This window comes from Balaenoptera ricei, chromosome 17 (assembly GCF_028023285.1).
Source record: "Balaenoptera ricei isolate mBalRic1 chromosome 17, mBalRic1.hap2, whole genome shotgun sequence".
Lineage (NCBI taxonomy): Eukaryota > Metazoa > Chordata > Mammalia > Artiodactyla > Balaenopteridae > Balaenoptera > Balaenoptera ricei.
The window spans coordinates 2,209,583-2,350,796 of record NC_082655.1 but is presented as its reverse complement, the minus strand read 5'-3'; positions in this window follow the sequence as shown (position 1 = coordinate 2,350,796).

Here is a 141,214-nt window from a genome sequence, read left to right as displayed (position 1 = left end):
GCTGGGGTCTGTTTGCAGAGATGCTTCAGAGGAGGACTCCAGGGCTGCTCAGCCTCTGCCACCTGGAAACGTCCAGCCTGTCCTCAAACATATTCTAGACAGAGCTTCACGCCTGTTCCAGGGGACGGGTCAGTGGAATATATTGAGCGCCACTGGGAGGCACTGCCCTGCTCCGTTTGTGGGCGCACTGGCCTCTTGGCCTTCTTTTTATGGACTTCAGGGCCATTTTGGTGATGGGTGAAGTGCTGAGGCCTGAGAAAAATGCAAGAGTGTGCAGGGTGTGGGCAGGGCAGGGAGGGAGAGAGGGAAGCAGTGGAGTGATTATTATGGAGTTGGCACTGGTCATAAAGTTCAATCAATTTAAAGCCTGTTTTCTGGTTATTAAACTTCACTACCTGTTTCATACCCCTGGTCCTGAGCGTGGGAGCGGATGTCCGAGCCCGAGCCATCCCCTCAGATGTGCCTGGCCTGAGACTGGTCAGGGCGCCTGAGGATGCCAGGGTCTCCCACGGGGATGCTGGGACAGAGTGGGTTGAGCTCTGGTCTCAAACCGTGGATGGGGGAGCTGGTTCTGGGACCCCCACTGGCCTGAACCGCCTCGAGCAGGGCTGGTGAGATGATTCAGTCCTCAGTGCCTGGAGAGGCCCGTCAGGAGGCGAGTGGGCAGAGCCGGTGGCCCCCGGGTGACGGTGGCAGTGCCTGCCCGAGCTTGCTGTGCCGCAGCGGCTCCTCCCAGCCTGCACAGGAGCCGGAGTGGGTCTCCTCCCATCCGCAGGTGGGAAAACCCAGGCTCCGAGAGGATGTGAAATGGGCACAGGTCACACAGTTGTGATAGCAGATTTGGGGCACCCAGCGGGCCCACAGATCACACACACAGTGGGCCATCCACACCGGGGCCCTCTCCCGCCCCACGGCCCCACAGAGCGAGGAAGCCCCGTGTCCGGGAAGAGCTGCGTGCTCCTTTCACAGCGACAGGAAGTGGCGTAGCTGTCTGCTAGTTCTGTTCGTCCCTATGAACACCGGGGGGCCCCTCTGAGCCGGGGGGCCTCTGGAGAGAACCCCCAGCTCCTGACACTCAGGGTGTGTTTCATAAATGGGGGAGGGGCAGCCGTGGGGTCACCCGCTCCTTCCAGAGCCTGGTAATGTCCATCCACCGCCCCCTACCAGCCCCCAGCTCTGTCTATGGCGACCTTGACCTTGTTAGTTCATGGAGCCTGGGCGTCTCACACTGTAAACTGCCTGGAGCGGGCCCGACTCAGCCTGGGGCTGAGCTAACGCTGCTTTCTGAGGTGTGGACGGGCCCTTACCCGCCTCTGGGAGGTCTGGGCACCGATCGGGCTCAGGGAGGCAGCGGCAAGGTGCCCATGAGCCCCGCCCTTCATCCCTTCATGTAGCAAGCGTTCATCAGGCACTGCCTGTGTGCTAGGGGCACACAGTAGGGGACCTGCCTGCTCTGGAGGGAGAGAGGAGCCTTGGTGGGCAGTTCCAGCCCACAGTGGGATGTCCTATGAGGGGGGAAGCCCAGGGGCCCATGGAAACCCAGAGAGGACCTCAAAATGGGTGATGAGGGATGAGTAGGAGTCTGTCAGGAAGAGAAAGGGAGGGGCATTCAGTGGGCATTGATAAGTCTGTGCGACAGCACAGATGCACAAACCGGCTATGTGAAGCTTCAAATAACCCCAGAGGAGGAACTGAAAGAGGGGCAGGTACACTGAGGGAGTCCAGAGGGGGAAGAGCTGTCATCCACTGGAAGAGGATGTGTATCTGGGAAGGCTTCCTGGGGGAGGTGGCTCTGATTCAAGGCCCTGAAGTGTTGGGAGGGTCAGAGGTGGTGGGTATTCCAGCTGAGGGACTGCATGGCCTTTCCCAGGTGCCTCCAGCCTTTGTCTTCCTGAGGGATCACCACAGAGTCTCATCTCCTTTGTCTTTGCAACACAGCATAAACCCACCCTGGTGGGTCCCAGAGGCACCTGGGACCTCCTGGACTCATAGATGTCCTGCCCCGGGCACAGGAGGGGTTTCCCTCCCCAGCTTGGCTGCTAACACCCTATGGCTCAGCCTGTGGGGGTCCAGGCCTGGGGACAGACCATGGGAAGCCATTGTCCCTTAGAGGGGTGCAGGGCGTAGCAACCACACCTGGCTCTGTCTACGGATATTTGATTGGATAACAGTCGTCACCAATGAAGCTGCGTGTCTCTAAGGCATGCACTGCGCCCCGGGCCCAGGCTATCTGCTTTCCAGTTCCTCTGATTCTTGCTAGTTTGGGGCATCCTCAGGCGCATTTCACAAATGAAGAGGAGGCTGGACAGGATGGAGTGACCAGCTGAGGTGCCAGTCCCACTGAGTGGGGATGTCAGGACTTGAACCCAGGTCTCTGGGGGCAAATGCCACGTTGCTTCCGGAGCAGGTGCTGAAGCCCCTCGCTCCCGGGTGGAGCCAGGCCATGCACTACGAGCTCTCGCCCCCGGGCCTCAGTTTCCTCATCTGTCAAGGGGGTGCTGACCTGGCTGCTCTCTGGGCCCCCTGCCGGCGCCCAACTGCCTCTCACGCCCCAGGCGGGCCCTGCCCTGCTGGCTGTGTCCCTTTGCTTCCGGCACCTATGCTGGCTGCCTGCCCAGGGCCGTGTGTCCCCTGGAGGAGAATAATCATTCCGGGCTCCCTCCAGGAACCCACCCTGGGGCATGGAGAAGGCTCCACTCTTGCTTCCAAAGACCCCGGCACACTTGCCAGGAGCTGTGGGTGGCAGAGGGAAGCTGACAAGTGGAATAAACTGGGGCCCCATCACTTTTTAGCAGACGTCCCCTTAAGCAGCCGGCGGCCCCGTGAGGAAGGCACGCCGGGCTGCACGTCGGGAGGAGGGGGTCTCTGCAGGGTCCAGGGATGGTTCTAGGAGGCCAGGCCTGTCCCAACCTTTCCTGAGGCTGCTTGGATGGTGCTGTGGGACTCTCAGCTGCCGCCCCCCTCCCGCCGCAGGCCCCGGTGCCACCACTGATGGGGGTGCAGCCCAGAAGGCCCCAGCTCACCGCCCCCACTTGCTGTGGGAGCTGGGGACCCCCAGGCAGGGCGACATCCCGGGGCACGTCAGCTGGGGCCTAGCTGGCCGAGGCTGCCCGTCCCTCCTGCCCCGTGGCCGGCTGGAGCCTTCCCTCGTGAGCTGGTGGCTTGTGGTCTCAGGATTCTGAGAGTCTGGGTATGTCCGCTCATTCGAGAGAGTTCCTGGGGACTTCTGGGAGCCAGCCACTGTTGCAGCTGCTGGGATCCAGCAGTGGACGGAAGAAAGCCCCGGCCCCCGACGGCTGTCCCCGCAGCGGAGAGAGGGCTGTCCTTTTCAGTTCACATGGCCCTTCCCACGTGCCCAGCCTGGAGTAAGTGCTTTGTGGAACACGATGGCCTTCAGTCCCAGTGATGACCCTCTAGACAACAATGCAGCCTCCACTTCGCAGGTGAAGGAGCCGGGAAATGATGGAGCTGGCCTGTGAACCCAGGCCGGCTGGCTCTGTCGCCCCGGCTCCCAAACCCCGGGGATGTAGGCAGAAGGCAGACAGGAGCATCGTACCCAGAATCCAGAAAGCTCTGGGACACAGGGGCAGGGGCTCTGAGCTGCTCTACTGGCCTGGTGGGCTGCTGGGGGGCTCTTGGAGGAGGGAGCCTTTGAGCAGAGATCTTGATGAGGAGAGAGGGTGAGCCCCTCTGACATGGGGGCAGACAGAGAGTTCCAGGCAGCGGGAGGCCCAAGCAGAAAGGCCCGGCCGGGAGAGCGTGCTGGAGTCAGAGACAGGGGATGAGTGCAAGGGGGGTGGCCTGGGGCGGGCTGGCTCCGGGGGCAGCCAGGAGCCTGTCCGCCTTGGCACAGCTGCTGGAGTGGCTCCCAGTCCTAGACCTGGTGACACGTCCCACTGTGGCCCTGCATCTCCTATCAGACGAGGCCTGACTTCTTGGTGACACACCCCGGGATCTGCCCTCTGCAAACTCCCAGCCTCATGACCTCACCCCCCTATCATGATCCCATCACCTCGACCTTGTAGTTCCACCAGCACAGGCCTAACACCCCCATTCTCTCCAGTGTCCTCCACACTGAGAGAAGAGTCAAATTCACCCGTGTCCCGCCCTGGGGCTCCTCTGATTTCATCTCCCACCCCCTCCCTCATCCCTCCTCACCTGTCCCAAGGCCACCTCCTCCAGGGAGTCCACCAGGACCCCCAGGGTATGGTGACTGCTGCTTTCTTTGAGCTTCTGCAGTGTTTTCACTGGGATTATCACCCTCCACTGCCAAGTGTCCCTTTTTGGGAGCTCAGTCCACCTTTGGCCCTGGAATGAGTGCTTCTCTGGGGTTGCCGAGGAGCAGTGGCTGGAACTGGCCCTCTCTTATCCCCCGCAGTTGCCCAAATACCCCTCAGTAGGCTGCTCGGCCCAGGGTCGGTGCCCAGAGACCCCAACCCCGAACTCGGGACATTGGCTTTTTAATGGAAGCTGCGGCTTTATCCTCCCGATGGCCCCCACTGACCCGCACAGACGCAGCAAAGCAGGAATCCCGACTTGAGGCCTGGGCTGGAGGAGGTCATCATGGGGGAGTCCTCTCTGGGTCCCGTGTCTCCTCAAGGGTGCTCTTTAGAGAGCCATGAGGCCACCCCTGGGTCCCCAGACAGGGGGCCTGGTCTGCAGGGGTCCACACCCAGGCACACATTGAGTGCAGCTGGCAAGGTGGCCAGATTACCCAGGGAAGCTCGGAGCGTGGCTCCAGGGCAGGCAGGGCTGGATGGACCCCGGGGGCTGTGCAGTGACTGGGCAGGAGCCCGCAGGAAGCAGGGCTGTGGGCCGAGACCCGGATTCACACTGGGAATCAGAGAGATGTGTTGTGGGGTAGACTGGCCGGAGGCCAGGAAGAGGCTGTCCTTCCGGTCTGGAGGCCGAGTCAGGTGTCTGGGCTGGGCCGGGAAGCACCACCAGCAGCCGTCAAGGGCGCCACCGTTTCTCAAGAGTCTACTGTGTGTCCAGCGTCCCCCCTGGACACTTGTCACTGTTTTCTCGAATGCTCCCATACCCCCAAAGCAGTTCTTAGGGTCAACCTGAGGGAAAGGGGAAGAGCTGTGGGGATGGACAGGTTGAGTTTGAGGCTCCTGAGAGACCCCGGGAGTGGGGCCATCTGGGTCTGGAAGCCGGTGGAGCGGGCTGGGCTGGAGGTGAGAGTCCCAGGGATGGGCTGGGTCAAGAAGCCCCCAAGAAGGCGAGCCACACCTCACGCCCCATCAGGACCCATCGGTCAGCCCCATTCTGACAATGGGCAAACGGAGGACCCGGTCCCCTTGCCTGGGCCTCAGTGGCTGCCACGCATGGGACACTCGGTTCTTCCCTTGGGTCGAGCGGCGCCGGAGTTGGCTGAGGGTTTTGTGAGAATCATGATGAATTGGTTGAGAGTCTCACAAATTATTTGAACTCAATTACCAGGAAGGAGGAAAAATGAGTCAGAGCTCGTAGCGTGGCACGGGGCAGGGATGGTGTGTCGGGGGGCGGAGAGGGGGGTGGGTGGCAGTTCCTCTGTCCTCCCCTCGCGGGGCCCTAAGAGGCTGCTCCAGCTGGGAGGGTGGGAGGGACCAGGGGCTGAGAGCCAGGAGGGCCTGCAGGAAGGGCCCCTCAAGTGCACACAGAACAAACAGGGGGCGTGGAGAGGTCCTGCACCAAATTTTCTTCCAGTTTTGTGGAAATTTCCCCCATAGGAGGTGCTGAGGTAACTGACTCCTGACCCTGGTCCCACACTGAGCCCTGACCCTGGTCACACTCTGAGCCCTGAGCCCAGCCACATGCTGAGCTCTGTCCCTGGTCATAGGCTGTGTCTTGATCCCTTCTCTCCAAGCCTCCCCCCACCCCCAGAGAAATCATAGTCTGGCCACAGGGATGAGGTGGACATTCCAGACATAGTTAATTATAACACAAGTCTGGATTAATCTGTGCTCAGCAAGTCCAGGAAGCCATCGGCTCAGGACAATCCAGGAGGGCTTCCTGGAGGAGGAGGATCAGCGGTGTGGAAGCTGGGCCTTGAGGGTCACAAAGAACACCCAGCTTGGTGGTGAGAAGCATGTGTGAATATGGGGCGGGGAGGCAGGTGGGGTCTGGGGCAGACTTGGGGAGACGCTTTGCACTGTACCTCTCTCCCCTCTCTTGTGCTTCCTCTCCCCTCTGAGGGCCTGTCTGCATCTTGGGGTTTCTGCCATGGCTGCTCTGGGCTCTGGGGCAGCTCTGGCTCCTGCTCTGCCACCCCAGCCACCTAGGGCACCCTGCACACAAACTCTTAGAGTGAGCCCTGGCCATGCCGGCATCAGAGGGACCTCTGGACACGGGACAAGATAGCCCAGTGCACTGTGGCCGTGGGGTCCTGATGCCTGGAGGAAGAAGGGGGAGGGGGTTCAGTCCCAGCTTGGTCCCCAGGGACCCAGAAGCCCTGTGAACTCTGGTTAGCTCCTGGCGTTTCCCTTCCCACTCGGGGAGGGGCCGAGTCACGAGCCAGGGGCTACCTGAGGCTGCCAGAGGGTCCACGAGGACCCTGTCTCTCGAGGCCGCCTCTGCTGGAAGCCCTGGGTCAAGCCCTGGCTCATCACTGATCCCCACGGCCCTTGTGGACCTGGAGATGGGGAGCTCAGGGCAGAAAATTAGAGCACTGTCCTTACCGGGACCATGGAGCCACGGAGGCTATTTATGGGGAGAAAGGGTGGAGAGTAGGGCTCTGAGTCCCCCCCACCCGCAAGTGGAAGTGGGCTGGGTGTCATCTCCAGGGAGCACGGTGGGGGCCTGGGCTGTCCGTCCCCCGAGAGGGTGGGAGGGAGGGCGAGGGGCTGAGACAGAGAGACAGACACAGACGGGTAGAGGACGGAGGACAGCACCAGGAGAGGTCGAGGAGAACACGGTCGGGGGAGGGGCAGGTGGGGAGCAGACCGCGCTACCTCTTCCCGTTGGGCCCTTTGCGACCTCCTGGTCTCATTTCCATTTTGAAGAGGAGACACCAAGCCTCAGGGATGTGGAAGAACTCGCATCAAAGCCAGAGAGTGAGGAGCAGAGCTGGCAGCTGGAAACTCTCCGCCCTGGGGGTCAAAGGGCAAGGGAGAGGAGGGGCTCCACTTTTCCCCAGGGTTCTGTCGGGGGTCCCCCAGGAGCTCCGCCCTCCCAGCCAGAGCCCCTCCTTCTCTCTCTCCCCGCCCCAGGTCCCACTGCTTCCCACTGAGCACAGATCTGCCATCAGACTCTCTGGGTGCAGATCTGGGCTCCTCGACTTTCCAGCTGGGTGATTTCAGGCACCTTAATGAACCTCTCTGTGCCTTGGGTTCCGAATCATAGCTACTTTGTAAGGTGGTGGTCAGAATGAAATGAGTTAATCCACAGAAAGTATTCGGCCACTGCCTGATAGCTTGGCCATATTATTCACCCTGGGCCCCACGAGGTGGGCAGGGAGAGGGCAGAGGGCACCCGTCCTGGGTCACTGGTGCCCTCAGCCTCCATCTGCCGGCTACACCTGATCTCCTGCCAGAGCGGGGTAACTGTCCGAGGTACTAACCCAGTTGTGTTTGGCTCTCCCTTCCTCTGTCTGACATCTGGGGACCAGAGGCCCCTGTCTGCTCAGCCCCCTCCACCAGCTGCCTTGAACCTCAGAGCCTGGACTCCTGGCCTGGAAGTGCCCCCAGCCCCGCCCAGTCCATCTGCAGTCCTGCAGCCCAGGGCGGGGGGAGGCCTACAGCCCTCTCCTGCGGCCCCCTTCTCTGTGAGCTTGCGTGGTGGGGCTGAGGGGCACACGCCTGGGATGGAATCCTGGCTCCTTTCTCGGCTCTGGGAGATATGGGGGAACTCCTCCCCTTCCCTGGGCTCCAGTTTCCCCATCTGTAACTGGGCGGTTGGACTCAGCAATGTCCAGCCCTAGTGCTTAGTTAATCCCATCATATCCTGCATGGGCGTGTGTGGGGCGGCTGTCTTGTGTCCCAGACCCCGCCATGGATGTGAATCCTCAGGTGCAGTCCTGGTGCCCGGGACTCACCCGCCAGAGCTGCCTCCATTCCAGGGTTACTGTCTCTGATCCAAGCGGCCAGGAATGCTAGGCCTGGAGGTGCAGGAGGGGTGGTTTGGGGGGTGGCGACAGAAGGCAGGGAGGCTGGCTCTTTCCTGGGACCAGGGAGAGGGCACTGGCCTGCCTGTCCACTGCCGCCCCACGTAGCACTAATTACAGGGACGTCCCAGGGTGGGGTTCATTGCTGAGCCCGTCAACATAGGATCTATCATGGAAGAAAAATGTTGTTTTGTTTCTAAGACCTTTCCTTGATCTTATCTTGCAAGGTAGAAAAAAACCAAAAAACAAAAAACCACAAAACAGAACAAACAAAAACCAAAGGCGGCCAGAGAATGAGATTTCAGGAGGGAGTCTCTAAGGGAACGACAAGCAGCTGGGGGGCTGGGCCTTGGCTGGATGCCCTTCCTGGATGCCACCGCTAAGCACGACCTTGTGCAAATTGTAGCAGCCAGCTTCGGCCACAGCAGTGGTGCATAACAAAGTGCCCCCAACTTAGTGGCTTAAAACTACAAGCGTTTATTATTTCTCATGAGTCTGCTGGACTGTGTGTCTGATCCGATGTGTCTGAAGGCCTCCTTCTGCTCATAATTACATGAACGTGAGGGGACACAGGTGGGCACACTAGCGAGACCAGCCTGCTGCACACTTACCTGAGCAGAACCAACACGTAGGAGGTGTTCAACACACATTTGTTGAAGGAAAAAGTTACTCTTTCCAGACTCAGCCCAAGTCTCACCTTCTCCAGGAAGCCCTCCCTGATTATTCCATCTGGCATGAAGCATGTCTGCTGCCCGAGAGGCAGGGAAGCATGGTGGTTCAGAGCATAGACCCCAGAGCAAGTAGCCTGGGTTCGAATCCCGCCTTGCTCCTTCCTAGTTTCTCTGTGCCTTAGTTTCCTTATCTGTAAAATGGACAATTATGAAATGGGCAAAAGCAGCAATCCCATAAGGGAGTAGCAATGGTAAATGCTTAGGAAGTGTTAGCTAAAGTGAAAGAAGCCGGACACAAAGGGTCACGTATTCCACTTCTACGGAATATCCAGAATAGGTAAATCCACAGGGACAAAACACAGACCTGTGGTCGCCAGGGGCTGGAGGGAATGGGGAATGGGGATCGACTGCTTACTGGCTATGGGGTTTCCTTTTGGGGCAATGAAAATGTTTTGGAACTGGATAGAGGAGGCATTTGTACCATATTGTGAATCTACTAAAAGCCACTGAATTTCTCACCTCAGAATGGTTCATTTTATGTTATGTGAATTTTGCCTCAATAAAAAATTCTGGCTATTATGCTTCTTCACCAGACCTCCCCCAAATACTGACTGAGTACCAGACTGTGCTGGGGACACAGAGGTGGACAAGACAGATGCACATCCAGCTCTCAGGGAGCCTACATTCTGTTTGTTCATTTATTCACTCAACAAACTCCTGCACACGATTATGAAGGCCCCAGGACGTGCCGGCCCCTGGGGTGACACTCTAGCGTGGGCCCCTGGTTGCCCTGCCTGCCTCGAAGCCGCCCCTGCCCGGTGTTCGTGCCGCTGGGCTGTGGCCCCTGCTGGACCCCGGGCTGTCCCGGGATGCAGTCCGCACCTGCCCCTCACCTTTTCTGCTCGGGGCCCTGGGGGCTGGGCCCTTAGGGATGCTCAGAGGTCACTTGCTGGACTGAACTGAAGACAGCTCGTCGCAGGCCACCATTCCTCCGAGATTCCCGAACGCCAGCCCCGTGGCTCCCTTCACGTGTCCTCCCCAGAAATCACGGGGTTCGGATGGGTGATCCCCGGGGTCCCCTCTAGCTGCACCTCCTCTGGGCCTGCTCTGCAGTTCTGAGACTTAGTTCCATGCTTATACCTAAGTGTGCAGCGATTCTATTCCGGGCGTCTAGGATTCTGTTTTGATTACACGACTGGTTCCTGTGATCGCATTATTTTATTCCATGATCCAGGCGCATATTCCATTATTACCGTCCATGAGTCGATGACTCTGCAGGTCCTGTGGATAAGCGTGTGGAAGCTGGGTTGTAGGGAGAGGAAGGGAAGGATGGCGGGGCCAGACCAGCAGCCCCATCGATAAATCCCGGGCTGTGCGCGTCAGGTGGGCTGTGCTCCACCTCGGGGCAGTTTCTGGGGCAGCTGGTCCTCCTGCCACTGTTCCGCCCCAGGAGGGCAGTAGCCAGGGGCGGGGGTGCTGATGAAACCTCTCTGGTGGGAGTGGCGAGTCTGCACCCCGATGTGGTGCATGTCTGCGGGGTCCACGGAGTGGCCTTCCATGCCACCTCTTCTGTCACCTCCCAACGTGACCACCCTGCCCTCTGGGCCCTGGGCCCTGCGGGTTTGGGTTCGTTCCACTCAGAAGGGATAAAAACCTCCAGGTCATTTTTCTGACAAGGTGAGGGAGGGGCTTGGCGGCCTCCCGCCCCGCTCTCACAGAGGCGTTACGACGGTGGTGGAATCTGGGGCGTGGGCCGGGCTGGTCCAGGTGATGAGGGTGGAGACCCCGGCGGGAGCTTCCCAGGCGGCTCGGGAGGGCGGGGCCCAGCTTCCAGGCACAGTGGGCGGGGCCCAGCTTCCAGGCACAGTGGGCGGGGCCCAGCTTCCAGGCACAGTGGGCGGGGCCCAGCTTCCAGGCACAGTGGGCGGGGCCCAGCTTCCAGGCACAGTGGGCGTCTCGCTCCCCTTGGCCCCCAGCGGGGACGTCAGGGAATGGTCCCCCCCTGCAGCCCGGCCAGGGCCCCCTTTTGTTCCACCTGCCAGTCCGGGGGGAACCCCAGGCTGTGTCTCCTGCAGGGTCTGCGGGGCCTGTGGGAGCCTTCTGTCAGTGGCCCCAGAGCTTTTCTCCGCGGGATCTCGGGCTTGGCTCCTTAGATCTTTGCCCGACCTCCGTTTGGGCTCCCTTTCCGTTCCCAGGTGGGCAGCATCAAGGGAGGTACTGGGCTAGGTAGGAGCTTCAGGGAACGGTTGTGACCTGGCTCTCCCGGGGCCGCAGTGATGCGACTTCCCTCGTGAGCCTCCATTCCCCCCTCGCAGAGCCGGCGCCCCGCCCAGCAGAGAGGACCACTGCCCACGCCTCCCTCCTCTCCCCCTGCGGGGCCCCCTCCTCATCTGGGAGGCTGCGCTCCCCTTGCGTGAAGACCGTCCCCCCTGACCAACCGACGCAGGCGGACAGAAGGCCGGCCTCCGCGTCTAGACGGAACCGACACGGGAGCCACGCGCAGCCCCGAGCTCCGGGGGCTCCGGCCGCTGCGGGTCTCGCTCTTCCTCCTGCCCCGTCCTGCCCCCTTCACGCGCCTCTCCCGAGAGCTCTCCTGCAGGAATCCCCGTGCCGGAGAACCAGCCGCACGACACGGGGACCGGGGGTGGCCCGAGGAAGTGGCCTGGCAGGGCGGGAGGGAGGGGCCTGGACGTGGCTGCAGAGCCTGCCGGTGGCAGTGCAGGCCTCCATTGAAGAGAGAAAATGACAGGCTGGGGTCTGTTAATCACCAATTTAAAGCGAGCTGTGAGGGTCAGAGGCCTCCTTGGACGCATTCGAAGAGAAACTCATTTCCTGCGTCGGGGGCAGAGCGGGTTTGGAGTTTGGAGACTTAACACCTTGAAGGCCGAATTCTCAGGCCGTTGGTCCCCGCGTCCCAGTTGGGGCCTGACAGGGAGGGAGCGGGCCCTGCGATGGGGGGTTTCTGGATGACGCGCTGAGGACCCTGAGGGCCCGCCCTCCCCCTGCTAGGAGATGACTCAGAGGCACCAAGCAGGGCCGGTGCTCGCGAGACGGCCTCCTCGGATCTGCCCACCAGACCCACCGTCGGGTCGAATCTCAGAGGAGGCCACCTGGGGGTGCCGGACCTGCTGGGGGCAGGAAGTGACGACACACCCAGGAGCCCCAGGGCCCGGCCGGGGCAGCTGCAGGGCTGGGGAGGGACGCCGGGTGAAGTGGGCAGGCAGCACGGAACTGGATGAAGGGGGCTTGCTGATCAGGGACACGCTCCCAGGACGCCGGATTTAACCCCCTGGCCCGACCAGACTCCTGTGTCCCTGGATGGCCCTTGGAAGCTTCCAGTTAAGCGAAGTGGAGGTGCCAGAACTGCCATGGTGAACCTCGAGGGAGGGATCACGAGGTTCAAGGAGGTGGGCACGCTGGGAGGGGCCGAGGCACAGGACCAGAAGCCTGCTCTCCACGCTGACCAGGACCACCCTGGCGCCGGCATGGCATCGCGGAGAAGATGGCAGGAGCTAATGGCGGGGCACGCTGATGCAGCTCTGGGTGATAAGGTCCCAGACGTCAGAGGCCAAGGCGGCACCTCCCTGCAGGGAACCGTGAAGGTGGCTCCCAGGGCACGGTGCTACTGGGGCAGGGTAATTGGGCTGCCAACAAGACACTTGCTAATAAATGTAATCTAAAGGGATGCAGGATGGTAAGCAGAGGCAGATGTCAGTGGCCCGGCTGCTCGACCCCCAAAAGTTCTCAGACCCCGAGCCATTCACGTAAGGGTCCCCCAGCGGTGGGCACTGTTACACACGGCTGACGTCCACAGTAGGGGTGCCCACCCTTCCCAGAGGCCCTGTGGCCGCTCTCTTGGGAACCCACTCACTAAGTGGGGGGGGACAGGAGTTTGGAGGGTGTTAGTGTGCGATCAAATGGTGCTGATACCTGGGTCTCCGGGCCCCACCCCAGCCCCTGTAGAGAAGGAGCACATGGGGTCAGGTACTAAATGCGCCCCCACCTGTGTCCATTCTGCCACGGGTCCCCACACCTGCCTGCGCCGTGGTCACTTCCTTGCTTTCTGAGTATGGATGGCAAGGGGCCCGCTTGGCGGTCGGTGGAGCCTGACGATGGTTGCTCGCCCTCCCTCCATCCCCACCCTCGGAGACCCTGGCTGGACGGCCCCTCCTGGGCCCACTCTGGCCCTCTGCACCCCGTGCCGACGGTGGCTGGACCCGCCTCGCTCTGTCACCACGTGCTTCAGCGCCTGCCTCGCACCATTGGCAGGGCAGGCCCGGCTTCTTCACCCTGTCACCCACAGCGGATGCCATGGGAGTCACCAAGTGTTCACGGATGCCCCCCACTGCGCTTTGCCCTGACGCTTCCCCACCACGTCCGCATGCCCCTGGACTGACCTCTCCCTCTTGGATGGTGGCTTCCAGGGCTGGACCCGGCCCTCAGGACCTACTGATCGGGACAGAGCCATGTCACCCTCAGGTGTGTCCTGGCACCCCCGCTGGTCATTTTGCCCACTGTCTGGCTTACTGACTCCTCAGCTGCTGGCAAACTGAAGTCCTGAACATTTCAACCTCCTAAAAAATCGGGGTTGATTCAGGGCCCTGCTGTAATTTGGCGTTGGAGCGCTAGTTTAGGGGTTTGCGTTTGGGGACACATGTGTGGATGTGTGGATGGCATCTCGGTCCCTGGGCACTTGACCGCCTGAGCTGGAGGCGTCTCCACCGGCAGAAGGAGAGTCCTGAGAGCCGGGCGTGTCTTAGCTCTTGTCCAGTCCTAGCTCGGCCCGCAGCCCGGCCCGGGGGAGGCCCCCGGGGCACTCTTGTGGGAACGTGGATGTGCTCAGTAAGTGCTCAGTAAGCGTGCGCGTTGCTGGCAGGGCTCTGCTGCCTCAGTTTCCTCATCTGCAAAGTAGGCGTGCAGGTTCATAGCCCCTTATCTGCAATGTGAATTCAAAGTGTGCAGAAAACAAGCCTCTGTGTGCTTGGTTTGGTGGCCACATGACCTGAGCCCTGCGTTGGGGGCTCTGTCTCAGCCCAGGGTGTGAATACTCCTGGGTTCTGCTGTAGAGCCGTCAGTGTGTGTGTGTCCATTGGGCGGCTATGATATAAGGGCCAGCCCGCGTTTCTTTTCTAAAATCTAAAGCATACCGTATTCATGTTCCTTCTGGCCCCAGAGTTCGGACTAGGGAATCACAGATGTGAAACAACAATTGTCCTCCACGGGCAGCAGGGCTGAGCTGGTGCCGGCGGGGCACTGACCGGTGCCATCTCTGTGACCACCCTTTTTCCTGTGTCCCCGCTGTCAGCGCCGGCGGGCCCCTCCCTCAGCCATCTCTTGGCCCTGAGGCTGCCTCTCTCGGCGACCTGGGCTGCGGATGTCCAGCGGGTGCCCACAGCCTTGTCTCTGAGACCTGCAGGAGCAGGAGAGGACTGCCAGACTCAGTGCTGTTCTCCGTGCTGGCGGTCCAAGCCCCCTCCTCCGGGGGCACCCCAGCCCCTCTCCTCTGGAGATACCCCAGCCCCTCTCCCACCCCATGAAGACGTGGGGGCTCTCATCCCCTCCTCCCAGGGGTTCACCCCACTTTCCCATCCCCCTGTCTTGGCAAGACTGGAATCTTCACAGGATCCGTGAAGGGGATGCTTCAGCCCTGGCTGACCAGTGGCACAGAGATGAGTTTTGGCCTTTTGGGGGGGTGGGGTGAGTCCTGCCCCCAACCTGTTCTGCGTCCTCCTTCCCCCGCCTCCCACCCAGGGCCTGAGCTCCTCAACCCAGGCACGTGTTTGCGTGTGTCGATTGGCCCAGCTGAACGTGTGTTTCTGAGGCCAGTGCCTGCCTCCCGGTGTGTGTGTGGATCCCAGGGATCTGCTGTCCTCCTGTCCCCACACCTCCACCTGCAGCTCTGTTTTCTCGCAGCCCCAGGAGGCTCTGGGATTGGCCGCTGCCACCTTCCTGCGGAGACGGCTTGTCTTTCCTTTCATGCCAGCCCCGGTGGGGTGGTGAGACCTACAGGGCTCACACCTTCCGGAAGTCTGCTGCTCTGATGTCTTCTCACCGTTTCATAAATCTGATTCTCTCCCTCTACCCAGGAAGCCTTGCCGCCTCCATGGCGACCTCCTCTCTCGGAACCCTGGGGACCCAGCGCGTCATTAATCATCGGGACTGGGGAGGTGCTACCTCATCTCCCACTGGGAGCGGGCAGGTCCCGCAGTGGCCACACTGCTCGGCTACACCCGTGGGTGGATGGAGGAGGGGCCGTGAAGATCGAAGCCTGTGCCCGTGGCCACGTGGGCATTGCTGCTCCCGGGTGCCAGGCCTGGTCCTCCAGGAGACCCCAGCTGGTCCCCAGATGGCTCCGTGCAGGGAGGTGCAGGCTGGGGAGGGGACCCCAGGTCGTGGGAGCACGCTGGAGGCAGCACCCCGTCCCAGGCACCCGGCAGGGTTTCAGCACTGTGGGAATTTGCTCTGTAAGGTGGGAGAGGGCACTGCAGGCTGAGGCACCAGCTTGAACAAGGGCAAGGGGGTGGGGCACGTGTGTGTCCAACCACAGACACCACAGGACGGCCCTGGAGGCATCAGTGACTGACATCAAGAAGGCTTGTCCATGTGGGAGGACCTCAGTGAGGGCAGGAGCCCCCGGGCAGGGCAGGATGGGACTGTGGTTTTAGCAGGGTCTTCCTGGCTGCTGTCGGGGGGACCGGCTGTGGGAGTGGAGGGTGAACGGAGGACAAGGGGGAGGGGCCTGCAAGAGTCCAGCTTGCAGTCGGGGCTCAGCCTGGCCTGGCCTGGCCTTGGCCACCCTCCTCAGTCTCTCTTTGTCCCCATTGGTGCCCTGAGGCCGGTTGGAAAGCAGCGTGTTGGGAGGGGGATGTGGGCAGGCTTCCACAAGCGGCCTGGAGGGCGTGGAAAGGGAAAGCCTGGGAGGTCAGTGCTGGTGGCTTGGCTGGCCTCGTTTTGTCACCCACAGGACTGCTGGTGGCCGCCACAGCCTGCGTTTTCGGAGTTTTTCTGCCTGAGCGGCTCTTTCTGGCACTAATGTGCCAGGTCCCAACTCGCCGACTCCTCATGACCGCCCGGTGCACATAGCCCTGCTTCCACCCCCTTCTACAGATGGGAGCCCGAGGCCTCGTGGTGGAGGTGCCAGCATGTGGCCTCGCGTTGTCTGGCTGCAGGTCCTGCGCTTGGAGCCCCACCCGAGAGAGCGGCCTTAGGCCTCACACAAGGCCAGCACACGGGGAGAGCTCGCGCTGCACCTGCAGGCCTGTGTCTTCAGGTAGTGGGGGACCGGCCCGCAGAACGCACGCTCCCTGGAACTCAGAGAGACAGACCCGAGGCTGCGCACGCCCGCCGTGGGACCTGGGTTCCAGCCTCCGCCCTGCATGTGCTCCCTGTGAACCCTTAACGTCCCCGAGCCTCAGTTTCATCATCTGAGCAGTGGGTCTGCTGGGATCTGCCGGTCTGCTTGTGGGGAAGAGACTCAAGGCAACTAAACACCCGCACAGACCCCGTCCAGAGCAGGCGCGGGGCAGAGAGAGCCTCCGGGCGGTCACCTACAGCAGGGGTGCACACCCTGTCAGCCCCCTAAAGGAAGATTCCCCATTCCTCTGCTGCCTGGCGGTGACATTTAATCTATGCAGGGGCTGGAGGATGCTTTATTTTTAGAGCTGGCTTTTATTTGGGGAGGGTATTGTTGGCTGTGGCCCCAGGGAGTTGATTTAAGAGCAAATATTACTGTTTGTTCCAGAGGCATCTCGCAGCCTCTGCCAGAAGCTCCTCCTTCCTGCGAGAATTCTAGACCTTCCTGTTTGGAGGCCTGACAGAGGGGGCCTTGTCCACTCTCTCAGGGGAAGGAGGAAGCCTTGGCCTGGGGGTTTCCATCCAGCTCTGCCTGGACACGCGGGTCCACCACTCCCTCTGGCCTCAGTTTCCCCATCTGCTGCGTGTGGGGGTGGACGAGGAGGTCTTTCCTGGCCCTACATCTTCACGGCTGCTCCGGTGGAGCTGACCCTCCTCCCGCCCTCAGGGGAAGAAGGATGAGGCAGCGACATTTTCCTCCAGCTGATCTGGGGGTGGTGCGATTTGCATGAATATGCATGCAAATTTCATAAAGGCCCTGGCTCCAGGCGTTTAAGACAATTCCAGCAAACAGATTTTGCTGGACAAAATGCCTGGGATTGTCCTGGACCCCAAAGGCAGCTTCACTGAGGACTGTCCCTCCCGGGTGTCCTGCAAGCCGGGTCCCCTGCATTTTGTCACCTGGGCCCCTAGTCCGTGTGTTGGGAGCTGTCAGGATGGAGTATTAGGGTCCCCTGGTTTGGCCCAGGCCATTGGCTCCAGGGAGACCTCAGGACTTAAGGAGGGTTCCCAGCAGTCAAGGTGGCGGTGGATTCTTGGGTCCCGAGACACTCTTGTCCCTGCAGAATTCCTCACTCAGGAGCTCCCAGAGGGAAGAGAGATGGGCCCTTTCATTCAAGTCACAACTGCCCTCCTGCCCCCTTTCCTTGCTCTGCTCTCCCCGCTGCCACCTCGGAAAGGCCCCCCTTCCTCTGAGCCTGGAGTCTGGAAGCCCCCTGACCCACCACCTTGCCTTGTCAATTTTACCCCTAAATAGCTCTCATAGTTCACAGTGTGAAGCTGACCACATCCCCTTCATAAAAAAAAACCCAAAACAGAACAATAAAAACCAGATACCCTAGCAGCTTCTCCCTGCTCTTGGAATAGAGACAAACTGCTCTCACATTGGTCTGCAAGGCTGCTTCCAGCTTCTGCCACCTTCGCAGGCAGCCTGAGCTCCAAGCGTCAGTCCTCCTCACCCGCCCCGTCCAGCCTGCTTCCCCGCTTCATGCGGCATTTGCCTGTGCTGTTCCCACCGGCTGCCGTGCTGTTCCGCCTGCCTCCTCCCCTGCAGGCTCGGCTGGGCCCCCCGTCAGAGCCCCTCCTGGAGCCTGCTCCCTCCCCTAGGTTCTCACCCTGTGGCTGTGCTTCGACATTGGAAGGTGTGCAGTGAGCTCCACGGGGCAGGGACCAGCCCTGCCCTTTGCTCCCTGCTGTGTCGGCACATAGTAGGTGCTCACTGGACAAATGAATGACTATATGTGCGATTCCTACCTTTGTGCCAGACACCCATGCAGACGCGGACTCCCTGATGCCAGGGCTGCGTCTTCCCTCCCGGGATGGCCCCGCAGGGCAGAGCCCAGCACACAGTAGGGCCTGTCCCAATGCGAAGGGAGCCTCTCCAGACACTATTGGATCCAGCGGCACTGTTATTTCACTGCAACCTGGCCGACAGGTAGAACCGGGGTGGCCAGGGCCAGGTGGGAGCAGGGTTTGGCCCGAGGGCAGCCCTGATGGGAGATGGAGATTGGGCTTTCTGGAGGAGGTGATGTCTGAGCTACTTGAAATATGAGAAGGCATGCTACAGGCCGGGGAGAAGGGGATTCCTTGAAGAGATTTTCTGTGCTAAAGGAAGGGTGGTGGCAGAGGGGAAGGGGCTCCAATTTGCAAATTCAAGTGCGAGCGGGCTGTCACAGTCCCTGAAACCCTGATGAATGCGCCGAGCTTGCAGGCCCAGCTCACGCGCTCCCCGGCGACGGTGATTTATGACGGCTGAGATTTTTCTTAAGCAAGTGGTTTCTGGAGAAAGAAGAAAGGTCACAGCCAGTTAGGACTTACGTATCTTATCTTGTTCTCCACCCGCTGGCAGTTCCCTCCGAACCTGGCAGAGCCCATGAGAGTGTCTGGTGTTGGCTACAGGAATGGGCGTTAATATCATGTAAGCAGAGGCAGAACAGCCCGACGGCACAGCTGGCTGGTCTTTTTCTTGAGGTTGGTGGCGGGAGGGGGATGGCTCCCAGCAAAGTCCTACGGCTCAGATGAGAAAACACAGGCTGGGCTGCAGGCAGTGTTGCTGAGCTGGGGGGCCCGGCTGGAGGTGGGGGAGAGGCGGGTGGGGGAGAGGCAGGTGGGGGAGAGGCGGGTGGGGGAGAGGCAGGTGGGCAGCCGTGACAGCCCGGCCTGGCAGACGCTGGTGGTGGGGACTTGGTCCCGGTCCCGGCTGCAGCCAGGGAAGCCCTATGCAAGTGACAGGAGTGCTTTGAGTTCTGGCTCTACTCCTTTCAGGCTGTGTGGCTCTGGGCAGCTTGTCCACCTTCTCTGGCCTTGGACTCCTTGACCATCAGAATACATATAACATAAAATTTACCTTTTCTTTTTTTTTTTTAACTTTTTGTTTTATATTGGAGTATAGATGATTAACAACGTTGTGTTAGTTTAAGGTGTACAGCAAAGTGAATCAGTTATACGTATACATGTATCTATTCTTTTTCAAAATCTTTTCCCATTTAGGTTGTTACATAATACAGAGTTCCCTGTGTTGTCCAGTAGGTCCTTGTGGGTTATCCATAAAATTTACCATTTCTAAGTGTACAGTTCAGTAGCATTAAATGCTCCTCATTCCACCTGTGTTGTCTGTCTGGTTATATTATATCTCTCTCTCACCTGCTCTCGGCTGGATCCAGTGCCCAGAACATGCAGGACATGTGGTGGGTTCTGGACTCCCGTCTGTTGTTAGATGAAAAGGGATGACGTGGAGGTGTGAGGGCGAAATGAGGCACACCTGGAGTTTGGGGTACAGTCAGGGAGGCTTCCTGGAGGAGGTGGTTCCCTTCGGTATGTAATCTCCCTACAACGTAGGCTGTGTCCCCAGAATTGGGCCCCAGGATGACATGTGACAGGTGTAAAAAGAGGAGTCTGCTTACTGGATGGGTCACGTGCCAGGTTTAACCAGGCTGTGGCAGCTGTAAGAGAGGGGGGCGGTGTTAGGAGGGAGGAAGAGATGCCCCACCATACCCAGAACCTCACAACAGCACCGACATCCTTGCTGCACTGTGCGGGGCTCTGGGCCCTGGAGAAGCATGAGGCCCCCATTAGGACAGGGCGGAGCTGGGGCTGAATTGTTGTTTATCTGACTCTGAAGCAGATAAATCTGACTGAGCATCTGGGGGCCTTTGATATCAGCCAAGGGAGGGGGCAAGGCCTCAGCGTTTAGGAAACAGGACCCTGGCGGGGGGGGAAGGGGTCTGGTCCCGGTCCAGGAAGAGAGGAACTGACCAAGGCCTGCACGCACTGCACCGTGGTCCCTGGCACGTGGTCAGGGTGAGCCATTTGCCCTCCTGGCTGCCTGGAAACCCACCTCTTGGTCCCGGGCCCGGCCCTGGGGCCTCAGGGCAAACTTCACTCTCCTGTTCCCCTTTCCTGCTGTCGATAGCTTTCACCCTGTGTCCTCTCTGCTCTGGTTTGCCTGCCCGGCACTGCCTTGTCCCCTTGTAGTGACTCCCTAAAGAGATGTGTCCACCTGGAACCTCTGACTGTGACTTTTATTTTGCTTTGTTTTTTTGGGAATAAGGGTAATTGCAGATGTAATTAAGGTAAGGGTCTCAGGCTAAGATTGACCTAGGTTAGTGTGGGCCCTAAATCCAATGATGGGTGTCCTTACATGAGACAGAAATGGGGGGACACACAGACACATAAAGAAATCCATGCGACCACGGAGCCAGAGATTGGAGTGATGGGGCCACCGGCCAAGGGATGCCTGGAGCCACCAGAAGCTGGAAGAGGCAGGAAGGATTCTCCCCTAGAGACTGCCGACAGGACACGGCCCTGCCAACACCACCTTGATTTTGGACATCTGACTTCCAGAACACGAGAGTATACATTTCTGTTTTTTAAATTTTTAATTGTGGTAAAATACACATAACATAAAATTTACCATTGCTAGGTGTACGGTTCAGTATCGTTAAATGCTTTTACTTTGCTTTGCACCCATCAGCACCATCCATCTCCAGAACTCTTTTCATCTTGCAAAAATGAAACTCTGCCCCCATTAAGCAATAACTCCCCACTTGGCCCTCCCCCCAGCCCCGGCACCCCCCATTCTACTTTCTGTCTCTATGGATTTACTACTCCAGGTCCCTCATATAAGTGGGATCATACAGTATTTGTCCTGTTGTGACTGGCTTATCTCACTGGTCCTCAAGGTTCATCTATGTTGTACCTGTGTTAGAACTTCCTTCCTTTCTAAGGCTGAATAATATTCCATTGTATGGATGGACAACATTTTTTTTAATCCATTTATCCATTGATGGGCACTTTAGCTTCCACCCTTTGGCTATTGCGGCTCACGCTGCTATGAGCGTGGGTGTGCAAATACAGATTTCTGTCCTTTTCTGTCGCCCACTGTGTGGCTATCTGCTGTGGCAGCCCTGGGAAGTGGACGCAATGGCCCAACCCAGACTGCAGGCGTGACACGGCGGAAAGGGCAGGGGCTTCAGAGGCGCCCGTCAGGGTCAGGGTCTGGCCGAACACCTCAGGGAATGGGTACCGAGTCTCATAAGCCCCAGTCACTGGGAAGTGGGCGGAGAGAAGCCAGCGTGACGAGGGGATGGAGCCGCTGGCCCAGGGCAGGTGCTGGGATGGGCGGGTCCTCTGAGCTCCCTTGGACCCTCGCTCCTCCATAAACATACACATGTGGTCCAAGTGCCAGGCCCCAGGCATAAGATGGCCAAGGACAAGGCCCGGTCCCTCCTGTTCTCGGGCTGCCCTTCACTGGGGAGGCAGAAAAGCAGTGAGACAAGGAATCCCCACAGGTGATGGAGACATTCAGGGAGACAGTGGCCCATGCAGAGGGCGTCTTTAAAGAGGTAACTGAGTTAAAGTGGGGTCGTTAGGGTGGGTCCTGATCCAGTGTGATTGGTGTCTTTATAAGAAAAGGAGATCAGGACACAGACACGCACAGAGGGATATGAGGACACAGGGAGAAGACAGCCGTCTGCACACAAGGAGAGAGGCCTCGGGAGGAACAGCCCTGCCGACACCTTCATCTTGAACTTCCAGCCGCCAGGACTGGGAGACAATAAACGTCTGTTAAGAGTCCTGGTCTGTTGTATTTGTTACGGTGGCCCGGGCTGACCGGTACAGCCGGGGGTGATTATGCAAGATTGTCCTAACCTTGGGCAGGGCCTCTTATCTGTCCAGTGATGTAGAGGGTTTCCAAGGTGCTCAGCTGGGGAAGCCCATGTACAGAGGAGCCACTGAGGCCAGAGGAGCCGGTCACCAGCCGAGGGCCTCCAGCACGTGTGCTGTGGCCTGAGCTGAATGAGACCCGGGCTGAGCACTCAGACACGGCCGATGTGCGCGGCAGGTGCAAGGGGATTGCCCCTGGCCAGATCTGCAGAAGGAGCAGAGCTGCGGATGGCGGGCTGGGGGCTCTGGATGGGGGTGGGGGAGAACAGCCGATGCAGGGTGTTGCAGGAGGGCTTGAAGGCTGGGTTGGGTTGGGTTTGGGTGGCCTCAAAATTCTAGGGCAAGGCGGGGTTTGGGGTTAGAATTAGGATTGAAGGGATGGGTAGTTGGGACAAAGTTGGGGTTGAGGAGAATCAGGGAGGCCAAGGCAGGCTGTCAGGAGTTGGGGAAATTCCTGTCTGGGCTGAAGCCACAGGTTGGAGAGCCTTGGTGTTGGCTAATGTTTAGAGATAAGGTGAAGACATGTTTAGGTTTACGGGAGGACAAAGGAGGGGAATTAGGCACAGGTGGGCCAAGGTGGAGCCCTCTGCCATGGAGGACCGACCTAGGTACAGATGAGAGATGGGCCAGAGCCCCATGGATTCTGGTTGTCTGAGCTGGGCTGGCCCTGGTGTGATAATCAGTCACCGTGGGAAACCCTACTCTCTGCATGGCTAATGCTGGCTTGCAAGGGTCCTCGGACACTGAGCTTGCTTCTGCCCCAGGGCCTTTGCACCTGCTATTTCCTGCTTGAGCACCTTCCCTAGCTCCTCACTGGGCTCACTCCTCCCCTGAGTTACGTCACAGCATCTCTGAGGACCTCCCGGCCCAGATGGCACCTGTCTCCTTGTGACCATGTTACCTCCCATCCCTGACCTCACTAGCTCCATTTGAGATGTCTCCCCCATCCAAATGTGAGCTGCTGGAGGGCAGAGGCTCTGCTATGCTCGGACTCTCTATCCCCAGGTCTAGTGCAGTGTCGGGCACCCAGTAAGCACTCAATAGCCATTGTTGAATCAATCAACTAAATCCTGCATCATTCCACAAATGTTTATTGAACTTTTTCTATGTGCCAGGCACAGGTCTCTAGGTCCTCGGATGAAATGCAAGGATGAACTATGCCAACGTGTTCCCTGCCCTTGTAGAATTACATTCTAGTGAGGAAAGTCAGACAGTAAAGAAATGAGTAAGTCCTCATGGCAAGTCAGATGAAGGGGATTGGGGCGGAGAAGCGGTTTCTAGGAGGCGGTCAGGAAAGGCCTCCCTGTTTTGGGGACCTTGAACCAAGTGGGTATGAGGGTCCTGGGATGAAGAGTGACCTGGGGGTGGGCAGGGAGAAAGGGAGTGACAAGGGGCTGGTCCCAACGGGAGGCTGCACGTGTTGGGCGGGCCTCGGGTTCAAATCCTGCTCATCCATGGCTTGTGCTGTTTCCTGCCTGGCCTCGGAGTTGTCATCTGTGAAATGGGTCCACAGAGGCATGGTTTCACTGGAGCTGATCCAGAAGCAGGGAGCAGAGCATCTGCACCTTGCAAGCCCCAGTGAAGACTTGCTTCCCTTTATCCTTTTTTGGTGATAATTATAACCCTGGCAGCCTCTTTCGTTGCGGCCTCAAGGCAGACATCGGAGGCGTTCAGAAGCTCCAGGCTTCCAGAGTTTGTGTTTCTGCTGCTCACGACCCTCTTTCCTGGCACCAGCGCAAGGCGGGAAGCTCACGCGTTTCCTGCCCGGCTGAACGCCAGCTCCTCCAGGACTCCTCCCATCCCCGCCTCTTCCCTGTGCTTCACCTTCTTTCCCCACCTGCCCTGCAGGGTGATGGAGGGGCTGCCAGCAAAGGTGCACCTGATGGTTTCTGGATGCTTCTGAATTTCATCTTTCATTACTTCCTGCTTTGGGGGTGGGGGTGGGCTGTCTTTGGCATCAGGGCAAGAGCTGGGCAGGTGGTGCCCTCAGCTGAGGCTCTGGAGCTTCTGGAGGGGCACCTGGCTTGTCTTTACAGGGGCAGCAGGCCTGGCCGCCCCTCGTGTTCAAGCAAAGGTGAGCTCCAGCTTCAGGAGGCCCCTAGGTCTGGTGATGGACTCCCAGGGGAGGTTGAGGCAGAGAGGCAGGGAGGCCTGCTGGGCTCTGGTCCAGCACCCACCCAGGTCTCCAGCCCCCCAGCACACAATGGGTTCGCAGAAAACAGGAGGGGCTTTTGCTGGTCTGGCCCAACCTCCATTTCTGCCAAGGAGACTGTGTCTCGGAGTTGGGGGGAGGCCACTGCCAACCTCCCCCTCCCCCTCCCCCCGCCCAGACTCCCATGGGTTTCTGCCTGCGGAGGCCCTGCTCCCTCCCTTGGCCGCCCTTGGAATCCACGTGGCTGGGTTACCTCCCCCACCGGGTGGTTCCTCCACCTAAGATGGTCCAGGTGTCCTGTCTGCCCTGCTGCTTCCCTCCCTCTCCTTGGGCCATCCCTACTGCAACTCAGGATAGGCCCTGGGAGGTCAGGGAAACCTTTCGAAGCCCCCAGGCCCATGGGGAAGACAGAGACAAAATTCCGAAACCGAGTGAGGAGCAACCTCCAGAGGTGGGGCAGGAAGGAGGGTGCACATTCCTGCCTCCCCCTGAGGAGCTGGGAGCACCTGGAAGCTGGCGGTGGTCAGGGTGGTCCCTCCCTTCCCCGCCCAGCTCCCCGGAGCTCCCGTGTCCTGCCTCAGAGGCACCAGAGCTGAGTGGTGTTTCTTCTCCCTGCAGTTTGGGTGTCACCCAGCTGGGGGAAGTGAAGTTTTGGTTGTTCATTTCCTCAAGCCGTGCATGGCTTCCCGGTGGTTTTAAACCACTGTGTGCCCAAATCCGAGGGCCCAGATCTGTGAGCAGCGGCCTTGGGGTGGCCTAGAGCCCCGTGGCTGGAAGGAACGTGGCCACGTGACCTGCCTGGCTGTGGATGGCCCACTTTGTCGTGTAGGTTGGGACAAGATGGTGGGCACTGCCTGGCCATAAAAACACCTAAATGGACTGACTGCAGACCCCAGAATTAAGCTAAAAGCTTCAGCTATTGATGTTTAAAAAAATAGCATTTAGGAAGAGGCAGGGAGATGTTTTACTCCGTAGGCTTCTCTTCTATTTTTTGGGTGCATTTTATTGATTTCTGCCCTGACATAGTGCTTTCAACATTTTAAAATAGAATCCTAGGTGAAGGGATCCCAGACTGGGGATTTAAGTGGAAATTGACATGGCTCTTCATAAAATCACCTTCAAAACAAGACACTCAGCTACCCAGGCTTTTCCGCACTCTCCACTTCCTTTGTAGACCCCCGTCTCCACTTTTGGTCTAAAAAAGTCACTCGGATAATTGCTCATCCCAGTTTCATCATTCTGCTGAACCGTAGATTGTTTTCTCTTTTCTCTGTTGCCGGCTGTGGTCGGAGATGATGGAGCGATGCCCCGGGTCAAGAACCCCGAGTTGCCTGTGGAATCGTGGTCTCAGCTGCTTTCCTCACCTGGAGGTCCCTCCATCCAGGTGTCCAGGTGCCAGGCAGCAGCCGCGGGCTTCCCCCCTCCCTCTTTCCCTCCGGGCAGCGCCTGCTTCCACAGCGAGGGCAGCCTTTGTGAAGCCCCTAAGGCCTTGGGGAAGACAACCTGGAAATGGGAAACTCCACTATGGAATTCAGGTCCCCAGGGCAGCTTTCTGTCCCAGGGGCCTTATCCTTGGCCTGCTGCCGTTGCTGCTGGAAGGTGTCAAGAGAGGAAGATGGAGGCCTGGGCAGGCGGCCACACCTCTCATTGCCCGCGGTGGTGGCCAGGCCTCGGGTGAAGGCGGGAGGGCTCGGTGGTGTCTGCATGATTCACTCACAGAGCCTGCCTTTTGCAAGATTCTGTGCAGAGCAGCCGAGGGCCTCCCGATGCAGCTGCCCCGTGGACCCTCCTCCCGTCCACCCTTGTACTGGGGCTCAGGAACCACCCCCTTCCTGGTCCCCGGCCTGGGCCGAGCCCCCTGGGCCTTACTTCTGCTGCTGGAGGCGGCTTCTGGCCCATCTCTGGGGGGTGAGCACGGGCCAGGATGGAGGCCGTGGCCTCCTTGGGGGACCCTCTCTGGCTCCTTCAAGGCACATGCAGCCCCCACGGGGGAGCCGGCCCTGGGCCCCTCCCCACTGCCCCCCTCATCAGCAGCCTTGTTTCTCCAGCTCTCAGTGCACTGAACGGGGTAATTAGCCCGTCAGCTGGGACCACATTTTCTGAGCAGATGCCAGTGAGAAGTTAGTTGTTCCGGAGCTGGAGTTGCAAATACGCAGACTCTTTCTAAAAAATGTGCACTGTCCCTGCTTCTTCCTCTTCTCCGGCTCCTTTCTGCCAGCTGATGGTTAAGGGGAGGAGATTGCAAGGCTGGCCTGAGGTCGCTTCCCCCTCCCCAGCTGAGGCTGCTGGGGCCTAGGGGCCAAGCAGGACCCCAGGGCCGCCCCGCGCGCCGCGCCACCCCCCCACCCCCTGCCCCGGCAGCTTTATGAGGCCTGCAGGGGGCCGGCTGGCCTGCGTTCAACTCCTTCAACCACCTCCCGAAGGACTAAGTCTCGATGACTGATTATCAAACGTGACTTGTCCGGGTCAGGGTGGCCCTTGACCCCTCAATCCAGATTCTTCCCAGAGCCCAGCCCTCTCTGGGATTTTGATGAGTGAGACCCCAGGGCAACCCCGGTCCCTCCCCACGGCTTCTGACCCTCAGAGGGAGCCAAGAACTAATCAGCGGGGTCACTTGACGGCAGCCATAGAACCAACACGAAACCCACGTGTGTGAGGACAGGGCCGCGGGTCTGCGCGTGTGAGCTTGGGGACCTTGTCAGCCATCTGGGCCGGGGCATCCAGTAGTTGGAGGCCCATCCATGGCAGTGGGAATGGAGCGCAGAGTCTGAACTCAGAAGGGTCCTAGAGGGGCTGAGAGGATGATGTTGGAAAAGCCGGCTTGCCGTCAGAGCCCCCCGCCCGCGTGAGGACCTGGCGTCAGATCATCTGCAGGAGGCCCTTCCCGGCCGGAGCGCGTGGTGAGCGTGGGCCCGTGGTGCCTGCCGCCCACCCCTCCCTCGGCCAACAGTCAAGCTCTGGGGCGGGGGTCCCGGTGCTCCCTGTGGGGCCCGTGGGGGTCCGGCAGCGACTTTCTCTTCCTCTGTGGCGGAGGCATGGGAGCTTCCATTCACAGCGGCTGCTCGGGCCTTTGCCCCGTCCGTCCTCCCCTGACGCCGGGGCAACAGAAAGAGACGCTGTCTCACTTGACCCTCAAGAGCAAAGTTTCCCGGTTGGTTGCTTTGAGCCTGAAGGCAATTCCTACTGCCGGCAGCCTGCATCTTGCTTGCACCTGGCCCAGCTCCCAGATCCCACTGGTTTCTCCTGCCTCTCCTCTCTCCTCCTCTTCCCCATCATTTCTGTCTCCTTTTCAGCGCTACATTCAACTCTGCCACAAAATAGACCGGATCCCCGCTGCTCAGAACAGGAGATTTTTCTCCCCGGCAGTGGGAGGCCTGACATCTTATTAGAAACAGCAAATGACGTCGGTGAGACATCGGGTCAGGTGCCAGAGAGGTACCAGCCTCCCCCTCATGGGGGCCCTCCGCCTCACCGGAAGGGCCTCGGGCGCTGTGGGTACCCGGGAAGCATCCCGTGGGCGTCGTGGAAGGCTGAGCAGGCGTGACACGTCAGAGGGCGCTTTAGGACGTCCCCCCTGCTGGAGGGTGGCGGGCAGGGAGTGTGAGGGGGAGGCCACCATCCTGTCCTCCCTACCGCCCCGCTGGAGCCCGAGGCCCTGCTCAGCTACTGGGGCAGGAGAGGAGCCGGGTTCACCCTGACGGGGGAGTGGGTCTGACATCAGCCCAGATGCTGCCCCGGGCTCCTCCAGGGTCCCGGCCTTCTGACCGCTCCACCAGCCAGAGCTGAGATGCCTGTGTCTCGCCCCCACACCCCAGCCAGGCGACAGGCGGGGGCCCTGCGGTGCATCCGCCTTCGCAGGCCGTGGAGTCAGAGGACAGCTGTGAGGCAGGGTGGAGAGGGAGGGGTGGCTGCGGGAGCTGAGGGGAGGGGGAGCAGAAACCATGGGGAAGGGGGAGCTGGTCTCGAGACGGTGGGGCCTGAGCCCTGCCTTCCCTGCCGCACTCCTCCCGGCTCGAGTCCACAGAGAACAGGAGCAAGGAGGGGGCAGGCCCCCTGTGACTGGCGGCGCTGACGCCTGAGCCTGGGGTGGGTGGGCAGCAGGCCGGGGGGCTGAGCCCCAGGTCTGACCTTTCCCCAGCTCAGCTCTCAGCCCCGTGGCCAGCTGGTCTCTGGCATCTGACTCTCATCCATCCAACTTGACAGATATTAATTGTGCACCTACTATGTGCATCTGTGCACACTTGTGAGAAGAGAAGAGAAGGTGGAGAGGCTGTGCCATGAGCGAGGAAACGTCCGCAGCCGGAGGAGGAGGTGGCCTCGCCCGTCGGTGTCAAGGAGCAGGGTGGGGAGGTCGTTCTCCCCATGGGTGGAGCCGTCGTTCTCCCCATGGGTGGGGCCTTGGGGCCCATAGCCGCCCCGTGCCAGACCCGGCCATAGTCACAGCAGCCTAAGGTTTCCACTAGGGTCACCGTATAAAATATAGGGTTCTAAGTTAAATTTGAGTTTCAGATAGTAAGTCATTTTCAGTATAAGTATATCCCATCTAATATTTGCAATATAATTATACTAGAAATATTAATTGATTATCTGAAACTCAAAATTTCAAATTCCTGTAATTTTATTGGATAAATCTGGCAAGCCTGGCTCCCTCTTTGGGAAAAGCAGGAGGAGGCTGGGGAGAGAGGCGTTCCCTCTGAGCCCCCTGTGCCCGACCAGGAGGGAGAGGGGCCGGGCAGGGGGTGTGGAGTCCGGCACGGCACGTCTGGAGTTTGGTGGGAGACCCTAGCCGGTGTCGTCTTAAACTAGTCTGTGGTCCTGTGGGGAGGGTCTGGCCTGTAGTTAACACTTATCCCCCCATAGGGCATGGACCTCAAATCTTGGTGGCCGAACAGATGAGTGGATCTTCCATCTGATTTAGCCAAGCTGCTTCTCGCATGTTCTTCTGGGAATCAAATGACTCCGGGTGTTTTTTCGCTGCTTTGGTCACCAGCTTAACCGGATGTTGACTACTTTTCGTCCACTGGATGGAGTGGACTTGCTGCCGTGGCGTTGGGGCCCAGGTGACCTCCACTCCCCTGTCTCTTGGTCGCCCCCTCCCTGCTCCCGGGCCGGCCTAGGTGGGAGGCCCGTGGTTACAGTGATTGAGTCGTGTCATCAGCTGTGTGACTGTGGGTGAGCGGCTGCCCCTCTCTGGGCCTGGTTTCTGGGTCTGGGGGTTGGATTGGATGGTCATGGGGATTCTTCCCCTTCTCAGTGACACAGCAGTCACCAGCCAGGCTCTGCATTTGGACGTGGCTCAGACACGCGGCCAACAACAGTTTGCTTTATGGAGCCAGAGGTCTCAGGCCTTCCACCTTGGAGGGGTGGTTGTATTTTAATCAGACCAGTTAAAGGCCCACAGCCTGCATCAAGATCTAAAAAGCTGCTTTAGAGGCTGCCCTTCACCACACAGCCTCCAGGCCCAGCACGTCTGTAGACCAGCCAGGCCCGCAGGTCAGAGACAGGGCTCTGGGCAGGACAGAGTCAGGGGGCAACTAAGAGGAGCTCTCGGGGTTCCAGAGCCTCGTGGATTTCAACGATTCCATCATGATGAGGGGTAGATTCTCCACCTCTTTTTTTGGAGTCAATCTTATGTATGAATGATTAATAGCTTTTTAAAATTACACTGCTCATTCATCTCTTAATGGATTAAATATTCCTTAATACTTACATTTTTCTGTTATTACCATGACCTGAGTTACAAGAAAGTCTTCGGATGTTTGGTAATAAACATTTGATATAAGAGCCTCCAAAGGGGCTCCAATGACAACAGAGACGGGGCAGGCGGGATGGATGGCTCCCACAGGGTCGGGTCCTGGCCATCCTGGGAGTGATGTACGGCCCAGGCGGCTTCAGGAAGACCCCTTGCTCTCTGAGGCAAGGGCTGCCGTTGTGCTCACAGGAGACTGGTGCTGTCGCAAGGCGTCCTCTCTGGGCTGCCCTGGATCTCCCAGCACCTCTATGGCCCCATCCTCCCAGTCCCAGAGAAGGGAATCAAGCGGGCGGAGAGGGCTCTGAGCAGGCGGCCAGCAGGCTCGCTTCCTCCCGTGGCCCTTACTGCCAGGGCCTTTGTGACACCTGGAGCCTTTTTCTATGAAATCCTTTCTTCCCCACAAACAGCGGGAAGAGGTGCGAGTCACATGCTCGCTCTGGGGGCATGTGACTCCTCAGTTCACAGCCTGGGTGTGATGTCCGCTCCCCGCCGCCACCCCCCACCCCGACTCTCAGAAAGCTGTGGTCTCCAAATCAGGGCTCATGGCCCCGGGGCTGTGTGGGACCACTCATCAGGGAGCAGGTGTTAGAACCTCTGCTTAGGAAACTGTGAACTAATAACGCCGATGCAGCGATGCTCGTGTGCCGTGGTCCCCAGTGGAGGTCCGTGTGCAGACAGGCAGGCTGCATGATCCACTGCCTCCTTCCCTTTCAGTGCAGAGTGTGAGCCCTTCGTGCTTTACAAGTGCTTAGGTATGTGATTTTCTCATCGTGTCCTCCAGTTGTGGTTCAGTGAACCTTCACAAAATGGACACACCCTGAAAACCATCCTTCCCTGAAAGCCATGTACCTGTGACCCTCTCCCAGGTGCATGGGTCCCTGAGTCCCCCTCCCTCTTTCACAGCAGCCAATAGCACTGGAGGTGGGGCTGCCCCATCAGCGTGGGTCCTGGGTGACCACAGCGAAGAGATGCCCCGTCCTCCCCATCAACCTTTGGAGGGCACATAGAGACAATAAGAAACAAACTCCTGAGATCCAGCCTTGCTTAAATCACACACCCAGCCTGGCAGCACTTGGGTATTTATTTTAAAAAATAGACTTTAATTTTTAGAGCAGTTTTAGATTCACAACAAAATTCAGGGGAAGGTAGAGAGATTCCCCATATGCCCCCTATTCCCATAACCTCCCCCCTCATCAGCATCCCCAGCAGAGTGATATGCTTGTTATAATCATGAACCTACATTGACATGTCATTGTCACCCGAGGTCCACAGTTTACCTTAGGGCTCGCTCTTGGTGTGGTGCATTCTATGGGTTTGGACAATATCCACCATGATAGTATTATCCAGAACAGTTCCACTGCCCTAAAATCCACTGCTCTCTGTCTATTCATTTCTCACCTCTAACCCCTGGCAACCACTGATCCTTTTACTGTCTCCATGGTTTGGACTTTTCCAGAACGTCATAGAATTGGAATCATACAGCACGTAGCCTTTTCAGATTGGATTCTTTCACTTCATAATATGAATTCAAATTTCCTCTATGTCTTCATAGCCTGATAGCGCATTTCTTTTTAACGCTGAATAATATTCTATTGTCTGGAAAAATATTCATGGTTTCTTTATCTACTCACCTATTAAAGAATATGTTGGTTGCTTCCAATTTTCGGCAATTATGAATAAAGCTGCTATAAGCATCTGTGTATAGGCTTTTGTGTAGACATAAGTTTTCAGCTCCTTTGGGTAAATACCAAGGTGCACAGTTGTTGGCTCGCATGGTAAGATTATGTCTAGTGTAGTAAGAAACCACCAAACTATCTTCCAAAGTGGCTGCACCATCCTGCGTCCCCACCAGCAATGAATGAGAGTTCCTGTTGCTCCACGCCCTCGCCAGCGTTCGGTGTTGTCAGTGCTCTGGATTTTGGCCATTCCAACAAGTGTGGAGTGGTACCTCATGGTTGTTTTAATTTGCATCCCCTGATGTCAGAAGATGGGGAGCATCTCTTCATATGCTTACCTGCCATCTCTATGTCTTCTTTGGTGAGGTGTTTTTCCAGGTCTCTTGGCCCATTTTTTAACCAGGTTTGAGGGGTCCTTTGGAGTTGGGCTCTGTCTCTTGCAGCCAAATTAAGCACCCGGCAGTTGTGGGAGTGGTGTTGAGGCTTCAAGCCTGGTCCTGCCATGTGGCCGATGACCGTCAGCAAGACACTTGACCCTGCTGAGCTGCACCTGCTGCCCCTGGACACCGAGGCTGCCAGCGCTTCCTCCCTCCGCAGGACAGATGCCGGGGGTTGGGTGGAGGACGGAGATGATTTCTATGAGGACGGGGATGATTTCTATGAGAACGATTTGATACATTCTGAATGGATAAAGTTGCAAACGACCCTGAGTTTGCTTTATTCATTCCTTCTGACCATCCACGTGGAGGGCTCACTGAGTGTCCTCTTACAGTGACCTGTGCTAGGCAAGAGCCCCTGTTCTGGATGCCCTTCTACCTCCCCTGTCACCTCCCCACCTCCCCCTGCCCGTCCAGTTTGTGGGATCTGTTCCCATTTTCTCCTACTTCAAAACCCAGTTCACATGTCGCCTCCTCCGGGGTGTCTGCCAGGGCTCCTTGCAATTCCTCATGCTCCCTGTGTGGTGCTTTCTCCCGTGGATGCTGGCTCCTTCCGCCCCACCCCCCCACCCCGTCGGCTCACCGAGGGCAAGGATGGGTCTTGCCATCTCCCTATCCTCAGGGTTGGGCTGGCATGTGATGTGCGTTTGAGAAGCGATTTTAAGTGACCGAACACAAAAAAAGGAGTTGGGCACAGATGACAGTGGGACGTGCTCTCCTTCTTCCCCAGGGGAAGGAACTTGGCAGTTACTGAGGACCTTCTAGGTTCAAAGTGCTTTCTCCACGTTGATATGGGTCTTTGTAGCCAAGCCCAGAAGCCCATGTTGGTCCTCATTTGACTCGTGGGAGGCTGAGGCTGGGGAGGGGAAGCAACTGACCCGAGGTCACACAGCGAGTGAAGACCCACTGCCTTGTGGCCTGGGCGAGCAGCGATGACTACTTAGCCAGGTGTCCCCACCCCGCCAAGCAAGGATGGGCTCACTGAGCCTTCGGTGCAGAATTCCCTGCATCTCTCCAGAGGCTCCCAGGACACGAGGCTCCTAGGAGCGGGGGTCTGATATCCGAGAAGTCGGTCAATCACAGAGCACCCCCAGGCAGCAGGCAGCAGCCCCTCGGCTGTCAGTTTAGGGGTACAATCTGGTTTCAGGGATGCCACACAGGGAGACAGGGTCTCTGAGAAGCCAGCTTGAACCCCTGTGCCCCAAAAGATAAAGCAAAGCAGCCAGTGTAGAAAATGAGTACGATGTCTGCCTCGGGATCCAGGCCAGCGTGGGACCCGGAAGTGCCAGGGCGCTGATAGGCGCAGATGCGTGACTGTCTGATGCGCTGCAGACCGTGTTCCTAGCTGGCCTGCCGCTGGTCACAGCCGTGGTGCCGTGGCTGCTGTGACTGTCCCGTGTCCCCTCTGCAGTCCCCCTGGGTGCCAGGCCACGTCTGAGGGGCGGCTGGAGGGAAATCGGCTGGGGCAGGACTGCCCGGGTGGGGTCGGGGACCTGGGGGCTGCAGCATCCAGATTAAGTGCTTTCTGGCAGAAATCTTCCCAAGTGACATCTCTCTCCTAAGCACCCACCAAAAATCCCAATCCTGAGCAAAAACTGCCAGGACAGTTGTGGAAAGCGGCAAGGGACTCGGGGTGCCAAGCAGGACGAATGTTCCCGATGGAGCTGGTGGGTGGCGTTTATCATTGTTGCCAGGAGGTTTTGTTTATTCCATGTGGAGTCCTGGGGACACTGGGGTAAGAGCCCTGCGTCCCCTTCCACGTGTGACACCAAGGTTGGGTCCTCTCTGGGAACAGTTCTCCTCTCTGTGAGATGAGGGGACACCTTAAGGAGCCCCCTGCCACAATGTCCCAGGTGGTCCTTGGAGAAAAGAAATTCCCCTGGTGACCCCTGCCTGGTCCTAGAAGAGTCTGGCCATCGCCTTCCACCTGGATGAACCAGGGAAGGAACCTGGGGTCCCTCTAGCCCCGGCCACTCCTGTGGGAGCTGCTTCCTGGAACGGGCCGGGGGGTGTACAGGGCAAGCTGGAGACCTCAGCTCAGACCCAGCCCTGCCTCTTTCTGTGTCACCTTGACTCATTGCTTTGAGCCCGAAATGCCCTCCCCTGCAAAGTGGGGGTGAAGATGGCACAGTGGGGGGCATGGTGCAGAGACAGGCACTGGGAGACTGTGCACTTGCCAAGGGGAGCAGACTAGCACTGGTCACCTGCCAGCCGGGACATAGAGGGGGCATGGTGACCGCAGGGGACACCCCAGCTGTTCTGGGGGAAGCACGGTGGCTCCAAAGGCCTCAGAAGACTTTCTGTGGCTCCTTGTGCTGAGGGTCTGCGTGGGTGTGGCCCCCTCCCCAAGTCCCTCTGATAAAGGCTGGTCAGAGGGGACCAGAGGGGCAGGCGCAAGCAGGCAGCAGTCCGACCGTCCCCCCAGCGGTGGCTGGAATGGCCGGCCCCTGGCATGGGCAGCAGTAAGTGAGGTGATGCCTCTGGCGCCCACCCAGAGGGCAGAGATCGGGGGCCCCTCCAGGTGGGGAGTTCAGCTGGAGTGACTGAGGCCTCCTCGCCCAGGGACCCCACCCAGAGCATCTCCAATCTCTCTTCTCCTCGGCAGCCCTCATTCATCCCTCAAAATCCCGCACCTCGTGGGTGCTCAGTAAGCATCCCCTGATTGAACTGAACCAGAAGTCACGGGCTCCAGGCCCAGCTCTGCCGCCTGGTGGCCCCGTGATCGTGGGCATGGCAGAGGACAAACTCTGGGCAGTCTTTCTGAGCCCCTGCAGTGGACCAGGCTGGGGCTCGTAGGGGAGACAGGAAGGGCTTTCAGGGGGTCACCAGAGGCTGACTGGCTGGGGCTGGACATCCCAGGGGAGGGGCTTCCATTCTTCCATCTTGGACTTTAGAGCTTGTGTTATCCGCCCACCCAGCCCCTCCATCCAGCGCCTGAAGGGCACTGGGAACATTCCAGCAGGGACTGCCGGGGGCTCGTCCCCCAAAGGCAGAATGCTCCTCCTCCTCCTGGCTGAGCCCCTGGATGGGGCCCCTGCCTGCCACTTACCCCTTGGTGGCCTTGGGAGTGGCCCTCAGTTTTCTCCAGGTGTGAGACAGGCATGGCCATCTTCGATTTGGGATTGTCAGGGAGACCGAATCAGAGGTGTATATGAGTGTCTGGCTCGGGGCTGCTGCCTTGTGACCCCTCCCCAAGGCCACCTGCGGCACAGAGAAACCCGCTCTCAGTGTGCACAGCTGCAGCTCTCCCAGCCCACCCGGGGAGGGGATGAGGGCATGTGGAGGGGCCCCCACGGCCACCCTGTTTGGTGTCCACATCACCTGGACACCATGGCCATCCGCTTAGCTGTCTTTCCCAGCCAGGTCTAAGCCGCCCGGGAGCCTCGGTTTCCCCTCTGTCTCCTGGGCTCCAAGAGGCCGAGGGCGGGGCAGTACTGGGCGCCGTCCTCCCAAGTGGGTGTATCTCTGCCACACAACCCACCCAGCGCTACGCATTTGAACCCTTCCCCCTCCCCCAGCGCCATCTGGAAATCAGGCTCTGAAGTGAGAAGAGGAAAGATTAGATATTAATTTAATTTACTTCGGGTTCTAATTGTCTGGAGAAACTTCTTATGCACTAACATTAATTTATTTCTGCTTAGGGCCAGTTACGCTAATTCAAATCCGCTTTAAGTATTAAAACGCTGATATCATGAATCAGATAATATAATGGATGGAGGGAACCAGGGGAGGCGAGAACAGTGGGAAGAGGAGGCTCCGCCCTTGATGCCTCCAGCCAGGCGAAGGACGAAGGGCCAGGGCAAGGGAGAAGGCACCACCCCCTCCCTGTGACCTTGAGCTTGGCTGGAGGGGCCACAGTTGCACCTCTCCCTTCCCAGGGCCTGAGAGTGGCTATCGACCATGCTGTCACCACTGCCACCCACAGGTGGACAACGGGTGCCCGCCCAGCATGCCACACCGCCATGACCCACAGTCTGTGGTCCCACCCCGTCACCACCTGCCCTCCCTCAGTGTGACAGCCCCGGGCTCCGTGCCGTCACCTGTGGGCTGTGATCTGCCCAGAGTCACCTGAGGGCTGGGCTCAGGCTCCTGCCCGTCGTGTGGGATGATCCTGGGGTGTGGAGGAAAGTCCTTAATCAATGTCAGACGTGCTCCGGGGGCCGGGGAGCGTGACCCGCTGTCAGCCCTGTGTCTCTGTTGTCATCACCTCATCTCCCCTTCATCTTCGCCATCCTCCGGTTGTCGCTTGGCTCCCCTCTGCCCTTGGGTCCTGGCCCGGGTGGGCTTACACGGGGTCCTGGGAAGGTCTGTCTGAAGGGTCAGTGGTGCCGGGGCTGATGTAGCCACGCTGATCCCAGGGCCTTGCTGGGTGGGCGGGGTCTAGAGGCCCAGGCTCCTCCAGGGGACGATGGTGCCCTGGGTCCAACCTCAGGCCTGCGGCCGCCACACACAGGAACCTCATGTGCAGCTTCGCGCTGGGCCTCTCTCTCGCCCGATGGCCACTTCTGCAGCCTGAACCGGGTCCAGTTCCCGGCTGGGGCTGCTACCCCACACCTGGTACCGTCCAGCTTCCCAGGTAACCCGGGGCCTTTCTCCTCTTGCGGACCCGCTGTCCGCTCCCCATTAGCTGAGGATTCCAGCCCGGTTCTCCAGCCGCTTCTGCACCTGGGAGAGCCTCCCACTCCCCATGGCAGCCCCCTCAGCGGGGCCGGCCCGGGGCGGGGAGTGAGACGAGGCCTTTCAGCAGGGGCTGGGCCCTGACCCAAGGTCAAGCAGGTGCCTGCGGAGCCCCTCAGTCCCAGGAGCAGGCCCCGCCTTCCGGGGTCTCTGACCTGCCAGGCTCTTTTAGGTCCTGACACACCTGGCCTCCAGCTGCGTGGCCCCCAAGTCCTGTTCTCTGTGCCGTTGTGACGCCTCGGTGACGGCTCCCAAGCTATGGCCTGAATTTTCTGTCCCCAGGACCCAGAGTAGATCCTGGCGCGGACAAAGGGCTCTGTTCACGCTGTGGGGGTGAGGGAATCCCCTTCTACTAGCCAGAGGAGGGAGATGGGCACCCCATCCCTGGAAAGGTCAGCAGGCCTGGTGCCACTCCTGGTCCTACGGGCACAGGTGCCTCCGCTGAGATCCGGGGTCTTGATCTCGGTGCCTGGACCCCACAGAGGGCTGGCTTGTGTCCTCCACCCCCTAGGCTGTTCCAGGACAGCCCCTGAAGGCCCAAGGCCCTGGCCCTCCTCCCAGCACTTTTCAAAAGCTCCTCCTCACCCCACTCATGTGTCTCTGCTGAGCACCCCAGGGCAGGACCTCCCAGGGCTGGGGAGGGAGCGTCCATCTGCCTCCTGCATGACAGAGACCTGGTTCCAGCTTAGAGCACGGGCTCTGCAGGACGTGGGCCCCGGCGGGGTTCTCAAGGCTCCCTCCCTCCCTCCTTTCCTGCTTTCTTTCCTCCTTCCTCCCTCCTTTCCTTCCTTCCTTCCTTCCTTCCTTCCTTCCTTCCTTCCGTCCCTGATCAAGCCTTGGTCAAGTGTCTGCTGTGAGCCTGGTCCTGTGTTGGGTCCCAGGGATCAGAAGTGGGTTCAAATCACTGCGTTCAAGGAGGGCACAAGGAGCTGATCACGAGGGGTCATGAGGGCGTGCAGGAAGGCATTACAGGTGCTGTAGAGGGTTTATGAGGGGCCTGGAGGGGCTGGCAAAGGGAGGAGGGCCGGGTGGGGGCAGGGGTAGAAGCAAGGTTGGCGGGGGGCAGCTGCTCCCATACCCGAGTCACCTTGCAGGATGGCTGGGGCCTCCCTCAGCAGCCTGTCAGGTCTGGGGGTGGTGGAAGCGGGCTTGGCTTTTTCTGTTCCCCGTGTCCAGCGCAGGCTCGGGACCCCATTAGTACTTTTGCATGAATGACTGAATGAATGAATGAGAGAAAGAATAAATGAGTGAGTGAGCTGCATGGAGTGACCATGGCGAGGGCTCTGTCCCCTCCAGAGGAACGCCGAGATCAGGGGACAGGTGAGGGCTGGTGGGCCTCCGGAAGAGATCCTGGACCTGCAACCAGATAGACCCAGGTTCCACTTACGGCCAAGTCACCCATGGACCGAAGGTCGTGGGCCAGTATCTGGTGCCGCCTGGGGCCCGTTTCCCCTGTCCGGAGCCAGGACGCTGCCAGAGGGTGTATCTGGCCCTGAGCCTGCTGCGGGCAGAGCCTCTTCTCTCCAGACGAGGTTAATGAGGGGGGAGAGTGTCAGAAGGTGAGGGCATGGGCATGGTGGGGTAAGCCCTTGCCCAGCCCGGGGGGCCCATCTGGAGTCACACCCCAGCGCTGGTGGAGACAGCAGAGCGGCTAGCGGACAAGCTCCCCTGGAGGCGCTGGCAGGATCTTGTCCTTGACGGGCCCCTTGCGAGCTGCACGGCTTTGGGCCGGTCATTCCACCTCCCTGGGCTTCAGTGGCCTCCTTTGTCACGATGGCCCGGGGGATGGGCTTCTCGTGGGTCGGGCCTGGGCTCCAGAGCCCTTGACACTGAATCCCACCCACGGGCAGGCTGTGCCCTCCTCCGGGGCCTCGCTCCCGGGCTGGGAGGTGCTTGCCCAGGCTGTGCCCGGGGCGGGCTGAGTCCTCAGCCTGGGGGCGGCTGGAGTAGTGCCCCACTTGCCAGCGGCTGGGACTCAGGGGGCGTTGACAGGCTGAGTCATCAGGGGAGGGGAGGAGCCATTCCCAGGGGATGTGCGCTTGGAGCAAAGCTGACTGACAGCGCGTCCCGGGGGCCAGCCCCCAGCGCCTGGTGCCAACTCATGTGCTCACTGCCCCCTGCCTGCACCCCCTGTCCCCGGGGCTGCTCTGGGCAATCCTGGGCGGGGGAGACTGCTGGTCTTAGTATCCCATTGCACAGATGGATGGACTGAGGTCCAGTGAGGGCTCATGGGGGTAGACAGGATGAGGACCCTGGACACACACGTGGGTCACCCACCCGCACAGCACCAGGAAGAGGCGTGGTGGGGAAGATCGCGGAACCTGGCCTGTCTGCTACTTACAGCCTGTTAGGTGTGTGGGCAGAGTCCGGGACAGAATCCAGGGCAGGTAGGAGAAGAAGAAAAAGTCTAGGGCTTGTGCCGCTGCCCCAGTAGGTGAAAGGGTGTTGTGGAATTCAGAAAGTGCAGGCCGAGGGCCCTGGGTGCAGTGGCACGGTGAGGAGCTCTGAGGGGCAGAGGTGGGGTGGTGAGAGCTTCACCACTTTTAAGAATGATTCCATTCCTTCTTATCTCCTCCACATGCCCAACCTTGCTTTTCCATGTGCATAATGGGCAGAGTCGAACAAGCTGTGTTTTGGGGTCTTTTCCAGTTCTAATTGTGTATGACTCTAGAGTGTGTATGTTGAATCAGAGCCTGGAACATACAGGTATATGCTCACCAATGACCTTGGATGGATGGATCTGAGAGAGGATGGGTGGATGAATGGATGGAGATGTGTGGATGGGTATGTGGGTAAATATGTGGGTGGATATGAGTGGATGGGAGATGGGCTGGAGGGTATATGGATGGATGAGAAGATATGTGGATGGATAGATGGGAAGATGGCTGGAAGGATGGATGGACAGATGGGTGGATAATGGATGAATGGATACATAGGTAGGTAGGATGATGAATGAATGAGTGGGAGAATAAATGGATGGGTAGATGGTGGATGGATGGGTGGGTGGATGGATGGATGAGTGGGCAGGTGGGTGCATACATGGTGGGAGGATGGATGGATGGATGAGTTGGTGGGAGGATGGATGGGTAGATGGATATAGATGCATGTGAGGATGGATGGGGAGATGGGTGGGAGGTTGGATGAATAGAGGGAAGGATATGTGGATGGACGGATAGATGGGTGGGTGGATGGATGATGTCTGTGACCTTCCCAGTGCTGAAACTTTATGTTCCCTCTGCTATTAGCAAGTCGATATTTGGTGGGTTAAGTGCACAGCAAAAGCTCTGGACTTGAGCTTTTTTTTTTTTTTCATCTTACAATCTTCACATTTTTAATGATTAAAGCAATTTCATCTGAAAATTCTATTAATATTTCGGTTTGTTATTTCCAGACCAATGTGTGAACTTATTTAGGACAGTGAGCATTTGCTCCTAAGTGATCTTATTCTTCAATCCCTCTTACCAAACTCTGTCCCATCCTTTCTAGTCTAAAGTGTAACATAGAGTCTGAGGGAGTGGTCACCTTGTATCTTTACTGCTGACATAACATGGATGAAACGCCATCCCAGCCGTGCATGGATTCTACACTTGCTTTTGTTTCAAACAGCCCCATTCATCATTGGGAATGTTAGCCTCCTTCTGGATTTAGTTTTTGAGCTCTGGCAGGTAGAAGCCCTGGGCTTAATTTTCACCCTATCACTCTGTGACCTTGGGCAAGTTGCTCACCCTCTCTGATCTCCTGCTTCCAGTCTTCAAAATGAAGGGGTTGGCGTCATTGGCCCATAAGTTTCCTTGCTTTGGTAAAGTTCTGAGAGTGAGTGCCCTGCCCCCTCTGCCCTCTGCCCCTCCTCCTGCCCTCCCCCCTGGGCAGAGGCCCTTTTCCTTCTCCCTCCTTCGAGCTCAGACTCAGGTCTTCCCAGGGGTGGCAGCTCAGGGGCCCATGGTGAAGGCCCAGCAGGGGCCCTGCTGTGACGCCTTCTGGAGTGGGGCCCATTGATGCCAGCTCCCTGGCAGTATTTGGACAGGTGCCCGGCCCGGTTTTGAGCTTGTCATTTAAGTGCTACGGGAGGTCGTCTGTCTGCATAACCTCCCTGGCTGAGGACACAGCCCCCTCCAGGGCCCCAGACATCCACCATCTGGCAGTGGTGGTCAGTGGTGACTAACATAATATTGTAATTATTCTTATTTTGGGAAAATTGAAGTGTCAACACTCACCTGGGGGCACTGTGGGATGCTTTGCCCCCTCTGGCATTTGCCTGTCCTCCCGTTGCCCTGCAATCATCCCATCAAGTACAAGGATGTTGCCCAAACTGCAGGGTATCAACAGGGCAAGTTAGAAAAAAGAAGAAAAGTTGACATTTTCCTCTTGATGAGTCTAGAGTAACAGTAATAATAACAACACTAGTGCCGTGGCTAAGAGCTAGCCCCGGGGCTCTGGCTTATGTACTGGGGTTACCCGGTGACCTTGGGCCTCAGTCTCCTCTCGTGTACATCAGGGAGAATATGACCCCTCCTAAAGTGGTGGTGAGGATAGAGAGAAGGAATGTCCACTAAGGGTCAGTGTGGTGCCGGCCACGGTCTTGTCCACAATGAGACCATTGCCCCTTCCTTCCTGTCTGTGTGGACGCTGCATCGTATGACCCTGGCCCTCTTGCTGGGCCTTGAACCCAGTTCCTAGGCCTCCCTGGGGCCCAGGGCACAGCGTGGACCATCACAGGCCCAGAGACCAACGTGTTTGATGGGAAGGGCTGGGGACCAGGAGAACGGCCACCTCCCCGCTCTGGATATAATTTCCCATTTGATAAATGTGTGTGGGAGGGTTTGCATTAATGGTGTTTCTTAGGTCCCTCTCAGCCCCTGCGTTCCTGATCTAAGAAGGGAAGGAGGAAGGGTTCATCAGGTCGTGCGCCTCCTCGGTGCAGGGCCTCTGCTCCAGACACGCAAAGTGGGCGCAGTGGTAACACAGAGCAGCCCCCTGGAGGTGTGCGAGGTGGCAGCCCTGGCGACTCCCCAGGAGTGGACACCTTCATTGTTACGCAGTCAGGGCAGGGCTCCAAGGGGCCAGGGGCACAGCCGAGGCCCATGGTGGGATGTGAGGATTCCTGGGGGCTGGTCCTGGCTGGCGAGCTGGGAAGCCAGGGTCAGCTGCTGCCGGAGGAGAGGGTGACTCTGGAGCCGTGAGGTTGGCCTAGAGGTGGCAGAGGCTGGGCGGTGCCCCAGCTGGGTGTGAGTTTCCTCTGAAGGGCAGTGGCTGCTGCCGCCAAGCCCCATGGCCCCGTGGTTGAGCCTGGGGGGGGCCCCAGGGAGCCCCCCACTCCCCTCCTTCCACGCTGGCTGCTGCTCTGGGTGACTCTGGCCCAGCCACCGCGAAGTCACTTTCTTCCGGGGGCCTCCACGTCCTCGTCTGTAAACTGGCGCCGGTCAGGGCTGGGAGGCCCCCGCCGGGCACTGGGGCTCGACCCCCGGCTGCTGTCTGGACGAGTCGGGGTCCTGAGCAGTGGTCACAGCCGGGACGTGCAGGTTTAGAGGCTCGTGGGAGCGGAGGCCCCGTGAGGCCCCAGTGGGAGCTCCGGGGGGAGCCAAGCGTGGGGGAAGGGCCCAGCTGCCGAGCGGGCCTCGGCCTTTCCTTCCTGCCCGCCTGTCCCAGGAAAAGCAGCGCCCCCAGCCATGCTTTGAGGACGGGCTCATGCCTTTTTTTTTTTTTTAAAGCTAATTTATTTATTTATTTATTTATTTTTGGCTGTGTTGGGTCTTCATTTCTGTGCAAGGGCTTTCTCTAGTTGCAGCAAGTGGGGGCCACTCTTCATCGCGGTGCGCGGGCCTCTCACCATCGCGGCCTCTCTTGTTGCGGAGCACGGGCTCCAGACGCGCAGACTCAGTAGTTGTGGCTCACGGGCCTAGTCGCTCCACGGCACGTGGGATCTTCCCAGACCAGGGCTCGAACCCGTGTCCCCTGCATTGGCAGGCAGATTCTCAACCACTGCGCCACCAGGGAAGCCCTTGCCTTTGTTTTTATAGCTCCTTTTTCAGGGGAAATGGGACAAACAGGCAGGGCCTGGCCTCGGCTCCGGTGGGGGAGGGAGATGTCGTGGCTCGAGCCGTCGTGGCCCCAGTGGTGTGTCTGCGTGTGTGCCGTCCAGGGAGCCCAGGTCACCGGCAGGAGGAGGGAATGAAGGACGGGAGGCGGGTGCCACGAGGCTCCATGGGGGGAGGTCAGGGGCTTTGGGCTGGAGAACGTCTCAGGCTCAGGGTCCCGTCCAAGCGAGGCTGCCGAGGCCCAGGGAGGAGCAGGCCTTGCCCGAGGAGACCCCCCCCCCCCCACCCCAGCCCAGGCATCTCCCAGTGAGGCGGAGAAGCCTCCTGGTTGGTTGGGGTGAGTGGGCACAGGGTCCTGAGGCTGTGCCCGCCCTTAGCTGGCTCTCGGGGTCCTGGGGTGACTCCGTACCCTCTCCTGGCCGCGGAGTCGGACCTGAAGCCCCCTGAGCCTGCGGAGGGAATTGCTGCTACTCCCCACTCACCCTTCCCCCAGCTGTGGACCCGGCTGGCCCCGCCAGACAGGATCGCGGGCTGTCCCTGTGCTGGCCAGCCTGGCTCACGGCCGGCCTCTGGGTGGCAGTGGTGGCCCAGCTTCCTCCCTACGGCCCCGCACTGCCTCAGGCTTCTGTCCTTCAGGCCCTGCCGGCCAGTGGCCATGGGCCATTTCTGGGGCTGCCTTGCCTCCAGGGCAAGGGGGAGGCTGGGGCCAGTGGGCCGCAGCAAGCCTCCCCATCTGCTGGAGCTCGTGGCAGTTCTGCGCCGCACACCAGAGGGCCCACGTGGTCCGTTCCACGGCCCTCTGTCCCCGAGGACTCTACCCTTGGCCCCAGTGGAGCTGACTGAGCACCTGCACCTTGTTCTCAGGGACCTCCCTCCCGTCCCTGGCACCGAGCTGTGCCATTGGCATATCAGGGGTCCTTCGAGAGCCAGAGAACCTTGGAGAATATTCCATGACATTCATGCCAGGTATGCCTGCAGCCTCGGCTTGGATGCCTCCCGTGACGGAGGGCTCACTACTTCATGCTCCAGGCAGCCCACTTCATACAGGGACAGTCCTAGCCTGTTTACTGAACAAAGGGCTACAGATAATCATGCTTGCTGACCACCCGCCCCCCCACCACGTGGGAGGATGGGACGAGGCAGCCTGTGAAGGGTGCTGAGCACACGCTCTTTCCCTTCCTCCCTGCTTTCTTTCCGTTGTGAGAAGTTTGCCTAAGACCAAACCAAAGGCTTCCCAGCAGGCCCTGCCTCTCTTCTGGTGCAGGGGTTGTGAACAGTGACTCTTCCGGCCAGTCAGGGCTGATGGCCAGCGAGGGGAGACGCTTGTCCACATACACACGTACAGCAAGACTGCCGTTGTGAGCTGGGCCACCCCAGGGAGCACAGGCTGCTTTCCATCTGGAGGTCAGGGACCGCCTCAGGAAAGCGGCTTTGTTTTTTATATTTTATTTATTTATTTGGTTGTGCCCGGTCTTAGTTGCAGCACGCAGGATCTTTTAGTTGCAGCATGTGAACTCTTAGTTGTGGCATGCATGCGGGATCTAGTTCCCTGACCGGGGATCACACCCAGGCCTCCCGCCATTGGGAGCACGGAGTCTTAACTGCCGCGCCACCAGGGAAGTCCCAGGAAAGTGACTTTTAAGGGGAGGAGTCCTCAGGCAACATGGGAGGGGATGGCCCAGGATCCTGGAGCAGTGTGGGCAAAGGCCCTGGGGCAGGACGGAATTGAGAGGTTTATGAAGAAGCTGGAAACCGTCCACTGTGGCTGGAACTCTGAGCTCGTGAGCTGAGAGCATGGGGTCCTGGGGGCACATTCAGGGGTTTGGGCTTTATCCTGAGGACACAGAAAACCGCTGTGGAGGTCAGGTGCTGTTGAGTCTGCCCACAGCCCCCTTTTTTCTTGGGGATCTGCCCTGTTCAGGACTCTGGTTCTTGGGGAAGTTTCCAGCCTCTTGATGGTGTTGAAGGTTTGGCGGCTGGGGACCAGCAGGGAGACTTGCCAGTGGAGGGAGGAGATGCCAGGGTATTTCTCTTCCTTGCCGCCCATTTGCTGGCCCCACTGCGGGCTCCTCTGACTGCAGCGCCTGCCGGCTACCCCCACCGAGGCCGGGTTCTCACAGGCCTCCCCGCCATGGGGCGTGTCCTGCACCCTCGCTCTGGAAACGCCATCTCCTCTCACTCCCCCTGTTTAGCATGGTGGCCCTTTTCTGCAACTGCTGACCTCTGGGTGGCCTCCGTGTCCCCCAGCTGGCTTCTCGGGCCTTTTATCCTTGTGTGAACATCCCGGCATCACGTCCCCTCTGAAAGCCCTGCAGTGTTTTCTGTGTCCAGACTGAAGCCCATCTGAAACCCACCTTTTTCTTAAACAGGTTTGAGTTGGGTTCATGCCACTTGTAGCCGACGGCATCTTCACTTTGTGCCTCTCAGGGAGTTTATGAAGAGGTGGATAGAGGCCAGCCACCTGAAGGGAGGATTTAGCAGGGAAAATGCTCTTGTTTAAAGGACGTGATATGATTAGGGCATCAAATCTGGGGGTTGGGTGGAGGGCTATGTGGAGGGAGGAGGGATGGTAAGTGTTCCCTGATCCATCTACTGCCACATAAGAAGCCACCCCAAAACTGGAGAGGCGGGGTGTCAGTAAGAAGACATCTGATGTGCTCATGGCTGGTGGGTGTGGTTAGGGAGAGGGGATGGTGGCAGAGAGATTTCAGAGGCATTCTCACTCATTCACTCATTCATTCAATACATATTTATGAGGCACCTTCCGTGGGCTAGATCCTACGGAACAGGAGACAACCCCTGCCCTCTTTTAGCTGGTGTTCTGGTTGGTGGGAAGAGGCAGACAGACCCAAGGGTGCAATCTTGAGTGTTCAAGGGGCGAGGGAGAGCAGCAGGGTCTGAGACAGGAGCACTAGAAGGAGTGATCTGGGAAGGCTGCCTGGAGGAAGAGACAAGGACATGCAGTAACTTCAAAGTGGATAAGGGACCAGCCGCCCTATGAAGAGTGCAGGGACAAGCATTCTGGGCTGGGGAGCAGTGCGTGGGGAGGCTCCGAGATGCCAGATACTGGTGAGATTTGGGGGGACCACTGCTCAAGGGTCGCTGGGCACATCTGAAAATGTTTCCAGAAGTGCTTTTGTGTACCCTGGAGTCTGCACATGGAATTGAGGTTAAAAGCAAGAGCCTATTTCTCTGGGAGACACGGCCTTGTCTGGGCCCCCACCTGAGGTTGGCAAAGCTTGCTCACTCTCCCGTGTAAGGGGGAGTTGTAACCCCAGGAGACAGCGATGATGTTCTGCTAGGGGCTTAGGGCCAGTGTCCCCTGTGGCCCACGGGCTGGATACGACGAGGTGGAACCAGATGGGGGCCGCACAGGCCCTGCCCCCCACCCTTGCCTGCGCTCCCACTGCAAGAGGTGACTCAGGCTGTGGGTGTGCTCTGTGTGTACCTGCGGGCGAGGGCCAGGAGGGGCACGGAGGAGGGAGCCAGCTTGCCATTGAGGGACTCGCTCAGAGGGCTGGTGGGGCAGTAGCACACATCTGGGGGAGCGAGGCCCTGGACACCCAGCCAGACTTTGCTTCCCTGGGTGGCATGTCCACACTGCCAGGAGTGCCCGAGGTCTGCGGGGGGGTGTGTCGGACGGCACCGATGTCACCCCAGGGCCCTGCCGTGATGTCTTCATCAGACTGGAATCTCCCGAGTGTGGCTTTGTCTCTGCCATCACACTGGGGCTGTCTCGAAGGCGGGGCCCTGTCTTCCCCCTCAGATTACAGGCATCCGAAGGCAGGGCCACGCCTCCACTCTAAAATTTTGGCTACATGGGGGCTGGGACTGCATCATCTCTATCCAACGCTGAGATGGGAGATGAGATGCTGCTTCTAGAATAAGAAGTCCCCCGTCCGCCCTCCCTGCCTTCCTTTTTTTTTTTTTTTTGAAACTTTTCATTTTCCGTGAGCAAATCTGCCTCTTGCTGCCGGTCTCTTGGTTTGATTAGAGCAGTCACTTCTAAGCTTGAAAATACCCAAGCTGAGGGAAGAAGAAAAAGATGAAAAAAAAAAAAAAAAGAAAAAAGGGATGAAAACTCCGTCCCACAAGAAGATTCCCTTATCTCCTGGCCACAGTCTGTGGGTCTGTGTGTGCTTAATAACCCAGCAGATCTTGTCCTTTGCGGGAGAACATGACAGCCTTTTAGGCTGAAAGCTCTTTACGGCAGAACTTTTCTCCCGCGCGGCCTCCCCCTTCCTCCCAGGCTTCAGCCCCAGAGCCGAGTCTGCTGGCTCAGAGGAGACAAGCCGGCGAGGCTGGAGCTGGCAGGTGGGGGGAGGAGAGACCTTGTCTACCGATGGCCACTGGGTGCCCGGCTTTGCTCCAGGCACCGAGCTCACATGGCCCACATTGGTGTCCCAGCTGCTCTGTGGGGCAGGCCTAACAGATCCATTTTACAGATGAGGAAACTGAGACCCAGGAAAGAGTGGGGGTATCCAAGGTGAGGACGGGAACCCAGAGCAGAGAGCCTGCACCAGGCCTTCACTTTTCTCTGGACTCAGTCTCCCTGTGTGTACGATGAACAGGTAGGATTCGATGGTCTCCAAGATTCAGAGGGGCCCAGTCTGAGCGCACAGAGAAGAAAACCAGGGCGCCAGGCTGGGCGTTTCGAGGACGTGCCGTGGAGGGTGTGGCTCGGGACAGAGGGCTGGTGAGGTGCCTGCCGGGCCATCCTGCCGAGTGGGCGTCCCTGCACCTTTGATGAGCGCTCACTCACCTGGCAAGTTGCTGAGTCTCTCAGAGCCTCGCCTTCCTCATCTGTAACGTGGGGACGTGACCCTGTTTGGCGGGCCGTCGTGTGGTTTCGCCAGGGTTAACAGAGGCCGGGTGCCCGGTGCACGGGAACTGGAGGGCTATCCCTCACTCTGCTCCAACGTATAGAGTCAATTAAAAGTGAAATCCCCTGCGAGTCCCACTTGCTCTCTCTCCGGGCGATTGCTTTCGGTGTTGAAGCGCAGGAAGTGGTCCTCGGCGCTCCCCTCCACTTGCCGAGCCATTATCTGAGCTGGAGGGTCTGGACTTGAAGTGGAGTGCAGGGGGCTCGAGAGGGGCTGGAGGGGCCTGGCAGGAGCGGACCCCAGATTGGAAGATTCCCGTGGGGATGGGCCGTAAGGTGCGAGATTTAGCGCAAGGGTGAGGGCGATGGAGGGAGACTTAGCTGGAGCCTGGGAGCTGTTGAGAGGGCGGAGGGCGCCGCTGTTCTTCCTCCGAGGCGGTGGGCCGGGCAGGCAGGGACCGCGCAGCCTGACAGCGCGGGCTTCATGTAACACACGGGTTGAGAAGCCTGGGGAAGGACGCCGTGCCTCTGCAGGGCCAGGGCATCTTGTTCTGGGGGCGAGAGGGGTCGGCACCAAGGACAGGCCAGGCCTCCACACCTGGAGGACCCCCCGCCTGCAGCCAGGTAGCACCAGCCATCACCAGGACAACCGGAGTTGACTTCCCGATGGTGCACTAGGCACAGCCCAGCTCCCAGGCCCCTCTCGGGCTAGCGGGGGGACGACAGGTGCACAGCACGACATGGAGTGATGGGGTGGCGGGGAGAAGCAGGGTCCCATAGGAGACAGTCAGGGGGACTGTGCCTGGAGGGCGGGAGCTCTCCCAGGCAGGCGAGCTCCCAGAAGCCGGAGTGTCTCCTCTGGGGCCTCGTCCTCCGTCACAGCCGGGGTGCCTGCTCTGGGTGGACAATGGGGCCAGAAGTCCAGCAGAGTCACCTCAACCCTATCCGATCCGCAGGTGGGGCTGGTGAATCAGGGAGGCTGGTCCAGCCCAGCCACCACGCAGGAGCCTGTGTGAGCACTGGGGGCCAGAAGTGGAGGGAGACCCTCAGCCCAGCAGGAGGAAGGAACGGGGGGCTTCCTGGAGGCGGTGGTGCCAGATCAAGCCTGAAGGAGGAAGGGGATGTGGCAGGTGAAGAAGGTGAAAGTAGTCCAAGTGTATCTGTAACATTTTTTTATTGACCACAGTCACTTGCTTCCCAATCAGGAGAGAACCAGGGTGGGGAGGAAAGCATGTGGATGGAGGTTGCTATGGGCTGAATACTCGTGTTCCCACCTCCCCCACCAAATCAAATGGGGTTTGACATTGAAATCCTCACCCCCAGTGTGGTGGTGGCAGGAGGTGCGGTCTTTGGGAGGTGTTATGTCATGAGGGTGGGACCCTCATAAATGGGGTTGGTGCTCATATAAGAGAGCCCCCAGAGGGCCCCCTCACCGCTTCCACCAGGGGAGGGCCCAGCGAGAAGGTACTGTCCCTGGACCAGGGAGGGGGTTTCACCAGACACCGAATCTGCCGGCACTTGCCACCACCCGCCACCAGACACAGTCGGACTTCAGCCTCCGGACTGTGAGAGATAAGCGTTTGCTGTTTAAGCCGCCCGGTCTGTGGTATTTCTGTTGTAGCAGCCCCAGATGACTGAGACAGTGGGAATCGCACCTGAGTTTTTCCAGGAAGCTAATGCTCTTCACCACTTCATGGCTGGAGGGGGACCCTGGGGCCCTAGGTCTCCTCTGAGCTAGGGGAAGGTGACATTATTTCTGTCCCCTGACCTACCCCCACAGGCTGGGAGTGGAAGATGTTCAAGCTGGGCTGAGGCGCGTTGACCCCGAGAGCCAGACCTGTGTCGGGGTGCGAGGACTGTGCCTGTCCCGGGCTGGAGGGAACTGTGGGCCGGGGTGAATGTCAACTCCACGCTCTGCTCTGTGACTTTGTCGAGTCCCATGCCTCTCTGAGCCTCAGATCCTGATGGCTTGACAAGGTCACAGCACGCGCATTCCAGGGGCCAGAGAGGTCGCGAGTCCGTGGCTCCCCATCCGCGCGTAAGGCTTCCCTCTCCTGGTTTTCAGCCACGAGACAGCTCTGGTGTTCCATGTCCCAGAGGGGAGGACGTCTGGCTGTGTGTGGGGTCTCCTGCCTCCTGACTGGGGTGGTCTGAGCTCGTCCTGAGCGGAGAGAGCTGGGCACGGGGCCTGGGGCCGCGGTTTCATATGCATTGACCTTGGAGGTATTTTCCCACATCATTTCTTGCACATATAAAAAGAATTCTTGTCTTCCGCTTCTCTTGTCTCCCCTCCCTTTGTGCCAAAGATCACCAGTGCAGCAAATTGGGGTATCTTTTTCTGAGGGCAATAAAAGCGAGCTTATGTACTTGACATGATACAGAGCTGGAACTCAAGTGAACCAGTCACGGCGACAGCAGTTCTGAAAGCAAAAGACTCACTGCAGGGCGTGGGGAGCGTGTCTGATTTTTGGAGCAGGGTGCGGTGGGGAGAAGAGCGGGACCCCTGGCTCTGGATCCGGTAGCTTCCTTGCCTGGCTGGGCCACTCTGTCGGTTCCCCCTGCCGTCCTGCCCAGAATGCAGGGCGCTCAGGTCCCCTGAGACCCTGGGCCCCGCTGTCTAGCCTTGGCCCTGGCTGCACTTCCTGTCTGGTGTGAGGAGCGGGTGGGCCCAGGGCTGTAGCCCGTGCTTGGGAAGGACAAGAAAACCTCGCCTGCGTTCTGCTTTTTACGGACCAGGCGTGGAAGGACCGCGAGCCCGGGAAGGTGCTCTGGCCACCTCCTCCCGCAATGGAGGGCTCTCTTGGCGCACAAGGCCGGCTCCTTAGCCCTCTGGATTAGCCCAGTGCCTGAGGGGAGAGAGTCCTTCAGCGCCAGGGAGTGGCAGGGACAAACTCGGGTCCCACGGCTCTCCCATTCTGATCCAATCTCCCTGATCCACTCGCCCTCTCCTGGTTCCCCCATAGCTGGCCTGAGGGTTCTGGAGTTTTCTTAAAGTTACCATTTATGAAGGGGTGTCTCCGTCTCGGGACCTGAGCATTTCCCGTCCTGGGTCTCGCCCCATCTCATCCTCACAGATGCCCTCCGAGGGCTGTTGTCGCCTCCACTTTGGAAACGGGGGGCTGGAGGTTCAGAGCAGTTGGGTGTCTGTCCCACACTCACCAGCTAATCCCACTGGCTGCTAAATTTCCCTCCGCTCTCCCTTGAACGTGGAAATTATACCACGCCACTCTTTGCAGCCTCCCTACGATCCCTCTTTTTAAAAATAATTATGAATTGTTACAAATAATGTTATAATAACTATGGTCATTATGGAAAAGTCCCCCCGCCCCAGACTAAGGTAATGAACCAGGTAATGAACTTCACCCAACAGTCACTCCAGGGCACCGTCCTGAGTTACCTGCCTCACTGCTCGACTGTTTAGGGGTAAATCCCAGGCTTCATCTCATTTTATTTCTACCTCTTTCAATATGTGCCTGTAAAACATGAGATTCTTTTAAGAAACAACCATGACGTCACCATCACCCCTAAAATAGCAGGGATTTCTTAGTATCAAATATCCAAATGTTCACATTTCCTTATTGTCTCACATTTTTTTTTAAGAAAGCTTACTGGATTCCAGATCCAAATAAGGCTTATGCCTAAAACTTTCTGGCATTAAGTCCTTTTTTAACCTATGGATTTCCTTTCTTCTCTCTTTGTCTCCCTTATAATGCAGCCGTTGAAGAAACTTGATCATCTGTCTGTGGTGTGGCTGCATTCTGCATTTTGCCCGTTGGATTCCTTTCTTGTGGCTCTGGGAAGGGTGGTTGTTTCTAGAGCTGGTTGGATCTGGGTCTGGGTTTGTCAAGACTACTTTGCAGGCGGTGCACCAGGCGTGGTCTTTTTTGCAGTGTTGGCGGCCAGATCAGCACCTACGCCCATTAACTCACTGAAGGTGGCCAGATGGTGACTTCCTTGCTCTACACACACACAAAATGCTGCCGAAAGTAAAAGGCGAAAGTCTCACCTCCCCCTCCTCACTTACCTACTTCTCAGAGGTGCCCAGGGCCAGCATTCTTTGCGGTCCTTCCAGATCTTTCTCTAGGAATAAGCAAGCACGATACCACGTGGACATCCAGCTCTGCTTACAAAAAATTGGATCATATTTGACACGTTGATCTGTGTAGCAAGCCACACTCACTTAAAGTTATAAATTATGAACATTTCCATGTCACCACAGGGAAAGCTCCTCATTTTTATCTGTAAACATTTCCGAGTGTGTCTCTGAAAGATGAGGGCTCTTAAAAACGCCCAGCCACAGCACCACTCTCCCACGCAAAGGAAAGACCAATAATTCCTCAATTTTATCCAATGTCCAGTCAGAGTTCAAATTCCCCTGATTAAGTTATACCTGCTTTGTTATATGATTTTTATTAAAATTATTTTTAAAAGAAGGTCCACTCGTGCAGTAGAGAGATTTCTCAGATCACTTAGTTTATAGATGCCCCTCCATGTCTCTTGCTTTCTCTTTTTTCTTTTGTAATTTATCTGCTGAGGACACCAGGTCTTCTGTCCTGCAGAGCCTCCCAGCCTGGATTCACCTGACATCTGGTGTCACTGTTCCTATTCCTCTGACCTGATTTGTGTTTCCCGTAAAGTGGCAATCAGCGTAGCATGTCTGTCCGTACAAAAGTGCACAGCGCTTGCCGGTCTCTGTGATGTTCTTGGCCATTGACAATCACTGCCTACATCCATCAGTTCATGAGGGAATCGCAGAATGACGGTGACACAATCCTATCATTCCTCTGCATTTCTTGGCTGGAATACATCCCCCCAAGGAAGTGTGTCTGCTCGCCAGCTGTTGGTTCCTGGGATGTGCAGTTTGAGAGGATGGACAGCCAAGGGACAAGCTTGATTCTCTCCCTTTATTTACTAGTTTTCAAAACAATGAGTTGTGTTTCTTGCATCCTCAACAATTGTGAGGGTCTCCCCAGTCATTTTGAACCCCCGATTTGGACATATGTTTCAACTCGTTGCAGTTATAATCTGTGTTGATCCTTAAACTGCCTGGTTATTTTGGCTTGTGGAAACCTCTTCATCTTGATCCCCGAGTCCTTCTGCATGACCCTGGGCGTCTCTGACTGCTTCTCGCTCTCCTGTCTACCGTCTACCATGTTCCAGGTTCCCAGCCCCTGGAACCAACCACTTTTCCAAGGAGCTCCGGGTCCTTTTAATGAGAGATGACATCAAGAGACTATTTTCTGGCAGTGGGGGGTCGAAAAGTCCTTGCTCCTGGATTGGTCTTTGTTTCTGAGCCTTTCATTCGGCTATGAAGTTCGCTTCTTTAAGATTAAAAAAGAAGTCAAATTTAGGCTTACAGAATTTTATTTAATTTCCTGCCTTTGTCTCTCCTTTTTCTCACACTGACAGACTTGGGTCCTAACAACATTAAAATAATTATGTATTTATTTTATCTTTATGCAAATATAGTTTCAGAATATCAATATTATTACTAAAAATATGATTACTGAGAATCATTACAGGTTTTTCTTTTTGAAATTCTTTCTGTCCTCAGGGAATAACCCTTGGGAATAGACAGTAAAATCACTGTGTTTTAAACTCACTTCAGATGATTCATTTCGGTGTTGTTGTACTACCAATTCGGTACACTGTTAGGTTCATTGGTTTTGTTTTGCTTTTAATTTTTGGAGATAGTTTTTTGAAAATTTAGTCTTGTTGTGTAATTACACAGAACGTTGGCACATTCGGGAAGTTCTCGCTTCCTCCCCCGTCCCCTCCATCCTGTTTCCTTCTTGAGGTACAGACTTTTTTCTCCTCAAGTGTTTGCTCTGAACTTCCATTGTTTCTTAAATATATGCAAATCATGTACAGATTCCTGTCCCCCAGAGGCTCTGTACCCCGTTTTTCTCTCTAACAGCGTAGCCTGGTGGTCACCCCACAGCCCTGAGGGCGGTGTAGTCCCACCCTTCCATCCACAGTGCCTGGTGGGGCTTGAGGCATGCTGGGTGGGGCTACATATTCGTCAGATGATGGATGGATGTTACGTGGGAGTGCAGCGGAGCCCTGGGAAGGGAGACCTGGAGCCTCCCTGAGAAGGCAAGGGGAGTGCCAGACACTAGAGGGCTTGGACAGTGGTGAGGGATGAGCCCTGGTGGTCCAGTGGTCAGGGCTCCGCACTTCCACTGCAGGGGAACTAAGATCCCACAAGCCAGCAGCACGGCTGAGCAGGGTCCCCGTGCAGGGGGCAGGGGTGGCTCCACGCACAGCAGGAGAGCTTGGGAATCTGTGCAGAGTGTAGCCCCTCAGCTGGTTCCTGGCAAGGACAGGGAGGCAGAGCACCGCAGCTGGGATGCAGGACTTGTGTGCCACTCAGAACCCAGACTCTGTCGGTGACTTGGTCACCTGCATGGGCGGAGGTGGCAGAGTGACCCCCTCCTCTGTGCTTCAACAGCCTGCTGCCTTATCCCTAAAATATACCTTGGAATGTAGTCAGTAGGGGAGACGTCTGCTCTCTGCTCAGCTGGTACACCCCAAATGTCCAGCCGCCCCCTCCAGTACCTGGCTTCGCTGAGCAGAGAAAGGCATGCTTCTCAGAATCCCAGACCTGGGTTCAAATTTGAACTCTGCCACTTTCTATCTGTCTAATGGGCTCAGGAGGTATCGAGCTCCTTGGAGAGTTGGTGTGGGGACCTGGGAGCCATGAGGGGGGAGCTCTTCCCCTTCACGTGGGCAGAGGCGGGACCAGCACCACCGCCCCCAGGCTGCTTGCATAAAGTCCTGAAAGGCAGGGTCAGACGTGGTCACACCCGCTTCTCTCTGGCCATCTCACGGTTGCGTTTGGCTGAAGGGTGTGTGGCGCCAGGGAGTGAGATGGGACTGCTGGACGTGGCGTAGCCCCAGGGACGGGAGGACTGTGGGGTGGGGAGACGGTGAGCATCTCCATGTGGGAGTTTGTTGTATTACGTTCCCAGGGCTGCCATAACGAAGCACCACACAGCGGGTGTTTTCAACCACAGATATTCATTCTCTCACAGTTCTGGGGGCTGGGAGTCTGAAATCAAGGTGTGGAAAGGGCCGTGCTCCCGCCTGAGGCCCCAGAGGAGGCTCCTTCCTGCTTCCTCCGGCCTCTGGCGTCCCGGGCAGTCCTTGGTGCCCTTGGCTTGTGGAGCGTCACCCCAGCCTCCGCTCTGTCATCCTATAGCCACACGCCCTCTTCTCCCTGTGTGTCTGTCTCTGCGTTTGCTCTCCTCTCTATATAAGGGCGCCAGTCCCGTTGGATTAGGAACCATCCTAAACCAGAGCGACCTCACTTATTACATTGGCAATGATCCTCTTTCCAAATAGGGTCACGTTCAGAGGTACCAGGTGTTAGGGCTTCAGCACATCTTCTGGGGACACAATTCAAACCACAACAGAGTTGACAAGGGAGAGGGATGAGGTAGAGCCATGCCCAGCTTCTGGCTGGGTGACGGGTGGGTGGCGCGGACAGGGAGGGCGAGGGGTGGGTGGGCAGAGGGCTTGGCACACATTCCTCCTTCCTGTTCTTGCAAGGACGCGTGAGCTGGGCTTGTCCTCCCGAGCCCTGGTTAGTGGACTGAAGCCTGGGAGGAGGGGCATCTGGCAGCTAGAGCTCGTCAGTTGCCTGGAGCCTCCCCGGGGGAACCTCCTCCCCCTGGTGTCGGGGAGTTTGGCCTTGGGGATGCAGTGGCGTCCAGACGTTTGGGTTGAAACTTCGAAGCCTTTCCTTCCCCCCACCCCAAGAGGTGGACCCTGAAAACCAGGATGGAACCCTGAAGCTTAATGTCAGCAAGCCCAGGTGCCCTCTGCCCTCCCCTCTAGCTGCTCTCCGAGGCTTGTGGAAACCGCTGGGATGGCAGGTGTTGGGCTCAGCCATGCACCAGGCACGGCTCCAGCTGCTCCGAGGGTCTTAGCCCGTTAAACCTCAGAACGGCCCTGTGAGCGGGCTGCGGGCCAGAGAGGGTAAGGAAGCTGCCCAAGGTCACGTAGCATGTTAGTGGCAGAGCCAAGCTTTGAACCTGGAGCCTGTGCCCAACCACACTTCCTGTCTCTTTTCTCCACTCCCCTAGGGTCAGACACGCATGGCCTCTTGCATCCAGCCCTCCTGGCCCACAGTCTTTCTCTCCCAAGCCACAAGTTTCCATCACAGTAACTCGATCCCAGCTGTCTATCTCCAGCCTGGCCCCCGACCTGCCTTTCCAGACTCATCTGCTGTCACCCCTCCCTCTCTTGTTATCTAGAACCCGGTGTTTATCAACGGTCCCAGGAGGTACCAGGCACATCCTGTTTCTCTGTAAGGGCAACACCCTCCCCATCCTCACCTGGCAACTCCTACACATCCTGCAAAGCCCTGCTTGATCAACACCTCCTCTTCAAGCTTCCCTTGGCCTTAGCAAACTTAATCATGCTCCCCCAGAGCACACTGTGTCAGAGACACTGACTCAGACTGCAGCCTGCTCCTCTTAGGAGCTGTGAGGTCGTGGGAAACTTCTTGAGCCTCAGTGTCCTCATCTGTAAAATGGGGGTGATAGTATAACACCGTGCACATGGGTTGTCGTGGATATTATGGGATTATGTGGTGTTTGGAGTGGTGAGCACTCAAGAAGCGTTGGTCATAGTAACAACAACGTGGGTCAGAGCTCAGAGCCACCCACGGGCATCTTGGGGACAGAGCTCCTCCCTCTTTCTTGCCGTGTCCGCAGGAGCTGGTGACTTCGGGGTAGCCAAGCCCAGGTCTGCAGGCTCTAGCATGCTTTGCTTTCTCAGTCACCAAGCTGAGGGCCTGGAAGTCACTGGCAGACAGGGTTGGGGGATACCAAGAAATCTGGAAGCCTGCTGAGTGGTCTGCAGACATCTGGCCTCTCTGGCCAGCGTGGAGGCCCAAGGGAGGTTTAAGCCACTTAGCGGGACAGAGGCACTTTGGGGCCGCCCTGGCTTCTCAGCTGGCAGGCGAGATGAGCCTTTGGGAGCCCCAGGGGACTTGCCTTCCACACCTGCAGCTCTGTGCGCTTGTGTGTACAAACACCCCATTACGTCTGATTACAAACCATTAGTGCAATTAGGTTAGCCCCTCTCCATGTGTCGGGGCCTGGAGCCAGCTGTGTTGGGGGCCGGGATAGAATAGCAAACAGCTTCCTGCAGAGGCGGTGCTGGCTTGGCCGGCTCTCGGGGCTCCGGGAAGCTTGTCCTCTTGGGCCAGGGAACCTGGGCTGCAGACTGTCCCCAGGGTGTTGGCTGCTCTGTACCTCCTGGAGCTGGGCTTGGAGGCAGGATGGGCCAGGCTCAGGCCAGGTCACCTGATGAGCATGATCTTCCCACGGCAATGCCTTTCCCCAGGAATGCTGCCCCCTCAGGGTCTTCACCTTCTGCACTGCTGATGTTCGGGCCAGGTAATCCTCTGCTGCGGGGGCCGTCTCGTGCACTGCAGAGCGTTTAGCAGCAACCTTGGCCTCCACCCACTAGATGCCAACAGCACCCTCTTCCCCCAGTTCTAAGTACCAAATGTCCCTCGCATTTGCCAAGCGTCCCGCGGGGGGCAGAGCCGCGGCCTGCACCTTGATTTGGCATTCTGCTGGATCTCCATGCCGCCACCCTGCTTTGTTTGCTGTGTTGCCTCGTCAGCGTCAGCGCTGTGGCCGCCCCTTCCACCTGCTCCCACCTCGTCTCTCTTTTATCCTGGCCTGCAGCAGCCTTTGAAGCCCAAACGCTTAGTCACCTCTGGCCCTGTAACCCCCAGGGGTGCCCGAGTCAGAGAGACCCCGCATACCGCTCCCCTGACCCTCCACGCTGAGCACAGCCCCAGTCTGCTGGACTTAAAAGGGCCATCTCAGCTGTGTACTTGAGCAGGAGAAAGAAAAGAGGCTGCTGGCTGTTTGCTCTGGGAGTCGGGAGTGAGCGTGCGGCTCTTCAGAGCCCGGCTGGAGGAGACCTCTGTCCTCTGCCGGCTGCTGCCTGCCCACCGGGCTCGTGGCTTCCTCTCCCCGGTGCGCCCACCCTGAGCTTCCTGCTCAGGACCCTCGTGAGCACGTTTCCAAAACTTCAGCTCGCCTGAAGTTGGGACGTGTCTTTTGGGCCTGGGGATCTTACAGCTGCTCTCGTCCAGGCCGAATCTAGGACACGGCTGCCGTGGTCTGCTCACGTGTGAACCTGAACTTGGTCATGGCTCAGGGGATTGCTTGAGACTATGCACGCACTTCCTCCCCAGCTCCTCTCCCTGCACTTTGCAACGTGACTTTGCTGCTTCTCCCATCAAGAGGTGGGTCCGTTCCCAGGGCGACCAGCCCTTGTGGTTTGCCTGGGACGGGGGACTCTGGGGACATGGGATGTTCAGTGCTAAAGCTGGGAAAATTCCAGGCAAACTGAGGAGAGCTGGTCATCCCATTTGTTTCTCATCCCTTGAATTGGGCTTGACCTTGTGACACGTTTTGGCCAATAGAATGTGGTCAGGGGTGTGCTGGTATACCAGATTTCCCCCCGGATATCCCCAACCCCTGGATGTGTGGCATTTGCCAATTTCCTTGGTGTGAATCCTCCTACCATGGCTGATTTCAAGCTACCATCGGGATGTCACTGAATGTGGAGTTAGGAGGACAGGCTCACAGCTGCTCTCCGGATCGTCACCAAGTGCACGGGGGTGCCCAGCGTGTGCTACAGAGCCTTGAGGATCCGTGAGCCTCTGCTCGCTCCCTGGGACTGCCCTGTGCACAATCCTGGCTGGCCTGCTGTAGGATGAGACCATGTGGGTGAGGGGGGCAGGATGTCCCAGCCATGACCATTCGAGACCAGCCTACAGCCAACTCACTCCCAATCACATGAGAGGACTCAGCCAAGACCCCAGCCAAGACTCGCAGAGCTGCCCACCTGACTCAGGGCTGACCTCAAATGTATGGGTGAACCCGCTGGGACCGGAAGAACCACGTATCACTCAGCAGACTCACAAACTCATTGTTAAATTCTGTCGTTTTAAGCAACTGCATTGCTTTAATTGTATTGTTTAAGCAATTCTTTGTTTTTGGAGTGGTTTGTTACAAAGCAGCAGCTGACTGATACACAGCTGCCCATATTGTTTTCCCTTTAATTAGGTGGTGTGTATTGTTGCTATATTGCATGTGTTGAGTCTAAATGTCATTTAAAATCATGTCAAAAAATTTACACTCTGATTCTTCAAGGAACGGGAGTCACCACTTACGCAGAAAGCAAAGACAGAGCAGCAGGGTTCCCTTTTATGTTAGTAAAGCAAATGTTCATCTTTGAAGAAATGACCTCAGTTCCATATTTTCCTATAGAGCAACACATGGGTGCTTTCTGTGCCCGGAGAGAGGAAACTGCTCTGTTTTGTACTAAGATGTGCGCCTAGCACAGGCCGAGCAGTGTGGGTGAAGGCAAGAGAAATCACCAAATGCCTCAGAAGAGATGAAGGTAATTATCCCTCCCTCTAGACCCCCAGCCCCCTGTAGGCACTTGGTTTAATGCTCTGCTCTGGCTGTGTTGACATTTTAATTTTTAAGCATATTTTCATTTTCCACTGGGCTCTTCAAGTTATAAAGCTGGCCCCATTAATCAGGTTTCCCAGGAGGCTTATAGCAGGACCAGAGTTAGATCCAGGCTCCAGGCCCAGACCTGCCACCGGCTGTGTGAACCCGAGCTTGTTGCTCAGGACTAATTACATGCCAGTCTCTAGGGCCGACTGGCCTCAGGGGCCTGCAGACCATGTGTGCTCGGTTTTTGGTGGCCATTTCCCTTTGGCCCATGACCTCCCTGCCAGCAGAACCAAATGAGCCCGTTGGTGACAGTGCTTTGTAAACGGCTCAGCACCAGACTGACGCTTGTGCGATTATTATCACTATTGATGTGATCTTGAGCTGCAGCTGTGGACGCATGTATCCTGAACCCAGAGAAGGGGGTGAACTTGACCACAGGTCTGGCCACCAGTCGCTTGTTTCCCTCTCGGTCCTCGAGAGGCACCAGTGCCTGCTGACCTGACTGGGACCCCTGGGGCTTTTCTGTCCCCGGCCCCAATGTCCAGATGCCACCTCTTCTGGGAAACAGAGATGAAGGGCTGACCTTGAGTCGGGCTGCAAGGCGAAGAGTGCTAATAGATGTTTATTTCTAAAATAGAACTGACTAGCTAGACAACTGCTTATTAACTTGGGGGAAGGGAGTGCTATTTCAGGCCCAACATCAGAAAAGCATTTTCCTTTAAGAGCTTTTCCTGAACTTTTCACACCGGCTTGGCTGTAAGGCGCAGGGGCAGAGAGAGCACCCCCCTTCCTGGGTCCCGGGAGGGCCACGGCCAGATGAGCCATGAGCCACCTTGTGGGACGTGGCGTCCTGCGGAGGGCTCCGAGGTCCTGTCACAGGGATGCAACACCCCACGCTGGGGCCGACAGGGAGAGGACTGTGCCTGGCCATCCATGTCCGCCTTCCCTGCCCTGGGCACAGACTGTTCAGATGGCCGGGGGTTAGAATTTATGTTTATGGCTGGGGTCAGAGCTCAGCCTATGATCATTGTCAGGGCTTAGCCTGTGACCACGATCAAGGCTCAGTGTGACTTTCTGGGGGTGGGAGGGCAGGACCAGGCATCCACCTGAGGCTGGGAACCAGAGCGTGCGTCCACCCTGGGGTCCCTCTGGCCTCTGTGCCGAGTCTGTCCCTGAAGCGCTGTGTCGTCCACAGCTCCCCCCAGCCCAGGCCGCTCTGAGAGACCAGGGGCCTGTGAGGTTACCTGAGCATCAGCTGAGCGAATGAGTGTGCCTGCAGAGCGACGGCCTCTCGGCCACTTCCCTCGCCTCCTGCTCCTCAGCTAACAGTCTTTGGATGGAGATGGGCGGGCGGGACGAGGGCTGCCCTTTTAGTGGGATCCAGAGCAATGACGCCCTCCCAGACTCGGGGAAGCACACGGGTTTCACCTTCTGTACTTGGGCCTTGACTCTGGGATTGGACCCTCCTCGGGGGACATCTAGGAGCTTAGGGGCAGCGGACACCATTGCCTTCACAAGTTCCTGCAGGGGATTTTTTTCGCACGTTCTCCCCTCCTTCTTTAGATATTTGCTGTGAGGCTCACATTATGCCTCTTTTTTTTTTTTTTTTTTTTAAAAGGAAGAGCCTCAATTAGCCATTTTTTTTTTAAGTACATTTTTTTTTAATTAATTAATTTATTTATATTTATTTTTGACTGTGTTGGGTCTTCACTTCTGTGTGAGGGCTTTCTCTAGTTGTGGCAAGTGGGGGTCACTCTTCATCGCGGTGCGCGGGCCTCTCACTATCGCGGCCTCTCTTGTTGCGGAGCACAGGCTCCAGACGCGCAGGCTCAGTAGTTGTGGCTCACGGGCCTAGTTGCTCCGCGGCATGTGGGATCTTCCCAGACCAGGGCTCGAACCCGTGTCCCCTGCATTGGCAGGCGGATTCTCAACCACTGCGCCACCAGGGAAGCCCACATTATGCCTCTTTATTAAAACTGTTAATCAAAGGAAGATGCAAAACTAGAAGGAACCGAAGAGAAGCTTGTGGAGGATGGAGCTGTCCTGGAGCTGGGTCAGAACGTTTCCTTCTGACTAAACCTGGGCAGAATGGGCAGGGCCTCCTTTTGTACAGGTGGCTTTCTGCCTCGGTTTCCCCGTGGTGCTCAGTCTGCAGAAGGCCCAGGACCAGATGTTTCTGAGCACAATATTTCCCCTTTATCCACGGATTCATTTTCTGATATTTCAGTCACCCATGGTCAACTGCAGTCCAAAAATATTACAGGGAAAATTCCAGAAATAAACAGTTCATAAATTTAAAATTGTGTGCCATTCTGCGTAGCGTGATGAAGTCTCACACTCTCTCCATGTCGTCCGGGACATGAATCATCCCTTTTCCAGTGTATCCACGCTGTATACACTACCTGCCCGTTAGTATAGGGAAAAAAATGTACACATGTATAGGGTTCCGTATTATCCGTGGTTTCAGGCATCCACTGAGGGTCTTGGATGTATCCCCCTTGGATAAGGAGGAGACGACTGTAATGGTAACAGAACATGTTTGCAGAACTTACCATAACTCAGGCACACTTTAGGGCTTTATGCATATTAACCCAATTAACTCTCACAACATGCAGGGACCACTTTTTTTTTTTTTTTATAGATGAAGAAACTAAAGCACTCAACTATTCCTGCTGTAGCCTGAGCAGAGGAAAGTGCCCCTCTATGGAGGGAACATAAGCCCTTGGTGTGTCACCCCAGGCGCAGCCGTGTCTACTGAGTGAGGGTGGGGAAAGGACCAGCCAGCCCTGTTCTGAGCCTGCCCTGCTCCTTACCGCTGGGAGACCTTGAGCAAAGCATACTCCTATCTCTGCCCCTCAATTTCCTCAATGCTAAGACGGCATCAGTACTTTGTCTATGGTCAAGAGTTGTCCTGCTGTTTCAGTGAGACGATGCACTCAGAGGTGTCCTGAAGGCTGTGAAGAGCTGCCCAGGGACCACCTTATCTCTGAGAGGGTGAGAGGAGAGAGGAGGAGGTGAATCTTCATTGAGCACTTTAGAGGTTTGTCAATTTTATTGATCATTTCAAAGAACTAGCTTTTTGTTTCATTGATTTCCTCTGTTGCTTTTCTGTGTTCAGTTTCACGACTTCCGCTTTTATTTTTATTTTGTCCTTCCTTCTGCTTGCTTTCTTTCACTTTATTCACTCTCCTTCTTCTAGATTCTCGAGGTAGGAGCTTGATTATTGATTTGAAACTTTTCATCTTTTCTAATGTAAGCACTTAGTGCTATAAAATTCCCTCTCAGCAGTGCTTTAGCTGTGTCCCGCGGATTTTGGTATGTTGTATTTTCATTTTTATTTGGTTCAGTGTCTTTTTATTTCCCTTGAAACTTCCTCTTTGATGCATGGATTAAGTGTTTGGAGATTTTCCTGTTGTCTGTCTGTTATTTATTTCTAGTTGGATTCCATTGTGCTGGAGAATATACTGCACTTTCTATTATTTTTAATTTGTTGAGGTTTGTTTCATGACCCAGGAGATGGTCTATCTTGTCTGTGCTCTGTGGGCACTTGAAAAGAAAACGTGTCTGTTGTGGTTGGGTGGGGGTGTTCAGTCAACGTTGGTTTGATCCTGTTGGCTGAGGGTGTTGTTGAGTTCTTCTCTGCCCTCACTCATTTTTCTGTTGAGTTGTCATATTGTCGGACGAGCAGTATTGGCGTCTCCAACTATACTTGTGGATTTGTCTTTCTCCCTTAGTTTCTCACAGTCTTTTTGTTCATATGTTTTGCAGCTCTGATGTCATTCCTGTTCATTTAGGATTGTTATGTATTGTTGATGGATTGACACTAACACAGGCAGTCTTGCTTTCTTTTGATTAATGTTTGCATGATATAACCTTTCCCATCTTTTTCTTTCAATCCACCTATATCTTTATAGCTGAAGTGAGTCTCTCGTAGGCCTCATATAGTTCATGTATGTTGTTCAATCCACTCTGTCAGTCTCTGTCTTTTAATTGGCATGTTTATGCCATTTATATATAATGTGATTATTGATATGTTAGGGCTTAAAAAAGGGATGCCATTTTATTTTTTTGTTTTCTGTTTGTCCTTTCTGATTTTTGTTGATCTCTGTTCTTTATCCTGCCTTCCTGTGGGTTACTTGAAAAAATTTTTGTAGACTTTCATTTTGCTCTATCTGCAGTTTTTTTGAGCGCATCTCTTTGTACTACAGCTATTTTAGTGCTGCTGTAGGTATTACACTACACATATGTAACTCATCAGAGTCTACTGGTGTCATCACTTTACCAGCTCAAGTAAAGTATAGAAAACTTACTTCCCTTTATGTCCCATTACCTTCCTTTATTTATAATATAATAAAGTATTTTCTGTACATAAATTTAGAACCTCAGTGTTACAATACTTGCTTCAACTGTCAAACATAATTTAGGAGACTTAGGTGGAGAAGGAAAAGGTATTTAGCTGTATCTTTATTCTTTCTGTTGTTCCTCCTTCTTTTCCGATGGTCTACAAATTCCTTGTCTTATTGTTTCCTTTCTGTCTAGAGAACCCCCTTTAGCCATCTCTAAGGGTAGGTCTGCTCACAAGACAAATTCTCTTAGTTTTCCTTCACCTGAGAATGTCTCGATTTCCCTTTCGCTCCTGAAGGATGTTTTCACTGGATACATGATTCTGGGTTGACAGTTCTTGTGTTTCAGTCCTTGAAATATGTTTTGTCACCTCCTTCCAGCCTCCATGATTCCTGATGAGAAATTCACTGACATTCCATTCCAATGGGTAAGGTGTTGTTTTTCTTCTCTGGTTGCTTTCCAGATCTTCTGTTTTTGTGGTTTTCAGAAGTCTGATGATGACATGTCTTTGTGTGGATTTCCTTGGTTTTCCTGTCTGGGGCTCACTCACCTTCTTGAATCTGTAGGTTTATGTCTCATTTAATTTGGGAAGTTTTCAGCTATTCTTTCTTTAGGAACATTATCCACCTCCTCCTTCTTTCTCTCTTTTTCTGGAGCTCTGATGACAGGAATCTTTTTTATAGTCCCACGGGTACCTGAGGCTCTGTTAGTGGGTTTTTTTTTTTTTTTTTTTTTAGTATATTTTCTGTGTGTAGTTCAGATTTGGTAATTTGTATTATTTTATCTTTAAGTTCATGTATTCTTCCTTCTGTCCCCTCCATTCTGTTGTTGAGCTCATCCACTGAGTTTTAAAATTTCAGCTATTTATTTTCCAGTTCTAAAATTTCATTTAGTTTCTTTATATCTTCTATTTCTTCACTGATATTTCTTATTTTTTATTTGTTATAAGTTGTTTGTAATCATTATTGGAGCATTTTATGATGGTTGCTTTAAACTCTGTGTCAGACAATTCCAACTTCTGTCATCTCAGTGTTGGCATCTGTTGATCAACTTTTATCATTCAGTTTGAGATCTTCCTGCTCTTGGTATGGTGACTACTTTTCAACTGAAACTGGACATTTTGGGTATTATGTTATAGACTCTGGATCTTATTTAAGCCTGTCATAGCTGACTTCTGACATTATGATAGGAGAAGGGAGTACTGCTTCCTTATTACCAGGGAGACCTGTCTGGTGAGGGTAACCCAGAGTTACCAGAGGTAACCCAGAGTCCTTCTTCGAGTCCTTCTCCAAGTCCTTCCTGCTTCATCACCCCTCCCCCACCCACTCATCAGTTTGTTCATCTATGACCTTAGCTGGGCCTCTCTTCTGTGCCTGCCTCTGGGGGTCAGGGTGACAGTAGCAGGCTCAGTCTCCTCAGGGGAGTAGGTTAGCCCAGGATGGGGGATTATGGGGCCATGTGGCTCCAGCAGCGGCCCCCTGGCCAGATCCTCCCCTACTCTAGGCCCTAGAGGCCTTTCATGGGAACACAGGCCCTGGCTACCATTTTCCTGGTGCACCCTAAGCTTACTACAGTGATAAGGAATTTGACTGAACTCATCCCAGTCCAGCCCAGCTCAAATCACTCATCTTCAGGAGCCTCCCAGACAACTCTCCCTCTCATACATATGAGCTGTAGAGTCACGAGAAGAGGGGTGTTACCCAAGAATAGAATGATGAGAGAAACTCACTGCTTGCTTCTTCCTAACCTCAAAACTGGGCTCCATACCTCAGGGCTCATAGAGGCTTTTCATCATTATCATCAGCATCATCACCATCGATACTATCAACATCATCATCATCATTATCATCACCATCATCATCATCATAATCATCATCACCATCATCACCATCACCATCAACACTATCAATATCAACGTCATCACTATCATCACCACCAACATCATCACCATCACCATCACCATAGTTATTACCGTCTTCACCATCGCCATCACAACAGCAAAACAACAACGATAACAGCAAGCGTCCTTTGAGCACTTACATTATTTCATTTCTTTCTCACCACAACCCTATGAGGGAGGAGATACTGTCTTAAATTTTTCAGATGAGAAAACACAAGCTCAGAGAGGTTAAGTAAATTTCCTGACCTCACACAGCTAGCTAGCTAGTGGTAGAGTCAGGATTCAAATTCTGGTCTATCTGATGCCAAAGACTTGGCCCAACAGGAGTTGGTAATTGAGGCCCTGAGTGAGCTGGAGAGTGATGGCTTTATCCCCTTTGTTTACACCCCACAGTAGAGCCACACTCACCCTTGGCCTGTGTTTGGTCCTGGCTCCCCACCCTACACACACATGTACCGGCCGAGAGGGAGAGGAGCCAGCTCCTCCAGTTCCAGGTCGGACTGGCCAGAGCTCATCTTCAGATTCCCTGCCCTCCTGGCTGTCCTGCATTCCTGCCCCCACCGCTGCCCATGCACGCGAATGCTCCTTCACTTCCCTGGACACCGTGCTGCCACGTGCGCTTGGAATTAGTTCCCCCTCCCCTCAGCCCCTTCTCTTTTTTTTTTTTTTTTTTAAAGAGTAGATTCTTTTTTTTTTTTAATTTATTTTATTTATTTATTTATGGCTGTGTTGGGTCTTCGTTTCTGTGCAAGGGCTTTCTCTAGTTTCAGCAAGTGGGGGCCACTCTTCATCACGGTGCGCGGGCCTCTCATTATCGCGGCCTCTCTTGTTGCGGAGCACCGGCTCCAAACGCGCAGGCTCAGTAGTTGTGGCTCACGGGCCTAGTTGCTCCGCGGCATGTGGGATCTTCCCAGACCAGGGCTCGAAGCCGTGTCCCTTGCATTGGCAGGCAGATTCTCAACCACTGCACCATCAGGGAAGCCCTCAGCCCCTTCTCTTTTCTTCCATGTATTTCACCGCGTTAAATGCTCCACATTTTCAGGGCATCATGAGCATCAGAATCCCCTCTCCTCATACACGGCATAGAATGCGGCTGCTCCGAGGAGCATTAGAGCTGCCTGGTCAGGAGATGGGTCCTCAGACCGTGTCCACGTCGCGGAGAAGCGAGCCCCTTCTCCTCCGTGTCCACGTGCGACATCTCAGTGAAGACGTCTCACGGCCTCTGCTTGGGCCACGTGACTTGCCCGCCGTGCCAGGGGCGGGGTCGCTAGCTGTCCGTCCTGGGTCTCATGTAATGACGAGAGGGGACACGTGACCAGCACCTCCACCTGGACCAGATGGAGAAAGAATGTGCGCCCTCATGGGGTGGACAGGCCTGGACTCAAGCTCTGGCCTGATGGCTTATGACAACGGGGTGATTGATACTACAGCCTCACTTTTTCCACTTCCAAAGCAAGAATAAAAGTGATCATGTCAGGGGCCATCACGAGCACAAGGTGACCAGCAGGAGTGAGGTGATCTGAGCGCACTTGGCCCACAGCGGACGCTGCCACCTGCAATCCTCGCCCTCTGGGTCCTGCTGCACCTTCGCTGACGCCTGGGCCGTGCAAGGCTGTCCGTCTCGGGGCCCCTTAAGAAGGGCAGGTGTGAATTCCTCTCATCCATGGTTGTGACATCAGACTCTAGTGCCCACAGTCGAAGGTCAGTGCTGTACCTTCTCACCAGGCCTGAGGCTCCTGGGAGCCAGAATGCTCCGGAGAGGCCGGGCGGAGGGGCCCATGAATATTTCATCATGAAATTCTCGAGGTGAGCTGCTGCTCCGCAGGTGGCTTTGTGCCGAACCCTTCCATCTCCGTGACTTACGTCCTTACCCTCTCTCTCCCCGCTCGTCAGCAGCAGACGTTCTAAGGAGGCCTTCACTGCTAAGTAGCTCGCGGTAGCAGAAAGAGAAAATAACAGCAGCTGACATGTGTCCCACGTCTCCCTTCTCAGAATCCTTTCTCAGCCATTAACCCCACTGAGCCTCCCACGAGACAGAGATGCAGGGACGACTGTGGTTTACAGGTGGGGAAACGGGGCCTCTGACGGCCCCCATCGCTCTTGGTAGGTTAGGTACCTGCCTTCTCTACACACGGAGGGAGGAAGCTTCTCTACACACGGAGGGAGGAAGCTTTAGAGAGTCCTGTACTCCCTGTGTTACTTTTCTGCCTAAAACCTCTGGGCCCCCGCCCGACCCTCCCAGGAAACGTCTCCGGGCGACGACCGCAGCGGGTGCAGTTCTGCCCTCCGTCTCGTTCTGGCTGCAGCCACTGTGCTGCTGGTCACCTTGCTCTCTGTGCCTGTTTCCTCACGTGGGTGTTGGGGTGACCGGCTCCTCCCGTGAGCTGCACACAGCGTGAGAAATGCTCACGGGCTCCATCTGCAGAATCCAAACCGTCTTCCCTGCCCCGTGCTGTATGACATTGGCTCATCGGATTGTCCCCCCAACCCCAGGATGAAGGGTTGTCGCCCCGTTTTCAGAGGGAAGGCTGACCCTCTGGAGGTTTGAGTGTCCCCTGGGGTCCTGGAGGTCAGCTCCGGAGCCTGGTGCCCGTGATGCGTCAAGACCGAGGCTGTGTCTTCCTGGGCCGGTGCCAGGTCGGGCGCCCGGGAGGAAGTGGTACTCGGGCGGCTCCAGGGAGGATGGGGGGGGGGGACAGGGCTGCCCTCTGGACCTCCTGCTCCTGTTAATGCCTCCTGAGCTCTTGGTGAGTTTGTTGGTGGCTTCATGCATGGAGTTATCTAAACTCTCCCTGCTTCTGGGCCCCAGGCTCCAGGGTAACGGGTCAAGGGATCCTGTGGGGTCACCTTGCCATGAGAAGGGAGAGGCGGGGCTTGCTTGGTGCGGGGACAGCGGGGCCGTGTAGGGGTGCACAGCTGAGTCAGCAGCGGCTCCAAGTTCTCATGGAGGGGCCCCTGCAAACCACCCACTGAAGCCAAGCCAGCCCCAATCCAGTTCTGTGTCACCACATCCCGGCTCTGTGTCCCTTACACAGCTTTTATTCACGGCATAGTGACAGACTGAGCTGAGGCTATGGAGGGCAAGACAGGCGTGCAGGGGAGAGAAGCGTGTGGATTGCCTTCTTGGACCCTCAAAGGAGGATGGCGCCCACGGTCACGTTCTGAGTCTGGTTATTACTTCACGGAGCTCAGTTACCTATTCGTGGGTGCACCTATGCCTGTATGTGCACGTGTGTGCACACGTGTTCGTGTGCCCATGTACATGCATGCACGCACGTGTGTGCATGCAAGTGTGTATGAGTGTGTGCACACGCATGTGGATGCATTGTCTGCTTTCCCTTCAAGAGTGTGAACTCCAGGACAGTTCCAACTCAGCATTGCTTTTCTTTGTCTCTCAAAAAAATGAGCTCCAAATATCTATTAAATAAACTCCAAAGAAAAATGGACAAAGACACGAGCAAGTTAATTCCCCGAGAAGAAACTAAAAACAGCCAAGAGACACTCGGATCCTGCCTCCGATTTGACATTTAATCAACCACGAGATGTCTTTGTTTTATTTCCTCTCCTACTTGAAGGGGGTGTAGGGGCTGGCGAGGTGCGGGGACCAGGCACCCCGCACTCTGAGGGCAGGGGTGCCATCGGACACGAGGTTCTTGGAAGGCCATCTGGGGCTGTGCTGTAGAAGATCTGAAATGCTCACATCCTGTGACCCAGCGATTCCCTCCCAGGGATGGGTCATAATAAAATAATCGTGCGTGAGCCTGCAGACGTGAGCGCAGTAGGCTCAGCAAATTATTAGCCACCGTACAGTGCAAGATTGGAGATGAACTAAACGTCCAGCGGCTGAGGGGAAGTGAAATAGATGATGGCCCATCCATAGCATGGACTCCTGGGTGGCTACGAGACGACGCGGATTTGAGTTTATTGATGGGGAAAGATGTCCGTGGCGGGGGGTATTGTATGTAAAGCCAGAGCACAGGCAGTGTGTCCCAAATGGGTCCACTTTGTAAAATTCTCTCTCTCTCCCTATCAATCCAGCTCTTCAGCTCTCCAGCTCTGAATAAGAATAATGTAGAATATAAAGCTTAAAAACCTATTTATCAACACTTTAATGGCTCTGCGAGATGAGATTGCCAGTAATTTTCTTTCACTTCATCATTCCTTTACGTATTGTCTTAGTTTTTTTTATTTTATGATTTTTGCAGTCAATGCTTATTACTTTAATAACAGTAAAAATGTTATTTTTATATTTTTAAGTAATTCTTCTATGCTCCATACAGAAGGCAGGGACCTTGTCTCCAGAATGCCCCCTTGACTCACCATAAAGGAGGGAAATGTCTATTTATGATACTTCTTGAGCACCTCTTAGGCTAGGTACTCAGTTGGCGGTATTCACGTGGACAATCTCATGGACCCCAGGCAGCAGCTCTGTGACGTCACGGTTATCACCCACATTTCATAGAAAAGAAAACTATGGATCAGAGATGGTAAGTGGCCTGCCCAAGGTCCCACAGCTGGGACTCTAGCCACGTGGGAAGGAGGTGCGTGGAGGAGGGGTACTGCCTTTCCCAGGGGCCTGGATGGCTAGTGCATGAGTGATGTGTCACTACTAAGCCAAAGCTTCTGGTTTGGCCCGAGGGATATGGCCAAGGAGGAGTCCTGGCTGGGTGTGAGGGGTGTCAGCAGGAAGAAGGGGGTGAGTGCCGGGCCAGGGCCAGGGAGCGATGGAGGTAGAGACCTGGCCCTGGCGGTATGGGACATGGGAGCGAGCTGTGTCCTGAAGACGAACCACCCGCATTCTTAGGGGGCAGTTTCTTCAGCAGGGAGATGGGGCAAGAGCCCTGCAAGACCTACCCCTGGGCTGCAGTGAGTAACAAGGGGGACAGTGGTGGGAGAGGCTGTGAGATGGCTTAAGGGGTGTCCTGCTGGCGTGGGGTTTGTGGCACGGAACCCAGGGCTGTGGTCAGTGGTGCCCAGTGGAAAGTGAGTGCATACCTTCAAGGCGCTCTGCCAAGTGGATCAGCACCGGCCATTCAATCTCTAAAGTCTCTACAAAGTGGCTGCTGTAACCATCCTACAAATGGGGAGACCAGCGGCCCAGAGAGCCTGAGAGACTGGCCTGAAGCCACACAGCCCATAGGAAGCTGCTGTGGACTGAATGTTTGTGTTCCCCAGTCAGGAAGCCCTCCTCCCCAGTGTGATGGTGTTTGGAGGGGAGGCCTCTGGGAAGCATTTAGGGTTAGATGGGGCCATGGAGGGGGCCCCCCAGGATGGGATTAGTGCCCTTGGGATCTGAGGTTACAGCAAGAAGTCTGCAAACCAGTAAGTGGGTCCTCACCAGACCGACCCCACTGACACCTCCATCTCAGACTCCCAGCCTGCAGAACTGTGCAGAATAAACTCCTGTTGCTTGAGCCCCGCAGTCTACGGTATTTTGTTGCAGCAGCACGAGCTGGCTGAGACGTTGGCTGAGCTGGGTTTGCACGCAGCACACTGGCTCTTAGCCCTGCCTTGTCTGGCCACAGCAGTATGACCTCCGTGATACAGTGAGCTTAGACTAGTTGCCCCTGCCCTGGGCAGGCTGGACAAGGAAGTGAGCTGAGCACTGTTGGGCCCGTGTCTTAACCGCTCTGAGCTGCAGGCGCTTCAGCTGTGAATGAGGAAAATAGCCGCGTCCCCTTCCGAGCGTGAAATGAGGAATGAAATGGTAGACCATTGCATGAGTCTCCGAGGGCTGCAATAACAAACCACCCCAGAGTGGGTGGCTTAAAGCAATAGGAACGCATTCTCTGCTAGTTCTGGAGGATAGACGTCCAAGAGGTGTGCGCAGGGCTGCGCTGCCTCTGAAGGCTCCAGGGAAGGATCCTCCCCACGTCTTCCAGCTTCTGGCGCCCCAGCAGTGCATGCAGCTGCATCACGAACCTCTGCCTCTACTGTCACGTGGCCCCTCCTCTGTGTGTCTGTGTCTGTCTCCTCTTTCTCTTATAACGATGCCAGTTCTTTTCTGATTTGTTTTTGTTGATGTAACCATGCTTTTAAAAATAAACTTTACATTGTGGAACAGTTTTAGATTTACAGAAAAAATTCAGAGATGGTACAGAGAGTTCCCATATACCCCACACCCAATGTCCGCTATTAATAACATCTTATATTACTGTGGTACATTTGTTACAATTAACAAATCAGTACTGATAGATTATTATTAACTGAACTCTATATTTATTCAAATCTCAGTCTTCTGTTCCATGAAGAGGCCCCTCTTGGCTGTGGCACTTTCCCAGATTTTCTTTGTTTTTGATGACCTTGACCTTTTTGTCCTCAACATTTGTGTGATGTTTTTCTCATGATTAGAACGGGGTGATATGTTTTGAGAAGGAAGAACACAGAAAAAGTGCCATTCTCATTATATTATATCAAGAGCACACGCGGTCAATGCAATTTTTGACCTTGGGTGTTGAGCTCGGTCACAGGCGGAGGCAATATTTGTCAGGTTCTCCAATGAAAGTCACCCCCGCCCTCCTTTCCATCCTGTACCCTTTGGAAGGAAGTCACTTTGCAGAGCCCACGCCCAAAGAGTGGGGGACTCTTCTCCCCCTCCTTGGGGGCGGAGTATCCACAAACATTATTTGGGATTTTTTTTTGGCATGGGAGCTTTGTCCATTCTTATTTATTTATTTAGCCAATCATGTATTTATGTCAGTGTGGACTCAAGGGTAATTAGTTTATTCTTTGGGGTATAATCATTACTACTTCATCTTTGTTGCTGAAATTGTTCCAGACCCGGCCACCGGGAGCTCGTCCAGTCGGCCTTGACACACCCCACCGTGATGCTCTTGGTTGGACATTTCCATACTTCCTGACACAGCAGGTGCTCCAGGCTCATCGTGTGTATGTCCTGCTCCCGTCCTAGAATCAGCCATTCCTCCACGGAGTCCCGTTCTCCCAACTGGAGAAGCGGTGTTAGAAGCCAAGATCTGGGGGCCGGGGGTGCCTGCGGCTCTGGGGTGTCACCGTCCCAGGCTCTCAGCTGACAGAACAAGGACACGTATGTGTGTTCACCAAGCCGTGTGCACACAGGTCTATAAATATTCTATTTGTATCCGTCTGTATCTCTATTAAACTAGACGGGAGCTCATCCTGATGTCTCCGGTTCGTACCCATCACCGCAGGGATCATCCCAGGCTCCTCCCGTTGCTTATCCATAACCTCCCCTCCAGCAGAGAGAAACCTGCTCCCACCACCTGCCACCCACTCACATAATTGTTCAACCGGGTCTGCATGTGTAGCGGGATCAGAGTTGTAGGCTGGCACCCCGTGGGGAACAGCTTTACCCGCTAGAGCACAGAGCTCGGGTCCCTTTGCCTTTAGTCTCGCAGGTGCCCCTCGTCCCAAAGTTACTTAGGGCAGCTCCTTTCTCCTCTCACGGCTCACTGTGGGTTTCTGATCATAGGTCTTTTCTGTTCAGAACGTTAGGGAAACAGGAAGCACAAGAAGAGACCGGAAGTCCCCCAGCATCTCCCCTCCCGGGGAGCCTCCGTGCGTGTCTGCACGTCCATCCATCCATCATTTTCTACCCCAAATTGCGCCCCGCATCAGTCTTCCCTCGCTTGCTAAAGAGCATCATTCATTCACTCAGAACGTATTTTCCCATTTGTCAACGGGGGCCACACATCCAGTGCTGTGCGAGGCTCTAGAAGCTCCGTGGACAGCAAGAGGAGAGGCCACACCCCTCGAGAAGCCCCCAGCATCGGGGGTGGGGAGACAGACGTGCATCAGACAGTCACAGGAACAAACGCAAAACTGTGACTCTGACACGTCCCGGGAAGCACGGACACGTGGAGCTCTGAGCCCTCTGACCTGACGCGGAAAGTCGGGGGTGCTGCCCCGAGGAAGGTCCTCGGGTGATGGTCTGAAGGATGAGAGGGGTTGACACAGAGGAGGGAGAGGTTGCATCCTGGGCGAAGGTCCCGAGGCAGGGGGAGCATGGCACGTTTGTGGGTGTCCACACGGCCGCGGGGGGTTGGGGGAGGAATCTGGGGAGACTGGATGCGGCCACAGGCCTGAAGCGTGTTGGGCAGCCCATTCTAAGTACACGGGAGCCCTGGAAGGGTTTTGAGCAGAGGAGGGTCATGGTCTGATGGAGACTTTGGAGGGGAAACCCCGGCTGTCCTGCAAGGAGCGTTGGAGAGGCCGGGTGGACGAGATGGGCTTCCAGAGGCTGCAGCAGCCAGCAGGGGAGAACTGCTTGTTTGGGTTGATGTCGTCCTAGTGATGGTGTCCCCCTTTGGGACTTCATGCCGCCCAGAGCCAATCAGAAAGTCTCCCCCAGGCTCAGAAAGGCTCCTCTCTGCCTCAGGGCTTTTGCACGTGCTGGCTTCTCCCCCACTCTGCTGCCTTTCCCGTCGGGCTCAAGTGCCCGAGTGCCCTCCTCAAGCCAGCCTCCTGCTTTCTTGACCTCAGCACTTGTCCCAGTCCCAGAAGCAGTCTTGTGCCCACTGCCCCTGCTGCTGTCCCCCCATGGGACTATGCCCGGTTACTGGGGACAGGGCAACCCCGAGGATGGTGAGGACGATCCAGGGCTGCTGGTCACACCAAACGACCCAAGTGCTAAGACAAAAGGCACACGTGCTCACTCAGCAGGGTGAAGACTCTTGGTTTTGATTCCAGGTTCGGCAGCTTTGGTAGGATCACAGTTGGTGGAAGCAGCTTTATTATTCAAAGGGAAACCTTGCAGAAGTTGCGTTTGGAACCTGGGAGGAAAAGGTGAGGTCTTTACTTTGTCACATCTCAAGGGCTCCTCCCTCTCCCCCACGTAAATGTTCTAAACAGCTGCTCTCAGCTCCTTGTCCTCCAAATTCCCTCTCTAACCCCCTTAACGGGGATATCTGGCGTCCCACTCAGACTGAGGCCCTTAGAACTCAGACTCTGGGACAGTCACATGCACTGTCATGTAAGCCACCCCCTCCCATTTTACAGGTGGGAAACTGAGGCCCGAGGGCTTACAGATCACCAGCATCTGACCTGGGCCCAGAGTCTGCCCCTCGGGCCCCAGATGGCTGAGGGGAGGATGGCCATGGTGCCCCCTGCCTCCCTGCACGTCTCCCTCGGGCCTCCCTCGAGGGCTTTGATTTCTCCGGCACAGAGGCCCCCGAGAAGCTGGGAGGGGGACGTGGGGACATGGGGAGGAGGTGGAGGGCGGGGTGTTTTAGCACCCCAGGAATTTTGCGGAAATCTTCCCCAGTATTACTCCATTTAAACCCTCCACAGCCCTGTGCAGCAACCCTCCACTCACTCTTCTGTCAGTAGCATTCACTGTGCACCTACTGTGTGCCAGGGGCTGTTCTAGGAGCTGGGAACACAGCGTGAGTAAAACTCTCTGCCCTCAGACCCCACAGCCTGCCGAGGAGAGATGGACACCAAACCCGCCAAGATAAAACAGTGTGATGGAGAGAAGTCAGGGAAGGTGCCAGATGGCCTTTCTGGGAGAGGACGGGAAGGGGAGGAAGAGAGCTCGGGGGCCCCGGGGTGCAGCTCCTGCGGGCTGTGTGCCGGCAGATCTCTCAGCCCAGAGGTGTCCTTTCCTCAACTGCAGAGGTGATGGACGACACCCCCGCACAGGCCCAGGGAGGCCCAGACGGGCGCTGCGTGGGAAAGCAGGGCCTCACTGGGCGGGGACACCGGCATGCCAGCCGCTGCCCCTTGACCTTGGCAAGCAGGTGCTCCCGGGCCCGATGCCAATCAGCACAGCTGGAATGACCGCGGGCATCACTCCCCCCATTATTCCTCACCGGGACCCACGAGGCTCACCCGGCGGGGTGCAGAGAGGTGGTTGCTAGTCCTGCAGACAGTGGGACCAGGTCTCCGGCCACCAGAACCGTGGATGCCCTGGGATGCCTTGATGCCCAGCCCGGTCAGGCTCTGGGGGCCTTTGGGTCCCACAGTGTGCCTGAGGCTCGAGAGGCTGGATACGGGAGGTGACGCCGCCGCGGTGCTTCCTGCAGTCAGCCCGGGGCTGCGGCTACACCATCAGGAGTTACGGCGCAGCCCGGTGCGTGCTCTAATTACCAAATGTCCTGCATGATTAACTAGGAAGTTAATAGGCCGAGCGCTCCTTGTCCACCTGGCGAGCATCTCAGAGGCCCATAAACATGCCGGAAGCCAAACGCCGCTGCGAAGCGTCTCTCCCTCCCCCCTCCATCCATCAGCTCCTGGCGATTTACGGTCCTTTCCAGAGCCTCTTCTCCGTGCCAGGGCCTCATTCCGGAAGCTGGAACTGGGTCCCAGTGCCCACCCTGCTGCCACCGTCACTGCCCACCCACAGGCTGGACAGGATCAGGTTCAGCACCCACCCATCCCCACTGGGCGAGTCAGTCACCTCCTTGCCTCTGCTTCCCCTCTTGCCCAATGGAGGTGGTACCGCCTGGCGTGGGCCTGTCCTCAAGGTCAGACTGGACGATGCCCTGATGCATGGTATCGCTTCCTCCCTCCTCACCTCCGCCCTGCCCACTGGAGGAGTTGCTGACCTGGTGACTTGAGTCTGAGGTTTTGCCCCGTGTCCCGTGGGGGGATCAGAGGGCTTCCAGCCACGTCTCCTTGTCCTGCGCGTTCCCGGTGGTGGGTCCAGGCAACAGCGGCTCTCCACCCTCTCTCCTCTCCTGCTCCCCCTGCCAGGAGTAAGCGGGCAGCACATCGCTGGCTTTGTCCCGGGCTTAGCTGCCTCACACTCGGGGTGGGGGACCCTCTGGGCTGACCCGAGTCCCTTTTCCTGTCCAGCTCTCACCCCAGCCCGGGCAGATCTCTCTCGCTCCCATCAATGTGCAGTTTCTGTTCCCTTTGGCTTCAGTTCCTGCGTGGGCTTCTCTGGGAGGAACAGAGGTGAGGAGGGTGAGGGCAGGATTCGGGCAGCCACTGTGTTCTGAGCGGAAGCCCGGCAGGGCTGGGCGGCGGGATGTGGGGGATCAGCCACTAGCCCTGGGCTTGCGCTCTAAAGGGGGTAAACCGAGGCGGATGGGGGCACCGTCCAGGCCTCTGGGTCCCGTGTACCCCCGAGATGGGTGACGGCTGTCATGCAGACCCCTCCGACCCAGGGCCCACCCAGCATGTCTGTTTCCTCCCCCCTCGCTCCTTCTCGGGCCCACAAAGGGCAGGACGGCGCCGTGGGCAGAGCCGGTTCCCGACCCCCACCAACCTGGGCTGCAGTCCGGCGCCACCACTCACTCCCTGGGTGACCCTGGGGGCTGTTGGATCCCGGGGCCTCGGTTCACTCATGGCAGCGTGGGCGACGGTGCCACCCCTCCCAGGAGGGCTGGTTGGGAGCGTTGAAGGGGAAGCCAGTTCTGAAGGCCCTGGGGGTGCAGCCCTGGGGAAGGAGGTGGAGCCGGCGGGGGATGGAAGCCTCTGGGGGAGGGCAGAGGCTTGGGTGGTCAGCAGCCAGAGGCAAGAGCACGGGATGGAGTCGCTGGAAGGTGGAGTTATTCACCAAACAGGTCGTGTTAGCCGCAATTTGGCCCATTTTTGAAGTCATTTTCTCTTGGGCCCACTCTTGAGCATTTCAAGGATTTTTAGCTCATTTGTCCTCTGGAAATAAACTTCCAGCCCATGGGCTTGTTCCAGCCATTGGTCAGGGACACATGGGCAGGGAGAGGGCAGCGTTGGCAAAGGCCAGGTTCAGGGGGACCTGGCAAGGCAGGGGACCCTGGGAGGGGGCTGGGAGGGTGATGGGAGTGCAAAGGAGACCCCTCCTCCATGAAGGCCAGCGGCAGGCGGACTCAGCCTCACCTCACCCTGCTCAGGAGCTGAATTCCCTTGGGATTAGCGTTAAGCATATTAAAAAAAAATCAGGGCCCAGAATAGTGAGAATTAAGTAGAACTTAATATTCATCATGCCTCGGGAGAGGGAAGATTTCCTAAGTTTAGAACTAATACCAGGAATCAGGAGAGAAAATATGGACAGATTTGACTGCATAAAAATGAAAATCTTCTGCATGTCAAAATTAAACCACCAAATAAAAAGGCAAAAAAAAAATTCGGCCTGGGAAATATATTTGCAGCAAATATAACAGAGAGAGGCTTAATTTCTTTATTAAATAAAGAGCTTATAAGAATATCTGCAAAAACATAGAAATGCATATGATGTAAAGTTCGGATTTTTTTTCTTTTAAGAAAGAAGGGGCCATTTAAGTAATAGGGAACAACATACGAAAAGCTTAACGCATGGAGGAAAAACTGTGTGCAAGCACCATGATGTTGGGAGTGATTTTTAGGGAGTGGTATGATTTTTATATTTATTTTTTCTTTCTATTTTCCTAGATTTTTCAAAAAAGTTTTTTAAGGAGTATGTTTTACCTTAAAAAAGTGTTTTGAATCCATGCATATATTTGCTCTATTATTATTATTACTATTTATTTATTTTTAAAATTTTTTATTGAAGTATAGTTGATTTACAATGTTGTGTTAATTTCTGCTGTATAGCAAAGCGATTGTTATACACACACACATATATATATATATATATATATATATATATATATTCTTTTCCATTATGGTTTATCATAGGATATTGAATACAGTTCCCTGTGCTATACAGTAGGAGTTTGTTTATCCATCCTATATATAATAGTTTGCATCTGCTAATCCCAAACTCCCAATATTATTATTATCATTTTTGTTATTGGAAGTAGCGGCAATACTTGCCGTTTATTAAGCCGCTGCTAGTATGAGATGTGTAATTGCTATGTGAAGCATTTTTCACCCATCATCTCACTTAATCCACACAACACCCTTGGGAAGCAGTTATTATTATCCCCACTTTAAAGATATGAAAACTGAGGCTCAGAGGGGTTAAGGCCTCCAGCCAGGGTAGGACAGCTCAGTGGGAGATCTGGGTCTGAACAGGCGGCTCGTACCCCGGTCGCCCCGGGTCGGCTAAGTGATGGCTGGGATAGGAGCAGAGAGGGCCCCTCTGAGGCACTGCGGGCCCCTCAGCGCTGTGCTAAGAGTGAAACCCACAGCGCGTGCAGATGGACCGAAGGAACCGTTGTCACCCAGGAAGGGCAGTGCATCCCAGGCTCGCCTGTCTCACTCCCTTCCCAGCAAAACAGAAACCAATCCAGGCAAGGCCGGGAGCTGAGACAACTCGGGAGGACCCGGCAGGAGGCGTGTGTTTGCAGTTTCACATGTGCCCAAAGTGCTTATTAGAAATATGAAAACAAGGCCGACGTATTCTTAGACTAATTGACTAAGAATCCTTGAACTTGACACAACTTGGGGAAAAATAACAGAGAAACGATGCAAAAATGCTCAGAAGCAGCTCAACTCCTCTTACTGGGGTGGCACGTGCTCCGTTGGGTGATTCCCATCACATTTGTGCTGAGAAGGAGGAGGTGCCCTGAGACGCATTGTCTGAGACAGTCTTTGAAAGCCTCCAAAATGAGAACAAACCAGGGGATAAAAGCCCCACACAGAAAGGCCAGTGTGAACACAGATGGGCTGCGCCACCCACCCTACGTGCCACCCCGGGCTCAGAGATGAAGACAGCTTGGCCCTGGGGTGGTGTGAGCCCTGTCTCGGCACAATGGAGGCCTTCCTGGAGGAGGTGCTTGTGTGGCTGAGCCCACAGGAGGGCTGCAGGTCCTGAGAGGCTGAGACACAGGGAGGGTTGAGAAGACTTGGCCAGTGGCTTATTGGGCGGCGTTCAGGATTTCCGTGGGGTAACCGTGGGAGGCAAGCAGACCCCGAGGGCTGGGAGCAGTCGCTCTGCCTGGGCCCACGGCCTCTAGGTGATGAGGAGGTGGTCAAAGGCCTCTGAATGGTGCTTTGGAAATCCCAGCGTCTTTGGGGAACTAAAAGGAAAGATACAGTGATCAAGGGGGGTAGTGAGGTGGCCACTAGTGGAGAAAAGAAACTCCGACTTCCCCATCTTCTAGAACACTCCTACAAGGAAGCTACTGTCTGCACTTTACAAATGAAAAAACTGAGGGTCAAAGAGGCTACAGAGCCAAAGCCCCACAGCCTTCCTGGCTCTCGGCTCTGTGGCCTGAGGCGTGCCTCTTTGCCTGACCCAAGGCCACGTTCCACCACACCCTCCAGGTCAGATGCCAAAGGAGGGGCACCCTCATGGGGCTCAGGCCTCCTCAGGGCTCTTCCTGGCTGGTCCTGTTTGCTCAGGCAATTGTGCCTGAACCCCTTGGCCACAGGGCCACGTCTGACTCAGCCTGGTGTCCAAGGCCCCAGCCCAGCATCTGTGTGCAGTAGGTACTCCATAAATGCTCTCTGAACAATGAAATCCAGAGAACAAGTACACTTCAGCTGGGGGAACTCTGGTGTGGTCTCCCCTGACTCCAGACAAAGTGAATGCAGGCTGTAGCCACATGTTCCAAAATTGTCAGTTCAACTCAATTCCCCTCATTTGCCTCCAAGTCTTCCCCATCCCTCCTCTCAGTTTAACCCCAGATCTCCTTTCCAATGGCTTTCAATTTTCACCTTGACTCAATTCAAATCAAATTGGGTCAATTTCCTTTCAATCCCATTCTATTGGGTTCCTTCCCTTTAATTCCATTTCCTTTCTTCGATTCAGTGAGATTCAATTCCCTCAATTCATTTCAGTTGGCATCAGTCCAGTCTGGGGACTTTAACCCAATCCTGGCCAATAATTCAACTGCAGGCAGTTTTCCAGTTGGACTCAAGATGACTCAGCTCTCAGGTCCCTCGGCATCCTCCCCCGTGTGAATCATCTCAATTCCATCCTCCATGTGTCTTTGAGCACCTGAGCCCTGCAGGGCTCTGTCCTCTCTGATGTGGGATGACAAAGAGGCTCCCTTCTGGAGAATGATCTGGAAAGAAGTAGCGTGTGCACAACCGCTTGCTCTGGGGGAAGCTGCCTCCAGTCTGTCACTTCCTGTTCTCCTCAGGACACCCCGGAGAGAAGGTGTCAGTGTTATCATGGTCATGGTCCCCGCTGGAGGGCTGAGGAAATGAAGGCACACAGAGCTGAAGTCGTAACTCCGTGTCCACAGCCTTACAGCGTAAGGGCTCAGGCCTTGAACCTGGGCCATTTGACAGCAAAGCTCTCACTTGACATTTACTTGAGAAAATAATACCAATTTAGTCAATGAATTTGTTCAACAATGCTTAGTGATTACCATGTGCTAATTATTGTTCCAGGCAGTGGGGATGTGGTGGTGAGGGCGGCAGACATGTCCTAGCCCCATGCCCCTGTGGCCCAGGGTGGGAGGTGGAAGGTCACGTGAGCAACGTGTGGGTGTCCCTGGCTTGGGTGGGGGTGGGGAAGGTCAGGAGAAGATGCCAGGGATTGGTGGCATCATGTCTGTACAGAGTAAGCACTGGATAGGTACTGCTGAATGAGGGGGTAACTGAGTCATGACCTTCCTTGGCTATCAAGAGATGACCCTTACCTGGTACCATTCCTTGCTTGAGCCTGGACCACCACACTCCTGCCCACAGGTCAACAGAGCGGCCACGGTCCTCACCATTCAGTCACGGACTTTGTACCAAGTAGCTTCCTTTCTTCAGTTCACACCGCACTGTCTTCACCTGCCTCTTGTTGTACCTGCATCTCAACCATTCTTGGTGCTTAATGTCAGCCCAGCCACAGCAGCTTCAGCCACCCTAGGCTGACTCTTTAGGCCTTCCGGATTCACCGACTTCAGCTGCTCTGGGTAAACCCCTAGCCAGTCTCATAGTCTCTCATGTTTTTGTCTTCCTGGATGACTTTTGGTTCTCCAAAGGCCATAAGACTTTGATTATTAGGCATATGTGCAAAGAGGGTATTCTAAGAGGTGAAAACAAGGGCTTGGAGGTCAAGAAGTATAAACAGAAATGAAGTTAGTGCACTAGAAAACAGGGGGTCGAAGGAGTTGGAGAAAGTTGGGAGTCATCTAATTTTCCTGTGGGAGGTGCACATTCAGGGCAGAATTAACAGGATTTTCTGTGACCTTCACGTTACTCTTTCCACCCATGCAGTGTTTGTTTAGTTTTCTCTCTGTTCTGGGTACTGTCTCTGCACCTCTCCCAGCCACATAGAGAGCGGGCGCTTCAGCACCTGGCCTCTGTGGACAGCACCCCAGCCGCCGAGGTATCCTTTCTACCCCTTCCCTCCACGTCACCCGCCCTTATCTCATCCTCCACCGGACCCATTTATCCGACGGTGAATCTGGTCAAAGGCGCTGCTGAAGGACCAACAACTTGTCCCCCCCCCCCCACCCAGGAAGGGTGTGATTCTTCAGAGACAGGCAGAACTGGATTCAAATCCACGTGTTAGCGTCGTCACGACTTTGACCCCCAGCTCCCTACCTGTCACACAGGGTAATTATGAGCAGTCAGTGGGGTGGTATTTGTCAGGGGCTTGACGAAGAGCAGGGCTCCTACAGCTGTTCGCTTCTTCCCCCTCAGTAGCATGTTTCAACTTTCCAGGGGATTCCTAATGCCTGAGCCAGATGGTTGAGGGGCAGACATCTTGGCAAGCTGGTGGGGAAGGCTGTCTTTAGCAAGCTCCACGCTGAGCCTCACCTGGGTGTGGAAAGGAGAAGCAGCTCTGTTTTGACATCTCCCAGGTCTTTTCTGGGAATGAAGGGATACGACAGCTCCTTAGTCCCTAAGGGTTTTGTGTGTTTAATGGTGGGTTCTACAAGGGCAATGCTTGACTCAAGGAATGGAGAATTAAAGGTGACATTCCAGCCGTGTGCAAGACACTGGGGGAGACTGGGTGGAAGTCACCTTGTTCAGTGGCTGCCTGCCCATCCCCCATCAGGCTGGGCTCTTGTGAGAGCAATCCCCACGCCTCGTGAGAGGCTAAGACAGAACCACGGGTGGAGAGAAACAAGTGTCTGCCTGGAACTCAGGAAGCCCTTGCACCGAGGCTGCTGTTGGATTATGGCACCGGTGGTACCTGGTGAAGTCATATTAGACTCAAAATTCTATCTCATCCTTGCCCCAGCCCCTGGATGGGGGCATTCTATCTTGTTCACTGCTTATTCCTCTTGGGCCAAAGATCTGCAGTGTGGGGCTGCCACCTGTGCTTTCAATGTAATGAGTGGCACGACGGCACATCGGGCTGTAATTGCCACAGCCTGCATGATGCATGACTCACCAGAAAATTGCATGAGGTGAGTTCTTCCCGGGAAGCCCCATCCCCAGGGAGCTGGTCCCCAGACCATGACGGAGGATGGCTTTTCCTCTAGGGGAGGCCAGGCCAGCAGGTAATTTCAGAACAAACCATTCCAAAGAGAGGTCACACTCCAGGCTTCCCTGTTCTCCTGGGCCGGCACATCTGCTGGCCCTTTGGTGAGGTTACCCAGCATCGTGGCTTGGCCTTTGCTCACAGGGTACCAGTTTGCTGTGCCTGCATGCCTGCAGCCTCTGGGCCCTCCCACCTGTGGTTCTGTCCCACCTCTCTGAGCCTCAGGTTTTCCACCTGCAAAACGGAGAAGAGAGGATGACACCTCAGAGGTAACAGTGAGGAAGACGCGAGCCAGCCCCTTCTGATGCTGTAGGGAGCACCTCTCAGGTGCAAGCTCCCTCGTGGGGAGTGGGGGGCAGGCACAGGCCTGGGGTCTGGGACCACATCCCCGAAGCACACCCAGGGATGGCCCGCTACGAGACGTGTGAACCTGCCTTAGCTCCTGCCTCTCCGTCTGGCAAATGCAGGATGCGATGAGGTCGGCCTCTGACTGTCTCAGTGGAGTTTCTCTAGTTATGTAAACTGATAAGTACCCTGCTCGAAGTACACAGTGGATGCAGCACTTGAATCCCCCTGAGAACCAGCCCGGAGTGAGCTGGGCCGGGCAACGCACACACCATTCACGTACCTGGGATAACTCTGGGAGGCCAAGCCCTTCCCCAGAAGAGGAGACCGAAGGTCAGGGAGGTCCCTTGGCGGGCCCACGTGGCACAGCATGTCTGTGGTTTATCTGGGGTAAAACTTTGGTTGGTCTAATTCTTTAGCTTGTGCTTGGGCCCTTCTCTGGCCTCCACCACTCCTTTCATGAACCCCTAGATGTCACAGCATGTCTCCTGTGAGGCCATCTGGATCTCAGAGAGAGCCGGATCTGGGCCAGAGAGGTGAATCCACAAGATAGTTGTCACACAGCAAGCTGGGCAGAGGAAGGTGAGGCGCTGGTTCCAGACCCGCTCACATTGCCAGCTCTTCAGCCTGTCTTCACTCTGCTCTCTGGTGTCATCAGACCCTGCCTGCAGCCTGTAGGCCCCCAGCCCACAGGGAGGCTCAGTGCCGCCTCACGTGGCAAGTGGGGGGTGCATGGAGTGTCCGCGGTGGGAGAGCCTGTCCCCATTGCTGGGCCACGTGCCGGTGTGTGTGAGAGTGACAGAGCTAATTTCCCAAACACCATCTGAGCTGAGTGCATTTTGATGAGGGTGATGGTTTTTTTAAATTTTAAATTAGAAACTGCATTTTTACCTCTGCCAAAATAAAGATGAGAAATCAGATAAATCTGGTTCAAAAAGGGCTGGAACCGGGGAAAATGTGTCTGACAGGCTCTCTGTTGAGCAAACAGACGTGGACGCCAATGTGCGTCTGGAGCTTGGTGCCCGGGACTCTGGGCTCCTGGGTCCTCTGCAGCCCCGGCCAGGCCATGTGCAGAACCGGGGCTGGTGGGGTGACACACACAGGGGCTGGGATCCCAGGCAGAGGCCCCACGAGGCAGAAGAAGGGGCGGCGGCCTGCACACCCCAGGAACCTGCTCTGTCCCTTCTGGAACCTCCGTGTCGCACGCTGGCTGCGGTGCTGAGTGTCTCCGGGGGTTGGAGGGAGGGATGGGCTCAGCCCTGTCTGTGTCCCACAGCACCTTCCAGAGACCCTGTTCGTGCTGTCGCCTCCATTCTACTGTTGGGGAACCTGAGGCCCAGGGGCCTGGCTGGGAGCTGGAGCCGGAGCCGAGGACCGGCGGGCAAAGGCTCCCTTCCTGCGCAGGGTCAGTAAGGCGGGGCGTGCGGGCCGCAGGGCAGGCAGGAGGTGGTGGCCAGGCCCCGGGGGCACTGGCTCTGGCTTTCTGAGAAAGTTCTCCAGCCCCCTTCCCCGCCAGCCCTGCCAGCCTGGCTGTGTCTCTTCGACCACGCAGAGCTTCCCCCGCCCTCCGCAGCGTCCCGCTTGTCCTGGTGGCCGTTCCCCCTTCATCAGAGCCTGGCTCTGGCGGGACCCTCCTGGGAAAGGCTCACCCGCTCTTGCCCGTCACCCCCTGAACACGCTTTAATTTGCATTATCTGCTCCCCCTGCCAGCCGCTTTGTAGCGTCAGTTCCAAAACAGCAACACGACAGAAGACCCAGGAGCTGTGGTCCCCCGCTCCCCCAAAGGCCTGTCAGTGGAACCTGGGACCCTCAGCAGCTCTTCTCCCTCCTCCGTGGGTGTTTATTCTCTGGGCTCTCCCCCAGCAGCCCTCAGCCCCGTGGAGCCCCGCCCCGCCCTGCCCTGCCCTCCATCCCTTACCCGTGAGCCCTGCCTCCAAGTCTCTGTCTCCACCTCCCCTGCGAGGCCCCCAGGCACCCGACAGCAGGACCCTCTCCTGGCTCATGCGAGCCTTCGGTTAACTGCCAGAGTCCAGCCAGCAAGTGTGGATCGTGTCAGTGACGGCCCTCGGGCCTCTGGAGACAGGTGATGCCGGGTTCGACTCCCTGTTCCCCTGTGCCCTCCATTCCCCGGGCATCCATAAACCAGAGTTCGCGAGGCCACACTGCCCCTGCTGGGGTCGAGCCCTGGAGCCCCGCTGTGCGTGGGCCGCCTAACCTCCCTCCACCCACCCATCCAAGTGGCCCTTCCCAGAGTGTCCATGGCCTTCCCTCCAGAACCCCGGAATCTTGGTCTGCCTTCAAGGCCATTGCCACGAGATTTATTTTTAAAAGTGAGATTTAGAAAACCCCCTGCTCTAGGCAGACCATGGAATACTACTCAAAATAAAAGGGAAGGAACTATTGGTTCACACAGAACCTTGGACGGATCTTAAGGGCATTATGCTGAGTGAAAAAAAGAGCCGATCTCAAAGGTTACAAACTGATTCCATTTATATAACTTTCTCCAAGTGACACGATGATAGAAATGGAGACCAGATAAGCGATGGCCAGTGGTTGGGGTGGGGTGGGGGAGGGGCAATGCTAAAGGGGCAGCGGGGAGCCTCGTGGGGACACGGCAGCTCTGCACCTCGACAGAGGCGGCTACACAGAGGTGTATGTGTGATACGGTCCATAGAGCCATGCATGGATGTGCACACACATACACACGTACATGCATATACACACACACACACAGTACACACACATAGACATACATATATACACACAGGCATACATGTGTACACACGTATACACACGCATGCAGCTATACACACACACTCATATATACGTGCACACACATAAAGTACACACGTATACACATACACATACATGCAGGCACACATGTGCAGACACACATGCACATACACACAGACACACACATTCCTGCCCACTCACACACACCTGCTCTCACACACAAATACATGGGTGTAAAAGCTGGTGAAACGGAACGAACCTGCAGGTTGCTGTTGCAGCGTCAAGACCCCGATGGGATGGTGCTGCAGTGGGGGGGTGTGAGGGGAGGGGACACGGGAACTTTCTAGATCATTTTTGCAATTTCCTGCTTCTATTTCAACCTAAATATTTGCCTGTTTTTAAGTGAGTGAGATTAAGAGAGGGCTAGGAGAGACAGAAGGGGCGTGCGGGGTTGGGAGGGGGGCAGCTTGATGGGGAAGGAGGAGAGGGGAGGACTCCTGGGGAGCACTGAGGTGCCAGTGCCTCTTCCTCATTTACGGTGGGAGTGTGTTCGTTTCCTAGGGCTGCCGTAAGACATGACCACAGCCTGGGGGGCTTAAAACCACAAGAATTTACTCTCTCAAGTTCTGGAGGCCAGAATCTGAAATCAAGGTGTCCCGGGGCCGTGCTCCCTCCAGAGGCTCTGGGGGAGGAGCCTTCCTGCTTCTCCCGCTCCGAGTGTGGCCAGCATTCACTGAGGCTCCACGGCTACAGGTGCACCACGCCGGTCTCTGTGCCACACGGCCGCCTTCCCTCTGTGTCTCTTCACACGGCCTTATTCTTGTGCATCTCTCTGTCCCCTCTCTTCTTATAAGGAGACCAGATGTTGGATTTAGGGCCCACCTTAATCCTGCGTGACTCCATCTTAACGGCAATGACCCTGTTCCCAAGGAAGATCACCTTCTGAGGTACTAGGGGTGAGGATTTCAACATATCCTTTAGGGGGACACAGCGCAACTCACAGCAAGGGTCCTTCCCCAGGCCCCAAGGCTGGAGTACGGTGGTCCAGGGCCGGGATCTACCTCCTCCTCCTGCACTCGAGCCCCGATGCGGCAGGGAGCCACAGGCCAACAGCAGGCGCAGCGCTGCTCTGGGCGCCGAGAGGCCCCCGAATTCTCTGCCCCCAGTGCCGGCCCACAGGCTCACAGCATAGGCGTCCGCTCTGCCCCGCCCCAGTGCTGCACGGCTCTCCTTGAGGGGCTCAGCCCGGTGCGCCTGCAGGGCCCCTCCTGCCTGCTCAGCCCTGGGTCTGCGGCCTCCCCTCCCACTGCCTCCTGCCCCTCCCCCCGTGCAGGCTCAGAGGAAGCCCCCTTCTCTGTTTCCTGCCCAACCCAGGGGCCGCCCCTCTCCCCACCTGCCGAGTGACTGTGGCTGAGCCAGTCTGGAAACTTCCCCTGCCCTGACAGCACCTTGTCCTGAGTGTGGCCTGACTAGGTGGACTGATTTTTTTCTGGGGGGGATAAAGGAAAAGCATTTTTTGTTTTTAGATATTCAAACCCCAGAGGTCAGGTGAGTGATGGCTTCTGGCTGTGGACAAATCCCTGGCTCCCCGTCGGTCACGGGCTGCCTGCCACGCCGAGGGGGGCCCCCCTGTCCCAACTCGGCTCCGTTCCCCGAGGTGAAGCTCAATCCCATTCGATCCAACATCGTGGGCCAACCTTTGCTCTCACAGCCTCCCTCCTGAAGCTCCTCTGCCCTTTCCCTCCGAGCCCTTTTGGTCCGGGCATCTCCGTCTCCAAGGGGTCTTCCCTGACTCCGACCTGGGTCTGGGGTCTCTTCCGTGCTGCCCCTGCCCCTGCTCTGCCCTAACACCCTCTGCTCTTCCTGACCAGACTCAGAGCTCCTTGGGGCCAGGCTGGCTTAGTTGTCGCCGTCCCCTAGCCCACAGCCCACCCTCAGGCAATGTCTGTTTAGGGTCGTCACCCACGGGAACCCAAGGGCAGATGCGGAGGTGACAAGCCCGGGCTTGGAGCAGTGCTGGGTAGGAGACACACCCTGGGGACAAGTGGTCCTTGGGCGCTGCCGAAGATCAAGAGGTCCAGGAGGGCTCAGGGCACTTCAGATGGAAGGGCAGCCTCACCCTAGACCAGAAGCAAGGAGGCCTGGCTGTGGGCCTGCAGTGAGCTTGTTGGCGAGCCGCTGGGTTGCAGGCGGCATGAAGCCTGGGAAGGCGGGGATGAGGGTGATGAAGGGAGGGCGGGAGCTGGCGTGTCACATTGTAGCTGAGAACAATCACTCCAGCGCCAGTGCACAGCCAGCGGATGATGTGAGAGGGGCCGCTGGGCTTGCGGAGACAGAGCTGTGATTACGCGGTGGGCGGGGGCTAGAGGGGGGGCGAGGGAGGAATGCCTGCCCCTCCTCCCCTCCCACCTCTCAGCAATTTCCCTCAACTGCAGGTCAGTCACACTGGAGGAGGGGCCCTGCCCCCTCCCCAGCCCAGGAGGCAGAGGGATTCCGTAAAAAGGCCTGCTCATCTGTGACTTTAATCCCCTGCTGTGATCTTATCTCGCTCCAGAAAGCTCTCATGTCCATCGATCCTGCGCTGGCACGAGCGTGGGAGCCTCGGCTATTAGCTTCCGGCAGTTACTAAAGCTGCCCATCGACTGACATCCTGCAGCAGCACATGGCCGGGGGATCGCTACCTGCTCCAAGGCACCTGGCAGAGCCCCAGCTGGCCCTGCCACTCCCTCCTGGGGCTGGACGCTCCACCCCAGCCCGGCTGGCAGAGAAGGTCCCTGTGTGCCGCCCCCCTCCGCCCCCGTCCCAGAGCCAGCCTGGCCCTGTCCCCTGAAAGCCTCAACTTCTCTGGCAGTTAGTAGGAAATGAGCCTGGGTGGGCGGCCGCCAGCTCCTACGTGAACCCTCAGGAATCTCCAAAGGTGGCTGTTAGATGGTGGGTGTTCTGAAGTCAGCAGAGGCAGTAGTGTTTATACCACAGAAATTGGCAAACTGCAAGTCCCCCTCAGCGCGGCTCTGTGTTTGCCCCTCTCAGTCACTGGGACTCCAGGCACACAGGGCCCTGCCTCTCCATTTGGTGTAAAAGCCCCCACTGCTTCTCTGCTCCAGACCCTGCACCTGCTCTCACCCCACTCTGGACCCTGGGGCTTCTCTCTTACAGCTCTGAAACATCAGCTGTCTGACCATGCCACTGCCACTTTGAACTTTTTCTGCAGCCTCAGGGTCAAGTGCAGACCAGGTAGCCTGACCCTGAGACCTTACCTGGCAGGCACCGTGTGCCTCTCTCTAGACTGCCCGCCTCTAAGGCCTAGCAGGAAGCCCTCCTCCTCCGGGAAGTCTTCCTGGTGCCCTGGCAGGAGGGCTTCCTTCTCCCCAGGTCTCCATATGCTCTGCTGCCCTGGGGCACATGCTGGCTGCTTTCACCAGACCCAGGGCCTTGAGGGGAGGTGGGGATTTTGGGAAAGAGATGCCCGGCCCGCAGCTGGCAGGGCGTGTGCCCCCGAGTGTGAATGGTGAGGTGGCCATGCCAGCATAGTGGACCCCAGGAAGGGATGCCAGCAGGAGCCACTCCAGGATTGGACTGGCCGTGGCCTGGCCTGGCCGCATCCCCAGGCCGGTGTTGTCCTCGGGGGTCCTCGGGGCAGGTCGAGAGAGCCACATTCCACTCCTGCCAGGTTTCTGTCCGACCCCAAGAACAGAAAATAGCCAAGACGGAAGACTCCACCGTGGACGATGCGTGGGGCGTTGGTCAGGAGCCCGCCCCCTCCCTCCCACACGGGAACCTGTTAGGGGGGGCTCTGGGGGTAAATAAGACGAGGCTTCTGGGGCCGGGGACACAGCTGCTTGGCAGCGAAGGCTAGTGGCCCCAGCCCTGGTCTCCCTGACCACCTGCTGGCTGCGCAGGTGACAACTGCCACCCCTGCTGTCCACTCCCTGCTCTCGGCCAAGGCTGGGGGCTCCTCCCGGAGCTCTGGGCGGCTGGTGGCTGTCACTCTGAGAGCAGGCGCCGCCCACCCGCCCGCCAGCCTCCGCCCGCCTGCCAGCCTCCGCCCGCCTGCATGGATGATGGGAAGGAGGACGAGTCTATATTTATCTTGAGTGCGAGGAGGCTCGTCTGGCTGTGAGCTGCAAATGCCTTCATCCCATCTGGGCCGGGAGCTGCTCTCAGCGGACAAGTCATTCTGGCTTGCTCTGCACCCGCCCAGTGCCAGTTACAGGGGAGGTGGGGCTTTGCAGTGCCTGGAGGCTCCTTCCTGGCTGGCAGAAGCTCCCATGAGCAACAGAGGCTCAGGCCAGGCTTAGGGCGTTTGCTGAGGCTTAGAGGGATCTCGGCTCCAGAGCAGATGACCTTCCATACAGCCCTGCCCCAGCATCAGCCTGGGGGCAGGGGGGCTGGCCCAGCCCAGCTGCACAGGAGTCGGGGTGGCCCTGCCTCTGACAACCCTTGACTTTCAAAGGCTCCATGAGAAACTAAGCAATGGGTGTAAAGAAATTAGCCCTGACCTGATTCTAGGCTAAGCCCAGAGCCGGGCCACACACCGAGCCTTGCTCCTAGTCATACCCTGAGCCCTGACCCTGGTCACACTCTGAGTCCCGACCCTGGTCACACACTGAGCCCTGATGCCGGTCACAACCTGAGCCCTGACCCTGACCCCTGATCCTCTACGACCTGCCCCAGCATGGAACCTGGAAGCCCGTGCAGGGCATGAGACTAAGGCGTCCCTTTGCTCTGCTGGGACTGAGGTCAGAACACACCTTCTCCCCACATGAGGGAACGTGTCCCTCGCCCATGGGGCCTGGGGGGTATTTTTAAAGTTGTAACAGCAGATTCTAAAGGAGAAGACAGTGTTGAGAAGACCTCTTGGAATGGAGAACTGATGACGTTTGCCCCAGAACCTCTACCCGACACACCCTGTGTGGTGGGCAGAGGGAGAGTCATTGACCCACTTTACAGATGAGGAAACCGAGGCCCAAGGAGTGGCCTTCTCGAGGTCTCATCGGCAGGACACACCTGGGGTCTCTGCACCTCCAGGCTGCTCCCTGCCCGGCAGCACACGTCTGGGCTCAGGACTGATGGTCCCTCGTGAGCATACCCTGGCCATGCCTCCAGAGGAAAAGGGGGACTCAGCCATCTCAGGAGGTCCCGGCACTTGGCCTCCCTGATGCCCTTGCGGCCTCACTCTGCACACGCCCTGGGCCCGCACTGCAGGGGCAGAGATGGAGCCGGGCCCTGGCTCTGCGCTTCGGAGACTGACCCCGTGTCCAGCAGGGAAGCAGAAACCAGACCCCTCCCTTCAACCCTGCCTTCGCTTGCTTCTCTCTCTGTAAACCCCACAGACTTCAAGCCTGAGGTGGGCGGGTGAGAGCCACTCCCATACCTGGGATAATGGAGCTGATCAAAGAATCAAATCCCTTGCCCCTTGTCCTCCCGGGGGTGGCGGGTTCCTCCAGGGTCCTGGGGGGCCTGACCATCAGAAACACAATTTATGGTCCTAGGGCTCTGCCAGTGGGGCGGACAGGCGAGGCCCATCCCAGTACAGGCACGCCCGTCTCAGTGTGCTCACAATTCCCATTCACATAATTATGCAGCCTTTAAAATTTAATAAAAAACATACCAATTATAAAAGCTATTTACCCAGTCATATCAATTATGGGCCTTGGCTTGTTTATGCCCGAACACCTGATTTCGGCTCATAAGTCACTTCTACGCCCTCTTTAGCTCCTAACTACCCAAATGAGCTGACAGCACATTCAGGAGTGATGGGGCCCACCTTCCCCAGGCCTCTGTCCCCCTTTCCCTGAGCCCAGGAAGTCGGATTGCCTCCAGAGAAGCCAGGGTCCTGGAATCAGGACTTAGAGCCTCCTGGCCTCGTGCCTGGAACTTGCGTCCCCCCTCTGCAGGTTGGAAAGCCAAAGCTCACCTCCTCCAGGAAGCCTTCCCTCCCTCGCCTAATTCTCAGGTGTTCTCCCCTCTTCCCCAGCACCAGACGTGTTGGCTATCTCCATGTCAGCGAGAAACATTTGCACTTGCTTGTTACCCACGGCAGTGCCTGCTGGTTGCACAGGAATTCCAAGGAGGATCAGTGCGCCATCCCCGTCAAGGCACTCGGGCCCCCGTGGGTGCTTCAGGGATGAAAGCAGAAGACCTTGCCGGGAAAGAGGCCTGCAGGTGAGGGGAAAGACACTAGTCCCACGTGAGGCCCATCAGCCAGACACTGGAGCACCTTGTTGGTCAGAGGGGGGATCCAGACCAAGCTGCAAAGACAGGAGGAGGCAGGAAGGGCAGGAGAACAGCATCCAGGGTCACAGATGTGCTCCTCCATCTGGCTCGACATACCTCGCCGAGTGGTCTTCAGTGGGCCTCCTGGCCTGTCTGAGCCTCAGTTTCCTCATCTACGGGATGGGGCTGTTGTGAGCTGAGAGCACGACTGAGTGAGTGCATCTTCAGCCTGCTGCTTAGTGACGTTGTGACCACAGCTTGTGTTCCCTCTGCTTCCTGCCTTCATCTGTGGTGTTTTTCGGGAGGAAGTTTGGCCTGGTGGCTAAGTGCACAGACTCTGATATTAAACCCACTTGGATTTGAGTCCCAGCTCTGCCACTTACTGTGTGATGCTGTACAGGTCACTCAGCCACTCTGTGCCACAGGTTTCTTATGGCAACCTGAACACCAGAAAAAAATACCTCACAGGGTTGGAGATGCATCCTGGAATCCACATGTGATGGCTGGAGCTGAAGCAGCCTCACTGGGCTACAAGGAAAAGCTCACAGAGTTGGGATAAGACAAGATCACCAAGTAAAGGGAGTTTTGTCTGTAGTTGCTGGATCCTGAATATTTCCTAATTGGAGTCTCCCGTGTCTACTGAGGTGGAGTGGACACAATGCAGGGATGGGGCCCTGTTTTGCTCTGACCCTGTGACCTTAGAATGTTGTGGATAGTCTGCATTTCTGCTGCCTCATCCATAATGGCAGCCATACTACACCTCCCTAGTGGGTTGCTGGGAGGATTAAGACACTGGTTACAAGTTGTGCGGCATGGTGCCTGCCACATGGTAAGGCTCACCATAGCTCAGCTAGTTAACTATTAAGTGTCTGCTGTGTACCAAGTGATCAGCTAAGCAATCTGCACATTGCATTCTATTTAATCCATCCAACTTCACATTGGAATTTCATAAGAAAGCTTCACAAACATTTCCTATTTCACCATTTGCAACAATTAGATTTAGTGGTAAGTCACAGGGACTCAAAATAGCAGTGGCCTAAATAAGGAAGAAGTGTATTTCTCCTTTTTTCATAAAGCCTGTAGGCAGACATGCCAGGACTGGCATGACAGCTCTACTCTGCACAGATCTCAGGGACCTTGTGTCCCCCTTTCTGTCTTGGTGGGTTCACCAAGCATGGCCTCCATTCCCAAAGCTACTCCATGGTGCAAAAAGGATACTGCAGCTCCAACCATCACATCTGCATTCCAGTACACCAGGAGGGAGAGGTAGAGTGTGAGTGGCAGCTGACTTTATAGTGGGTCCCTGAAGTGTCCTTTGACACTTCTCTTTGCATCTCATGGTGGCATCTAGCTGTGAGGAGAGTTGGGATGTGTCATCTCTGTCTTCTGACCGTGTGCCAGCCAAACATTCTGTTCAAGAAAGGAGAGAACAGACATTGTAGGACAACTAGCCATCTCTGACACACCAACATTTAATCATTTTTTAGCATAATTTTAGCCTATTTACCTAGGGAAGCCAGCTCTCGGTAAAGCAGGATTTCTTAATTGATAATGATATTTTGGGCTGGATAATCCTTTGTTGGGGGATGAGAGAGGGCTGGGCTGTGCATTGTGGAATGTTTAGCAGCCTCCCTGGGCTCTATCCACTAGATGCCAGTAGCACCCGTCCCTCAGTTGTGACAACTGAAAAATTGCCAAATGTCCCCTGGGGAGCAAAATTGAAAACTTCTGATGTAAAACAAAAACAAATGATGACTTGAGAAGAAAGGTCGTTTGGGAAAAACTAATAAAAAATGCAAAGAGATCATGGAAGCAATCCAAGTGTCATCACAGATAAAGGGATAAGAAAACGTGGTCCATCCACACAATGGAATATTATTCAGCCTTAAAAAGGAAGGAAATCCTGACACCTGCTGCAGTATGCATGGGCCCTGAGGACATTATGCTCAGTGAGATAAACCAGTCACAGAAACACAAAGACTGTATGATTCCACTTACATGAGGTCCCTAGAGGAGTAAAATTCATAGAGACAGAAAGAAAGATGGGACCAGTGTCTGGGGGGGGGGTGGCGATGGGGAGTTAGTGATTAATGGTATTGATATATATGGGTTTAATGGGTACAGGGTTTCAGTTTTATAAGATAAAAAGAGCTATGGAGATGGATGGTGGTGATGGTTGCCCGTGATGGATGTATTTAATACCACTGAACTAAACTCTTAAAAACGGTTAAGATGATTAAGTTTTATGTTACGTGTATGTCATCACAACAAGAAAAATCGGGAAAAAATGCAGTGGGGACGTTCACACTTCCTTTCAGTCCCAGCATCTCACTTGTTTTCCACCCACCTCCTCTCTCATCATGGTCTTTGGAGCCTGAAGCGGGGAGGAAAGCCTGGGTTTCATCAGTGAACTCTTCTGGGAGGTGTAAGCGGACAATCAGATCATCATCTTGGTCTATGAACCCAGATTTGAGGTCACAATATTAAAACACACACTCAAAATCAGCAAATCTGGAGTCAGATAGACCTGACTGTTTATCAAAACGTAAATGGGGAGGACATTTTAAGCATAGGAGCAGTCGACGAATTCACAAACGGAAAGAAGGACACATTGAATTACATAAAAATGAAAATCCTGCATCCAGTGAACACAAAAAAGGCAACGAAGGAAAAGAAACTACAGCAGGGAAAAATAAATTCTCGGGCACACCGCGTCCTAACGGTTAATATCGTTTGTGAGTAAAGAGTCTCTAAAAAGCGATCAGGAACACACAGAACCTCATACAGATTATTGGTCAAGGACACGGTTACCCAATCCACAGGAAGCCTAAATATAATTAGGAAAACAAGCACGGGAAAAGAGTCCTCCCTCACCAGTAATGAAGGAAACGTATATGAAAACAAAGTGCCCTTTCTTGTTGATAAGGGGAACAGACATTAAAACAAGGTAACGTCCGATGTGAGTTGCAGACGTGGAGCTGAGCAGTCATAGCTGCCCTGGTCCGGCCCCGAGAGCAGGCACTTGGCAATGAGCATCACACGCTTAAAAATGTTCCTTTCAACCCGCAGTTTAATTTCTCAGATGCTTTCCCAAGGAAGTAATCCTAAATACAAAAATATATATTTTTAGCAAAATAATTAGAAACAACCTAAGCATTTGAGCATGGGGAATGTTTCAGTAAACAGTGGTTTATCCAGTTGAAAGAATATTACAGCCATTAAAAATAATGTTTGCTAAGAGTACGTACAAGAGAACGCTTGCAGGGAACAAAAACCTAATGGGTAATAGAATATAATATGTTTCCAGCAATGTAAAAAGAATATTCACCACCCTGTTAAAAATGGCTATGAAAAAAAAGGTGCATTAAAACAATGGGGGCTTCCCTGGTGGCGCAGTGGTTGAGAACCTGCCTGCCAATGCAGTGGACATGGGTTCGAGCCCTGGTCTGGGAAGATCCCACATGCCGCGGAGCAGCTGGGCCCGTGAGCCACAATTACTGAGCCTGCACGTCTGCAGCCTGTGCTCCGCAACAAGAGAGGCCGCGATAGTGAGAGGCCCGCGCACCGCGATGAAGAGTGGCCCCCGCTCGCCGCAACTGGAGAAAGCCCTCGCACAGAAACGAAGACCCAACACGGCCATAAATAAATAAAAAATAAATAAACCCAAAAGTTTAAAAAAAAAACAAAAAACAATGGGAGGACATGCTCTCACATATCAGCAACGGTTATCTTTGCCTGGTGAGTGACAGGCAAAACTTGCTTTATTTTACTGTGCTATTTTCCAAATTTTTCCTTACTTGGTTGTATTACCCTTTATAAGACAAATGTGTTTTGCAGAAGCCTGGCTAACCCCAAAGGAAATGGTGTTGTGGTTGATTATTACTGCACGACCCAGGATTACTCCAGGACTCAAAGTTGTGAAAAATAAATTACAACGGGGGGAAAGTCACAGTTGCCGACAGCTTCACATCTTTTTACTCTCCCAGCCCAGGGATGCCCTCCTCAGTGGGCAGGGCAGGTTGGTCGGTGTGAACGTGACGAATAAATCCCAGTGGGCGCGAAGGCGTTGGCGCCTGGGGAAAAGGCGTGTGCTCGCCAGGCAAACACAAAGGGCGCGCGCTGAGTCGTATTCGCCTCTCGTAAACTTGATAAATATTTGTGTAAAAGGCATCTCCCCCGGCCCCAGTCCGGGAGCAGAGGCAGACTTCACATTAATGACATAGCAGCTGTTCTGTCTCCAGTTTTCTCCATCTGGAGGGTCACCAGAAGTCCCCTTTGAGTCTCTGGTCCCAGCTTAATTATTCATCGTGTCCAGGTTTGGGTGAGAAGTTACAGGGTGACCCTATCCTTTGTGCCCTCTGAGGGGGTGCTGGGGTGTGGCACCGCCGTCACCCTCAGATCTGCCTGTATCTTCACTTGCTGCTCAGAATCCAGGGACCACGCAGAGGGTCTGCAGGCAGTCTGACAAGTCCAAGGGCCGCTGAGGGCGTTCTACACGTCAACAAAAGGAGCTGGGGTCCCCCAAGAGTCCTGGGGCTGCCTGAGTACATACTGGCCTCCTGAGGAGTCCACGGGTCGCCCGGAGGCCACGGTTCATTGGTGTGCCCACGTCTCAGGCCTCGCCCCACGTATGTGGCCTGTGGCCTGCAGGAAGCTGGGCTCCTGGCAACAGCCGTGGGGTCCTGGTTCAGCAGCGGCAGGACCGAGACGCCCCCTCCTTCCCAAGCTGGCCACACAGGGCCACACTTCCATTTGCCACCACCACCAAGCCGCCCACCTCTAGGGGATGTGGCCCCCCTGGGGCAGGGGTCTGGCGGGGGTGGGGATGTCGTCCTGTTTCCCAAACCTCTGTCCTCATGCCTGCTCTGTGCTGATCCTGCCTCCACGGGGGGTAACTTTCAGCCTCTAATCAAACCTTCTCCAATGAGCAGATCTCTTTTTAGGGGTGGAGTTGGCTCGCATGGGATTTTTGGAGGACCGAGAGGGTAAGGCAGCGCTCGGAGCTGGGGCGCACTTCTGATGTTCGCGAAGCGGGCGACGGTAAACAGCGAGGGTATCATGTTCATGCAGGGCTTCCCTGTGCTCCTGCCCGTGTGTGGGGACTGGAGAGAGTGGCCTCTCTGGGCACCAGGACTGCCTTGGGTAGTGGCGTTGCCACGGCCCGTCCAGACAGGGACACGATCGTCAGCCCTTCCAGTCCTCAGGGCCACCCTGCCAGAGATGGCCTCTCATCCCTGCTTCGCAGAGGGGATGTTCCAGCAGGTGAGTTCAGAGCAGGATTCGAATCCAGGGCAGGAGAGCTCTTTATTTCTGGGCTCCTGTACCGCACCAGGGTGCGAGTTCTCTACATATGATGGTGGCAAGTAGCCAGGACACATTTTAGGGAAACGTGTCACTCCTTATCAGACTGTCCGTGCTGGGCCGGGGACCAAATCTCACCTGCCTGCTTCCCGTGGCAGGAACAAGGGGCGCGCGGAGGCCGAGGGGCTGCTTGGGGGCCTGGCGCCCCTCCTGTGCTGTGGCTCTGTGGTTTCTCTCCCTGCGGGGTCCCCAGGCCCCTGTCGCGAGCTGAGGGAGGGGCAGTACGGGGCCTCCCACCGGGGATGTGACGGGTCTGATTGGGTTCCACGTGCTCTGCACCTTCCTCGGCTGAGCATGGCGGTTCCTGAGGCCAATTTGTTTCTACTCCGTCAGCCCCTCCCCGGGCACCGGACGAAGAGTATGAAGGGTCCCAGGCTGCCGAGGAGGAGGATGGGGGTGCGGTGAGGTGAGAGGGACACTGCAGCCGGGCCCCCAAACCTCACCCACGACAGACCTCCAGGAGCCCCAGTTTCCTCAGCTGTAAAAGGTGGTAACAGCTGACCCTCCCTCCAGGCTGTGATGATTAAATGAGTTAACAGGTGTGAGAGCCGAGGTACGGGCTGGGCACAGAGTCAAGGTGTGCTAAGGACCTGCTATCATCACTAAGAGGGGTGAGGGTGGAGGTTGTAGGCACCTCCGGGGCCAGTAGCTGACCCTAGGGGGTTCTGGAAGGTTCTGGAAGGAATCCTGAGGGACAGGTAGGAAACAGGACATCAGACTGAAGTGGTCAGGGTGTAGCGGGAAGCTTGGGCAGAGGACACAGCTAAGACAAACGTGGCCTGAGGTCCTGGAATGATCAGGAAAGTTCCAATGGTGTGCCGTGAGCAGGGTAGCTGTTCAGAGAGGGTGAAGGGCAGGGCCAGGCATGGATCTTGTCAGCCACGGGAAGGGGTGTGTCCTGCAGCTTCATTTGCTGGCGGTGCGTTCAAAGTTGCATTTAGAGTGGTGGGGACAGGGGCTGAGGGAGAGGGAGGGGCCACGAGGTGCTGGGATGTGGGTGGAACTGGCTCCTCCTCCTTGAAACCCTCCTCTTGGACTTCACGGCTTGGCGGGCTGTGGTGGGCTGAATAATGGCCCCCAAAGATGTCCACGTCCTGGTCTCCAGAACCCGGGAATGTGTTACATTACACAGAAAAGGGGCTTTACAGATGTAATCAAGTCGGGTGCCTTGAGATGGGAGATGACCCTGGATTATCCAGGTGGGCCCAATGTCATCACAAGGGTCCTCGTAAGAGGGAGGCAGAGTGACGTCTGACGACAGAAGCTGGGGATGGAAGCAGAGGCTGGGCTGATGCGCTTTGAAGATGGAGAAGTGCCATGAGCCAAGGACGGCAGGGAGTGCGGCCTCTAGAAACTGAAAAGGCAAGGAAATGATTCTCCCCTAGAGCCTCTAGAAGGAAGCAGCTCTGCCAACACTTCCATTTCAGCCTAGTGAGACCCCTTTCGACTGCTGACCTCTCGAAGAGAATACATTCATGTTGTTTCAAGCCTCAACACAGCATACATTCATGATTTTCTGCATAGACCGATAGATTGATTGATTGAAACTCTTGTGATAGACTGTACTTTCAAGGGGGCCGTACCAACATATCTTATGTTCCTCCTACACTGAGGCCTTGACATGGCTTTAGAGACAGTTGGGGGTCAGTGTTCCCTCTCGTTGAATCTGGGCAGGCCTGGGACCACAGTGAAATTGACACCAGGTGACTTCTGGGGCCAAGCCAAAAGGTGACAAGGCTCTGCCTGATCCTCCGGGAACTCAGCCACCAGCCCGTGAGGAAGCCCCAGCAGCTTCATGGAGAGCCCAGGTGCAGGAGCTCCCGCCGCAGCCCAGCCGGGGTCCTGGTCAGAAGCCGCCAACATCCAGGCATATGAGTGAGCCAGTCTTCAGAAGAATCCAGCCCTTGAAGCTGCCCCAGCTGATGCCCAGTAGAACAGACATGAGCTGTCACCACTGAGCCCTGCCCAAATCGCAGTTTTTTGAGCAAAATTAATGTCTTGTTTTAAACCACTGTTTGGGGGTGTTTTTTTTTCCTCTGCAGCAATTGACAACTTAATTCTCTAGTTCTGTCCACTGAGAGGGCCTGGAGGCGATGGCACCCAATAGCAGTGAGCACACCCAGTGCCTGCATTTTGGCATTTGAACTTTGGTGGACTTTCTCCATCAAAAGGTACAGGGGTCCTTGGAGAAACGGCTGACCAGGGTGAGGTGGGGAGTGCAGGGTGAGTGAGCCTGGAGTATCTTGTAGGAAGTGCTCAGGGGGTGATGGGAACGTGTCAAAGGACACAGAGCCAGCTGAATGGCTGACACAGAGCCAGCTGAATGGCTCCCACTGAGCAAATCAGGGGCAACTTGAGCATTAGAACCCATGGGGGGAGCAAAGCAAACAGGAGTCCAGACAGATATAAGCAAATGAATAAATAAGAGTTTGATAAGGAACGTGAGATATGCATAGTTTCAAATACTCTACCCCAAACCCATATTCAGTCTCAGGACTTGATGACATCAGTGCATCAGTGGGCATGTCTTGTGATTGTGATGTGTGTACTATGGGTATGTTGGAGAATGTCCTATTTTGTAAGAAACACACACTGAAGTGTTTAAAGGTGAAGCGGCAACAGTTTGGCAACTTACTGTCATATGGTTCAGGGGAAAAAGTTACAAGTGCTGTACTTGCATATAGGAACCGGGTCACCCCACAACTGTTCATGCAGAGAGAGTGTTGAGACAGGGAAGGGCTTGGAACTTGGAGAGACGTGAAGAGCCAGGTGAGACTGTGGCTTCACTCTCAGGCAGGAGGCAGGGTGAATCCATCTGCGCGACAGGAAGTGAGATTGCCAGGAGGAGAAATGCATTCTGCCCCGTCCTTGCCTCCCCTCCTGTCCCCATCTCTGGGAAGCTGATGCCACGAGCACCGTGGGCATAGTGGGGAGTCGGGGTGCGGGGGAGGGGGGTGGTCCAGGTTTAGACCTCGACTCTGCCTCTTGGAGGATGTACAAGGCAAGGCTTGAGACTCAGTTTTCCCCACGGATCTCTTAGGAGCTTGTGCGGTCAGTGCTAACCTGGTTTCTTTGCCGGAGCTGCTTCCAGCACAGACGCGCTGAGCCTCGTTCCTTGGGTTTAATCTTTTGTGGGCGAGATGTTGCCGGTGGCTATGCAGGGGCAGGCAGATGCCCTCAGCTAGGGCGGGGGATGCTCATCAGCTCCCAGTGCCAGCTGAGGGTTTGATGGCTTCTCTCTACCTGCAGTGAACCGGGAGGACCGTCCCCACTCCAGAGCCGAGGCTCACCGAGGCGCTGGGGACTCCTCAGCCTCAGGGCCAGTGGGATTTTCCCTTGAGTCACTCGCCCGAATCCCACGGGTGCGGGAACGCCGAGCCCCACCTGTCTCCGGGTCTCCCTCTGGGACAGGAGGGCCGTCCCCTCTGCAGGTGGCCAGTCCAGAGGCAGGCAGGACTGTGTTCTCAAGCTCATCCTTTGCCGGTCCGTGGGGAGGCTGCAGAGGGGACAGAGGCCTGGTGTCAGCCCAGAGCTCACGGTCACGTGGGGAACAAGCTTGGGTGGAAAAGTCCCCGAGATCCGGAGTCCGATCTGAGTCCGGATCGCGTTCAGCGTGGCCTGCTTGCTGGGGAGCCTTCTGGGGGGAGTCTTACCTCCCAAAACCTCACCTCCCGCCCCGCGCAGTGAGGGTGCCTGGGCCGCAGTCTCAGACCGCCAAGGGAAATAAGAGTGGCAGGCGCAGTGCAACGTGATACACCGTGACACAACGTGATACAGTGTGACACAACGTGATACAGTGTGACATAGCATGATGCAGTGTGACACAACGTGATACAGTGTGACATAGCGTGATGCAGTGTGACACAACGTGATACAGTGTGACACAATGTGATGCAGTGTGACACAACGTGGTACAGTGTGACATAACATGATACAGTGTGACACAACGTGATACAGTGTGACATAGCGTGATGCAGTGTTGCTTCCTGCTCTCCTGGAGGGTGCTGGGAGCCGAGGGCTGGGCCTGATGGGACACAGTCAGGCATGAGAATCAGAGGGAGGAAGAGAGTGAGAGAGAGGGAGAGAGCAAGAGATACAAAGAGACAGGGAGAGAGAGAACGGGTGCAGGAGAGAGCAGGAGATGGGGGCAGAGAGAGATGGGGGCAGAGAGAGCCGGGGTCCTGCGGGCCCTTTCCTCCGCATTCACGGTCTTTGTTGCCTGGAGCCTCTGAGCTTGGGGAACGCCTATGTCCTCTTAAGGCTCTCTTCTGATTAGGTCGGGCTCACCTGGAACATCTCCCTTTGGCTCAACTCAGAGTCAAACTTATTAGCGGCCTTAGTCACATCTTCAAAATCCCTTCACGTCTGCCATATGGTGTGACCCAATAAGGGGAGTGACATCTATCTATGTCTAGGATGCAATACAAAGCGGGGGGAGGGGAGTATGAGGGGCCTGTATGTTGGCGCAGGGACCCAGGAGACGGTGTCAAGTCCTGCAAGCCACAGAAGAGAACAGGTTTGGTGTCCCGGTTCCACACCTGGTCTGCTCCCTCCCCTGACCCCCAGGAGGAGGGGGCTCGGGACATGGGGCAGCCCCCTTCTCACCAGGCTTTCCCCTGCCTGGGAAAACACTGAAGGCATTTATTTAACATTTTAAGTTAAGAGCACATGCTCTTCTCCCCCATTGCAGGGCAGGTGCTCCTCGCATGGAGAGGAGGGATGAAGGGAGGGAGGCGGTGCACCTCGGGAGGACGGAGCAGCCTTCCTTCCCGCACTGGCAGCAAAGTCACACACTGTAAACCAGCATAATGACCCTGTCTTCCGAGGCACCAGCCACACTTCCCCTCAAGCGCAGCCTCTGTGCCAGCCTCAGATTTACGTACCTCCAGCCTGCCTGGGGAGGGGGGCTGGCTGAGGGAACCCTGGCTAATCTGCAGCACCCGCTCCACGGGGCTTCCCCTCCTGGATCTGTCACCTCCTTCCCACCTTCTTGCTCCCAAAAACTGCCTGAGTTACGGATGGTGCTGAGATGCAAGTGCCAGCCCCATCTGTCTCCTGACAGAGCCCCGAGTGGAGAGACAGTGACAGATCTGCCTCCCTTCCCGAAATAAGAGGCTCCCGCTGAGTCTGCCTCTCTCCCCCTTGCCTCCCAGCCCTCGTGGGTGATATGAGCCTGTTACAAGCCTAGCCATCAATTCCCCCAGCCTTTCCCGGGGAGCAGTAGGTAATTTCCACCTGGGCTCAGCGGTACCTCATCTTAAACCCCCTCTGCCGGCTGGATCCCATTTCCTGGCTGCAGGGGAGGGAGGAGTGGTGGGCACTGCTGTGCCTACTGCCGGGGGCTCACTGCTTGACCATACCTCCTTCCCAGGGCAGAGGAGGGAAGGGGCTGCCCTCAGCCACCAGCGCTGATGCAGGTCCTGGGGGCAGTTCTGCTGCTGGTGAGGCCGGGCTGCGGTTGGCAGGAGGATAGTTCTTGGGGAAAGTGCAGCCTCACTGGAGAAACAAGAGCCAGATGCTCATGGAAAGAGAGACCAGCCTAGGACAGGACACACTAACGCTGAATCATGCGGCTTGGGTCAGACCCACTCTGGGAGTTGAGAGAGGGCTCATAGAGGCTGTGGCTGATGGAGAGGGTTCCTGAACTCAAGGCCGTGACTTGCCCAAGGTCATGAGCAGAGCCAGATCCCGATGTGGGCTTCCCAGACCCCAGCCCAGTGCCGGCTGCCCACTCCGAAGGCTGCTGGTCACCTCGGCGTCTTGCATCCTGCCCTTGCTGCTTGGAAACCAAAGAAATATTACCAAGAAGAGCCCGACCCCCAAAAGCAACATACTAGCCCCTGCTCTGGCCCTGGCCCCAGACCCCCACCCCAGCACCTCCAAGGTGTGTTGACCTTTACAAAGTGGGGCTGGAATCACCGCCTCACAAGGCTGATGTAAGGAATTTGCCCAGACTAGGAAAAAACAACAACAACGACCACCTCAAAAGTGTTTTGCAGGAAGTAGATTTCCAAACGAAACATGAGCTGTTTCTGATTTTATTGCTCTAACAGCTGGACTTTGAGGCTATTTCTGAATTACTCTGATTTCTCAGCTCATCCAATGGCCCACTTATTTAAAATGATTTATTTGCAAGAGAAGAGTATGGTGTGTGTGGGTGGGTGGGTGGGTGTGTGTGCATATCTGAGCCCACTCAGTTGAACCTGGGTGTTGGACTGGGTGAGGCTGAAAATTAGGGGAACCTGTAGAAGAGAGGAGGGCAGAGGGGAGATGGCTGAGAGTCCAGGATCAGGTAGGTCTGGAGCAGAGCTTCCGGGGGGCCCGGGCTGTCGCTCTCACACCTGGAGATGGCTCAGCTCTGGCCCAGCTCCAGCCTCAGCCCCTCCCGTCGTCCTCCCCCAGCATCCTGCACAGTGTCTGGGTGCCCACCATATCACTGTCACTTCTCTACTTGGCCCTGAACCCTTTCCAGCTTCCCCTGCCGGGTAATACATTCCTCCGTGACCCTCCCCCAAGCCGCTTCTCCCCTGCCAGGCTCTCTTGACGAGGACCTGCTCAGTGTAGCCCTTGTTCTGCTTTTGCATGTGCCCCTCACTGCCTGGGACACCTGCCCTGACCCGTCCACCATCTGATGTCCCTCTGATCCTTCAGGTCCAGCTCATGTGGGAGAAGCCTTTCCTGGCACCTCCAGGAAGATCTGGAAGCTTCCATAGCTCTGTGCTGCTCAGACCCTCACCTAGGGCTGGTTTGCTTCCTCTGCAAAGAACTCCTTAAGGCCAGGACAGGTGTGTGTGTGTGTGTCTCTCTCTCTCATTGCCTGGTAGGTCTTAGGAACCCGATCAATGTTTGTGGAAGGAGGAAAAGGGGGGAACCCGATCAATGTTTGTGGAAGGAGGAAAAGGGGGAGGGGCAGAGAGGGGAGAGAGGGAGGGGCCCTTCGTGAGATGGTGTGCCACGTGAGGGCTTCCTAGAGGGCTGGTGGCACACCCGCTCCCGCCCCGGGCATGCTGTTCTGGTCTCAAGGGCACCGCACCTCTGCCCCGCCTCCCTTTGAGCCTGCTCTGAAGCCCCTTGGCGGCAAAGGAAGGAACGCTGGCATTTCCCACAAAATGAGAGGGTGGCGAGGCAGTCCCCAAGCCTCCCAGCCCTGAAATCTCTTCTATTTATAACGTGAGCCCTGCATCGGCAATTGCTATTCAACTCAGAGGAGGCTGTGAAATAAAATTGTGTAATAGAATGTATTCTTCCCAGTCTGCTTATTCAATCTCACCTTAGAACATGTTCTCTCTGAGTCTGGGGTCTTCTCGGTGGCTCCCTGGGGCGGGCTCACCAGGTGCCGGCCCCGGGGAGCTGCCGAGAACAGCTCGGCAACCCCCAGCTGCCCAAAGCGGACCCTCGCCCGCATCCGAGAATCCTCGTGGGCAGCTGGGGATTGCTGGGCCCAAGCCCTGGGCCGGGGGCTCACAGGTCCCTGTGGCTTCGTGGGGAGGGACGGAGGTAGGCTAGTGCTGGGCTCTGGCCTCAGACTGGCTTCCTGGGTGGTCAGAGCAGGAGCTGAGCCAGCTGGAGGTGCTGGCGGGTCCCCCAGTCAGCCCCCTGTCCTCACCCTCCACCCCGTGTGCGGGAGCTGCGCCCTCTCTCAGGAGCTCCCTTCCCCCTGGTCCTCAAATGGTCAACTCCTGGCCTCTCGGAGGCTCAGGCCAAGCCTGGCTTGATCTAAGATGCCCTCCCTGGGCCCCTGCCCCCGCCCCACCCATACCCCCAGGCTTGCCCCACCCAAGCGCACATGACGCTTTAGGGCTGCCTGGGCTTGGCCTCCTGAGGCACCTAGTAGGTGTCGAGCAAATGTCTGTTAGGAGATTGGGTGGACGGAGCAGGCCCCGGAGGCTGTCCCTGAAGCCCAGGGCCTGGTGGAGGCCCATCCAGGCCATCGCGGGTGCCGGGCCCTCTTGCCCTGGGAGAGCACGCCCTCCTGCTTCCCCATGAGAGCGCTCCAGGTCTGCGGAGAAGGCGGGTGTGTGAGCTGACGAGGTCTCCCCAAGGGCGCCACGGCCCCCATGGTTAGACGGATGAGCTCTTCTAGCTCTAACGAGCCCACAAGGCAGCCCCATCTCGCGACCCCTCTTCCCACCCCCAGAGCCCCGTCTTCTAGAGAATCTCTCTCTGGCGGGTGCTCGTAGCCCTGCCAAGGCATGAACTGGTGATTTCCCCATCAGCCCCCTGCGTCAAATCAGTACAGGGCAGGGCTGTGCTTCACCAGGATGGGGGCTGTGGTTTGTGGCCTCGAGGTTCCTGGCGCCCCCAGCCCCTCCTGCCCACCCCCAGCCACGCTCCAGCGGGGCCTGAGCTCAGGGCTGGGGTGGGGGCCATCGTGACGATCATACTTCTGAACTCCCCCTCCCAGACAGCCCTCCCGGGTCCTTGAGCCGTGCCAGCCTTAGATGCAAATGAAGGAGGCAGCCAGCCACCCACACAGCTTGCTAACTTGGTAAGTATTTTTAGAACAACTTCTCCAATATTTCCCTCGATAGGAGAGGGAGCGAGGGGGGCTTGTGGGAGGAATTGGGGTTTGCGGGGGGCCAGGCTCTGTGTGAGCCTTCTCAAATGCAGAGCCCTCCTACCCATTTGTATGGGGATACAGTACACCCAGGGCACGGCTGTATCATCACCCCATTCTATACACAGGCACACTGAGGCTCAGAGAGGTTCCCTTCCTTCTAAGTGGTTGAGCCAGGATTTGAACCCAGGAGTTTCTGACTCCGAAGCCCCTGTCCTTGGCCCTGTGTGTCTCCAGGGGGTTGGAAAGCCCCACTCTCTGGTACTTCGGTTGGGGTTAGAACAAGCCATGCCATATCCAGTGTCCCTGTGGACACAGTGTCCCTTCCGTTGCCCTGGAAGGGGAGGCCAGCCTTCAGGGAGGGAGACAGAGCCAGACAGGTGTCCGGAAAGAGCCCCAGCCTTTCAGGACCCTGGACAGGGGCGCGCGTGGCTGCATCCTGTAGGACCTCCCTGGCCCAGTGAGTCTCACCCCCGATTTACAATCACGAGGGAAGGGTTTAGGACAGGCCCATCCCCAGGGTCCACCACGGACAGACTCCCCGGAGAGGCAGCTAATGCAGGCGTCTTTTTAACTCTATTTTTATTTACACAAATGATTCACATGTACAGTCATTCTCCAAGGTACAGAACTTGACAACAATAACAGTAATAATACTGTACAGCACAAGGGTTGAGAACCACCGTGGTCTCTCTTGACCCTACCCCCCTCCCTGCCCCTGCATGTCCTGAAGCCCCTGAGAGCTCCACTCCCCGTTATAAAAGGGCTGGTATCACCTGCCCTTTCCTGAGAGAGAGAAGTGAGGGGCTTCAAGCTGCCCAGGCATGAGCACGGGACAGGTGTCTGAGATGGGCTGGTCCTCACCCCATCCGGCTGTGATGTGGGCAGGTGGCTTCTCCTGGCAGACCACGAGTTCCCTGTCTGTATCCAGGTTGGCTGACCCCATGATTGCTGAGGTGCTGTCCAGCTCTAACAGGGGCTGACTTGTAAGTGGGCTTTGTAATCTGCAGAGTGCCCACAGGGATTGGCCTTCCTTCCCTCCCTCTGGCCGTAGGCCCTTCACTGACCTTGCAGGCATTTGCCAAACACTCCAGTCTGCCCAGCAGGGTGGGTCAGGGAGCCCACGGAGTGCAAGACATCAGTGTTTCATGGGGAAATGGAATTGAAGGCCAAGGGGACAGGAGGGGGCGGTGAGGGAGACAAGGGGCGGGCAGAGCATGTCCCATGGTGCAGGGCGTTGGGGATCCTTCTGCAGTCAGGATCTCCAAAGTGACACATTTGTCAAAATTATGACCCAGTTAGGCACGATAACCGGTGTGTAAGGCTGCAACGCGTGTCATCGCGTGTAATATCACTTAGCGACGAGCGGCTGAGTGACGGGGCTCAGCTGTGCGGGGCGGTGGGGGGAGGAGTGAACACTTCTCCATCCAAGGGCTCCTCGGCTGGGGCGGGGGCGGGGAGCCCGGCGTTGGCTTCAAATGACACCCAAGGACCATTTCTCCCCCATTCATGGGTTTGTTTCTAGATTGGTTGCCTGGGCTGACGTCTGATTCCTCCATCACCCCAGACCCTGCAGGCTCGCCCTGGGGGCTCCCGGCTCCACTCTCCACACCCACGGGTCAGTTCAGTTCCTCCTGGGACCCCCAGACTCTATCTCTGTTCAGGTCCCGCCCCGCAACCCTCATGCCCTTGCCCAGCTCAGAACTCAGCGTCCTCCCCTCCTCCCTGAAGCCTTCCGCGACTGCCCTCCCGCAGGTCAGGACCCCAGCCAGCCCTCCACTCTCACAGTCCATGCCGTCACAGGACAACTTCCTACGCACTTCACTCATGGGGCTGTGATTTGAGGCTGAGTCCTGGCTGTGGCCCTGGGGAGGCAGGTGAGGGAGGATTGGCACCTGGAATAAGTCCAGGCCCGCTCACTGCTGGACAGGCTTGGACAAGGCAGCTGGGCTGGCTGGCTGTACACCCGGCGCAGGCGGGGTTGTCTACCTGGAGGGGGCCAGAGGGAGAGTGTAGAAGCAGGGGCCAGTGCTCTGGGGGCTCCTAGGGAGGAGAGAGGAGCTAGCTGTCTGGGGGCCCAGAGACTCCCAGCAAGTTCCCCTGCCTCAATCTGTCCCTTAGAGCAGGGGTCAGCCTGCAGACATTCTCTGTAACTGGCCAGCTAGTAGATAATTTTGGCTTTGTGGGCCAGTGGTGTCTGCACAGCTACCCCACTCTCCTATTGCCGCCTGAAAGCAACCGCAGACCATGTGTAAAAATGACTGTGTTCCAATAGGAGCTTATTTACAGAAGTAGACATTTGGCTAAATTTGGGCTCCGGGTTGTTTGCCAACACCTGCTCTAAAGAAGAAACCCCTCTCAGGGTCAAGAACGCTCATCAGATTCTCTTCACTGCTGTTTCATCCGTGAACTTTTTTCCCAGGTAGAGGCTGGTGCATCTATTGGCCTCTCTCCTCCCAGATGAAGTGATTCTATTAGACACACCAACCACATTTCTGAGGCCTTCTTATCATTCTGAAGGGTTTTAAACTCTATCATCTCCTTGGACAGCAAAGCAACCGTGGGGAGGTGTCTGATGAGGTCCTGTTTTCCTGTTTTCCAGATAAAGGAAAGTGGATGAGGCTTGCTGAGGGTGGAGTCCGAGCCAGCAGAGGGTCCGGTAGGGATGGGGTCTCCGGTCCTCAGCCCAGAGCCTGGGCCCGGCAGCCTACCCTGTGGGCTGGGCCCTTCCTGAGCCAGCTTCGTCTGCTCCCAAAGACAGACTCAGTGAGGGATGTGTCCATTTGCTGTTGTCACGGTGGTGGAGGGAGGGGCCAGATGGATGAGTTCTCATTTGCGTGGGGGTCCATTTGCAGGTGTTTGATAAGAAGAGGTTGTTGACAACCTGGAGGAGATTTGAGCCACACACGCTGGTCTGGAGAGATGCGGCGAGGGATGGAGGGGCAAAGGGGGGACCGATCAGCCTCATGGAACTCAAGGAGGTCCCGACCCCGGGCAGGCATCGGCGGGCATCAGCCCTTTCATCCTCAGCTTTCTGGGTGAGACTGTCACGGCCCCATTGTACAGATGAACACAGTGAGGCTCGCAGGGTCACTGAACTTGACCAAGGGCAGGGGGACCTGACGACACCCGATGTGCCCTTCCTGGGCCGTCCCTCAGTGCAGGGTCCCACCCATGAAGAGGCCTGCAAAGACCACTGGTCTCAGCACAAGTCCACCTCCAGGGCTGGGGTCTGCCACTGATGGCCCTGTGACCCTGACGAGCCCCTCTTGTGTGACCTGCATTCAACAAATCCAAGGGCCCTGCTCTGCCTCAGTTTACCCTCTGTACGTGGGAAGAATAGAAACTGCACCCTCCTCGTGCAGCTCAGATGGGCCACAGGGTACCAAACAGCCTGGCCCAGCCCTCCCAAAGGCTGGGGAGTGGGGGAAACCTGACTGGGTCCTGAGCTGGGTTTGAAGGGTGGAGTTTCCCAGGTGGAAAGGCAGTGGGGTGGAGGGAACAGCATGGGCGAGGTTCAGAGGGGAGCAGTGGCGAGGAGCTGGGCGGAGGTGTGGGGTGCTTGGTGATGATGGGGGTGGGGGCATTCCCGAACCCTGGGCTGGGCCTCCCCTCCCACGGCGCCCAGACGGCAGGTGGGAGCCAGGGCCTCCCAGTGGCCTGCTGATTCCCTGGGGCCCGCGGGGCTGGCCCGACCCAGAAGAGCTGTCCAGCCTGGCGTGAAAATAAAGATTGATCATCGCGAGAAGGCAGCCGGCTCCCCCAGCCAGCCGGGAGTTGCTAGAATACAGAGCTTCATTATTATTTTAAGTGTTACTCAGCTGCTTTATTGAATTCTCCAAGTCAGGAAAAATTCTGGCGAGATAAGAAGTTGACATTTTCAGAAGCAGCAGCGAGAACGGTGCGGGTGGCGAGGACAGAGCAGCGCCAGCTCCGCATGAGGACGTCTCAGCCCACGGCCCCGACACCCACAGCTGCACACTTTCGCGCTGATTCAGGGGCCAGGGAGCTTCAGCCAACCCGAGACGGAGGGCAGGGTGGCCGGGCGTGTGCGGAGAGAGCCAGGCCGCCTCTCCCACCTCCCCGATCCCTGCCTTCCTCCCTCCTCCCCCTTCTTCCCTCCCTACTCCCTTCCTTCCTTGAGCACCTACTATGTGCCAGGCTGGGGTACACACTGGCCGAGGACACGTCCTTTCTCTGGGTTTGCCCCAGTGCGATGGTGGGGACCAGGACACGCATCGCTCGCAGGGTCGTGTGTGTGTCTGTGTGGGTGAGCGGAGGCCCAGGTGGGCACACAGGGAGCCCCGAGGAGGGGCAGCTGTCGGCCCCTGGCTGCCTCGCTCACCTTCGAGGCCTCTGGCCTGGAGCAGAGCCTGGTGTGAAGCAGATGCTCAACAAATCCTCGTTAAATGCAGGCTGAGAAGGCACGTGGGTGGAGGAGTAAGTGAATCTCTCTGGGGACCTGCAACAGGAAGCCTCGGCTCTGGGTCTCCAGGGCAGTGTGGGTTTTCTTGGACCAGAACATCCAGGAAGGCAATGGCTAAACAAAGTCTCTGGGGGATGGCCCAGCTGGTGACTGCCACTAACTGAAGAGTGGGGTGTGGCTGGAGGGCAGAGGAGGAGGGTGGAGGCTGGAAATAGAGGCTGGGAGGTGGAGGTCAGGAGGTAGAGGCTAGGAGGTGGAGGCTGGGAGGTGGAGGTCAGGAGGTAGAGGCTGGGAGGTGGAGGTCAGGAGGTAGAGGCTAGGAGGTGGAGGCTGGGAGGTGGAGGTCAGGAGGTAGAGGCTAGGAGGTGGAGGCTGGGAGGTGGAGGCTGGAGGTGGAGGCTAGGGTTCAGCCACCTCATCAGACCACAGCTGGTGCCTGGCCAGGGTCTTGGACAGAGTGGGTCCTAACTACTTTTTTGAATGAAAGAATGGATGAATGAGTTCATGAACGGCATGATCCCGAGACTACTAGGACAGCAGCAGAGACAGGGACCCCAATCCCAGGTCGCGAGAAACGGACAGATCTCAGGTCTATCTCATGGGAAGCAGAGCATTTTCAGGCGGCCCGGAACTGTCCTGAGCAAATTCAGACTCTGGATAGCGGTCCCCCACCTTGGCCTCTCCCTTTCCCACAGGCGCACTGCAGAGGTGAGGAGACCTGCAGACGCGGAGACACTCTCCCTCTGAGTCTCCCAGCCCTTCCTCACATCGCTCCCAGAGCCAGCCTGCACTCGCTTGCCCTCTCCCTGAATCCCAGGCCCAGCCCCTCCCTCGAGGGGCTCACAGTCTAACCATGAGAACAAACACCGTGGCCTGGCCACATCAGCTGGCACCCCTTTGTACAGACATGGGTCCTGGGGGAGCCTGGGCTTCTAGAGGTGCGTAACCGTTTCTAGCTCTGCTGGCGCCGGGGGCACATCTGGGGGGGCAGCAGACTCCCAGCTCTGCCGTCCTGTGTGGGGGGTGGGGGGAGTGACAGAGCAATGTGAATTTCTCCTCGTACAAGGTAGAATGATATGCACATCTGTTTAGTGGCAATGACTGTCGTTGCTATTACACCTTTTTCTAAGGGGAACAAATTCATTCCCTTGATAAATATGTATGGAGCACCCCCTGTTCTGCATCTGAGCGACACGGGCTGAGGTCTTTGCAGAGATGGTCCTGACAAGCTGCCCGCAAGGCTTCAGGCTGTGCTCTCCCTCCCACCACCCTGCTCTAGTCTGGGCTGTCCCTGCTTCTCACCTGGAGGACCCCACGGCCTCTCTCCACCCCCTCCAGCCTGTTCACCCCGCAGCTCCAGGCTGTGATGATACTGAGGGCTCGTTGCTCCAGCTGTAGGAGGACTAGCTCCTTCGCTGAAGGCCAGTCTGACTGCCTCCCCAGGTCGTAAGCCTCTGTGTGATCTGCCTGCCTCCACCTCCCCCCAGGCCTCCATCCCCAGCCCCTGGGCCTCCCTGGGGTCCTCCTGAGCTGGGGCCATCACAGGGGCTCCTCTGCCTGTCCTGAAGGCCGCGCCCTCCACCCTTCCCTCTGGTTAGTGGTTTGATGTCTATCTCCCCCCAATCAGACCAACTCCATGAGGGCAGGTCCCTTGGCTACCTTGGCCACTGGCCCCAGGTAAGCATTCAGCGTGCCGAGTAACTGAATGGATTATTTTTAATGGTCACCACGGTCCCATTGGGGAGATGTCATTATCCCCATTTGACAGATGGAAACACTGAGGCCCTACAACCCAGGCCTGCGTGAGTCTAGAGCTGGGGTCTTGATCACTGTGTCCACTACAAGAAGCTGGTGGGAGTAACACGGTCCTTCCCCTTGCTGATCCTGAGGTGACAGGGACAAGCACAGGGGTGGGGGAGGGTCGGGTGAGGTGGAGAGGGCTGGGGTCCGGGAGAGACGTGACACTGGAAGTGCGCTTTAGGATCTGGGAGGCATCCAGACAAGTGTGGGAGGCTGGAAGGAGGAGGGGCAACCAATCCAGCAGGCCTGCATGAAGAAAGGGCAGGCTTCTTCAGGGAATGGGGGTTAGGCAGATCACAGGGGAGACGCCGTTACTGGGGCCACCGTCATATCATTTTCTGAATCCTTCCTGTGGCCAGGTATGAGGCTGAGAAGGTATCTACACCTTATTTTAGTTAAACCTCACAAAGCCCGAGGGAAAACCTGAGGCTCAGCAGAGGTGAGGAGCTCAGAGGGACCCGGCAGGTGAGGGCTGGACCCTGGGTGGTCCGACCCCTCTTCCTGGGGGTTCAGGGTGGGCAGATTTCCTGGGGAGGCTGTATGCAGGGAAGGTACAAGACCAGATTTGTCTACATCAGTGGTCCTCAGAGTGTGAGCTGGGAGCTCTGGGGATCCCCAAGATCTTTGCAGGGGACCCCACAGTCTTCGGTTTTTCTTCATTAACTTCAACCAAAGTGACGCATAGCAACAGGCTGAAGGCAGGCGCGGAAATGAGCCTCTGGTGGCTTCCATTCAGCCGGACACAAAAGAGATTTGCAACCATGTAAGGCCATGCTTCTCTCACTATTTTTTTCTGGTTTGGGGAAATAAGGTACTTTTTCATCCAAACATGTTACTTGTGTTAATGTATAATGGGTTTATAGTTCCAGAAAATGAATTAATATTTTAAAATATGTCATATTTTACTTGTAGTGTGGTCATCATTGATAGACACAGCCTACGTAAACAAGTGCTTTCTGGGGTCTCACTAAGTTTTAAGAGTGTAAAGTGGTCCCTCAACCACAAAAAGTGGGAGAAATTCTGAGGGGCTTGGGGTGTGGGGTGGCCCCGTGAGGCCGGCGCCCACTTCTTTGAGGAGAATGAGTCCCTGAACCCAGTCTCTTCCCCAGAGGTGCCTCTGCCAGGCGGGGGGAGAGGGACCAGGCGAGGCGGCAGTAGGCAGGCCCCTCCCTCCCCGTAGACCGCCCTGCACAGCCTGGGAGCCCAGGGGGATTGCCCGTCTTCACTGTGAGCAGGCCAGTCTCCCCACTGGGTCTCCGGACGTGCTTGTCTCCTGGTGGAGCGTGAAGCCTGGGCCTGGGCGCTAGAAGGTGAGACTCCAGCCCTGGACCTGCCCCACGTCCCCTCCCTGTGACCTTGACCGAACCACCCAGCCTTTCCCTGGAGCAAGCCCCATGACAGAGAGCCCACTGTGTGCCAGGAGTGAGCCAGGCAGACCCCCCTGGAGGCTGGGAGGGGAGGGTGGAGAGGACAGTTGCACTGAAGTGTGATGAGGTAGGAAGGGCAGGGGGTGGGGAGCTCTGGGTGCCCACACCGAGGGGTCATGGGTGGGGGGCCGGGAGGCAAGGGAAGGACTCCTGCACCGCCCAGCTGTCCTGGCCCCCCACACCCCTAGGCTCCCCCTGGGGACTGAGGGGTGGGAAGATGCTGTCCAGCCCAGGGGATTAGAATTGGCAGGACACTGCACCTCGGAAGGCTTAGGAAGGGAGGTATCGTCCCAGCAGGGCTGAGTGCCCAGGGGAGGGGGTGGCTCATTCCTGCTGCTGATGGCTGCAGAGATAGTCTCCCCCGGATACTGACAACACAGCCTTCAGGGATTTTAATATCGTGGCTCTGTGGGGACACTGTGATGCCTGCTGTCACTAAGCAGCTCGGCATCTGCAGAGGTTGGTGTGGGAGGGATCTCCTCAGCCCTCCATCTGCTCTTCCTTAGAGCAGCTCACTCACCCATTCACTGACTCGCCCATTCCTGCCCTCTGTATCCACACACCCATTCATTCACTCATTTATTCATTCAACCACCTACCTGTCCCTTCAATTATTCATTCACTCATTTGCCCACCTGTCAGTCCACCTTATCATCCAACAAGATTTAGTAAGTGTCTCCTATGTGTCAGGGCAAGTGTCCAGGGAGACAATGATTTGTACTTGTTATCTGCCTGCAAGGAGATTGAAAGTCAGTAGAGAAAACAATGATGATGATGATGATGGTGGTGGTGGTGACAACAATAGTGGTGATGATGATGGTGGTGGTGGTGGTGATGGTGATGGTGGTGATGATGATGGTGGTGGTGGTGGTGATGGTGGTGGTGGTGATGGTGATGGTGGTGATGATGATGGTGGTGGTGGTGGTGATGGTGATGGTGGTGATGATGATGGTGGTGGTGGTGGTGATGGTGATGGTGGTGATGATGATGGTGGTGGTGGTGGTGATGGTGGTGATGATGATGGTGGTGGTGGTGGTGAAGGTGATGGTGATGGTGGTGGTGGTGGTGGTGGTGATGGTGGTGATGATGATGGTGGTGGTGGTGGTGATGGTGATGGTGGTGATGGTGATGGTGGTGATGATGATGGTGGTGGTGGTGGTGATGGTGATGGTGGTGATGATGATGGTGGTGGTGGTGGTGATGGTGATGGTGGTGATGATGATGGTGGTGATGATGATGGTGGTGGTGGTGGTGATGGTGATGGTGGTGATGATGATGGTGGTGGTGGTGGTGATGGTGGTGATGATGATGGTGGTAATGGTGATGGTGGTGGTGATGATGATGGTGATGATGGTGGTGGTGATGGTGGTGGGCATGATGGTGATGGTGGTGGTGATGGTGGTGGTGATGGTGACGTTGGTGATGATGGTGGTGATGATGACGGTGGTGGTGATGGTGGTGATGATGGTGATGGTGATGGTGGTGGTGATGGTGGTAGTGGTGACGGTGGTGGTGATGGTGAAGTTGGTGATGAGGATGGTGGTGGTGATGGTGGTGGTGGTGATGGTGGTGATGATGGTGATGGTGATGGTGGTGGTGGTGGTGGTGATGGTGCTGATGGTGGTGATGATGCTGGTAGCAATAGTAATTAACATTTTTTAAGCACGTAGTATCTTCCAGGTAGTATTCTAAGCCCTCTACATACATTAGCTCACTCAATTCTCAAAATAAGTCTATGAGGGAGATACTATTAAGTCCTCATTTTATAGTTGAGGAAACAGAGGTATGGAGAGGTTGAATAATATGCCAAGGTCACAGACACCGACTGGCTGAGACAAGTCCCCCCCACCGGCCCTGGGTTGCTGGAAGAAGAACACCTGGCTGACAGTTACCAACCAGGGCAGCAGGGGTCTTGGTGGAGGTGTGGGCAACCGGCTGGCTCTTACAGAGGGGGAGAGGTCAGCTCTGCCTAGGGCGATCAGGGAAGGCCTCACAGAGGAGGTGGCATTTCGCTGGGTCTTGAAGATTGAATAAGCAATTGGTAGGAAGAGAAGGAGAACAGAAGGAAGGCAACAGAAGGAAGATAATGCAAAGGGTGTGAAACAGGGGTATTGAGCTAGTGGTTTGGTGGGTGGTGAGTCCAGAGAAAGTTGGGGGAGACTCGAAAGTTCAGGAACTGCAAACTTGGTAGACCCTGAGTGTCCTGCTGGGGGCCTTATGAGCAGGGAGCAGGGAGTGAGCTGGCACTGGTTGGGGGAGCATCGAGAGAAACCCAGCATCTCAAGCCCCAGAGCAGAGGCTGGGCAAACCCTCACTTGATCAGCATGATTGGTGGGGAAAGGCTTACACAGAGGTCACTGGCAGAGTGTCCAGGAAGTGCTGGCACCCAATTAAGCATCAGGGAGGTTGGGGGAGCTGCCTGGAGAGTGGCCAGAGGTGGGGCCAGCTTCACGGTTGAGACAACGAGGATGCCGGCAAGAGGCCTGGCTGTGGCTGGTGGCCAGCTGGGCTCAGAGCAGGCAGAGCCATGCCCCAGGGTGAAGTGAGGGCCAGTCAGAAGCTGCAGAGGTTATGTATGGGCTGGGGTCAAAGTGCAGATCCTGTGGGGATGGTATGGAGAGAGGTGGGGTGGGGGAAGGGCTGGTCACCTTCAGACCCTGGATGCAGGTGCACCAGGTCGGCACTGCCACCTCAGTGGACTGACTGCACCGCCCATTCAGGAGAGATCTGGTGTGAGTAGGGAACGCTGGGTCCTGGCACCTTGGGCCCGTCTGAAGCACACGCTGGCCTTGGCTTTCTCCTCCTAACACAGGGGTTGCCTGGACCCACATTCGGGCCATCTCGGGGCTGCGAGGGGGTCAGGGCCATTGGTCACGTTGTGTGAGTAGCTCCTTCCTTTAGAAGGGGACGAGGCCGCCTCGATTTCTTGGGATGCAGACACACCTGCTTCCTCCTGACCTCATGTGGTCCTCGATTCTCTCCAGGTTTCAGTTTGCCCGTTTGTTAAGTGAGAGGTTTACCCCGGGTCTGGGTTCTCTGGGAGACAGACAGAGGAGGAGGTGTGGTCTCCACTGTACAGACAGGCAAAACCCTTGACCCCAGATCCACAAGTAGCCGGGAGAGCTCGGTCTGGAAGGCAGGAGGCCTGAATGTACTCCAGGCTCTCACCACCAGCCATGGAGAGGAGCACTGAGAAGGTGCATTAAAAAAAGATCTGTGGGGCTTCCCTGGTGGCGCAGTGGTTGAGAATCTGCCTGCCAATGCAGGGGACACGGGTTCGAGCCCTGGTCTGGGAAGATCCCACATGCCACGGAGCAACTGGGCCCGTGAGCCACAATTACTGAGCCTGCGCGTCTGGAGCCTGTGCTCCGCAACAAGAGAGGCCGCGATGGTGAGAGGCCTGCGCACCGCGATGAAGAGTGGTCCCCACTTGTCGCAACTAGAGAAAGCCCTCGCACAGAGACGAAGACTCAACACAGTCAAAAATAAATAAATAAAAGAATGTGAATTTCTTTAAAAAAAAAAAAAAAAAAAAAAGATCTGTGGCACCCCAGACAGAAGGGAATATTGACACGGTTATTTTTAGCATTATTAAAATAAGTCTGTTTTGCTCTTTTTCTGCGCGCCTCTCCTGGGCTCGGTCTTCGCTTCCAGATTGAATGTGTGTGCGCGTGTCCAGGCCAAGGCGCCAGAGGAGCCACCACTGCAATCAAAATGTTAATGAGACTCTGATTGTATCTCAGGATGGCTCCATTCCTCTGCCTTCCCCAAATGTTGCTGGGTCTTTGTGGAACCCTGGGGAGTGGCACCCGTGTTCCTTGGAAATGAGACCTCAGCTTAATGCTCCATGGAAACAGGCCTCGGGAAGTCTGGAAAACGTGGGGATATGGAGAGATGGGCTTTGCCCATGATCCTGCCTTCCTCCTCTCCTGCTGGCCCTCCTCCAGGTCAGATTCAAGCCAGTCTATTGGTTGGAGCAGAACCACAAAACCACTGTCCATGGTGCTGGCCCCACCTGACCCGGGACCAGGCTTCCCCAGATACTGAGTGGTCAGAGCTGACCCGGAACGGACACAGCCTCTGGCTCAGACGGAGGGCGTGGGCCGCACCGGGAGGGCAGCGTGGTTATGGGGAGGTGACCATGCCCTCAGGAGGACATTGGGTCTAACAGGCTCTGTCACTTTGAGCTGTGTGATCCGGGGCAAGTTACATGGCCTCTCTGAGTTTCCTTAACTTCCTCTGTGAAATTAGAATGATGGGATCCTCCCCGCCGCCACCCTCCCCCCCCATCCCCTCGCCACCTCCCCGTAAGGAGTTTCATGCTCTCAAGCCCCTTGCTCTTGTGGATGGTCAACAATGATTGCTAGTGTTTTGTTAAAGCCAAATTGTTGCAGACCCCCGGACTCTACCCCTGTTGCCTGGAGGGCTGGGCGACTCCCCCGACATCCTTCCTCTCAGCCACCTTCCCCCAGGGTGCCTGGATCGCCCCACACCCCTCCCCCAGCTGACCCAGCACTGTGATGATTGGCTGGTTCCTGTGCAGGGCTGACTGTCAACACTGTGAAGGTCTCACCCAGACCATGCCCTGGAATTGGCCCAGCGCCAGCCTCGGCTGTTGACAAGCTCTCAGAGTTTCTCCTCTGGGCCCAGGGAGAAATACTAGCCCTGCTCTGGATCTCAGAGCCACCCAGGACTAAGCTGGTGTCAGGGCCACTGGTTGGCAGGAGCAGTGTCTGGCATCCCTGCTGGGTTCCCCAGGCTTGGGCTCACCCTCTGATTCACACCAAGAGAATGTAAGTCAGCCTCTCTACCAACCTGCCCTCCCGTCTCTGTCCCATCAAGTCCAAAACCAGATCTTTCCAAGTCCTGCCCCCTCTGACACCCTCCTGGGCACCCACTGGCTCCAGGCCGACAGGCCCATATGGCCCATCCCGGTTCACTTCAGAAGCACCAAGGCTCTCTTCTCCAGGCCATCCTGGACCCTCACACTGCCCTGCCTCCCTCCAGGCCCTTCCTCCTTTCCCTCCGTGGTAATGGGCCCCTTTCTGTCTTAGAACTTCCATCTGGGCACCTCCGAGCTCTCTCAGCCCTGCACGCGGTCCTGCATTCATCCTTTCACCTGCCGCCCCTCCACTGCCCCCGTTGGCCTGAGAGCTGCTCTGCGCTGGAGCAGGGGGGTTGGTGGGTGAGCGGAATGAATGCCTTGATCTCCCCACAGCCTCTTCACGGCTCTGAATTTTCTACATGACTGGACGTCAGGTTTCCATCCTTGGCGTTCAGGACCCGTCGCAGTTTCTCCCCTGCCTTACCTTTCCAGAGCTCCCCACCATCCTCCTGTCTGTGTCCGGCCTCGCAGAGACTCACCCATTACCCCTGCCGCCCCCGTGCCCACCCATCACTCCTGTTCTGCCTCCTGCTCTGTGCTCCCCCCACCCCCAGACACAGCAAAGCTTCACCTTTCATTCTTTTAACCAGTTAACAAATTTCTCCAGCTGCTGTTGCTGGGGGGTTTGCCATGGTGGGTAAAAGTGGACACAGGCCCAGCCTTCGCGGGGCTGTGGGGAAAAGACACAGGCATCAAAACCCACAGACTCATGCGAAGTTGCCCTGGGACATGTGTGGCAAAGGAGAGATGTGCACTGGGAGAATGCAGATGGGGGGTCGACAGGCTCAGGGACGCAGCCTGAGCTGAGATCTGAAGGGTGAGCGGAGAGAGCCCAAAGTGTTCCAGGCAGAGGGAGAGCCCGTGCAAAGGCCCTGGGGTTGGCAGGGAGGGTGGCAGGTAGGAAGCACTAACAGAAGCAAGTGTGCTGGAACTCAGATGGTTAGGGGTGTGTGGGACAGGGGCTGAGGCTGACCTCGAAGGGCTGGGCAGGTGTGGAGAGTGAGTTGGGGAGACAGGAGGGGATGTGGGGAGACCAGGCAGGAGACGTGTAGTCAGCATGGAAGAGGCAGTGGTGGCGGCTAAACGCTGGGGTTGATTGTTGAGAGGGAAGGTGTGGACGGGGGAGGGGCATACCCTGAGCAAACACAGAGAGTTCACTTCTGTGCCAGGAGGGCATTGCCTCACACGGGGAGCTGCATTCCTGTCCCGCCTAGAAGTCCCTCTGCCTCTACGCTGGGGGGCCCCCACTTTGAAGGTCCCCGAAGGCCAGACCTAGATGCTCAAGAGCCTCGCTCGTAATGGATGCTGTTCACGTTTAATGGGTCTGGAAGCGGCCCCCGGACTTCTGCCGGCCCCCACCCTGCTCACACGTTTGTTCCAGGGTCCTTGGCTCTGGTGACATGTGACTCGGAAGATGGGGAGGTCAGAGACCTTACCCATCTTCCCCCACCCTGTGTCCCTACACTCAGCAGGCCTTAAGCATCCCCTTTGTCCAGATGCTCGCCCAGAGACGCCACCAGCAAAGCCCATGGGCCCCGTCCCCGCCCCATGCCTCCAGACCGGACGCCTCCCGGCCTCTGAGCATGGCAGGCTGCCCCCCTCCGTCCTGGGTCACTTCGCGGCCCCCTCCCTCCACAGTGCCGCCCAGGATGTTCGGTACAGCTGGTCCCCCAAACCCTCCAGTGGTTTGCAGTGTCCCTGAGGGTAGAAACTAGACACAGCGGTCTGGAGCCCGAAGGCCCTCGTGTGCTGCTCCCCTCCCCTCCCCCCATTCACCTGCTCCGGCCGCTCACTTCCTTGCCACTGCACCTGGCACATAGTAGGTGCTCACTAAATACCTGCTGAGGGTATGGACGCTGGAACAAGGGGCAGAAGGTAGAGGCTGCTCTCGCCTCCTTACCTTGGTGTAGTGCTGAGGTCTGAGTCACGTGTCACCAGCTCTGGAGACTCTGGAATAGAGGAAGAAGGGGGGACCCTCAGGTCAGCTCTCGAGGTGACCGTGAGCGGTAAAGGGAGGCCAAACCCCCGCTGGGACAGAAACCAACGTTTATGGAGTATGTGATGCAGGCCTGGCAGGGCACTGGAGACTCAGAGAGGGTGAGGGGCCGGCCTGAGGCTGCACAGCCCGGATGAGTCAGAGAACAGGTGAAGCCCGTGCCAGCGCCCACAGCCAGGCTCTGAGTCCCATGGTGTTTCAGATGCTGGCCCTACCCACTTCTCCCTCCACCTCTGGGCTTGGTCTGCCTCCTGTACAGTGAGAGTCGGGGTACCACCTCCGGGAGCTCCTCTCCAGGGCTGACACATCCCTGTTCTAAAAAGGAGCCTTTTCAGCGCCTCACAGGTGTATTCACCTGGGCCAGGTGTTATCATCAGGTCTGACCCTCGCCGTGGGGGAACTTAGGGGTGAGGGGTGCTCTGTGGATGGGCATTAATATGCTCACGTGCCCTTTACTTCAATTCGGCAAGCATGCACTGAGCGCCTAGTGCAGGCAGGGTTCTGTGGCCAAGCCTGCTGTGCACGAGGCCGTGTGAGGCTTTGCAGACTGAGAGCCTTGCAGGGTGGAGGACAGATTACTTCCCACCTCCCCAGCCCCAGCCCTGCCCTGAGCACCCTTAGCGCAGGCCTCGGTGCGTAGTAGGGACCCTGTAAACTGCCCTTTAATTGGCTAGAATGGAAAAGAAGCAATCCCGGTTCTCCAATGCGTTGCCATGGTGACTTCTCCCTCACTGCCCTTTCTCCCAGCCTCCAGGGAACAGGGTCCCCCTGAATGAGCTCTCCAGGTGGCGTAAGGGTCTCTGTTGTCAGTGAGAGGATGTCCCTCACCCTTTGGGGACCTCAACCCAGCAAATGAGTGCCTGACTCCAGGTAAACTTGGAAGATTTCCCACAGCCTTGTCCCCAGTGGGACAGGGGCAGGGACCCTGGGGAGCTGCGTCTCCCTGCTCCCTCGGGCTCACGCCTCTTCACAAGGGGGCCTGGAAGCTTGCAGGCGCCTGGGAGGTTGGGAGCAGCGGACAGGAAAGCCAGCCTGGCCTGCGGCCTGGGGGCGACGGTGCATGTGGGCAGGTCCTCACCGCTGAAACAGCGCCCTTCTGCGCAAGGCTGGCTGGGGCATGGACCCAGGGCTCTGAGCATGCCTCCTGTAGATCCTTTGACATCTCGCCACAACCAGGAGGCCGGTCCAGGTTCCTCGGCATTGCTTCACGACACCACAAGTGAGCGGGCAGGTGCGTGTGTGTGCGCACGTGTGTCTGCATGTGCTTTGGGAGTGCAACTATGACCCTGTTGCTTGGAGACGCTGCTCTTTGGTGAGGTTTGCCAGGCGGGGGCCATGTCTCGTGGTCTTTAAGGGCTGGTGAACACACAGGTGGAGGAGGGGGCAGGGTGTGGGTCTTCAGTGTCTTGGATATTCGTGGAGGCCAGGTGTGTGCTGGGCACGGGGCCTCCACCGGCGAGCAGGCAGATGGGGCTGCGTGCAGCAGAGCCCAGGTCTGGGAGGAATAGATGTCGAACCACGACCGTCACACAAGTTACAGTCTAATTCCACGGTCATTGGGGGCCCCGGGGTGTGGGTGTCAGAGTTGGGGTGGGCAGTAGGGGCGGATGGATCCCTGGGCCTTGAGCCCCGATACCCCGGGGACTGGGGGCCGGCTCTGACCTGATTGCTCTCCTGCAACCCGGAACCCCTCCCTGCGCTGCCTGCAGGTCGTGAAGGCTCTCGGCTCGTGTACCTGCCTGGGCCTGGGGCCTGGGGCCTGACAGTGTCCTCTGCTGATGGAGAAGCCCGTCTTCCGCCCGCTGCGGCTGTAATGTGTAATGTGTAAGTTTTACACATTAACTTGTAAAAGCCCATCTGTTCTCCGACAGTCGCTCCCTAACTCATCCTGGGATGCAGACGGGTGATTTTTAATAAGGCAGCCTTTTTAGGCCTGAATCACTGTAACTGCAGACCTGAGGGCAGATTTGCTCCTCCCCGCCCTCCCCGCCAGCAGCCTTCTTGTTTAGAGGACAATTTGTTGCTTTGGGTTGTTTGGGTTTTTTTTTTTTAAAGAAGTATCTGAGCTTGGGTTTCCGTCCACCCAGGGGAGCACGGGCAGGGGCTGGGGAGCTGGTGGCCCCCATGCCCTGTCTTGTGGCAGGAGGGAAGGGCCCCTGACCGGGCGGCAGGGTCCCGGCTCTGCCACTGTCCCCTGCTGGCCACACTGGCCCACTCTGTGCTCAGACCACAGGGGTCTCTGTTCCCGGGGCAGAACCGGCTCAGGTTGTGAGCACACACAGTTGAGGCCTGGGTGTCACATGCCCACCAGAGCTTCTGAGGTGACCGGGCCTTGGCTTCAGCTTCCCAGCTGGTCCTTCAACTCTCCCTCTGGTTGAAGCCTTTTGTTTGGGGCCCGGGCCCCACTGTGAATCCACAGATATGTTAAGGCCTTGGACAAGTCACCTCTTGTATCTGGGCCTCAGTTTCCTGATCTATAAAGTGGGTCCATCTTTGTTTTCCCGGCGCAACCTGCAGAAATGACATGGGGACCCAAGGGGATCATGTTCCGTGTTTCCAATTCACAGGTGAGGAGACCAAGGCCCAGGCCGACATGGGCACTGACCGCAGAGGTGGACGGGAGCCCAGGCGTGGGACCCTCCGCCACACCCCTGTTTTGTGGATCTACTAGTCATCAGTGGCACCTCTGGGATCTTGGGGCGCCTGGGGTGCTAGGAGCTCCCCACCTCCTGGAGGCGCCCTGGGGAACCCTGACGTGAACATCTTCCTCCCCAGATCAAGTGTAAAGCTGCTCCCCTCGGCCTCCCGCACGGCCCTCGCCAGTCAGGGCGCTGCCTCTGAGGCCCTCGGGACACAGCTGTCCTTCCCGACATGCCAGGGCCAGCTGTCTGCCCATCTGCTCCGTTTCTGGGGCCCAGGCCTGGGGAGGAGAGGGTCAGCTCCCCAGAAGCAGCCCGGCCCAGCTAGTGCCCCGGGCCCACCTGCCGGGACCCTCACCTCTGCGGACTCCCGATTCCACCGTCTGTCCCAGCCCTGCGCCCCTCACCCTCTCCACCCCACCAAGCTTGGCCACTGTGCCCCTGCTCTGCTCACCTGGTGTGCAAACATCGCTGCCCGTTGGCTGTTTCTTCTACGGAGAGGCCGTTTTAGGGGGACAGGAAGAACCCATGCTGTTTGAGCCTCTCAAGCTCCTTGCAAGACAAGTAGGAAGAGAACAGCACCAGTCGCGGTAACAGCCAGCGTTTCCTGAGCTCTTGTTGAGCTGGGGACGTGGACGAGCAGGGCCTTGGTCCACCTGTGTCCGTCACCCTGTGGCTGGACTGCCCTGTGTCTCGTTCCTCATGGGAACAGTGGGGAGGGTGCGGGAAGCAAGCTCGTGGACACCGTGGGGAGGATGGAGTGAGGCAGGGCCACGCCTGGCACTTGTCAGAGCCCGGCAGACGCCGGCTGCCACCACTGTTATCAGAGCAAGCACGTCCCTGGCCCCATTTTCGAGTTTTCAAGGCTGAGACCTCAAAGGGGGCGGGTGGCTTGCCCAAGCCCACCAGGAGATTTGGGGCAGCCAGGGGTGCTCTTTCTGCTGCACCCACTGCTGCCTTCTGGTTACTGATGGGAACACGGGGATGGGACCGGAGGAAGGGCCGGGAAGCTGGTGGGGAGGGGGTGGCATGGAACATCAGAGACGGGGGGGGCCCCAAGGTGGGTCCCTAAGGGAGGATCACGCTCCCCTGCCCCCTCCCCCCCCGCACACCCCTCTGTTAGCCACCATCTTGGAACGACCCTACACGCTCCCCCGTATTTTCTGACCCCTCTGTCTCCCAGGCCGGGCCCATTTGGGGACCCCTGTGCTCATGATGCCGTGGCAGTGGGGGAAGAGCTGGGTCTTGGGCTGAGCTCCTGCGTTCTAGCCCCTCCTCTCCCAGCCGTGAGGACCCCTCCTCCCAACCCAGAGGTGAGCTCGCAGCGGGGAGGAGGGCTTTGTGGTGGGCAGCGAGTGAGGTATCTGGGCACTGCAGAGGCTTGTCCAGGGGAAGGTCAGGGACTTCCAAGACCCAAGAGCCCCTGAGGAGCACCCAAGACCAGGGTTCCCGCAGCTCAGGCCGGACGCCCCGAGACAGTGGGCAGGGCGTTCTCCTGCCGGGACAGCCCTCATGCCAGTGCCCTGCCGGATGCCCAGGCTCTAAGCCACGCCCCTGGTCCTTGTTCTTGCATCTTCTGCCAGGTCGTCAAACCCGAGGGCCCCAAGGCCGGCTGTGTCCATCATCAAACACGAGGAAGGACTGTGCAAGTCATTCATGATCCGGTTGCTTCCTCCGAGCAACTGTGACTCTCTCTACCCACCAAGGACGCACAGAGATGCTTTCTGAAGGTCAAATAGGTAATTTGAAAGCGCCTTGGGGTGCACCCTGGCTTAACCCCAATTTTACAGGTGGGGAAGCCGGAGACCAGAGAGGTGATGTGATTTGCCACCGGGGCTGGCGGGGGGAGGGCTGGGCGCCCCTACCTGTCACCTCGGCGTCTCCTCATCCCCCTGCGGGCCTCCCCGTCCCCGCCGGCGCAGTACTGTCTCTGGCTCCCAGGGGGCGCTGAGGTCCCGCGGCTGGCTGCCTGCCGCCTGGAGCTGCGTGTGTGTTTCCCAATCAATAGAAGACGCTCAGTCCCCGAGATGTCGCTATCAGAGCCCTCACGCATCTGCATCGGAAGGAGTCCAAATGAAAAGTCTTTTCCTGTTGGGGACAAAAATTGTAAAAGGAGAAAGGGAGACTTTGCCTGACAGATTAGAAAATTTTCCACTTCCCACCGTTTGTTTGAACCAAGTATTTGTACTTCTCGTGCCCAATTACCCAGGCTGAAAAAGGAGTGCGGTGTGCGTTTCCCGAGCCCAGCAGAGGCGCCCAGCGTATTGATCCGGCCGGGGAATCTGCAGGGATTTATGGGGGTGGGGGGCAGCAGGTGCCAACCCACAGGCCTGCCACACAGGGGTCCGTTCCACCCAGCCTTCCGCTCAGGCTTGACCTTGGAAGAGCCACTGGGCCCTCAAGTCTACATCACAAGGGTGCTGAGAAGCCCAAAGCATTTCATCCGAAACATGGAGCACCTACAAATAAAACTGATGAATATTTTTACACTAATTTGCAGTCGTCACAGTGCTTTTGAAGTCTGATTTCCTAATTAGCCCTGGGAAGCGGGGGCTGAGCCGTACCCTGGGGCAGAGGCAACGAGAGGTCAGAGGGTGAGGGAGTGTGAAGGGCCACCCGGGGGGCCAGCAGCAGGAACGGCCCGGGCAGGGCTGGTCCTTTTCCGTCTGAGCTGGGAGCCTGGGAGCCAGCCAGAGGGTGCCTGGGGGCAGAGGAGGCCGGACCTGCCTCGGGCCTGGGGTCCAGGTGAGGACATTCGTGTGGACAAGACTCATGCGGCGCCGAAGTCTGGTAGGAAAATCCTAGGGACACTGGTCTGTTGAGTCGTTGAAGTGAATCCGAGGAAACGAGAGGTGATCATCACCATGGGAGACACGGCTTCCAGGGCCTGGGGGATGGGGCCCCAAGATTTCCTCCAGCCCGGGAATCTGAGAGGGCTGGAGAGACTTTGGCTTCTGGAAGAGGCCTTTCTCAACTTCATGTGTTCACAATGGAGCCCTTGCTTCCACCCCAAGCCTGTTCCTCCCACGGGCCTCCCCGTCAAGGCCTCGGCCCCCAGCTCCTCACTCAGCCAGCCGCGGGGTCGTTCTCACCTCCCTGGCTCTCCGCATCCAACCAGCCGCCACCAGGTCCTGCCTGTGCTACTGTAGAGCTCTCACTGTGCCCACTTCTCTGTGTCCCAGCTGCTGCCACCCCAGCCCCACTGGTCCCCCTGCCTCCACTCTTTGCTATGCAATGGCCGGGGTCATCTTTTAAAAACATAAATCAGAGCGAGTCACTCCCTTAGGAAACTGCAAAGCCCATGTCGTGCCTGTAAGCCGGGCGGGACGCAGCCCTGCCCACCTCCCAACCCATCACTGCTGCAGGTGACCCCAGCCACACCGAGAGCAGCAGTGGGCGGCGCTCCCTGCTTCTCTGTGTATTTGTTCCTGTGCCCCGAGGCGTGCCGGGTCCTGGCATGGGCGAGGTGCTCGTTAATACTTGCTGACCGATGAACGAGCTGGTGTTTGGGGCTGGGGGTGGGGTCTTCAGCTAGGAATTGCTGAATGGAGGAGAGCTTGCTGAGAGTGGAGGAGAAAAGGCTCCACATGCGTGGAGGACCACAGGGCAGGGGAGCAGGAGGGTGACACCGGGCCCCTGAGGGTCTTGCACACAGGCTGGGAGCATGGCCCAGCAGCAGGGCCTGGGGATGATGGCCTGAGGGGTTTAATCCCAGAGGGCCCTCTTCCCAGATCAGACTGGACACAGGATGAGTCTCCTGGGGCCGAATCCCTGCTCTGGCTCTCTAGGCGGTGTGGGCGCGGGCAAGTCACCCAGCCTTTGGAATCCTGAGCCTCATCCATAAATGGTCGTAATACCCCTGCCTGCAGCGGACGTGAGGGAATGGTGGCTGGCCACGCTGGAGCACTGTCTGGCACACAGTGAGCTCCCCTGGTCTGTGTTTCAGAAAGCTGCCTCGGGAGCCCCAGGGAGGAGAGCGGCTGGAGGCAGGGAGGCCAGGGTGAGGCTGAGTCCATCATCCAAGCAAAGGCTCTGCCAGGCAGTGACTGAGGGGACAGAAGGAAGGGGGTGAATCCCAGAGGTGCTCTGCTCTCCTGGAACGAGGGCATGTGGGTGGTTCCTTGGATGCCCGTCCCACTTTCCAAGATGGTGAGCCATGTGGCCTCAGCCTCCGCTCGCCCACCTGCATTGGGTGGCACCTGTTCCCAGCAGGCCACGTGGGGAGGGTGAGGCTGACAGCAGGCCAGAGCCCTCCACCTGTCCCACCTCAGGCCCCCAGCCCTGCCCCCAGGGTCAGGATTCCCCCAGCTGCAATCTCCCCCTACCCCACTCCCACCCCTGGCCCATCACCCCAGCCTGCACCCTGACAGTCCAGCAGGGCTCAGGCACTCTCAGGTGGCCAGCTTTGCTCAGCCCATGATTCCACCAAGCCTGGATTTCTAGGGTGAGCCAGAGACCACCAGGCTCCTCTCTTCAGGACCCCAGCCTCCTCCACCCCAAGACACACACACACACACACACACACACACACACACACACACACACACACACACTGTCTTCCCTGGGGAACTCCCAGCACAGAGCCACCTATTAAACCTACCAGGAAGAGGGAGGAGTTTTAAAAGTGACTCATTGTATGGAAGAACCAAGTGAATTTCTAGAGGCTTTCAAGGGAGATGAGAGAGATTAATCTCATTTGGGAGTATCTTCACAACCCACAAGCAACCAAGACTCAGGAAACCTCAGTTTCTCCATCAGAGGAAAAGCAAGGCTCTGGGTGTATCTTCCAGCCTCATGGTCTGACATTGGCTGCAGTGCAGGAATTAAGAGCCTTGCTTCCTGCAGCGTCCTTCCCGGCTCTCGCCTTGCCCACTCCCCATTTTCCATCCCTCTGTGCAGGTCCCCCTCCCTGGTTCCCACGTGTGAGCAAAGGCAAGCCTAGCTCTCCTTTCCCTGCCCAAATCAGCCAGCCCAGGAGTTTGGGGCCCCAGAGTGACCTTGAAGCAGTCGGCTGTCCTCTCCAGCCTCTAGGCTGGGAGGCTGTGACTCTGAGTTGAAATTCCCTCCCCACTCCTCCTCCTCTTCCTTCCTCTCCTCTCCCTCTGCTTCCTCCTCCAGCTGAGAGCCTCAGCTCTCCGCCTTTCCTTGGGGAATGACTCACATTTGCCTCCCACCTGCACTGCCAGCTTCCCAAATCTTCATTCAAAAGGGTCGCAGTGCAAGCAGCTTTCGGCATTCAGAGGCACCCGGGACGTGACAGGCAGCCACGCACGACGCTCCCTGTGGGCAGCAGTGCTCTCCTGCAGCCTTCGGGGGAGATTTCTGCCTCTCCAGGGCCAATGGACAGAATCCAGTCCTGCCTTCTGACCTAGGGCTGGTTCCTTCGCCTTTCTGGGCTCCCTCTCCCCACACACAAGATGCACAAGGCTGAGCAGGGACCTCCCTGGCCATTTTCTGTTGTACCCAGAGTATCCTGCCTTCCCTCCAGTCTCTTTTGAACTGGATGCCTCCTCTTAGCCTTATTCCTTAGCCTCCCAGGGAATGGGCTGGGCCCGGGAAGACAGCCCGGGGAGGGTGTCGCAGTGAAGCTGGGTTAGACGACTGGGGAGGTGCCGGGGAGTCAAGTGAACAACAGAGGTGCACTGCTCCTCAGGGGCTCTGGTCGCTGCAGGACGTCATGTTAGGGGCGCCCCCGGCTCCTGTTTTCCCTCCCTCACTATCGACCTGCGTGATTCAGGGGAAATTAACAGCCCCTCCTGGAACATGTGACCCAGGCCTCAGCCAATCACGGTAGTGCATTCCCATGGCTGCAGGGATTGGTTGAGGGATGGGCACGTGACCCAGTGAGAGCCAATGAGAGGCAATGAGCTTTGATTGAGGCTGCAGGGCAGGGATGCTGGCTCCTTCCCCTCTGGAATTTGGGCCGGGAGCTCTGCCCACGGCACTTCCTTGGAGCAAGAACAGTCTCGTCTGACCAGCCAGGAAAGCCAGGAGACAGGGCTTTGTTTTTAGCTGCTGTTAGTTCAGCATCTACTGTTGCACAGCTGCAAAGCCTTTGCCTATATTATCTCATTTAAATCTCATAACGACATTGCAGGAAAGGTATTATTACCTTGTTCTACAGGATGAGAGACCATTCAGGAGGTGATACTATTTGCCCAATCACATGCCAGGGTTGAAGGCAGTTCAGCCTGGCCCAAGCCTTGTGGCCTCAGCCCGACCCCAGTTGTATTGCCCGCCCACACAGAGCCAGAACTCGCAGCCCACATCTCATGTGAGGGACGTGAGGCCGGCCGTGGGACTCCAACCCCCCTCCCCTCTGCCCTCTACCCACTTGGACGCACAGGCACACAGGCCTGGGGACAAATGCAGGCACTTGGAAATGCCAATCGTCACTGCATGGCTGGGGAAGTGCCTTGGGCCAGATTCAGGACATACTTCTGGACTGGGATTAAATTCCATGGCAGCTCCTGGATGCCACCCAGTTTGAAGGAAAACACTCTCTGCTCTGAGATGAGATCTCTCCAGGTGGCTCTCGGCAGCCCCAGAGGCTGCCAGCAGGGCCAGAAGGCTAGTCTGTGGGTTCTAGAGAGCTTCCCTGCCTGGGCCTGGCACAGAGGGGAGCAAAAATTGTCCTCCAGGTGTGAGTAAGGCTCCTGCAGCAGAGGACATCTTCCCATCCTCAGCCCAGCGCTTCCCATTTCCTGGAGGAGAAAAGTGAGGCTCAGAGAGGTGGAGTTTCTTTCTTCAGGTCAAATCCCTCCTAAGAACACTGTTGAATGCGCTCCAGTGCCCAGGGGGCTACACTGGTTGCCCTTGGTGACACGCCCATCTCCCATCTCTTTCAGGGCCCTGAAATCACCCCGCTTTCCCCACCTTTGCCTTTTCTCACCTTTGCTCCTTCTGGGATGCTCTTCCTTACTACTTCCCAGGCTGACTTCTCCTCCCAGATGTCCCTGCAATGCCCCTTCCTCCAGGAAGCCTGCCCCACTCCTACCTGGGCTGCCCGTGCCCCTCCTGCTGAGCAGCCGAGGTGGGTTTGTGCCTCTTTTCCCCTGATCAGTGCCTCTGCCACTGACTGGAGGGAAGGTTCTCAGGGACAGAGATCGCATCTGTCTTGCTCACCTCCGACTTCCCAGCAGCCCACATAGAGTAGGTGCTCAATAAGCACTGTTGAGCAAATAAGAGTATGAATGAAAGGATGTGGGGCTTAGACCGTGTGACCTCAAGCCTCGCGTAGTCCCGGTGCGTTGCCTCCCCCTGCTTATTGCAGCGGTAACAGGGGAGAGAAGGAGCAGATGATGGGGGTGGGAGCAGACCCAAGGGACGGGGTGGAAGTTTGGGGAGGGCTTCAAGTGGAAGGTGGGGCAGCAAAGATGATTCAGGGCCAGAGAGGGGGCCCGGCTCCCACCCAGAGCACGCTGCCTCTGTCGTCTAGGCAATCCAGGATTTTGAGGGCCCCTCAGAGTGCAGCTCTGCGTACTAAGGCAGCACTGGCTCAAGCACGATGCCTCAGTGGTCACACAGAGGTGACACTTTCTGTTTCACTGTCCAGCACAGATGGTGCAAGGTGGCCAAGGTCACGGGTGTGGAGGTGTGGTTCAAGGGCCACAGGGTTTGCCATAGGCCTTTGGAGACAGTGCCTTTCTGTTGAGTTAAGGCACCTTCTTTCAATGCAGGACAAGGAGGACAGGGGCCCAAAGACATGGTTCCAGGTCTCTCTCTGCCACCAAGTGGCTGTCTGTCCTTGGAAAAGTTGCCCTGGCCTTGGTTTTCTCATCTGTCAGCTCAGGAGGGTGGGCTGGTGCTTTCGAAGCCCTCTGCCACCCTTCTGCACCCAGCTGGGGGCACAGAGCTGAGCATGTCCCCCTGGGGACTATGGCAGACGCTGGGTGGCCCAGAGCTCCTGTACCACTGCCCAACCCTCCGGGGAAGGCTGGTGGGGGAGGGAGGACAGCCACTCCATTCCGGTTGGATTATGTTCCTTGCTCAACTCAAACTTCATTACAAAGCCTATGGCTGATCCTCTTACAGCATCTGCGGAGGGAGTGGGGCTGTGAGGTGAGGGAGGAGAGGACAGTGCTGAGCTGCCCTCCTTGGGGAAACGGGACACGGAGATTTACATATTTATGAAATCTCTTCCATTTTGCCCAGGCCCCACGTGCACTAGGAAATGTCACAACTCATTTTAAGTTGGGAATCTGTGCTCCAGGAGTGGCAGCTCAAGCCGCCACCGAGGCCTCACAGATATCTGGAGGTAACAAGCAGCCCTGGACGGGCTTCCTATCCCAGATCTGCGGTGAGCAGCTGTGCAACTGTGGCAGGGCACTTGACCTCTCTGGGCCTCAGTTTCCCCATGTGTAAAATGAGGCTAGACAATGTCTTTGGGAGGCTGCTTCTGGCATGGCCCTGATGATCCCCCCCACCCCGGTTTTCATGTATTCGTGTCCTCTCTTCTTGAGTGCGGACTGGGCCCAGGGACTTGCTTCTAACCAATAGGAAACAGCAGAAGTGATGGGTGGGCATGTCCAGGATTAGGTACAGAGACTGTGATGCCATCTGTTCATGCCGTCTCTTGCCCTCTCTTGCCATCACCCACTGAGATGAAGCCAGCTGCCACGTGGGGGGTCTCAGGTCCAAGTTCATGAGGAGCGGCATTGAGCCAACAACCAGGTGGGAGACTGGAGGCAGGCTGAGCACAGCTTCAGCAGACGTCTTGACTGCAGCCTGGGGGAGACCTGGAAAGGATGACCTAGCAAAGGCACAGCCAGACCCTGATCACTGGATCTGTGGGCTAATCAGATGCCGTGATGCTGAATCCCTGTGTTTTGGGCTAAGTTGTTACGCAGTAGTAAGCAGCTGATACAGTGTCCTTTTCAAAGGGTGTGTGATCATGCAGCTGTGGACAAAGAATGCCACCTGCTATATCAGCAAACAAAGGACGTTGCAGCCATCAAGCCAGCAGCCACTGCAGCTGCCCCCGACTGGGTACCCTGAGGAGATCCAGGATGGAAAAAACACAGGATATCAACCCTAGAAGCTAAGGTGCATATCAAAGAAATGATTTCAGTGAGCCCAGACTCTTGCATCTTCCCATGCATAGAAAAGCACTAAATTCATTAACTTGAGATGTCTGTTTTTTTTTAATTAACAGTAATCTTTTGATGTTCCAACTACCTGGTTTTCCTTCCAAAACTCCTATATAGCCTGGCTCTTCCATTACCTCTTTGGAACAGTCCCTCAGAGCAATCTGATAGGCTGCCTCCCAGGACTGAGTCCTCAGAAAGTCCGAATAAAACATAATTCTCAACTGTTAGGTTGTGCATTTTTTTTCAGTCAAGGCAGAGCACAGCACTCACGCTCCGTAGGTGCTCGGAAGAGGTGCTGGGTGGGTCTGTGAGCTACGTGAGCGTACATCCAGGTCATCTTTTACCTCCAGACCTCTCGGGGGGTCGGGGGCGGCACACAGCAGGTGCCTGCTCAGTCCCAGGCAGAACGGGTGGCAGGCTGTTCACAGATTGTGTCAGCAAAGGCCTGGAAGCACGCCGGACGCTCAGTACCCACGGGTCTCGCGAGACGGTGGCTTCCTGATGGCGTCCTGGCCCCAGCCTAAGCCCTAGCCCTGTGGCTGCTTCAGTGTCAGCAGGCTCTGCTTCCCTTTGTCCTCTCCTCTTCTTAAGGGCCTTCCCTTTTCACTTGTAAAACAAACAGGGGCGGAGAGCCAACCACCCCCCTCCCCCCACCAAGCCAGCTCCTGACTGCACTTTTGCTTCTGGAGGCCATGCCCGGTGTCCCTTTGTTGTATCCTGGCATCTGGTATGGAGCCTGGAACACAGTCTGTGCAGAAGATATTTGGGGTAAGACTACATGAGCAGTTGGTCTAGAATCAGAGTCAAAACCCAGGCACTTTGATCTGAAGGTGGGGAAAGGGTTTCCCCCCAGGATTCCCTTTATCCTTTCGGCTCCTGAAATGACTTCCACTACAGTCTCTTCTGGGTTTAAGACACCAGAATCCCTGTTAAAAGGGCAAATATGTTACTTGGCTGACATATCCCACCCCTCCTACCCTTAATACCATGGTGAACGCTGGCTTCTTGTAGGGTGACCTGCTGGAAAGGAAGGCCCTTGGCTGCTGAGGCACGGGCTTGGGGAGGTTTGCAGAGACCGGGAAATGCCCATGGGGGGCAGGCCAGACTCTGCTCTCCTCCTGCCTGCCCTAGAAGTCCCCAGACTGTGGACAAACAGCTGGGGCTCGCCCTCAGCCTGGAGGAGGTCTGGGGTCCCGCTTCCACGACAGCTGTCCGACGGAACTTTCTGAGAAGGGGAACACCCTCTCTCTGCGCTGCCTGACACAGCAGGCACCGGCCATCTGAGGCTGTTACATGCTTAGAATGTGGAGGGTGTGACGGGAGAATGGAATTTCAGTTTCATTCGTTGTTACTTACTTTAAATTTGACATAAGGAGCCGTGCGTGGCCGGTGCACCCATGTCGGCCATCGTAGGTTCTAGACACAGAGCAGCCAGCAAAGTGGGGGCCGCTCAGTGTTCAGGTCTGCAATAAGATCTTTCCAAGAACACTAAAAATAACCTTTACAAAAAAGAAATAATGCCGAGAGAAGATAAATCTCTCTGGGCTGTGAGGAGTCGGGAGGGGCTGCCAGAGCATCTAATCCATCACAGAGATTTTGCCATCTGTCCAGGGGACTTCGCTTGAGAGGGAAGAAAAGTCTTGACTCATCCCTATTTTTAACGGTGTTTATCTTCAGGTCTGGGAGACGGCAAGGGATAAATCAGCGGTGAGCGCACCCCTCTGCCCCACGGTTCTGTTTCTGGCGATCTCGTGCGGCCCCAGATCTGCCGCAGAGGACCCTTCTGGATGCAAAGGAGATCGGGGGGTGGACCATCACCTCCGTGCATTCAGCAGACATCGCGGGGCCCGGCCCCCGAAACACGTGTCCCTGTCACCACGTCACCAGTTTCACCATTGCCAGCAGCTGCCCTGTCACCATGGCCCACGGCTGTAGACCACCACATCCCAAACAAAAATACCCCTCCACGCCGTTCACACCGCTGGTGCCACAGCCGCCAGCGTCCTCGCCCTCATTAGCATGGTGCCACCATCAGCTCTCAAGTCACCGCAGTCAGCTCGACCCCCTTGGTCAGGCACGGGGGGCACACAGAGAGGCCTAGGGGAGCTCCCGGGAGGAAGCTGTACACCCGCCTTGGGAACCCTCTGGAATCGGGGCACGTCCTTTGGCTTCCAGGTCTCATGGGTCAGCCAGGCACCCAGGAGGAAGTTGCACCTCGGCGGGCTAGTAGACGGGAGGCAGGGGAGGATGGAAGCCTCGGGTCACTGTCCCCCTTTCCCTGCTCCCCTGCCACGAGCCCACTCCAATGCCTGGCCTCAGCAGGGGCCCAGAAAACCTGCGGGATTCCGAATCGTCTTAGCCATTGAAGGCCAGGGCAACGCTTACGAAGAACCGTGGAATAAGCCAAGCCCCTAGCCCCGCTCTTTCTTGCTCTGTGAAGGCAGAGCCGTCCCGCTGTGACCCTCCACTGCCCCTGCCCGCCTTGGCTGCCCCAGCTGACAGCAGCTCTCCCAGCCCCACCCCAGCCTCTCCCAGGGCAGGCGATGTTCCAGAAGAATCCCATTATTAATGGAATTTTAATCCAGGTGTTGCCTTTCCTAGGGCTGGGGTGGGGCGTGTGGGGTGCGGTCTTGATGACCTGTGGGCTGTGTCTGCAGGGCTGTGAGCGGCCTCTGTGCTCAGATGTGCAGACGTCAATAGTGTCCCAAGATGGAAGTCAGGGAGTGGAGACCCCGGCACCTGCAGGACCCCTGGGGCACTCTCTCTGGGTGAAGAATAAAGAGTGTGGGTGCCCTGTGCTTCCGGTCCCTGAGCTCTCCCGCTCCAGCCTGAGGCCAGTCCAGAGGTCCAGCTGTGGGCGGAGCACTGCTGGGTGCTGGGTGGCACACAGCAGGCAACAGGCAAGGCTGACAGTCATGTGCCCTCAGTGGTACCTGCTGGTGAATGCAAGAACCAGCAGACAAATGACTGAATGAGTGAATATGAAATCTCAGGTTCTGGACTCACACAGAGCTGGTCTGGACCCCCAACTCTGGCCCTTCTCGCTGTGTGATCCTGGGCAAGTTGCTTCACCTCCCTGAGGCTCCGTCTCCACCTGTGTGGATGGAAGACAGTTACAGGTGCGCCTGCCAGGATTCTCAGGGGCTGGATGAGACCCCTGTGTGCAGCATTTAACCCAGGGCCTGGGACTCAGTAAATGCTTGGCAATCTGTAGCAAAGCAGCAGTGGACGTAGTGGCAGTGGTTAGTATTATTAGTAGGGGCTTTATACACATAGCACTTCCTTTGATTTTCAAAATAACCCCATGGAGAGCTCTAATAATACCCACTTTACACGGACAAAGCAGGCTCCCAGAGGCTGGAATGAGTGCACGGCTCAGGGCCACCTGGCTCTTGAAGGAGGCATTGGGCACGTATCAGGGCAAACGCGTGAAAGGCCGGCATGGACTCCAGGCCCAGTGCTCGGTCATTCAGCCTTGGGTTCTAGGGAGGCCTGATCCCGGGGGACCTGCCTGCAGGTCTGAAGAGCACAGGACTGATGACTGGAGCCTGGCCTTGGAGTTCCAGGCTGAGCGGACCCTGAATCCACCACTGCCCTGTACGAGACCTTCATGCGCTCTCCTGAGCCTTCCAGCAGGAGACGGCAGGAGGGGCCCGTCATGTGCTCTGCAAGGGCAGCGATGATCTCGAAGATAATCCATATAATGTGACCACACGTGTGGAAACGGTGGGATGACTCCACCAAAGCTGGAGGGCACCTGGGTGTCTGACTCAGAGAAGCCAGGTCCCCCCATCCAGGCCACACAGCTAGCAGGCAGCAGAGGTCCCGGGGGTCTGGGAATTGACGGACAGCTCCCTTCCAGGGCAGGTGGCAGGGACGAGCCCCATGTGCAGACCAGGGATGAGAAGATGACCAGTCTCCAATCCGAGGGCCCGGATCCCCCGCCCGGGAGCGTGCAGGCTTGGCATCAGCCTTCACCGGGACAATGCATCACGCCCACGGTGCCCTGAGGGCCAGCGTTCATGAGTGAGTGACCTCACACCCTCCCCTGGGTGGTGTGGGACAGGTGCTCCAGAACTGAAAGGGTCATCCTGTGGGCCTAAGGGGGCGGGGTCTGCTGCGTCAGGAGGGGTCCTTTTCCCATCTGCTGGGGCTTTTCTGAGGAGCTCCCCCCAACCCCCATCCCCTGCTGTCTGTGATTTAGGGGATGTTTACCCCATGCAGGCGCTACGCTGGGCCCTGGCCCTGTGAGCTGCTTCCTTCCTTCCCAATCCACCACGAGACAGGCGCTTTCACAGCTGTCGCCGACAGATGGGTAAACTGAGGCACAGAGAGGCCGAATGGCTCCATCAGGTCCTGTAACTGGTGTGTGGCAGCGTCCTGCTGCCTCTTCTCCCGCTCCTGGTTACTGGTGGCCCGTGTGAGCCCCATGCTTCCGTGGACTGGCTCATTTCGCCTGCACGTTGTCTCCCCAACATCTCCCAGAGAGGAAGGTGAGCCCAGAGGACCCGGAGGGCATGGGGGCAAGGATCTGCATGCATGGAGGACTTGCAAGGCCTGGGGCAGAGGTACCCAGGACCTGACCCTACCCTGGAGTTAGGGTTAGGGTTGGGGTTAGGGTCTGATGGGGAGGCAGACTTCTGCAAATAGCTTCTGCAAGAGCCAAGCTCCTGCCCTGAAGGTGGAGAGAGCTGTGGGCCCGAGGAGAGTGCTGCCCGCTGCTGCCAGGGGTCCTCGGCCCCCGCTCAGCCCCGACCCAGTGGCCCTGGTGGTGCGCAGAGGCAGCCGCAAGCTGGTCCTGTGATGGAGGGAGGAGCGAGGCGGCTCCGGGGCAGGGCAGGCTCCTCCGCCGGAGCCCCCGCTTCCCAGGTTGCTGTGCCTGGGGCTGCTGGCCAGAAATGCACTTAGCCTCCTCCTCCGGGTTCCAGGAGCCCTGGGCTCTGCCACCTGGGTTTGGGAGAAGCTCGCCCAGTGGTTCCCCCTCATTGCCCCTGGGCACTGTCTTTACTCCTCCCAGGGTCCTCACGAGCTCCCTCCTGTCTCCAAAGGGCTGCCCATCACAGCTGCAGCCCAGGAATCATCTGCACAGCCACTGTGTCCTTTGTCTCAGGTGCAGGTGGAATCCCTGGGGGGGCATTGGCAGCTGCAGCCACGGCCAGCTTCCTGGGCAAGCTGCTCAGCTGCCTCAGATGCAGGGGAGGGGGGCAGAACCTGCCGACCCCCGGCCCAGGAACAATGATGTGGAGACTGTGTTCCTGAGTGAGTCCTCCGCCATAGTCCCAGCCCCAGAAAGCTGGCGCTTTGATGCATAATTGCTGGTTTCCTGCCTGCCGAACAGTCAAAGGAGAAAAGGAAAAGCTCCTTCATTTTATCTTGGGAAGGCAGCAGCCACGCTCGGCTCCCCCATGGGCAGCAGGCTTTTCTGAGATCATAGCAACGGGCAGCAATTAGACCCCAGCCTGGGGATCAGTCGCAGGTACTAAAGAGCTTGGGGCAATCGGGCTGCTCAGTCGCTAGAGGAGAGCCTCTGGCCTGGTCCTCCCCACAGGCGACATCTGCGTCTCGGGAGGGCAGGCGCGGGGGCAAGCCTCTCCGCAGAGCAGACCTGGCCTCGGGGTTGGGGGGCGTGGGGGGGAGGGAGGGGGTGGGGGTGTGGGGGGAGGGAGGGGGTGGGGGGTGGGGGGTGGGGGTGGGGGGAAGGGAGGGGGAGGGGTGGGGGTGTGGGGGGAGGGAGGGGGAGGGGTGGGGGTATGGGGGAGGGAGGGGGAGGGGGTCTCCAGGTCGGGGCTATGCTCCACCCTCTCTCCCTCCCCAGGCCTCCAGGGGCATTGAACGCCCCATGTGTGGCCCCAAATTCACACCCGCAGCCCTCCGCGCCTGCTCCTGCCTCCACAGTCTGCTCCCGGTTTGGACACTGTCCGTGCAGAGTCCCTGACCCGTCACCCCTCCCAGCCCCTGCTCCTTCCCGCCTGGCCCGTCTGCCCATCTGGACGTGCAGCCGGGCACTCAGGCTCAGGATCAGACCTGGATGTCGTCCTTGGCACCATGCCTCCTCTCACTCCGTTCCGGCTCGTCCACAGTCCCGGCCGCCCCTTGGAGACCCACGCACCACGTGGGACTTAATGGCCTCATTGCAGGCCTCTGAACCCTCCAGGGGGCCAAATGCACCACGACCCCTCACTCTGCAGTGCCCATTATGCCCAGCATGGACCCCAGACTCTTGCAGGCTCTGCTCACACCACACCCCATCTTGTGCCCTTGACCTTCCTCTGTGCTCCAGTTGCCTCAGCCTCTTCCCTTAGCCCACAGGGCTCTCGCCCGTCCGGGGCTATGGGATGCTCTTCCCCTGGATATCGGCACAGTGCTTTTCATCCTACAGGGTCTTAGCACAAAGACCACCTTCTCGGGGGCCTTACTGACGCCCTCGTGCCCCACCACTGGCCTATGGCAATGACATCTCCCATCTTTCCCTGAATGTCTCCTTTTTACTTACCTCATACCGCGAGGGTTTGGAGGATGGGGACCCTTACCTCGCTCCTCGCTGGAGAGAGGCCCCAGCGCATGGTGTGCTCATCCAGGTGTGTGTCTGACCGCGTCGAGCGAGCAGGGGCCACGGGTGTGCTGCGCTCGCCTGGCCACCCTGGCCTCTGGAGGATCGTCCCCGTGAGGGAAACTGCCCCTTATTTGGGACCCACATCTTCCTTCTCCTCTCAGGGCGAGCCCTCCCGCTCTGGGGTGAGCTGAGGCCTGACCGCCCAGGATTCTGCCCAGGATGCCCGCTGGGTGTCCAGGCAAGTGGGTGGAGGGTACTGTTTGAATGACCCCTCCCAGGGGGATGGCCAAACACAGAGGGGAGGCGTGCGAGGACGGCGCATTGAGGGGCGTGTGTGACCTGCCGTGCTGAGGACCGGGCGTGTGCGGGCCGCCGAGAGTCAGGAAGGGTCTTGTCCCGACAGCCCCTGCTGAGGACTGCCGTGCAGTGTCTCATTAACATCACTTACGAAGCGTCTGCTCTGTGCTGAGGCCGGGCTGGGGCCGGAGACCCGGCCATGAATAAGGCAACCCCCTTCCCCACCCACCAAGGGAGACAGAAGGAGAGCAGCAGCGGCCCCAGTGTGCACAGCGAACTGAGGACCTGCAGACGACAGACATTGGTCCGGGCTTCCTGGAGGAGGTGATACCCACTCGAGCCTTAAAAGATGGGGTGGGGGTGGCGTTCTGACAGGAGCAAAAGCACAGGCAAGGTACGGGGATACGTTCAGCTGGTGAAAGGTCATGGGAAGCAGGGAAGGTGGGGTTGAAGGTGGGCAGGGACCAGTCCCCGTGGGCCTCACATGCTGGTTTCCAGGTGGCGGCTAAAGAAATAAGTTAAATCTCTTTTAGGAAAAGAGAGGCAAGACAGTGAACAGAGGTGAAACCACAGGCGTACTGGGCTCGGTTTAAAATCAGGCAGCAGCGGCTGCACGCTCAGTTCCCACAGGTAAATGGCACTAAAAGTCTTCAAGGGACAGCAGGCCCGGACTTGCTTCTGGGCTTGGAGCCAGGGCTGCCCCTCCCCACCTGGAAAAGGCAACAGCAAACAAACAAAACAAGTCCAGTGTGGCCACCTGGGCCACGAATGGCCCAGGGAGGCGAGTAAGTGGAAGTCTGCACAGAGGGGCTTTCAATGGAGCGCAGTTCCGGGGTCTGTGAGGGGCCCTGAGGGGCAGAAGCCCCTCTGCTGTCATGGTTCTGGATGCGAGTATGGAGGGCTGGGAAGAGGTGCCCAGGGGTCCAGGCAGAGAGAGAAGAAGAAAGAGAAAAAGAGGAAAGGAAAACAAGACCCCTGCTCCTCTCCATGAGCCTGTGAAGCAAATTCTGAATCATACAAAGAATGCGATGCTCAGAAAGGCTGCTCAGGGGGCTTCCCTGGTGGCGCAGTGGTTGAGAGTCTGCCTGCTAATGCAGGGGACGCGGGTTCGAGCCCTGGTCTGGGAAGATCCCACATGCCGCGGAGCGACTAGGCCCGTGAGCCACAACTACTGAGCCTGCGCGTCTGGAGCCTGTGCTCCGCAACAAGAGAGGCCGCGATAGTGAGAGGCCCGTGCACCACGATGAAGAGTGGCCCCCGCTTGCTGCAACTAGAGAAAGCCCTCACACAGAAACGAAGACCCAACATAGCCAAAAATTAATAAATAAATTAATTAATTAAAAAAAAAAAAAAAAAGAAAGGCTGCTCAGGAACCACGGTGGCTCTGGACAGGTACAGACGGGAGCACTGCCTGCCAGGAAGGAGACAAGGGTGAATGGGACCGGGGAGCAAAGTGGGGCGTTGGAGAGGATTTGGGAGGCTTGGAACTGAGGAGAAACAGGAAGGAGACTGTGGGTGCCTCTGGGTGTCTGGCTTGTGAGAGAGGCAGTAACTGAGGGCCAAGATTGAGTGGGATGATGTGGGTTTGGTTTACACTCTCGAGGGCTGCCTTTCTGCCTCACTCCTGATATTTCCTTTAGGTAGAGGTACCTGAATAATATTGAGAAATTGGGAAAGTAACTGAGCATGCCCTTTACCTTTCTCTTGGGACTGTTCTCCTTTGCCCCTCGCCACAGTAAGTCTTAGCTGGGTGACCTTGCAGTTGGGAGGTCGGCCCCAGTGCAGCGCTACCTGCAGTGGGGACTTGAGTCTGCTAACTGCTGAGGCAGTGGCCCCATGTGCTCTCAGCAAGCTTCACTCTCCAACTCCACCTCTGTCAGCAATAAAGGCAATAGTTTGGCTTCTGTAAAAAAGGAACTAAAAATATCAGCAATGGGAACATGAATTCACACCAGATGAAGTTGATTTTATAGAACAGTCTGAGGAAGACCTTAAGATAAGCATGTTTAGGTTACTTAAAGAGATTAATGAAGGTACAGTTCTTATTAAGAAAGAATAAGAAATTGGGGGGGTATAAAAAAAAAGTCACCAAAAATGACATGCAATAGGGGCCTCCCTGGTGGCACAGTGGTTAAGAACCTACCTGCCAATGCAGGGCACACGGGTTCAAGCCCTGGTCCGGGAAGATCCCACATGCCATGGAGCAACTAAGCCCGTGTGTCACAACTACTGAGCCTGCGCTCTAGAGCCTGCGAGCCACAACTACTGAGTCCATGTGCTGCAACTACTGAAGCCCGCACGGCCTAGAGCCTGTGCTCCGCAACAAGAGAAGTCACCGCAATGAGAAGCCTGCGCACCGCAATGAAGAGTAGCCCCCACTCACCACAACTAGAGAAAGCTCACGCGCAGCAATGAAGACCCAATGCAACCAAATGTAACTAATAAATTAATTAATTAATTAAAAAAAAATAAAAATCTTAAAAAAAAATGACATGCAATAGATGACATAAACCTCAGAAGGGACATAATAAAAGACAGAAGTAATTAACTGGGTGACTACACTGAACAGTTCACCCATAACACATCAAAGAGAGACAAAAAGATAAACATGAAAGATCAGTCAGGA